The 144,179-nt window shown below is 38.4% G+C and overlaps 2 protein-coding genes across 2 annotated transcripts; one reads left to right on the top strand and one right to left on the bottom strand.

Moving 5' to 3' along the window:
- Positions 1-24,163: 24,163 nt before the first annotated feature.
- Positions 24,164-84,457, bottom strand: SH2D4B (SH2 domain containing 4B). Its single transcript, XM_054832183.1, has 8 exons — positions 84,274-84,457; positions 71,113-71,272; positions 69,854-70,001; positions 61,706-61,850; positions 53,122-53,332; positions 49,594-49,721; positions 28,123-28,343; positions 24,164-24,384 (listed from the first exon to the last, which is right to left on the bottom strand). The coding sequence occupies exons 1-8, from the start codon at positions 84,455-84,457 to the stop codon at positions 24,292-24,294; spliced, it is 1,290 nt and encodes a 429-aa protein (XP_054688158.1). The 3' UTR covers positions 24,164-24,291.
- A 17,592-nt stretch (positions 84,458-102,049) lies between these two features.
- On the top strand, positions 102,050-143,167 carry LOC129208715 (rap1 GTPase-GDP dissociation stimulator 1-like). Its single transcript, XM_054831916.1, is given in 15 exon segments — positions 102,050-102,063; positions 105,318-105,507; positions 105,510-105,561; positions 121,345-121,455; positions 122,305-122,427; positions 122,593-122,718; positions 124,893-125,021; positions 126,207-126,332; positions 126,970-127,113; positions 131,067-131,201; positions 134,358-134,483; positions 138,678-138,817; positions 139,678-139,804; positions 140,869-140,997; positions 142,226-143,167. Coding segments are annotated over 15 exon segments (1,806 nt in total). The 3' UTR covers positions 142,360-143,167.
- Positions 143,168-144,179: the final 1,012 nt, after the last annotated feature.

Genomic DNA, 144,179 nt, shown 5'->3' with positions numbered 1-144,179 from the left:
TTGTTTTGGTGTTTTTTTCAAAAATTCAAGGTTTTTGTTGGAAGCATCAAATAACCTTAGGAAGGCATGGCACTAATATCCACTTAGGAATAGTTAGATTCATAGCTATGAAAAATGAGTGAATAAGTAAAAAAGTTCTTAATAGTAACAGCAATTACAACAATAGTATGAAGTTTTTGAAGTCCTTTTAAAGTGCTAGACCATCAAATCAGCCTCTAAAATGCACTGATAGCAAATCACTGAAATTAATGGAAGGACTCTTGAGACTTTGGTCAATTCAGACATAGATATTGCAGAAAAAATGGCACCAGACCTTTTCAGCTGTCCTTCTCTGTGCTGTTATGATGAGGAAGAAATAAATCATGCTGTAAAATTGTAGTCATGAGGTTTCTACTAGGAGCTATAAAGAATGCATGTAACAAGGCTTTCTGTCCCACATTTCCAGCATGAAGAAGGTCCTCTAGTGACCATGTGAAAATTAATTATCATAGTGATCTACCATCCCTAAAGCCATGTTAATGTTTCAGAGAACAGTAGCTTTTGACTTAACCTAAAAATTGAACATATGTGGCTTGTAAATTTTGATGTTACTAGGAAAAAAAATAAAAATAAAAAAGGTGTTTTGTCTTCAGTACAACTATGCTCTTGCATCTATCCAGGCAAATCTTAGTAGAAGCACATTCAGTTTTACAAGAAACTTTAATTTCAAGGCCTAATGAACATGATGAAGTCTCAGGCAATAAAATATCACAGCTTGAATGTGTTGTTCTTCTCTTTCAACATATAAAAGGATGCTTGCTCCTCAGCTATCAGAAACATGAACCCCCCCCATGGGCTAGAAGAACTAGTTATGTAGCTGTAGCCATTTATTCTATTAAAGAATGTCTGAAATGTTGGAAAGATTTTTCTCAAAGTTAACAGGGTGATGAAAGACCACATATTGGGAGAGTGGAATCAGTTTTGGAATGCTGGAGTTGAAAAACATAGGCTTGGGAAAAAATATTAAGTCCTCAAAACATTCTCTGCTCAGTATTAAAAGCAGAAATGGAGCCTTTGATGTTGAAATCAGTATTTACAATTAAAGTAGGAGGCTATTATCATCTTGCTTTCCTTTGTTAACTCAGTCCTTTTGACTGAGCATTCTGAAAGAAATATAACAACCCATTATATCTGAACTACTAGTGAAAGGCATGATTATCCACTTTTAAGTTTGCTTTAATTGCTGCTTAATGTTCATTAATTATTTTCATGTTTAAAAGGCTTTTTCTCCCCTATAAAGCTAAAGCTTAATTCCCAGATAAACTGTAGTTTCCGAAAAGGAAGCCTGGCATGCCAATTTTGTTTATCTTACTGTCCATGCTTCTGTTATTAATCCATGGGAGAAATCCTCAGCTGGTGTACACTGGTACAATTCCACTGATTCTACAGAAGGTGGGCAACTTGCACTGAAGGTCTGACATTTCATTATGAGAATGTGCAAATCTCTGTTCTGTTGCGAGACTCCAACTGAGTTCTCAGTTTGGAATAGAGTATTGGCTATTTCTATATGCCTTGCTCCAAGCTGTATATTGATCACCTAATTAGTCATTCAAATTACTTTGAAATAAATCCTGCTTTTAGAGTCTGTTGTCTAACCTTGTAGCAGTCAGCCTCCCACATAGATTTGCACTTTCAGTGAGACAGTGCTCAGAAATATCTCAGAAAAAAAACATGTTGACAAGGGTTTGCTCCATTCCCTTGCAACTGATATGTTTCACCTGCAATAATCAAGCCATAGGGCTCTTACCAGAGCTTCTTCAGGGCATACTTTCTCACCGTTCTGACATAATAATAATAACTAGTGTTATTCATAATTTCAGCACAATAAAAAATATTCCTATATTCAACAGTGTCAGCACATGAAAACATCAGGAACAGCGCTTTGAGATGGTAATCCTGGCTGAATGGTGTCAATCTACTGTAGTGCTTCCTTGAGATCTTATGCAAGACCTCTATTTGTAATTGTCCTTGCGTGGAATCCAGAGATATGCTTTTATATTGACATCATATGCTTAGCAGTTTTTCCCTTACCACCCCTGAGGACTCAGGTATGCTCTGAATCATTTTCACCAAATAATTGCAGCAGGCTAAAATATACTGAACATTTTCTTATGCCTTTGCTCTCACTTTATTTGCTCGGACATAGCCAGTAACAATGGCTGGGCTCTAACAATGCAGACATTCTTGTTTCAATTGCTAGATAAATACTAGCAAATAACCACCCATGCAACAGTGTTGATGCTTTGTTAATTTAAAATAAAATTTACAGAGCAAATTTAGCTTTTGCAACTTTCTTAAATCACGCTTTATTATTTTGATAAGATTTTCCACTATCTCATTAAATTGGGGACTTTCTGTAACATGTATTTCACTAAAAATATCTTCGTTCACCCACTAGATTGTGGCCTATAAGCAGAGTACATCAAATGCATAATATCTAATAAATATACAGGCACTCCTATGCCATTTACCCCCTCCCCCTTTCAAATTATGGAACGGACAAATAGTTGGTTGATTATTGTTGGGGGGGGAGCTCCCCCAGAAACACAGCTGTCTACACTTGTGCCTCAGGATCAGAAATTGGTCCTGATTTTTAGGGAAAAGTATGACTGAGAATGCAAAAGCAGAAGGGAAAAATAATACCTATTTTTAAAAGAGTAAAGGAGTACCTGAGAATCACAGATCACAGAGCCTTATTTGATACCTGGGAAGATGCTGGAAGAGTTGCTAAGCATTCTGAGAATAGTCATAAGTAAATAAAATAACTCTCTCCATGATATAAGGTCTTATCAAAAACATCTTACTAGAGCAATTGGATTTCCTTCTAGCTAGCTTAATGAACAAGGTTAAGCAATAGATGTGCCACACCTCAGCTTTAGTGAGGTATTTGATATTGTAATAAACTGGAAATATTTGCAGAATAGCAAGCAAAACAATAATCTCAAAAACTAATACTACATGACTCATTAACAGACTGAGAGACTTTGAGTGAGGTCTTTCAGAGGTCTGTCATGAGATTTTTTTTTAACTATTCAAGCCATAATTTTTTGTAAATTATTTGAGTAATGAAATAAACACACAAAATTCACACATGGCATCATACTGGGAGAATTTACAAGCATTTTGGAGGAGATGATCAGAATTTGAAATGATTCCCTGGTAAGTCAGAAAAATGGTTTAAAGTCAATAAAATAAATTCAGTTAGGACCAGTGCAAAGCACTGCCCATAGGAAGGGGAAATAAAGATCATAAATACAAAGAAGGGAAACAATCAATTGGATTATGTCAGGAAAGAGTCTGGTTGTTAAGATTAAACCTGAATAAGCATCAGTCATATTAGGCACTTATTCTGAATGGTACTAACAGGAATATTGTAAATCTGAAATTGAGCAAATTGCTCTGCTTTTCATCATCCTGGCGAGAGCTGAGGAAGAACACTGGCTGCAGTTTGGCTAGTCCACTTAAGGTAGAAAAGAGCAAATTACTGAGTCCTGAAGAGAACATTAAGAGCAATAACAGGTTTTTAAAATGTGACCGAAAAAGAAAAGCTGCAGGAATTCAGTAGGGTTAATCTGGAGAAGAGAAATCTTACAGGCAACACGACCACAGTTCTCTAATGTGAAGGTTGGTAAAAATCCTATAGTGATAAATTGTTCTCCAGTCTCACTGGTAGAAGGAAAAAGAGAAATAAACTTTGGTTGCAGCAGAGATTTCAGAAGAAATTACTGGAAGAAATTTTCTAATTTAGAGTGTTTCTGTGTTTATCATTAGAGTGGCCAGGGAAGTTCTGTCACTGCTTAGATAATGAAGAACAAAACATCTGACATTAATCCTATCACACTGGAAGGAAATGAACTAGATAAAAAGGTCTCTTTATAATGTTACATTTCTAAGATTTGTATGCATTCTTTCACTAAAAGACACAAAACTAAATACTGAGAAATATTACACAATACCGGTATTTGCAGTTTTGCAGTCAACACGTCAAGCAGTTGTTCCTCCATCTTAAAATAACTGAAAGCCCAGATGGTCCATGAAGTGCTTAAATTGTATTGATCATCACGTGTTCTGCATACAGACTACTTTCTTTTGCACATTTAAACTGTGAATACTGTACACATTTGTGCAGCTTTACAGTGAAAATGATAGGTAATAGTAATCTTTGACTGGTTAATGTATATGCTGCTCCTGAACAGAAATTTTGATCATAAGAAGCTTATTTGCTTGCTTTTTTAAGCTTATTTTTAAGTCATTGGAAGAGTTCAAGTAACAGCTAAGCCAGTTTCTGCTATTCAAAACAAAGAGTTTAAACCCGCCTGATGTTCTGTAGGTGAATCCTGTAAAAAAGATACAAAGTATTCCCAGTGGACATGTTCTTTTTTAAACCCTGATTCACAATGTCCATCGCTATCACATGTCTGAAACCCATGGAATCTAGTGCTGATGCTTTTTTCCCCTATTTAATTACTTGTATTATGAAGAAAACCCCACTGGTTTTAATGTTGAATTCTCGTGAAAATGTCAATACAGTAAAATTTCTCTCTAATGATATTTGGGGGGGAGGGAGAGATGACAGACAGTGCAATTTTCTTAATTAGTTAATGTGATTAATAACGCTATGCTATTCAAGCCATTACATCTCTAATGCAGTGCTGTGGTGTATTTTGGCAATGGAGGGTACCTGACTTCTGATCACATGACAAATCACTTTTGTCACCCTCCATTGCCAATCATCCTCTAGTTACTCCCTTGACTAACTTGATGAGCCCAGTTTTTCTCAGTTAGGAATCTCTTGCTCAAGTTGTGGGAGAAAGAAAGTCAGGAGAATGTACCAAAAAAAACCCACAAAAAAGCCCCCACAGAAACAACAAATCTACTTCTGATGTCTTCATCTAGTGTTGGTAGCACAGCCAGAAGGCTACAAGATACCTTAGGAAGGTGAGTTGATTACACATATTCAGTTTCTCTGAATACAGAAGTAAAGAAAAGGAAGGGAGGAATAGAGAAAAAACTTTTATCCAAGATAGTAAAAAGCCTGCTAAGTATTAAAGCAGCAACCTGATATAGGAGACTAAAATTCAAGTTCTTGTTTTAAGCCAGGTCTCAATGATCTTCATGGAGTAGACTATTTTCGGTAGTCATCACAAATGTGAAACTCTATGCAATGTTCTTTCACATTTTTAATGAAACTTTTAAATACTGAAATTAATTTGAGATATCAAAAGAAAAAACATACGGTTAGTCCATCATAGTCTTCATGAAAAAAAGAAATAGGTTTCCTAATAACACTTACCTGGAGACCTTGAAAGCTTACACAGTTGAAAGGACAACTCTTTGCAGTGATAATGCAGAAGAGAAGCAGCAGTAGCAACAAATCATGAAAAAGGGACAAGAACTTCAGCCTGACTCCTAGATGAATTACTACCTAGGGACTTGCTAGTAGGGATTGATTTTCTTTCCACTTTCCCCCTGTGAGGCTTTTTACCTTGCACTGCAGTTTCCCATGCATTCCCATCAAAGAGGAGAGAGAATGAGGAGGGGTCCTAAATTTGCATTAACCAATGGAGATACCAATGGACTGGTGGGGCAAAATGGCACTTTCTGCTCCTGCACAAATGACCTCTTCTCTACATATCATTGGATCAGGAGCAGCATTTACTGTTTTGGCAACACATCCCCATATCTTCTCAAAAAGATAGTGGTGGACCAGACAGGAGCTAGTCTCTTGATTAGACTAGATTACAGCATTGCATCTGTGTACTGTATTTAACATACGTAAAAAGTATCCATCAAAAGGGAGACCATCATCAATTGAGCATTCTTGTTGAAAACCATATTCTGGACCCTTAATTTCCCTTAGAAGCTCTAATCAAGAACTGTTGAGAAGCATTTTATCAAGTAACAAAGAAAGAAAGATTGTTCAAAAATGACTAATGAATTTGGATGCCTCAATTTTTTGCCTGAGTTCCTTTGAAAGGATTTGTTCTGCAAAGCACTAGCAAATATAAAACCTTACAAAATGCCTCTAACTAACAAAACAAGACAATGCAAAACCACTCATCACATTTGAAAAATTGGGCTGTAGTAAGTTCCCAACCAAGACTGTGCTTGAAATATACACTGAGATACAAATATATGAACTGCAGAGTGCTGCCTGTCAAGATGATCAGCCTTGTCTGTTATATTTCTTGGAAGAGCATATAATCATCCTAGTTCATAAATGGCTACTGTTTCTACAAAACAAGTCAATTTTTATCTTGTTCTCTGGCTTTAATTTCAAAGGCATAACACCACATGCAAGCCAAAGTACCAAATACTATTAAAATATTTATTTTAAAAGAGCATGCTGTCTGCTTGTCTCCCAAGTTGAAGGGTGATGAGAAAGTGAATTCACTGACATTTCAGTACTCAGGCCTTTTGCAGTGACAGTGACACGCTACCTAAGGAGGATTTTATGCCTGCTCCAATTTTAGTGTGATCTGAAACATTTTAAGTTGGCTGTGTCTGCCAAATCCTAAGAAAGATTTAATTGTGAATGTCCAGACAAAACCAGAATGCAACCTACTTGACTCCATGCCTGTCAAAACTACTCTTATTATATATTTATGATGAGTTATGCACCCTCGTCAAATCTTGGCAGAATATTGCAGCAAGGGGTTCTCTATCTTATAAGAAGAAAGGTTGTATTCCAATATATATTTTTTACAAAACTAAGCCAGCTACAAGGGGATGCTGCAGTCACTCAAAGATCTCCTGTTATACCAAGAACAAATGGGAAAAAATTGATCTGGCAGCCTGGTTCAATAAAATATTATTTAAGAAGATGTGATGACTAGCCAAAGTACTGGGATTGTGTGAGCAGGACAATCCTAATTCAGCAGGCTTGTCCTAGTGACTAAACATCTTGAACATTTGAATAAATACTATCATACACAAAAATATTTTTTAGAAGGCGGCTAAAGCTTACAAGAAATATGGTAACAGACAGTTGAGAATAATTATCACTGTTGAATTATGCAAGTTGAACAAAATCAAGTAGCATGTTGATGCACTTTTAAAAAAAGGAAGAGAAAGTAAAATGGAACAACTCTGGCAAGATCTCTTTCCCCTTTCTTCCTTCTCCAACTTTGGCCCATCAGGAGCTTCCTGACTCTAGCATTACGAGTTATAGATGATCATCAAGTTAAGCACCAAAAATGATGAGCTAGGCTTAACAATTTGCACAGTGTCAGAGCTGAGTTAATATATATTCACTTGGTTCAGGGTTTATTAGTTTGACTCAGCACTATGCTCACTGACTTCAGATCTCTGAGCACAGGAGGAATACATTCATGTCTGCTTGCAACAGGAATATGCACAGCAAAAGAGTTCACTCATATCTGTGTGAATAAGACTATTTAGACTGTATTCTCATTTTCAGATTCTGTATATTAGGCTCAAAAGGAAAGAAGTTAAATATGCTGAACTTCTGAGGGAGCCAGTTTTTCAAAGCCCTTCTCTTTACAACAGTTTTAATGAGGTTTTAATTACCCATCTCTTCCTTGGGCAGTGCATACCTTTTCACAAACTCCATGTACTGCTTGTGTAATATTAGAAAAAACCCTCTGAGCAAAGGAAACATTTGGCACCCAACATTTTGTATTAAAGTATTTAGTTTTTGACTTGAAGTTGTTCCATCATTAACTTATTGCTGTGGTGGACCTTCACTGAAACGCAGCCCATCAAGTAACAAACACTCTTTCCAATTCTGTCTCCAGCCCACATCCAACTGCCTTGTTCTACAGGTTGTGGAAACACAGTTTCCATGGCAAGGCACCATAACAGTTTTCCCAGTATACCAACTCCCCCTGCGCAGCTGCTCAGGAGCTTCAAAACAGTACTTAAAAGATGCATTGGCTGTGTGCCAGTCTTCTGAATAAGGCTGAATTTTTCCCTGGTAGGACAAGAGGACTAAACAATGTCAAGGAAGAAAATCATCTAAATCCCCATGTAGGGAATGAATTGAAGCTGAGGATTATGCTCTTTAGAGTCATAATACCCAAGGCATAGACTATGGAAATGGCTTGACATGCATTTACTTGTTTTTACCTTAGAGGAGCTATTGTGATGATCACCAAACTTTAGAGCCCCATTTTTACATCTTACAGCTCTGCTTTCTACATCTTGAAGTGTGTCTAGATTATCCTCTAGAACTTGCACGCTCTCTCTCCCTTTTGGATGGAGTTATTCAAGTAGGTTCAGCCCTAGCTGTTTCCAACTCTGCTCAAGTGTTAAATGAGACATACCACTGCAATAGTATAATCTGTACTCCTAGCAGAAAGTGCTATGCAATCCACTAATCGTCAACATTGCTGACTGCTCAATTATGGACCACGGTTGTGGTTTAGAAGGAAAAAGAAGCTGGAGAAAGAATCATAAAATACTTTCAGGAACCACAAGTTTGATAAAGAAAAGCTATGTGGGTGGTCCAGGCTTTGCGAAGTCAACAAGAGGTCTACAAACTTTTGTCACGAGCAGGTAAGTAATATGTTATAAAAAAGAATGTATATGTTTGAAACTTAGCTACTATTCATGAATCTGATTTTAAAATGGTTTGGTATTTGAGAACAACTTTGACACACATTTGTGGCACTGTTTTACTCAGACTGGATCATTTCCGGAAGTCAAATCTAGCCAATTTTGATTCAAAAATTTGAGAGCTTTTTCCTTTAAAAAATATCTCTGTCTGAAGACCTAGTACTGCATGTTACTGAAAGAGCATTTACTTGCAAGCAACAATATCTAAGGTGTAGCAGATACATTTTACAAGATCATTTTCATTGTTATTATTTTGGCAAAAGTTTTACAGATCCACTTATCTCCTGGTAAACTTATTTTTTTTATGAGTTATATTTTACAAGCTCTCGTAGTATGTGACATATGACTGACTGGCTAGCAGCTTGGAACCAGATACCTAGACTTGCCCTTGTGAGTCTATTATTCAAGGACAGCTCATTTCAGGCTGATGACTTACAGAAGTTAATGTAAGATGAGCTATCTTACATTAATGGGATTCCCAGTAAACAGCTCCCTAATCGCCAGTCAGAACACTTCAGCAGGTAAGTCAAAAGCATAGAGTCAAATTCATCCTCCCCGTCTTAAAATCTGCAGAACCAAGATGAGCTGTACAGTAACGTGGTGCTGAAAGCCCAGAACTGCAGTTAAACAAGCTTGCGCTCTTCAATTCAACAGCAATGCCTATCACTAAGCTCACACTTTTTGCCTTGAACATCACCACACTTTCTCTGATGGTATAAAATTTTCACAGTATTTTTTTCCACTGACTTGTTTTCTTTCTCTGCTTCTCATACGGCTCTAGCTCCTCTGCCAATGAAGTCAATGGTAATTTTACAGTTGACCTATATCAAGGAAATACTGGCTTTAGGCCTATTGAGTTACAATTTCCCCACAAGAAACACTAGAGTTTTTTTCACTTCACACAAGATAGAGAGCTTTTAAGGAATATGTGTAAATGAATAAAGTAACTAAACAGAAGTCAGAGACCAGAACCCTCAACAGGATTAATTTAGTGACATTCAAGCTAGTATTCAGAGCAAAGAAGTTTCATAAACAATAATAGACTCTTGTTCAGAAAATGAATGGTATCTGAAAACATACTAAAGGATTTTATATCTATTACAGTGATGAAAGACGAGGAATTAAAAACATCTTCAAATGGTTTAATTTAAAACACTATTAAAATCAAAGTCCCTTGTCCAGCAGGAGTTTCTAAAACCTTTACTCAAGTTCATTAGGCATGCAAAAAACCCAAAGATCCCTCTTGCATTAAACTGGATTTTGCTTGGTGCTAGTGGGATTGCTACAAGATAAAAGGTTTGTGAGGATATGGATTTGAAAGTATTACAAATGGCTTTTTACTGAATATCAGCACCATTTTATTGATAATGAGGGATTTGCTGACTATTTACCACTGACATTTTGAGAAGTTGTTCTGTAATCCAAAATGATCTCCTATTGTACAGCATTCATTTTTAAGCTAGGATCCAGAGGGAAAAAAGTAGGCATTTGGTACAGCATGACATTCTGATGTATTCTGAAGAGTTATTAAAGGACTTATCATCCAAAGTAGCAGGATAGATTAAAAAATACGTAAGGACATTTTCATTAGAGATTGGCTGTTCTCAAAAGCAGATGATTTTATATGAAGCACAAGAGTTCAGACACTCATCTGAAATTGTTTCATGGAATTCAGGTCTTTGGGGTCCATAGAATTTATTACTAGAAAGGTCTTATTTTGAGACTTCCCAGTCTTTATATATCTTCTTGTATCATTTAATGAATTGGAAAATTAAGGAAAAAGCACTCACATGGATTTCCAGGAGTTTTGGATCAGGCAGGCACTAACAGAGCATTCTTTTAGCACTCAGTTCAAAACTAGTAACAATCAGGAATATAGGAGAGCCTAAGGGGTGACTGGAAGTGGAGGCACTGATCTTTTCTTAAACTTCAAAAGACTTCTGGTATTGTTATGTATAAAACCAGAATGAATTCAGCTTGCCTGGACTTTTTTCCTCTGTTTAACTAAATTGTTTATCTGAGATTTTCTTCACTACTTTTTCTACAATGACTATTCTGGCACAATTGCCAAAGGAATGCTTCAAGCACACTGTAATGGTGTACTCAAGTGACTACAACTTACCGGCAAACACTAGAATGTTTAAAAAAAAAAAAAAAAAAAAGCAGGACAGAGGAATCAAAAAGGGGAAGATATTGGCTTCTTTTACAGCCTTATGATTACTATTGATAAAGGACTTCCATAATGTGTGTCCAAATAAATTGAGAACTGTCAGATATTTCTGTGTCTCAACATAGGCTCCAAATTTATTATTTTTCATTTATATTGAATCATATTCTTTCCAATATGATGAACATACATTGTACATATAAAATTATGTAGAATATCCAAGACTTTTCAGTTTGGCCACTTCTATTCTGGTGCCAAAAGGTGAATTTTGGAGCCTAGTTCTGGACATGCAACTAAGAACTTTTTTTTTTTTTTTTAAAAAAAACATAGTAAAATATAATAATATGCATACTCCTTTAGGAAGTAAAAGAATACAAGAAAACCAATAAACAAGATGTTGATTTCACGCCACAAATTCACTGCCTGAAAGAAAAGATCTCCATCAAGGAAGTTAATAACACTGGTCTACTAGCCTTCCTGAGACAGGACATCACTCAGATGCTAATATAAATTCATTGGGTAGACATATACCTATTGCAATATTTATTCATTTTCCTGCTGTCAATAGTGACAAATTGTTTCCTTACACTCTTTGGTTAGAAATGGGCTGCTTTTTTTTTTTTTTTTTCTTATATACCTCCCAACACCCCAGACACTTTCTCAGTCATATCTGTAGCTGTTACAGAACTCACAGCAACAGTGTTTTATCAGACATACAACAACAGCAGTCAGTCACCATAAAATATCGAGCTTGAAGAAGAAACTCCAGCTGTCTAGGCTAAAATGAAGCCTTCAATAAATCCTCCAGTATCCCATCAAATAGTTTTTTTAAACAAGCAAACAAAAAAACCCAACGACAAAAACACTTCTATAGCTCTATTATGTACATTTTAAGAAATTTAATACTGCAAAAAATGAAACATGGGCAAGAATTTCCAGTTGGATTCTGTGAAAAACTTTTCAGCTTCTATCAGTAGAACTTCTGTCCATATTCACACATAATGAATTCCAGCATCTCTGCTATAATCTAAGGTTTTTTTTAAAAAAAAGAAAGTACATGGCAAAAACTTTACTGAAAGATGACCTTCAGGAATGACAATCTGATAGAAATTTATACAGTACAAGGACAGATCTGAAAATTTATTGGTTGGACCAATCAATTTGTCAACTATGGTCTTCCAGAGAATGTGGTGATAAGGAAGCAAAACCAAAAAATCCTCGATGCTGAAAGATTAAAGAAAGTTGAGAAAACTCCACACAAATCCAGGGGAAGCCATCCTAAAATTTTAGTACAAACATGACTTCCAAAGACCCCCTTAAAACCTCAAATTTTTCTATGATTCTACAATTCTTCCATTCTGAGCTAAAAGCAGCCTCCTTCCTTTCTTTCATGTCATGAAGTGGCTCTAACCCAGTGTTGTGCTGTGCAGAATGAGGGCAAGAGATTCTCCTTCAACTTTTACCTGCTGCTTCTAATCAACTAAAATTACAATATCGTATGTCTACGTTTTATTTTTCTCTGTTAGACTCCTTGGTTTGTTGAAAATTAAATTACCATGGAAAATACCCACAAAATATTAAATAAGCGTAAACATTTCATCTGAACTATTTAAGAAAATGTTAACTTTGTTTAGGTGTTTTATAGCTTGTTATTCTCTAGTGAAAGGATGCATACTGAGATTATTTTAGAAAACGAAATCGAACCAGAATAATCTCATTGTGAAAAACAGGAAGCACTGTATTCTTGCTAGCTATTTACAATATTACTTATTATGCAAAAGCTTTATTACATTACTGAGCATTATTTCAGTATGTATTAAACAGTCTCAGTTTTTGAAAGTTTATAGACTATATCAAAGCACATCAAATCAAGCAGAATATAGCTGTTTGCCACTCTACTTTCTCTACCACAACAATTCTATTTTAGATGTTTCTTATTTTGACATTTCTAAATCTTGAGACAGTTTTCCCTCTTCTGTATCTGAAATTGTGTTTAGTGCTGTATGGAGAAAGGTGTTAGTGATAAGATTTAAATTTACAGTTTCAGAGACTGATACACTTTATTTCATTGAATAGACACGGTTCCATTAAGAGAAACACAAGCTGCCCTGATAACGTGTGTTCCAGCTGTGACTGTGAAGGTGAGAAGGCAGATTTATCTTCTTTTCCATTCAAGGCTTGATCCAACACCCGTTGGAAACATTTGAAAACATTTACATTTTTGTAAATATCCTTGATACTGAACTAATATTTGATTTTCTTTTAGTGATTCATGGAGATATAAACATGTTGGACTATTTTTTCCTTCAGATTTTTTCTGGATCAGACTTGAACTTTGGACTCAGTTACCAAACTGGGCCAGTAAATGCTACCCTCCTTAGCAATCACTGGGGGTTTTCCTATTTCAAAAATCAGCCAGTATCTTTCCTGCATTCCAGCACCGTTACCTTGGCAATTCTGGGAAGCTAAGCCAAACAACAACAACAACAACAAAATACATCTTACTCACCAGTCTGCCTCCACCAGGTGAATATCACTGAAGAAGAGGGCTCCTTTTCATTGTCTTTGGAGGCAATATAGCAGCTTGCTTCTTTATGGTCTTCCCATTTCTATTGTCCAGCCACAAGTAACGCAGCTAAGTCCTCTTCAGCAGATGAAGAGCTCTTAAGCCAGGATACTTCGGTGTTCCCCCATGTATTTCCTACTGCCACTTTTACCTTGTCAATCTGTAAGTCATCGGCTATGTTCAGCATGAGAGAGATCAACTCATGGAAAAAGTTTTTATCATGCCTGCACTTTGGGCCCTGGTTCTGACAGGACTCAGTAAATAGGAGGCTTTTGGTGGATGAAAACCACTATTGAAAGTTTCCTCCAGTAAAGCTGCAAGATTAAGCCCTCAACCTCCGAGCCTTCACTTTGGAGTACTGATGAGCAAACCACACCATTCCAGCTCCATCCCATGTCCTCCTCCACAGCTGCCTGCTCCTGCAGCCGCCCCAGCAGTGCCATAGCCCTTCTCATCCCAAAACCCTCAGGGTGATAAGGGTGGGATAGGGGTCGGTTCCTCCATCCAGCTGCTGCACTGACAGACCAGCACCAGGGGAGCAGGAAGGGGCGGGGGGGGGGGGGGGGGAATCTATCAAAATCGGTGACAAAAGCAAAGCTAGGCGATGAATCCAGATCAGTTCAGGTGAATTTACACCAACTATATGAATTTTATCCAATGTAAAACAAGATGCATTGTTCATTTGATACTTTTCTCCACTTTTCTCTCACTTGCAAAAGGGTTTTTTCGTTAGTTTTTAGAACGGCTAAAACCTGCCAGATTCGAAGCACAAAGTCTAACAGTCTCCCTTCGGAAAGGCCGAAATGAAGTGGCGTTTTCCACAGCAGGCTCCGCCGTCCGGCTGCCACGCGTGGGCGCAGCGGCCGCCGCTTGCGGTGGGGCTCCCGGACTGAGGGAGGAGGCGGCAGCTGCGCGCGGGCGGGGCGGGGCCGCCCAGGTGCGGCCGTTAGCCGTGGCCGCGCGGGGGCGGGGGTGGCGGGACCGCCCAGGTGCGGCCGTTGGCCCGGGCGCGCGCGGCCGCTCAGCAAAGCGATAAGCTTTAACAGCTGCAACCTCGTTGTTCTAAAAACCGCGCGGGAGCGTGTAAGCCTGGAAAGGCCGGCTCTGCGGGAAGGCGAGACTACAGGGACCTCGCTAGAGCGGCTGCCTGCCTTACCCGCATCACGCCAAGGCCGCAGGGTGTTTGCTGTCGTGCTCTATGCGCTAAGCTCCCCCAGCCTGTGATGGCCTCTGTGATCTGCTAACAGACAACACGCAGCCTCAGCTCTACCTGTGCCTGAAATGGCATGCAATGTGCAGCACAGGTTTATATTTCCTCCTAGTCTATTTAAGCTTGAGCGGAAGGAATTTTCTTTTGTCATATGCTTTTTAGTCATCTATAGTAGCAAAAAAAAAAAAAAAAAAAAAAATTAGTGTCAACTACCACATAATTAGTCCATACGGTTTAGAGGACCAGAAAGAAGGGCATAAAATGGTTCAATCGCTTTGCTGTACAGATGGCTCCAAGACAACGTAAGAGTTGTTGGAGCTTCTCAGGATGCTTAAGTTTCTTAATTTGTGATAGAGGTGTACTGGCAGGAGTTACGCATTGAAAGCCCTGGTACTCTCTCTGTGCTGAGGTCACAGGCAAGACATCTGTACTTCACGGGCTGTCCTGAGGCGGGCGCAGTGGTTGGTATTATTCCCGCGGTGCTGTGGGATCATTCTGACAATGGCACCGGCTCCTACTGTGCCTTTCAGGAAGGGAACTCATCCATAACCCCGCTGTCCTTCCTTGTGCATGGTTAATCACTGCATCGCCTTGGAGACTTTAAAACCACTTCAGGTCCTCCCTAGCTCCCCAGCTAGTATTCCAGGAGTTAACGTGTTCCCCGCGACATCTCTCTGGCATTTGCATTTAGGAGGATCCAGCCATCAGCTTCAAACCCCACATTTTTCCGTTGTCTCTCTTAAACTAAGTTCATTAATGCATCTAATCTTTATTACAGCTGATCACAAGGATGCCACCATTGTGCAGAAACAAAGTCATCGAAGAAAATCTAAAAAACTATTATCCTTCCAGACTTTGAAAACTTCACCTGATATTGAAACAGGTAAAGCAACATTAAATCAGTCTCAAGTAGAGCACTCTGTTCCATTAAAATTTCATTGATTTGCTGCTGATACAAAATGAACCACCAAAGACATTGATAAAAAAGCTTTATAAAGGGATATGGCAAGTGATCATCAATTACTGAAGTGTAACTTGAAATGAATTTTAGCACCGTGGGCAGGTGCAGACACAGTATTACAAACAGAATATTAGCCAGCAGGCAGGTTTCTCCTTGCTTGTTGTGAATTTGGTTCGTTATTAATAGGTCTGGGGGAGGAGGGGAGGGGGGAAAGCCCTGATGCCTCTTAATTTATCTGCAGACTGTGGCCCAAAGTAAAAGCATCCAAGCTTTTTCAAATCACCTTGACTGTCTCCTTGGCAGACAGAATATTTTTAGTCCATTGGATTTTGAGCAACTTCTGAGAACAGATGGGTTAGCACTTCACCACTGTATGCGCAGTGCTGTAGAACAGAATGAATAAAAAATGACCCGGCAGTGAAATCCTTATTCCCCGCTTACTTCTCGTTGATTTCAACAAATTGTCTAAATGTCTGCTCACCAATAGGAAAAAGATGTCTGCAACAGTTTCACAAAGCTGCCTTGTGTTTGTTTGTTTGTTTTGTTGTTGTTGTTGCAAACTGACTATTCCAGGGTAGGGAAGGGGAAGTGGGTTTTTTTCTTATCATGGAAATATTTCAAAGTTTCAGAAGTTTTCACACCCTCTCCTCTCCTGACCCCACGTCTCCTCAAATAACCAGTGATCTTTGACGGAGGAGCTGATACCGCACTGACCTGGAACTCTGGCTGAAGCCAACATTTCTAGCCCAGCTTCAGGTGAACAACTTGGCATCCAAGCTATTCATTCTTGCTAGATGGCAATGGCTATTCTGTGGGTGTTTCGTATTTGCATGGAACTGGTTCACGTTTCCATTTGGTATTTGAATGTGCAGTCAGAAATTTTGTATTTTTTAATCAGAGACCTTCATCCAGGAGGAGATTGCTGTTGTGATTAGTCACAATGACAACTCGGAAAATTAGATCCTTTTTCCTGCAAAAGTTCATGAATACTTTTAGTCTTTTACGTAACCATAGGGCTGAAAGAATTAGCCTTTTTCAGAGAAACAGGAATAGCAGACAATTTCCGTTATGTTATTTATTATTCCATTTAATTATTTTTCAGTGCTCACAATTTTTAGTAGTGTATACATGGAAATTGTACCATAAGGACACAAGTATATAAACCAAATTATTGAGAATTGTGAACAATGTACATCAGTTCTTTTTTCTGAACACACCCACCTTGCTAGCTTCATTTTTTTTCTGGAGAAAACATTTTCTGGGGTCTTATTTAAACCTGAATAAATTTATTTCGGTTTTCAAGTCAGATACTTAATGGGCTTGACATTTTGAATAACTATTCCCTGGGTATTTCCATCCTCCCTTAAAAGGTAACTAGTATTGAGGGAGAGAATGGATACCTGATGAGATGTCAAAAACATTGAATATCTGTATTTAGAGCATAATGCAGCACATTTTCTTTTAGGGCTAAATAAAAAATATTTTTTTGTCTGTTAAATTTGTGCATACTTTTCATATTTTCTGCAATTAAAATGCCTTTAGATACTTTTCATCTTTTTTACTCTAAAAATTGAAACAAATTCATGAAGTTTTGCATTTTGAAAGCAAAATGTTTCTCCATTAAAGAGTGTCAATGGACGATCTTTGAGTAGGTCAATTTATTTCTGGGGGAAGTGAAAAGTGATTCTAATGGGCAGTTCCTCTAAGTAATTCTCATATTTATTAACTAATGCCACATGAACTCCAGTGGATGTTGTGGGGGCTCAGCATTGGAATTAGGTGAACATTTTCACCTCATAAAACAGTTTGCTCACATGCACAGCTGTTTTCTGGTTTGTTATTAAAAATGTAGATAAGTTGCAATGAGCACATAGCATACCGAAATTCAAAATGAATGAACCAGCCTCTATGAGTACAGCACATACAAGGTAACAAAATACTCTCTAGCAGTCACATCAGAACTGTATGCATTTGGTCATTGCTTTTAACAATTTTTATTTTTTCTGAGATTTCCTGAGAGAAAATGTTAATAGTAAAAATTATAATGAAACATATTCCTTAATGCGTGTTCCATAAAGTTGGATTTGAATGACTTACTAAAAACGTATTTCTCATTAGCATCAGGGTATCACAAACAAGACGAGCTCGAGAACTAAGAACAAATATAAGTGCAACAGGCTGTCTTACTAGTTGGAGAGCAGTGTTCTGTGTACAGCTCTGAAATTATTTGCTGTAATATTTAAGCCCATTGTTAAGCTTAAACTCCTAGACGAGAAGACATTTTCTTGTTTACAACATCAACAGCATTTCCTACAGGAGAGGACTATAACTGGGGATAGCTTTATTCTTTGTTGACTTTTTAAGTGCTATAAGAATTACACTGATAAGGTTATTATGCTTTAATATGGTAAGCAGCATTTACCTTCTACATTCTAATATCCTGATAGTGATACATAATACATTTTAAAATTCTCTGCCCCAAATATCATACAATAATGCATATTAACTCTTGTCTGAGACAAGTATTTCTGATTTTCCTTTCAGGCAATCCATGTTCTATGAATTTGTAGAATAGGAAGCGCATTAAGATTGGTCATGTCTTCACATGCATTGACTGTTAATGACAATTGTATAATTAAAAGAATTAACTTCTACCAAACAAGAATTTGCAATCACTCCTAGCTCTACACACCCATATACAAAATATATCTTTACCATATTCTTTATCTATGCTACTTCTGTGCCATTCCTGGGGCACTGTAACGTTACTCATTCAACTCCATTTGGGCCCTTTTCACGCCCAGTATGAATACCTTCCTGTTGCTGTTGTGTAAGGGAAGAGTAGTGACGACAGGTCTCAGCCTAGATCCTCTGAATGCCAAGCAGGAAAAGCACTGCATCTCAGGAAATACTTAACTCAAGACTTTGCCTGCTGTTATATGTAAAATTAGATGAAATAAGACAGCCCTACCTCTTCTCTTTTCTCTCCATTGCTCGTGAGTGTCTGACCTTGTCCCACATACAGTTCTCATTAAAACTGAGAACAGGGGAGAAATGGCAGCTAAACTTTAAAGGAGACATTAAAATGCTAAGTGGTTTATTTGCACATAGATCAGACAAGCACAATTAGGACCAAACTAAATGTCCAATCTCTTTTGAAGTTATTTCTCCTCCATAAGAAAAATCACTTATTGATGCTTAATAAAGATACCATAAAATGATGTTACCTTCATTTAAAGTTACTAGAAGAAATTCCAAGAGAGAAGAAATGAAACTCATTGAAGGCTCCAGCCTAGTAGAAAATTTGCATTAGCTACGGTTTATAATGTAAATATACAAGATACAGGACTAATCACTAGCAGTAAACCAATATTTGAAGAGAAGGTTTCACACAGTACTTACATGGCAAGAAATTAGCTATAAAAATCAATTACGCATCATTATCATCAGACAGTATGTATCCAGAAGAGTCATCTCAGGAAACACAAATCAAACATCTGGTGAAGTGCAAACACCTCATTGTGCAATTGATAGCCCAGCCAGGGTCACCTTACTTCACAGAGGTCACTAACCCTATCCTCTTAGGAGAGGAAAAAGGCATCTTAAAGCGAAGACATAATAAAACGGAAGAGAAAGTTAGTCCTTGAAAATCATTGAAAAATAAACTGCAACCTGTAAATTATGCAGACAAATTTATTCATACAAAGGAAGAGGAAAAAATTCTCCCACTGTAAATTACCACATTTCACCTGAGAGCAGGTTTGTGTTGTGGCATTATGTAAAGAGAAGAATTTAGGCTGCAGTGAAGTGTGGTGTAACTCCATTAATGCTCTATATTCTGGTCTGTGGGGACTCAGAGGAAAAATGAGCAGAAGTGGATCCCTAGTTCATACCAAATTGAATTGTTTTACTGTAGTCAGTGTATTAATCTTGGCTCATCTCGGCAAAGAAATAGGTTTTATTAATTTGGTTCAAAGTCATTGAAATCTAGTGAAAATTCTTGCTCTGAATCTGATCTTTGGAAACAGTTTCTACTCAGTAAATATGAAAATAATCTCTGTTATAACTAAAATTTGTAGATACCTCTTTCTTTTGCTCAGTACTTCTTCAGCACAAAAGAGATTTAGTACTTCATAGTTATCCTGGATTATTCTTTTATAAAACTAATATGTAAATACTCATACTACATAACTATTTCATTACAGTAATTATAAGAGGTAATAGACTGGCATCTCCATTCTTTGAGCAGCCTTGAAAATCTCATCCATGATTGCTGCCAATTACTTTGCTTGGTTTTTGTTCTCTTTTAGAGACAAGAGCAGTATTAAATTGGAGATGTATATGTACAATAACAGATGAAAACAAAATTAGAAAGAATGGATGCATCTGTGCATCCAGGAAGAAGCAAGAATAAATCCTCAGGAGCTGCTTTTGCAAGATACATGCAAACAAGCTTGGGACCTTGTGTGCCATATTTTATTGCTGTGAAAAAGTTACAAAGAAAAGTTCAATTCATTTAAAAGTTTTCCTTATTGCTGTAGCATTTTTCCTTATGAAATAGAATTACTATAGTAGGTGTCTCAGCATATTCCCAGTGGTCTCATTGACAAGAAATATTGACAGGAGATCTTATAACGAAAATCAATAACACGCACCTCTTATGATTCAACAATAGCTATCACTAGAAAAACAGATCAGCAAGCAAGACTTGAAGGTCACTGTGTAATAGAATAAAGGTAGCCATTGCAGACAATGAAACTGCAGCACTAAAAAGATTTTGTACACAGTGATGAACAGCTTCAGACAGCACTAAACGCAGAGGCAGACAGTGTGAAGCAGATGCAGCATTCAAGGCTGCAGTATGGACCAGCCCAGCTCTTACAGACTGAGAGTGTAAAATCTAGCTCCAAGATAGATTTAGCTCAAAGTTGAAATCTTGGAGACTTGCAGAGCAAAAGGGGGGTAGCAGTCCCCAGTCTTCCTCCCAGCATAGCAAAAATCCAAAATGCTTTCAAAACAATGGGATAACCACATTTCCCCCTTTTTTATTTTCTTCATTTTCCATATTTACTCCTTTACTGCTTTCCCTTCTAGTCTTCCTACTAAACTGGTTACCTTTTCATAGTCCATTTATTTTCTGGATGGCAACAAAAAGCATTTGTTAGCTTAGAAAACATCTCCATGCTTGTACTTCACCCATAATCCTCAAGTGTATTGGCAGCAGTTGCACATTTCTGTCAAGGAAAGCTTCTGTTTTCTTAATTTCTGCTTGCTATGATCTCCTTTTGTTTTCTTCAAAATTTATCTTCGGTTAAGTTGCACTGTATTTTATTGCTGCTTCTTCTGGTTATGTATTGTTGAGTTTTTCTTTCCTGATAACTCTATGAATTGGCTGGCTATTTTTCATTATTTCTGTGGGGCTATGGGGAAAAAAAAGCAATTCCTTTACTTGAGAATTCTGACATTTATTAGCATAATAAAACTCTCAGATGAAATTGCAGTTTTCCAAGTAATTTCATTTGCAGGGGAATGTACAAGGGATTTATTTTAAAGCCAAGTAAAACCTAGAATGAGAAGTGGATTGAGCACAGACAGAAAAACTTAGAAAATTAGAAGTAGGAAATGTGCTCCGAAGTGAAAATGATGATGTTGTTGTGATGTTTATTACATCACAAGAGGATACATAAGCCAAAAAGCTTATATTTCCAAACCTTCTTAGCGGCTAAACAAATGCATGCAGTTGCTGGGAAGTGTGTCACTAGAAATAAATAGCTGTATTATCATCAGTCTCTGAATGTGAATTCCTTATGGAACAAGTTCTTCAATATTCTGTCTATAAACATTCCCAAAATTGTGTACAACGGGTTGATTAATCTTCTAAAAGATTTGGTATGTCTTCTTTTCTAGCACGCCTAGCACCTTTTCCAAAGAGAAGGCGGCATTTTATGCCTTTTTTTTTTTTTTTACAGTTCTTAAAGGCAAAACACCAGTCTGCAAAGATGTTTAGGTGTCTAAATACCACCTTAATTACTCAGTACCACCTTTAGAACCTCAGTCCTATACAGCCAGCTGCTGCTCTCTGGCTTCAGAGGTAAGTCTAGGAATACATATATTTTTTTAACTTTAAAAGGTCCCTTTCCCTTCTACTTTAAGGTAGAGAATAACCTGAAGCCGTTCTTGATATGCCTACAGAGAGGGAGCAAGTGCAAAGCTAGTTTCTCAGAGAAAGCATCTGGTATATACTGGGGCTCTTTGGAGGAGGTAGATTGCACTTAGTGAATGTTCTATTGGAAAAAAGCAACGTACTCTGTGATTATTTTACAGAGTCCATATTTGAAGCACAGTGAATTACTCTGTGCTAAGCTCCACATTCTGGTAGCTGGATTCAATGTCTGTCTATACCTGTACCAGGTGTATATCTGTACCCAGCTCCCACACACCAGCCTTCTCATGTAATGGAGACATGTAGGTCTATAAAGTGTTACTATGTTCAGAATTGCAGAGCTGTATTCCATTTTGAGAATCCAGCCCCTGGAGACCTGCAGGTGACCACACACTTTAACAAAATTCCAAGACCACTTGGGTATCTTGACCTTTTATCTAGCTGCCAAGTCACTTTGTCTCTCAAGGTATCAGACACATAGCTAAAGAATGCCCTACCTCTGTAAGCCTACTTGCTGTGAAAAGCCCAGCTGTTGGCTTATCTGAGCACTGTGCACTAAGAACAGCTGCTCCAGCTAATAAGCATTGCTTATTTGCTGTGCCCTGATTTGTTTTGTTATGAGGTGCTAACAGGAACTATTTAAAACCTCCTGAGCCAGTGTTCCAAGTGATTAATACAGAAACTGTCCACCTAAGTCTCCGTGGAAAGTACATTAGAATTTTCTTTTCATGGGTCACAAACATCGATGGATTAAATCACACAAAAAGCAATGTTAAGAGAATTTTCCTGAACAGCAATGAAGTTTGTGTGCAAAAATCTGTACTTTAATATGGGCTAACTGTAGAATTAATTATGAAAAAAATTGTTGCTGTTATTACCACACGTACATATTATTGTAGCACCTTAAACGTATAGCGTGCTTTATAAGCTTGGACAAGTTTCTTTTCCTAGACGAGCTTACCATCTAGGACAGACAAAGCATTGAAGGTAACAGTAAGTCAAGAGAAATGACTGTTTGAGGAGAGATAGATTTCTGTGGGGCTCGGGAGGGAAGTCTACACTGGGATTTGGAAGAGAACCACATAGGAAATCAGAGATTGCCCAAAGCAGCAGCACATAGAAATACAGTCAGTGTGCCTTTTCTATGTGTTCAGAGATTCCCAGGAAAAAATTAACCATGGAGGTACACTTTACTTCTCCAAATACACATCACATATGAAAAAAGTACTGAGAAACTGCCTATTAAAGGCATGACTATGAGACTAACCAACAGGTACACAACTACTACTCTCATGGCCCACTTCACTTTTGAAACAAATCAGGTGCATACAAAACTGTCACAACCCAGTTATTTGAAATATTGCCCTGCAAAAGGAATGTTCGGAGCTGAAAAGAACACTTCTATACCCAGCAGCTTCTACCTGGCCATTCATGGGAATAGAGCAAGGAGCACAGCAAGGTAATAGTAACAGTTCTGCAACTCTTTCACTGCATTTCCTGAATTAGCTGCCTCAGTAGTATCCAGCTTACCAGTGAAACACTGCCGGACTACATCTGTACTGTTTGACAGCCCAGAGTGCAAGGACTGCTAAGATACAAACTTCCGGAGGGCAAATTAACTACTGTGATGATTTTTTTTTTTTTTTAATAGTCCAAACACAAAGCAACTGCTCCATAGATCTAGGCCACAGGTCTATTTTCATGGGGTTCAGTATGTGTAACAAATGGATAAGAACACATTGTGTGCATCTTTTTTTAAACATGAAATAGCATGATGATAATGTAATTAGTTGTACCTTTTCTACAGATAAATATACCACCTCCACCTTTGCTCCTAGCTCAGCTAAGGAAAATATCTTGTCCTGCAGCAAAGTAAAGCTAGGAATCTCCAGCATGTGTGTTGCACACCAGAAAGCAGAGAACATGACAAGGTCAGTAGGAGGAGTTGTTGCTGCAAATCAAACTGCTTTCATTGGAATAACTAGTTTAGAATAAAGTGACCACTTCCTGTACAGGAGTAAAAGTCTTTCCAAGGCTGTTGGACTGCATGAAATTGTAAATAAAATGTGAATGACCTTATTCTGTCTCTGCTGTGGTGAACTTTGTAGGCCTGAATTCAAAAGCATAATGGCAAGTTTCCAGCTACACCTAACCATTTAAGCAATCACAAACTGCAAAAGGACATTTTAAGACTGCTTCTCCTCTTATCAAATGTGCATCACTGAGTGATGAGACTGTCAACAAAAACTGACAAACCTTGCTTTGGACAAAAGAATCTGTTCACCAATATTGGTACGTCATACGATACTCTATGAATAGTTCCCGCCCATACTTCTTGCTGCGGTTTGCATTTTCAATCTCAGACATTAAGAAAATTAAGATAGGAACTTAACGTTCAGTGCAATTGGCCACAACCCCTTGAAAAATTTGAATATGAACAATGATAATTCAGATGCAAAATAGCAATATTTTGGGCCTTCTAACAAGGATACTTTTTGGCCACAAGACCAGTGGCTTTGGAAGTTTGTTAACTACTTTTCAGTGTTTACATTTGTAGCTAGCTATTACTAGAGCTATCCAGAATGCATTCCTGTTAGTCCTGGATCAGTTATTCAAATAAAGGGCTGTAGTCTGGTGGATTCTTCTGCTGTCCACAGGGCTCCAGTAGCAGCTCCCCACCTGAGGATGTGATGATTTCTTCCTAGAAAGATAAAACCAATTAAAATATCATTCAGAGATGTCTAAGCCTTTCCCTGTCTTCTAAGAAAAGCAACTGATAGAAATAAAGACCATCACTCCACTGTAATTGGCAACCAATTATGAATAAAAGCTTGATAAAATACAGACCAAAGGAATTCTATCAACTATTCATTTTCTTCATGCTTGTTTATCTCATATTTATGCCAGTAGTAACTTGTGCTAGTATCAAATAGTGAAATCAAACAGTTGGTGTACAGAAAAGACTGTGATTTGTACTACCTGTAAATTGTTATGCTACTTCAGAAAAACAGCAATAGATACCTATGATGGATGTTCTCAGGGGTTAATTTAACAGACATATGCCAGTTCTGCTATGCTACTTCCATAGTCATTGGGATGAAAGAAGCTTCACCAGGCAGAGTGAGCAAGAGCTCAATCTTGAGCGCTCACACACAACAGTAACAGCTTTCTGAACGATAAAGATAACCACCTCATTAAGGTAAAGACAGTCTTTACAAATAGCACCTATTCTCATTAATTAAATATCCACATGCTGAGTCTGTCATTCCAGTAATTGATTACCAAGATGAATACAGAAAAACTCACTGGAAAAGTAGAGAACTTGGTCTTTGCACTTATTCCTACAGTAATGATAGTTCATTTATATTTTTGTAGAAGTTTAAGATTTATAGATGTACCAAAATGGGCCAGAATCCGCAATTGTATCAGCTAAAATAGCAATCCTTCACCTGAAAGTTTAGACCCAAGTTATGGATCTATATATGGGCCTAACATTTTCAAAACTTATCTAGTTTCTATTGAAATTCAATGGAAATTTGGTGCCTGATTTCCTCAAAACACGTGCAGGCACCCAGTTGTGGTTCCTTCCCAATCACTTCATCAGACTGAGAAAAGTTCAGAAAGTTACTAATCAAATTAAATGCTTCTAGAAGGTTATGAGGAAGTAAATACAAAGATTTAGCAATGATCTTGGATATGTTATTGCTGCTTTCCACATAGTATTTAAATGCAAGTAGTAAAAAGAGAAAATGCACACTCACACCTTCTTCTGCAAGAAGTTTGTTCTTCCCTCTAATAGTTACCACCTCCTTGCATCTGTCAGCTGAGGTGCTTGAGTGACCTCGTCTTAATTTTTTTTAAACCAAAATGAAGCAGTTTTAGATGAATAAGCAACTAAAAAAGTAGTTATGCCAGCCCTGCTCATTTTGATTGAAAGTGGAACGGACCCTCAAAGAGAAGCCCATGCAACTTTTGGTGTGGGAAGTGCACTCTTGCCAAAAATAGTCCTGAGGAAGCAGCAACTTTTCCAAACAATATAGGAATGGCCACAAGAGAAAGCGTGCCCACAGTGCAGCCATTTACCTAAAGGTTGCATAGTTGGTTACCAGAAGGCTTTGGGACACTTGACAATGTACTTCACCAGAAAGGGCAGGCAGAAGAGCTTCAAAGACAAACCACATAAGAGACAGGATAAGATGCCTCCTGAAGCGATTGCCAAAGGGACCAGTGTTGCAGCTATTAAGTGAGACAGTTAAAAGAGAATTGTGTCGTGACAATAAAGGTGAACCAGTTTCTCTGACAGGCTTACTACAGGGGGACCTCTTAACTATTATCAGGGGACAGCTAAGAAAACTTTTTTTGTTTTTTAAATGTCAGGAACTAAAAGCCATTCTGCTTCTGACAAGCGCCCTACTGCTGACTGTAAATAGATGTTTCTAGTACGGTGATTGTCTAGGATGAGCTGTGATGAAAATATAGGAACATAGCTGGAGCAGAGATGGTTGGAATTGGTTGTCACCATCACCCCTCCCCAGGAGCACAGGGGATAGTACTGTAGCCAGAGCTCCTACATCCAATGCCTGATAATCTGTATTTGAGGTGTTGTATGTGTGCTTTTCTTTCCCTGACAAGGCCCTGGTTAGACTCCGTTGTACTGGGTCTGGCTGGGATGGAGTTAACCTTCTTCCCAGCAGTCTGTATGGTGGTGTGTTTTGAATTTGTGGCTAAACCAGTGTTGAAAACACAGTAATGTTTTGGCTATTGCTGATCAGTGCTTGCACAGCATGGAGGCTTTCTCTGTTTCCCACTCAGCCCCTGCTGGCCGTGAGCAGGCTGGGGATAAGCAAGAAGTTGGGAGGGGACACAGCCCAGTTGGTTGACCCAAACTGGCCAAAAGGATATTCTGTACCATATGATGTCATGCTTGGCAGTAAAAACTGGGATAGAGAAAGAAGGATGTGGAGGGATTTGGCCACTGAGAGAGAATTTCATCATATTGGAGGAGGAGGTATTTTTTGGTCAAATGTGACACCTAGTATCCTCCCATGTGGAAATATAATGTCAGACGGATCTGTGAGGGGACACTAAGGCAAACCTCATTTGTCTTAACTTTTTATTTTATCTTAAAATAAAGGCACTTCCGTGTGCACATGTGCCAGTAGCTAAGATGGGAGAAAAAAGGTGAGAGAGAGGAGACCAACCAAAATCTAACTTTCAGAAGAAAGTAATAATTTTCAATGAACCTGAATGAGTTTGGGATTTTCTGCCCTTGATTATTTTTTTTATTATTATTTTTTCTTGTTTGGGGACTTAAAAATCCTATTTAGGAAGTGAACATCTATGTTTTTATGAAGGATATCACATCAAATCTCTGTTCCTGCATGTAATATAAATTATGAGAAACTCAACTTTTTTGCTAAGCCAATAAAATCCAAAATAATTGACTTCTACTGTACTGCTAATAACAACTGAAATGTAAGGATTACAGCTGGAAGAAATAGTGTGCAGGTTTGAATGAAGAGATGTTCCCAACTAGCTGAAATGAAAGATTTGAGAGAAGGGAAATTGGAAGAAAAATAATCTCTGCTTAGTGTCTGTGAGACTGAGTACTGAAAAAATTAAAAGCTGTGAAGAAAAGGAGGAGCAAAAAATTAATAGAATTAGTTTGAGACAAGAGTGAGAACAGGATGAAAAAGGAAAGGGAACCAGAAAAGAAAGGATGAAGAGAAATTGTAAGGGTGGCTAAGAAAAAAAGCAGAATTAAAACCAATGAAGATGAGGGGAGATGCAAGGTGATGAAAACAACCTACACTATCAAAACAGTGCTACTGTTTAGTCACAGTCTGGCAACAAGAAACACAAGTTAGAGGCAAAGTCATTCAAATCCATCTAAAGTCAAAGATGAGTAGTAAATTACTCTTGTAAGACTGTTTTGGGTAATGAGGAATGACCCTTGGCACATCCTTAAAAGAGAACTCCTCTATGTTCCTTTCTTTACTGCAGGGCCTGACTCCTCTGCTTTGCACGTTACAGTCCTCATATCAAAGGTCGAAAAATGCTGAAATTTCATCAAAAAACCTTTCCATGGTATTTCCAATCCAATTTTGCACAGCAAAGAGGCTCAAGAAGTGTTAGCTCTGTCAGCCCTTATTAGTCCATTTTTAGCGCAGGAGAGCATGCATTGTGTAAGAATCTGCTTAGAAGGGGATGCGAATACATGGCTGAAGCATTTGAAAGAAGGGGAAAAGCCTTCTGATTCACTGCAATAAAAGACACAAACTCTGTATGTTATAGCTAGGCTTACTGTAGAATATATACATATATTCTTTTCTCCACTATGGTTACTTCTACTTTCCAGTGTGGTTTCAAATTACATGGTTCCTCTTTAAATTATTAATCCATTCCACTCAGCTATTGATCTCTACCTAGCAAGTGTTACCTTGTGAAAATCAATAAGATCTGTCAGTGTTGCATGTCGGTTTGGATCTACCCCCAAGAAGCTGTAGAAATCCCCCGAAGCATCAACCAGGAAGTGTTTGAACCCACTTTGCTGGCGATAAGACAATGCATAGCCCCAGATTTTCTCACTGACTCGCAGCAGGAACGTTCCTTCAGATTTATTCATCAACAACTCTTCTGCCTCTTGGCGGCTGATAATACCTGGCAAGAAAAAACCCTATGGTTAGGCAGGTAACAGGTCTGTAAAAGTAAATCAAATGCAACAAACACAGAGCAGAAGTGAAATTAAAACTTCTCAAGATTGAAAAGTTTATAGGAGGACTTAGACCTATGAAGACAATGTTTATGCTATTTGCTTCTGAAGGATAGCTATAAGAGTTTTGATGGAGTTTGATGGGATATGCTTTTTAATTAGCTGATTAAGAACTGCTTTTTCACATCCTTACTGCTTTTTCAAAGGAAGTACCTAAATGCAACTGGCCTATCAGGCCAGCAAATTCTGTACAAGTGATCATTTAGCAGACTAGCATGGTTTGGCATTGCAATTTGAATTTGCAATACGTTGCTGATATTCACAATTGTATTGCAGTACCTCTGACTGTGTTGCCTTACAATTGTTTTGTATGTCCTAAAGAAGGAACATAAAGCAAGTGCCAGGAGAAAAAGCATTTGTTTGCTTTTGTACCTCCATACACACACTCATCGATAGATACAGATAAATTGGAGCACAAAGAAATAAAATCCTGCAACTAATAGAGCTTCTAACAGAGATGGGTATGTTAGATTACTTATTCGCAGGCTTGCATTTCTAGGGAACATTGTCACAGAGGAAAACAAGAAACAAATATCATAGTCCTTTCCTTCTGGAATCTTTCAGGCTTGATATCAGAGTAATAGTCTCCTCTAGTTAGAACCTTTAGCCATGAACTTAACAGAGTACCAACACAAAGAAAATATTGAGTGTTGTATTTGTTGACCACAAGTGAGCTAGTCTTTACAATTCATAATGAACAATAACGAGCTATGCACCTTGCTCCAGGACAAGAGACAACAAAATTAGTTGGGACTTCTTGCAGTACATAACTGTCATCCTGTGGTCATTTTCTCTATGAGCCAACTTACCTCTCTGGACAAACTCAATCAGGGAACAAACTCTCTCCCCATATCCTGGTCACCAAGCAGTTGTTTTATAGGTGAATTCATTCCTTTGCTGTATGAGAAACTTATTTGCCGGGGCAAAAGAAGGATCACAAATTCAGATATTCAGAGTAAACAAGGGATAAAGTTTAGCAGGAGTAGAGCTTTCAAGAACTTTCCCATTTTATTCTTTTGTGTTCGAAAAATCTTCATCTCTCTCTTTTCTTTCTGATCCTAGGGCACAATAGAAGTTGCTGGTACTTCTGCTTGCAAACAGGCTATAACAGATAAACCCTATTCTGATTGCACCCCATGTAAAAGGTGTGATCAGAATTGCACCCAGCACTAAACCAGGTCTTACCATCCACCTAGAAAGCCTAGTTCCAATTTGTCTGCTAGACCTAGAGGACAGTAAGCTCATGTCTCATAATTATCTCTGAAATACCAGATGCTCACTTTAATCAGGAACAGATGTTGAATTAGGCCATCCTGAATGTGAACATGGCACAAATGTCAGTATGTAATATGTGTGCACATTCCAAAGTTACTGTCTGTGAAAACTTTCTCAAAATAATACCTGTAATATTTAATGGAACTGCTTGTCATCATAGAATCCTATATATGTCCTAGTGAGAGTTCATGGAGTCCACGTACTGAAAAGCCGCATTGTTTTCGTGTAATAACCACCATAGCCCAGGGATTACCAATTCGTGCAAAGAAGGGCCTACTTGAGAGACAAAAGTTTGGGAGGCTCTAATTAAGCCCACAAGGAAAATTATGCCTCTGGGAGACACAGGAAGGGACTGAGGAGATCTGGGTCTTAAAAGCAAGCTCCGTGCGATGTTAGGAAAGATAGAAAAGCACCTCCTTCTTTCAGTTTTTGTCTATTTTGAGGCAATAAATTTCTTTTCCCGTTTTACATGGTGCAATGATGAACACGACAAGGGCTCAATCTCAGTGGGGCTCAGAGGTCCCTACTGAAATATCCTCAGTAATAAGAAGAAACATACACATATATACTCTGCTGTATGACGTACGGTTCTCTTTGCCGGAGGATATTACATCATCTTTGCACCAGACATGCAAAATAGGCAATAAACATGCAAACACATGCATTTGTTTAGAAACAGCATGCAACTGCTCAGCCAGCAGTGTCAATTACTGCACTCTGCAAAACTAAAAACAGTTTTATTGGAAGAATTCCAAGATGAATTGTTACAAATTCTTGAACTCTGTTCAAATGAAAAGATAGTACTAACATGAATCCATATGATACAGCACATCAAGTGAAGCTGTAGCACTAGATCCCAATACCAGGTGTCACGTGCCAAGAATTACACAAAAAATTGATTCTGAAATCACCCTATTTGTTAAGGCAAATATCCAGTCTTCTCTCAAATTGCTCTAATTTAAATATACAATGAAAGATTTTATTTGTGATTATGCCGCCTACTTCCTTGACAAATCCCTGCTAGAAATGCATGTAGATGAGCCACACTAACAAGCTCAGAGCATTCAGTGATACAGTAAAGGATAAACAGTTCCATCACCAGCAAAAACATTAATTCCAATAATCAATATTTATACTGTAATTCTAGATTGCAACCATGCTGATAAGTTTTGGGATAGGAACTGGTGCTGTTACAACTACCCCTTCTCTAAGCAGTGTCAGAACTGTTATGCAGCCCTGCTAGGGAATGAGGTGGCCTAGACAATTTAGCACCTATAACAGTAGAGGCTATGTAAAAAAAGAGAGTTGTAAAAAAAGAAGGTTTGCATTATACAGTGAACATTATTCTTAGGATATTTCCAGGGTTTGAATGACCATCGCTATCAGGCATATAATATGAAATTCATTTAGCATCGATTAGTTTAATGCTAAACAATCTGTTCACCTGCTCTCAACTCCCACCAGTAGAGCTAAAACACTGCAGGCTTCCTCATGATGTTATCTCCTTTGCCAGACCTTATTTTTGTTCTGGGCGCTTTATATCATTGAGTAGGTGAGAAATGCTACATTGCTCACGGCCAAGTTTTTTGTTTTAATTCTCTTTTCTGCTAAAGATGGTGTAATAAATTATCAGCCAGCTGCTTTCTTCCCTTTTTCTCTCCTGATTCTGTTAACAGCTCATGAGAAACCGTCTCTCCCCGTCACCTGCCCCCTCTCTCTGCCTCCCAGTTATTTTATTTTTCTCTGGTTCAATTCTTCAGTGGGTGGTGATTGCAGCAATGAAAGTCTCCCTCCACCCTTTAAAAAACGTTCTACTGTTCTCAAGACAACTAGAAAAAGAGTGGCACTTCTCACTCCTGAGACGGCTGTAGAGAAATAAACAACATCTGTGAACCCCCTACATGAACATTTAAAATTGTCTGAACTGAAGTCAAGAAACTTTGTTTTCCCAAGGCTCTGGTAAAGAGATTTAGAATCACCGACACTCTTATTTGTGCTAGTTAGGATATTAATTGGAAATATTATCTGGAAAAGAAACCACTGATGCTTTGAAAGCTAATTTCCCTCTCTCTCTAATTCTTGCCAATCTCCTAAAAAAAAAAAGAAAGAAAAAAAGCAACATCTTCACTTGGTGTAAAGCAACACTGTGTCAAAAGAAGTAATCCTTTCACATAAGCACAACTTTGCAAATCAGTCATTTAAATCAACACCTCACAATTAATCAATCTTCCATCAGTACCACCATTTTAACTCTTCATGTGGCCATACACACAATAGCTTATTTGGACAGCAATTCACTACCCCACTGAAACTCACATCTTCTACCTGTCGTGCCAAATAATTTCTCTCAGAGTACACAAAATGCTGTTGTCTATAACAAACTTTAGAAGAGTGGTAGGGTTTTGACTGGGAGAGGATCAAAGGTGTAACTAGCTCCTTTTGAAAGTGTGGAAACCCTATCAGCTGGCCTGAGTTTTAGCCCCCTGCCCCCCAAATTCACTGCATGCATTTATCATGTCACGAGCATCTACCTGTCCACTTCAAACATTCTAGTTTTGCAATACTTATACATATTAACATTTTGGATTCTTAGCAAAAGAATTACATTTTGAAAGACAGTTATTTCAAATCACAGGACATTCATCATCAACTGACATGTTCCTAATTAACACCTTCATTTTTAAATACAGTGCCTGTAATGACAATTTGTAGATGATAAGCAAGTCTTAACATTTTTGTTGTAATTATGTTCTTTTTACTGCCACCAATCTTCCAAAAAGGACATCCTAACATTTAGAGTATATTAAGCTCACGTGGGAACTGAAGAGTCCATTATGAATTTAGTGGGCACAGCTAAGAAATCTTGATGCTGCCTTCCAAGTTTACAGCAGCCTCAACAGCAGAAAATGCTATTCTGAAATATTATGCAATGACACTTCAGCCTCCCACTCTTCTCTCAGCATTATCCTACGTACATCCTTGAGTGAAACTCAGGAGATGAAATACATAAATATTTGCTAAGAGAATGCCATAACAAGCATGAATCCAAACTAGAAAAGCTGATAAACTTTGCCAACAAGGCAAGACTATATACTAGAAGTCTAAAATTATTTTTTTGTTTATACAGATAAAGTTACATCATGTCCATTGTGGTAATCTACCAGTGGTCTAATGTACCACATGTAGTAACAATGTCAACATATAAAGATAATTTGGCCTTTAATGGTGAATATATTTTTAATATGCATATGTGCATTTATGTATGTCAAGAGGTCAACTAAGATTAGAGGGACAGCAGGTACAAACACAGCCCAGAAGCGTTCATTTACCCTTCTGCAATAGAAGCTATTTGATTAGCTGATGTTTTCTCTTTTCATAATTTTTCATTAGCTTGATCTCAAACACTCTAGTGCATGAGGTTTTACTCACAGAGCAAAAGCATCACAAATACTGACATGAATAAATATTAATGAGAGCCTTCATGCCAAAAGTGCTTTCATGACCATTATGAAAAGCCTTCTATTTCATGCAAAATTGATTTGTTGAACAATTATGAATATTCACAGGTAATCAATGAAGAGGAAAGAGACTCATCCTGTTTATACAACTTAAGACATCTAACCAGAGAAGTGTGTGATTTAGGTCACCAATCAGAATTAGGAGTAGGATCCAAAACAGAGAAGCCAATACCAGTATCTCTTTTGTTTTCAATAGGATTAGATCAAAGCCCATATGAATACAAATATTCCTGACAATCATTACATGAATAATTCACACGCTAAAGGTCATAGAGACACACTACACCTACAGCAAATGTAAACAATAAATAAATGAGTAAACACAAGGAATTATGAGGAATTAGCAGATACTCCTGAATAATGTAAAGAACTATATTTGTCCAATTATACAGGCAGATCTAAACAGTAATTTGAAAGATAGTGGGAAAATGGCACAAGGGTTAGAAGGATGAGTTTGCTAAGCAACAGCTAATCCCTTCCATTTTTTGGAACTGAAAAACTGAGCTAGTCAGGCATACTACTATAACTACCATTTGGAATAAAATGTTTCCCAAAGGGAAATGAACAAGCAAATTTTCCAAAAATTTCCAAACAAATTTCCTCTCTCAGACTTAACTTGGGAGTCAAGTTGGATTACATCTCACCTTGCAAAAAGCTGAAACAAGTTTCAGAACAAACTGCTATGAGACAGAAAATAAATTTGTATAGAACAAATTTTAGGGTCTTGAGTATTTTTAATCAAAACAGAAAAATTCCAGTTTGAGGAGAGGAAAATATGTCATAGGTTTTTCGGCCTACATCATTATAATAATAAAAATTACGTAGCTGGAAGTAAAGACCCAACCTACTCGGGATCAAAATATGCATAAAGGCAATCAGTTTTGAAAGAAATAATCAGAAAAGTAAGCAGAAATTCAGAAGGGATTAATCCAACTGCAGCCGGTATGGTTTAGGAAGAGCTGACAGCCTGTGTTAGCATGCCAGCATTAAAATAAATCCCTGCCAGGAAGAGCCAGAACAGCCCGTAACAACACTAGTCTATGAACCTGATGGAAGGGGTCATAGATTTCGGACCCTACAGCAAAGGAAGATATACATGAGGAACAAGCACAAGCTAAGGTCAAAATTGAAGCTGGTGAACTAAGTTTTAGAATAAATCTGACCTTTTTTTAGATGCCCTAGTAAGGTGTGACAGTAAAGGCTTGAAACAAATGTTCAAATGCAGGACACCAGCAACCAGCTCTGGTCTAAGACTGGGTGAAAAATCCAGCTCCTTCAACCAGTCAGAAAGATCAGAAGCATAAAAGCAGGGAAGATGAAGTGATTGCTTCCCTGCTGTGCAAGAACTAAAGCAGCTATAGTTTATGCTCTCAAGAAAAAGCAGTCACTCAAAGCAGTAGTTTCCTCAGGTTGACTTTTTCAATTCTCTCCCACAGTTGCAAGTCTATATGTGGACTCAAGCTGACTGAACATACTTATGGCTGTTCATTGGGAAGGACACAATTAATCTACAAAACTGTGATGTCTAGAATGCATACTTTATGTTATCCTTGAGACTACCAATGTCACGTATAATTTAAAGAATGTTGTTATCAGTTATGGTGGTTTATGGACTGATCTGCAACTGAAATAGCCAAAGGATAATGTACATATCTAGGTCATACCTTGTCATTTCTCTGGCATTTACAGCAGGAGTAGTATGCATAATTAAATATATGCACAAATATTTGCAGCAATAGGATCTTACAGTGTGCCACTCTGTTAAAGAGGTTTCATCCTCTCCTTTTCCTTCCTTTCAGTCACAATACTTTTTTGGATAGTGCAGCAAAACAAATAGTGCAAGAAAAGATCAATAGTATTGTGTGAGAAAAGCTATGGCAGAGAGATAACAATAGCTCTGCCTCTGCTCAGAATAGAAGCAATAAAGACTGAAAAGCAAAGCAAGGGAGTAAATCAAAAACGGCTCGTAATAGAAACAAAGCTGTTGAAGTTATTCACCATCTGCTGTTGATGCAGGATAAACTCACATGGGACTAGATCTTCAAAAGAGTTCTGTTCCATTTAGGCATCAAAATAAATGGCCAGGTTTAAAAAACAAAACAAAAAAACCCCAAACAAAACAAAATAGCACAATGACTGTTGGTTGGTGGGGTTTGTTTGGGTTTTTTTTTCAAAACCTGTCCACAACTGTCATGGCAAGAGCCCAAGAGCCAAAGGGTGCTAAGTTCCTATGAAATGCTTTTCCTGCTTACAATTGGTGAGAATGCAGATATTTCATGCTGTGCTGCATGTGGTAATCTAAGTCCTAGAAAATAGTACAGTACCCATAATTGCTACTGAGTAAGGGGCTATAGGCCTCTGTGCTGACAATAGAAAAAAGGCAAGACCTAAAATATGAGTAAAAAACCTAAAACCTTCCTGACTGCAGAGAACCACAATGCGAAGCAAAGCTGGGTTGCATTTAGAAATCAACAGGTAAAATGCACATTTGAACTACACTGGCCATGTCACAGACAGGTTACCTGACTACTCAGTGGTCAGTACGGGGGTGGCCTCCTCTGAGCTACATAGGCAAAGTGAAGTGACACCGGTTAGGGAGCCTCTGGAGAAATCTTTCTTTGTTCCACATTCACCACCTTTTCTTCTGCGCAAGCTCAGGAGCAATGCGTGCAGTGACATACCTAAGACAGAAATAAATCTGTGCTGTTGAAAGGCGAGCAGGAGCCCATTGCCCACTCCTCACCATTCCTCTCCTTTGTAACCACCCTGGCACATTTAAGATATAGGCAGAACTGGGAAACAACACATCAGTAAATCTCAGGTACCTTCCCAGTGAGCCTTGCTCAGCATGGAAAGTATGCTCTGGGCTACATATAGACACGTATAGAAAAACAAGGCCTAGAGGAATAATGTTTTTCTGACAGCAAGAGATCCCTTCAGGCAAGGATAAGGCATATTGATAATGCACTGTGCCTTGAACAAGCTCTCCTTGAAGACTTATGTGGTGCAATGGACTATCTTGAGACTCTATACACAGGAGAAACTCACCAAGGGAAAGTATCATAAGTAAAAATATATAGGCCTGTTTTGCTGGGTATTTTCCATTCTCTCTCTCTTCTTCTTTTTTTTTTTTTTTTAATATAATACAGATTCATCTCTCTGTTCTGTCAGGATGAAGCAGTTCTTAGAATAAAGAAAACTCAGACCTCAGAAGCTTTCTTAATTCCTTAAGGCTGAGATTTCTTAAAGCAATTAAAAACCTACTGAAATTTTAAAGGAAATGGGTGCCTTATGCCCCTGGGAATCTTTGAAAATCCTATCTAAACAAGTAATGCAGTTATAATGGGGATTTTCCTTCAGGTTTACAGAAAATCAGATGTGCTACATCCATTGTTGCCAGTGTGGCTTACAGTTAATTCCCTGTGCAGTCTGCAGAAAATATACCCCTTAATTGTCTCCTTTAAAGTTCATTCTATAACCAAACTATCAAATACTGTAAAAAACCTTTATACTCACTGTCAAAATATTATACACCATATTCACTAACAAGCAGTGCAGCACATAAAAGATAGGCGTTTGCGTTACTTGTCTGAATACACCACTGGTATAATAGAGCTATAAATTTTTCTATTAATGTCTCCTCAAAGCATAGTGTTGGTTACTTTCCTTCCTTCCTTTCAGATCAGCCTATAGAAGGCATTAGCCAGGAGGAAAACAAAGATTTCAAACTCTTTCTTCTCTTTGTACATTATTAATTGTCACCTATTAGAGGAGAAAAGGTAGCACAAAAGACCTTTACCCTTTTATCTCATACATATATTTCCTGATTATTTTTTCTTTAGAGATGGGCTCTTCTGACCTGAAATCCTTGCATTAAACCTCTGCTATTACCCTTTAATTTTTGTGAGTTCTCTTCTCACCTGAACAGCTTCTGAAAAGAAGGTAATTTAAAACAATGGAACAGTTAACTGTTCCATTTTTAGTGGTTTCTCAAAGTAGATTCTCTGTGTGTAGTTTACCATGTATGATCAGTAAATTGACAGAAATTTAGGGGCAAGAATATCTAATTTTGTATTGCTTTCATTGACTAAAGTTGGAAGCCTCTGCATTCTAGTAAAGTCAATGGAAGATCAACAACAGGGAGGTTCCAGCACCTAAATAGGATGCCTTACATAAACAGTATAAATATTCTTGATAATGATCATTTTTGCTTTGCTGATAGGATGACTGGAAAATAAGAAAGAGGTGGTGGGTTTTTTAAATCAGAAAAAAATTCTAAGCCTATATAAACATCCTAGACGCTGTTATAGATAGCTGACATTTCCTGCAAATAGCACGGAAAACAAGCATATTCATGAGGATGCCTGCAAACTCCAAATAAGAAATAAACATGCTTTGAGAAAATATCAGTACACTAATATAAATAGGGAACTTTGTTACAAATATTATTCCTGTAGGATGTGTTCACCTCCTTACAATACAGATAGGATCGAATGTTTATTTCTATGATAGCAACTGTACAGACGATCAATAAACTTCTGTGATAGGTGCATGATGCGACACATGCAAAGTAGATATTAAGACCTTACTGTATCTTCTGAAACATTAAAATTTCCTTAATCAATAAAGTACACAGAAATGAGGCTTTGGGCAACCTGGTCTAGTGGAAGGTGTCCCTGTCCGTAGCAGGGGGGTTGGAACTGGATGATCTTTGAGGTCCCTTCCAACCCAAACCATTCTATGATTCTATGAAATACCTCACTAGAGCAGCCTGACAGGGCTAGAAATAGCACAGTGGTGTAATACAAAAACACTGTAGAGCAAAGAAGCTGATTTAAGCCCTAATCCTGGTCCAGCAAAGAGAAACACAGCTGTTCCGGTACAATAGTCACTGAAATTCTGTTTTGTGTGAAAATTGAAAAGTGTGGCAGATTTTTAGAAGGTTAGTGGCCAGTATTCACCATACTTTCTCCAGGCAGACCAAATAATTGCATTCATTCAGTCTTGGTCTTGCAAGCAACAGAGGAAAAAGAAAGGGAAATTCTAGCTTGTGAGCATCATTTACAAGCATTACTTAACCACTTCACTTGTTTATATTACTCACCTTGTTAGTTCTCATTTAAATCCTCCAATTTCACTGAATTTGAAAATGAGAGAGAAAAATCTTCTGGTATGCAGATGAGATTTAAATCAAGGAAAAAGATGAGAAAGCTGATCTGTGAGAGGAGAGGATGACAGCACAGAAGCCCTCCTGGGAGGGTGTATGTTCTCATAACTCCAGCCATCCTAAGTCCTGTTCCTCCTAAATACTTCTGAGGGTAGCATGGACATGAAAAAACATGGAAGACCGAGCTTCTACCAACCAATTGCATAAACCAAAATAAAGCCCACAGTGAGATTTTTGTTTGCTTTATGTTTCTGTAAAAATGCAAAATAGAAGAATCAGTTAAAGGTAGTCTCTTTGTAGCCCCTTCCAGCTTTGTACAACCCATTCTGAGGCAACACTGCCAGATGACACTCCAGGGGAAGCTCATAGACCAAAGACAAAAACAGTGCATGGAATAGCACTACTACTACATAGCCTTGGCTGGGATAACATTCCTGCAGAGACACGGTTTTCAAGAGCCCATTACTGGCTGATGGATAGATGCTGAAGGAGAGTTGGGAGATAAGTTCTGAACACACAGGAAAAAAAAAAGTTTGTGAGGTTGGGGGGAATTTTTTTCTTGAGTCAAAGGCGCCTTTTAAAAAGAATTTAAAGAAATATCCATATAAAAGTAGAAATTATTTATAAATCAAAATCATTAATCACTGGACACTTTAAACATGAAGGCATTAGAATTAGAATTGAGTGCAAGTTCTCTGATTTGCCATGGAAGCTACATTTGGCACTCAAAACTCTACACACCTGCTCACTTAGTGCGTGTGTTACCATTTCCCACTTTCTGCAAGTGAAAGACGAGTATGAAAAACTGCAAGTGTCTGTCAGTCTCAGGGAACGCTTTTGAAAACCATGTCTCATCAGATTTTTATCAGCTTGCAGCTTCTCCCTTCACTCCCGTATATATGTACATTTGACCACCAAGATTCTGTCTGAAAGCCAGCACCAGAAGAAATACTTGTACTTGCAAATCAACAGGTGTTTAATCTCAACAAGACAGACAAGTCAAGCACAAAACTTCTACCTAGAATGATAAACTATGCAATCCTTTAAAACAGCACACATTTTACTAGCTCCAAAGTAAGTATTACTGAGTGTGGAATATGTTAAAACCCATGTAATTCCATAAGCACTATTTAAAAAGTTAAATGCTAAAAAATATACAATATATTTATTTTGGCACCAGGTTCTGCTTCTGTACTACACATTTTAATATATTAGTGTTTCTTAAGGAGTAAGATGCTTCTTTCTGTCCTCAAATAATTTTGACATAAGAAAAAACACAATATGCTAAAACCAATTATATATGGTTTCACTTACAGTCTTACAATTTTGATATGTAAATAATTTTTGATGTTTCTGAATTGTGAATATATGGATGCTTAGGCAAACTGTCATTTATGTTTGCAAATGCAGACTGGATCCTTTGTGTAAGCAGCCCCTCTTCTAAAAACACGGGCACATTTAAGGATATATAGAACAGAGCAATAATGCACGTGCATTAAAAAAGTCCACTGTGGTTACCCCCCCATTTGAATGCTCTATCATAAATACACCACTTCTAGAGGAAAACAGGGGATTTAATTCAGTGCCCATGAAATTCTTAATGTCTAGGCTGTGTCTATGAAATTATACTGAATAAATAATACAATAAATCTACACAAAGTCTAGCAGAACAGTTAGGGCTTGATTTGCTTTTGCCTTGTATGTTGTGCAGTCATTTATTCTGGGGCTGTTTTGTGACCCATTATACCCTTTTTTCCATCATGTAGTTGAATACAGAAAATGCAGAAAAATGAAAAAATCAGGCCCTTGTCCACGCAGACCGGACTGAGTCAACCAGCTGCCAAAAAGCTTTCTAATAATAGTAATAAATTACTGAGAATTGTAATATGCTATGATTTCATATCAAAAGGAATAAGACATCAACATTAAGTCCTAGTACAGTTTTCCTGTGCCACTATTGCCATAGCTGTAAATACCTATGAAACATAGCCACTGGATTTACTAAATGAAGAAAAGGAAGAAATTACTTAGATAATAGAAAGCTAGTGGCAAATTTCATCAAGCCAAGTGACAAGTAGCAAAATGAACAAGAAGATCGTTAAATCATTGAGTTAATTGCACTGGAAGCTGCATGATGCAGAGACTGACTATAAAAAGTCAAAGAAAAGCAACACAGCCCTATCTATATCACCACATTTCATGGGTACTCCTGCCTTTATCAGAGCATCACCAAGAACCATACAAAAAACCCAGGAGGTAAAAACAGTGTATTCAGTCATGAACTAAATTATAAAAAGTCTGCAAGTTTTAATGGTTAAAACTCAGAGCAAATTAGCAGTGCCACTTTCTCAAGCGCATCCCTAGGAAAAGGCAAAACAAAAAAGGTGGGGGGGGGAAGGAGTCATTCTCAAGCATTCTTTCCTTCTCCACATTGCCATAAAGCTTGTCAATCTGTCTTGTATAAAAGTAATATAATTTCTTCATTACAAAAACAAAGTACGTTTAAGAATATCTTCAATACATACTAAGTTTTTCACCATTTTGGTGAATTAAGATAAAGCTCAACACTTTAAATTTGGACTTAGAAACAGAACTTACTGCCTTTATTAGAGTGTTGACATATTTTATGTGGGTGCAGTAAAGCAACCAAAAATATAGATTACAGCTTCAGGCAAACAGGAAAAATACTCTACTTGTGTTTAGAATAAAACTTAAAAAAATAAATGAGATTTACTGAATGAAAGCACATTTTAAGAACATCTGAAGAACAATGATCATGCTAGTGGTATAAAAAGGAAGACAACTGAATTGGCTTTAAATTAGCAGATGTCACTGATACTTCTATAGGTTTAAATAGTTTTCTATATGACACATCTCTGCAGCAGAAATAATATTGAATAAATACTTAAATTACTTTCCATCAAGGCAATTAATTTGCAGTTCTACCTAAACCAAGCCAGCTTCACAATTACTACTGTGAAACAGAGAATAAAGATTTCGACATGAGTAAGGACTATTAGATATTCAAAAACTGCTGGTATGTAAACTGAAAACCAACTCTCTCCTTATACATCCATACTTAGTAAGTTTTATGCACATGTCAAATTTCTGTGAACAAATATCTTGATTAGTATAACAGAAAATGCACGACTGTGTGGGAAAGGTTTTGTAATTCTACTGGTTAATGACAGAGAGGTGATACCTAGGTTGATCATGTTTTTGAGCATTAGCAATGTTCAGAGTATACTTCGGGACTCTTCATGATATATTGCTAGTTTAAATGGCTTTATTTTATGCTAGTGTTGATTTGTCATTCAGTACACTGGGAATGCATTATGAATACAACTTCATTAATTTAGTGGTCTCACTGTAAGAGCATTTGCCCAATGAATGGACACTGAAATGTCTAGAAGTTAATCGAGTTACATGGTAGTAAACAAAATATCACATTACAGCCTCTGACAAGCTGCTAATTTGCTAAAGTTGCTAATGTTTTCCACTGACCTCTTTATATTAATACTGATTTGTATTGATGTACCTATGCTATTTTAATTTTAATTTGTTTTTTATCTGAATATATGGAAGTTAGATTTTGATTCTTCATTCCATCCAACAAGACTCATTAAAACTTCTAGTTCAACCTCCAGCTCCATAAGGAACAGCAGTTGACTTTTTGATTCTGGGGTCTACATCATTCCGCACCAGCCCTAGGAAGGCAGCCCTAGGGTCATTTGGGTGGGTAGGGACCAGAACGGCATCATCACGAGGGTGCAGTAAGCTCCAGCTTCTCTCTTCCCATGGCAGGTTTCCTTGTACGTTATGACATAGCTGAGGGTTGCTGTATGCTCCTGGCATGAAACTATTAATTTCAGTAAGAACCTAGACTATTGTTATAAATCTGGCCCAAGGTTTATAGTCACTTTGACACACTACCATGAATACGCTGAGTAGATATCTGCTGATAATGGCAATTATATAGCGCAATTCATTCTGCAATCGCCTCAACAATTTGTGAGTATAAGGTATAAAAAGTTTTCAGGAGGCTTTAATGATAACATTTTTTATTGTGAATTAGAAGAAAAGCAGTTGAATGCATTCTCAGTTTGTTTTTAAATAATAAAAATCTCCTTGGTTATTAATAAAAATACATCTCACACTCAAAAATAACCGATCAACCCTTCTCCTTTTTATAATGAAATTAATAGATCCAAAAAGTAGGAAAACTTTACGTGTATACAAATGCATGCATGTGCCCATGATGGTCTTCAAAAGCACATATATCTTACAGCTTACCTAGAACACTATCATCTCATAGGTGTTGAAGAAGCTGAAGGTTTATTTTCCATAAACCTAAATGACAACTGTAATAGTAAATCACAGTGTCAGCAGAGCTCACTCAACAGAAGGAGAAAAATAAAAGTTACAGTTAACATGGAGCCCTGGAATTCAAATTTTACAGCTGGTGTTAGATAATTAAGCAGACAAATATACTGTGTTCTTTGCTTTTCATGCTTTTTTCATAGATGAAGGAAAATGTTTTTGCCTCAAACATATTCCAGTTGTGTAACATTTAAGAATGCATACATTTTTTAGGTACATTAGCAGTCAAATCTGAAATCTATTCACAGCTGTTAGAATCTTCCAGATGACATCACTGAACTTAGAAGAAATTTTCTACATGTTTTTTAATCAAGTAATCATTAGAACTTTTATTACTAAAAGGGATACAAATATAAATTATGCTATATCTGGAGTATTTTGCCATAGTCGAATTAAAATAGCAGTTCCAGATAGATTTCTACAAAACAGTTTGATTATGGTATTTTCTGTAATACTTTCTGTATACTTCTTTATCAAACTCAAAGAAAAATAAATCTGGGAATAATATTGATAAGTATTTTTTCTTCTCACAGACTTGGCTAGATTTGGGAACTTCAAGCAAACTTTGGTAGTTACAGTGCTTTCTAGCCGCTTGCAACATTCGTGCATATTGATTTAGCGTACTGTTCCTCAGGGGGAAAAGTTACATTTAATCACTCAACAAAGCGAACCAGACGCTGAAGCACTGTTGAAAGTCAAATGAAAATAACATTGGGATAGTAAAAACTTCACGCCTAACGAGCGGCAGTATAACAACCACATGAAGCTCTTACAATGATCCAGTTCTGGACGTCCTCTGGGGTTTGACCCAGTTCTCAGTTAAACCACTGAAAACCAGCCACTAAATAGCCTCCTTTCCTACCAGCACTGGAATTAAGGTGAGCTAGCAGATAGGCTCAAACTCACAGCAGGATAATCTGAATTAGGTGTTTGAAGCCACTACTTAGTAAGCAGAAATGGCTTCAATGGAAGGACCAACTTCCTCTGAGGGTCTGAAAAAGTTACAAACAGAAGCAACAGAATTTTTAACTTAATTTCTAATACAAAGTCTGGAATTAAGAGTCTTTCCTTTATGCTAAGTTTCATCAATAAACTATTCCAGTTTACATAAGAGGATCTGGACACAGACAGCAAGTGTGCAGAATCATTTGTTGCTACCACCATCTTAGCTCTCAAAGCTTCCATCCCCACCCTGTAAACAGTAGCATGGTTAAGACAGAAAATAGGAGAGGGAGCTCTGTCCCAAGACTAATGAACTATTACTTTCTTGTATCTGGGACTGAAATATCTATAAATGTTTGCAGTTCACTTCAAGTACAAAAGATTATTTTTTATCAAGCATACTGGAATTAATTTACTGTAGCCACATGCACTCAGGAAAGATCCATGCTGTGCTTAATTGTGAGAAGCAGTGGTAACAGCAGTGGCAGAATGTCCCATGGAATTATGTATAATTTAGATCTGAGTCCTCCCTATCATGGATTAAGAACTATTGTGTATATTACAGATGCTAATCTTGTATAGAGAGGTAGGGTATGATCCAGAGTCAATGGTAATCAACATGTTAATCTGCATAGCTCTTTTGTGTTTTACCTCTTAAAAAGATTCATGAGTGTGTGATTTGACACTCCCATTCACTGAAAGGCCAGGAGAATCAGGAAGAACTGACCTTTCTGCAATCCTAGAGGGAAGAAAGGGAGCTGTCATTCCCTCGACTTTTGCAGGGAAAGGGCAAATTCCCCTTTCCCACACTTCACCTCATTCTGCCTCCTTGCCAGCATCACATGGTGAAGTTGTACCTAGAGGTTAGTTGCCTACAGAGCCGTGGAAATCTCTTCCCTTTGTCTCTATATCATCTCCTACTGTTTATCTTCTGTGGTGAAAGCAGTTTAAGTGTCACAATCTGCTCCTAACTGGGTGAACTGGAGTTAAGCTAAACCAGCAACATAATTTTGCGCAGTCACGTGCTTTCCCCCCCGCACGACTACACACCATACCTGCTGATACCCTGTTTGAGAGCGTTGTGTTTGCTTGGCAGGAAAATAGCATTATTTCAAAGGAGCTGTCGAACTAATAACTTGTAATCTTTTGCCTTGAGGCTAGATCAATAAGACTGCGGTTTCAATCCTTTGCGTAGCCAGACAGAAGGACCAGTAAGGTGGCCATCTGCTGGGAAACCAGTAAAATTTTCTGACCTTAGGTCTGCAAGTATTTGCTGTGCTTTAAACAGAAAATACTGCAGATAAAATAATACGTATAATTTAGTCTAGCATAAACTGAAGAAAATATACGGAGGCCTGTAAAACAGAGAGCATGTTCTTCTAAGTGTGTAGGCAAAGGAACAAGAGCTGGAGGCATGGCTGATAAACAGATATGGACTAACAATAAGAATTTCAGCAATTCATCCAAGACTAGCAAGATTCTACACAGGAGACCTGTGGTACGCTAGAGAAGGTGATCAGGAGACATCCAGATACAGCATTTAAAGATACGCAGTATGAGCTGAATGTCTTGTGCTGGTAGTGACTGACAGCTAAGTGCACCTTGTGCGTGGATAAACTAACCAACCAATTAACACATATACAGTTGACACTGAAAGGAGGAAGCATGATCCAGCATGTAAGGAACAGACTACAGTATATGTAAAAGGGTACCATAGCCCAGATTCAGGCTGCTGGACAGATGAACAAGGCCTTCTGCGTTCACTTTGGTCACCATAAACAGTCATCATAATTTCTTCCACTCTTAGCATTAACAACCTTTGTAGATGTCAGGGCTTTTTACTTGAATCTAACATTCCTTATTTTCTTTAAAATGGGTCAGTTTTCAGTCTTTATATATAATTTCTTCTAAATAACTCATGCTCTCATATCATTTGGTTTTTATAAATTATTCTTCATTTCCAAACACTAACAGCAGAGCATTCCACTCATGAACACCTCTCCTTTTTCTTTTATGTAATGTGATAAAAAAAGGCCGACTGAAGGAGCTGCAATAAGAGACAAATGTACTCTCACACAGTCCAGTTCAATAAGGAGACAGAACACAGAACTGTAATGTAAAATTTCAGGTAAACATATTAAGCTACCACGATGGCTTACTAAATTTAATCATAATTGCTTACTCTGTCATGCTCCAATAGTAGCACATGGTGGAGAAAATCTTAAAGTGTTTTAAATATAGGGGGCAAGAAGTCCTTAGAACGTAAAGCAATTTTACTTTCAATAGCAAAATAGTTTTTCATTAAGAGATTAGTAAGTTCACCTGAAAGTAAACTATGAAAAAAAAATGGTGCATATTCTTCACAAATGCAAAGAATTGTATGGTACAAACTTGAAAGGACTTTTTTTTTTTAAATCTTTGACTAGCAGTGCACTGTATGAGCACTGCACCTGACCTGTTTGTATCCATGAAACTGTTAACATTTCATCAAATTTGGTTCCTCTTCGTGGTCTCATGCTCTTTTTTATCTCTCATTTTTAGTGTCTACAATACCTGTTCAGAAAAATTGCTGCCTTCTATCTTTAGAACATGCCTAATCTTTAGAATATAGCTTCCAGTTAAAAAGCAGTCAGGAAGGACAATGTATTGTAAAAGAATAAGAAAGCTCATTTCACATTAGCAATTAGCCTATTTACATTAATTATTCAATTGCCTCATTCTACAATTTCCCTGCTGCTCTTTTGTGCTTCCTTTCTCCTTGCAGCATGTTACAGCTCACATTACCTCACTTTGATACTTTGCTCCCTTCCAAGTGGAGCCATGAGTCTAAAACATTTATTTTGTTTGCTAATAACCTGTCTGTGTAGACACTTTGGAACTGTAATGGCACTAGAAAAACAATTCCAAAGCCTTCAAAAGAACTGACAGACTGAAACAATTATTATGACCTAAGTGGAATGAGTTAGTATATGAAAGATCATCTTATTTCTCAGAAAACAGCAAAACACCTCTGTTTCTTAAGGAAGAAGCTGAGAACTGAATTAGAGCTGATGAAGTTTTGGGGTTTTGTCATATGTTATGGGTCTGACTTGACTTCGAGACACCCGTAATCAAGTACCAGAATCTACGTAGGATCTAAATACTTAACTCAAAATACTCTACTATCTTTGCAAAATACTATCAGAATGTCTAGTAGATCCTATCATATGTCTAGAGCACAATCTGAAGACAGTGAATCAGCTAATGCTTAACTTTAGCTAAAAAGCTGGACAACCTGACAGTCAAAGCAGGTAAGCAAAGGTCTATTGACCTCGGCAAAAACATGTAATTCTGTAACAAACTAATATCTACTTTTTCAGTACTACTGTGATAGACCTCTTGGTGCACTGCATTCAAAAAGCCCTTAATGTGAGGCAGAATATTATCCTCCCATTTTATGGTCCAAAACTAGGATATAAGAATATCCAGAAGTTGTTCAAGGATGTGAAGGACCTGATTATACCTGTTTTGAGAGATGCTTGAGGTTTTAAGAACCTGTCATCATAATACTAGACAACATGAAATCATTAGCCGCAGTTCTTTCCGTGGAAACATCCACCTATGGCAATGACGATGATATTATTGCCCCATTGGCTCGAGTTGTTAGCCATAATTCTGGGCCTGGCAGAATGGCTTTCATCTGTATTGCCAATTTCTTATACGAGGCAGGTGCATTCTGCTGTATTTTTGTTCATACACAAAAAAACATACATATGTCCTGGTTCCCTGAATACAAAACAAAACAACACCACACAGAATATCCTAAATAGGCCTATGCAATAGAAGTCACAATCTTTATTTTAATTGGTAAATAAAGAATAGAAAAAAGATTTTTTGGCTGGATCCAAAGTTTTTTGGTTGCCTTCCCCTCCCCACTTTCCCCCACCCCCCAGATTGGAGGCCAATTCAATGAGGAAGGGTTTTTTTCTGGAAAAAATAAGTTAATGTCAACGCTTTCTAATATTTTGCTCTGGATTCTTTTGGGTTTTTTGTTTTTCCTCAAAGTTTGTTACAAAATATAACATAAGCACTACATAACACTACAAAACATTGGCTACTGCATCTGTAGCAACCTGACGTTTAGCTTCCACCACTCCAGACGTGTTACAAGGCAGCTGAGTTGCTCACTAAGGCTTACCATGAATCTGACCAGAGCTGCAAAAGCTAAAATAGCTGACCCAGCAACTAGGTACCAAAGCAGCATTCATGTGGATGTTGGCAAAGAAAACCACTGAGCTTTGTGCTGGGAACTTATCTTAAATATCTTTGTCAGGCTCCTTGGGTGGGAGGAGGACAAGTGAGGCCACTTTCATAAATGTCATTGGATAGTCACATGATCTGAGAAACTAAAGAAAGATCATGAATTCCTCCATTCTTGCAGTGATGAACAGACTAACCCAAAAGCCACTGAAGTTCGTAGAAAGATTGCACGGGCATCAGCTCAAGCCCAGATGCCTTCTTAACTTAAGGCACGAATTATGTTCACAACTACTCGCGTCAATTTATGTGGATGTCAACTTCCCACAAGCAGGGAATACATTTGCCATTGGACCACACAGAAAGATCATGGTTGAAAAAATGCTTTTGAAAAATGTCCAGAGAGGAAATTTTAATCAGTTTGTCTCTCTGAAAGAAACCACACCAAATGTCTTTTGTAAGAAAACAAAAAACCCATCTGCGTCATTGTTTATAAGAAATGGAAGTATGTAGCGTTTAAAAGCTATTCATGACTGACTTCAGTGCCTTCGACTAATTAAGCCATTGAAAATAGCCGCTTGCTGATGTCTTTTAACACATAACGATTTGTGTATCATAAAGAGAAATCTGAAATACATGTTCAGAAATCTTCCTTGCCTGGTTCAGTTTAGAACGCCCACATATCTTCATCTTATGCTTAGAGAATCATGAAAATAGGATCAGGGTCAGCTTAGTGCTTTGAACAAAGAAATATCTGACTCACCAAAAGTAGCAATGAAAAAAATATTGAGATTTAACTTTAAAGTCTTTCCAGTCCCTCAATTATGTCAGCTATTAAGCTAGAATTCTTTTTGTTTTTTCATGTTTAAGTATAACAACCATAAAGATCATTGCTAGTATCTATGAAGATGCCTTACCTGTGAATTTGATATCCAAGATTCAGCTGCATAGCAAATGCTATACAGAGCAAAAGCCTCAGAGATGCTAGGAACTCCAGCAGATATGACAGCAAATTATTTATCTGAACTGATGGGAACTGGTTTTCCCATTTCATGAAAACTGCCTAAAAACATACACTCCCAAGTCTTCCTGAGAAAAATCAAGATCTTTCTATAATTGTTGCTTGCAAAAAAAAAAAAAAAAAAAAAAAAAGTGGGAAAGAAAAAAATGCTACCCCAATTTAGAAAGTACAACAGGGATTAAACAGACATGAGTTCAAGTCCTCCTTGCAAATCAGGTAAAGTAAAAACTTGAATGTCAGTCATCTACATACCATATCACCATGGTATTTACAGTTTCTTTTTGGAGTCCTCCTCACCCTATCTTGGTCTCATTCCTCCTGCTTGGCTTGCTATTTTACAGCAAGTATATTTTGGCCAAAATATTCCTGAAAAAACCTTTGGTGATATGAGTCACAAATTAGTCTATTTAATTGGAAAAAAAGAAAACAGGAAAATCATATGCTAATAATAGGAACGATGCAAAAATCTCGTTTTAACATGCACTAGGTTTCACAATGTCAGTAGATGTTCCTTGTTGTGACAAAAGCTGGCAAGATTTATTTCCTGAGCGCACGCTTACAAGCTCTATTATATAAGAAATGAAAGATCAGTGTATTACCGTGAAACCATTGAGCAATCCTGTTCGTGTTCCTCTCAAAACCAGCACGTCGAGGGATCTGCTCTTCTTTGAACCAGCGAATGATGACGTCTCGGGAAAAGGGTCTAGAAGGACGCTCCCAGATGTTACTGCATAGAAAGGCAAATAATTACAAAAGAATGTCATACAGAGAATTAGCAGTGTATGAAAGCAAGGAACAACATAAATATTCATCTCTTTTTTTTAATATATTTACAAAACATACAGCTGTAAAATGGTCAGTATAACTGCTGTTCAGTATAGCTCGCTGAACAATTTTAACCTTTTTAAAATTTTTTAAAATTATTTTGAGTTTTTATGGAAACCAGAATATTTTGATTTTACATTTGCAATGGAACATTAAATATTTTCTTAAGCACAGAACCTAAATTAAAAAACAATTTACCACAAAAGATGCAATGGTCATTTCAGTCAACTTTCCTTTTCCACCTCACTTTTATTCCAATGTACATATTGACAAGCAAAGTTTATTTTTTTTTTTTTGCTTAGATTTTACTCCTTTTCACTGGCAAGAAATTCTAAATCAGAATCGGCTATAATAGGTTGTATATCCAAACCACTAAGCAGGATAGAGGGAACGTTTTGTTTAAACTCTTATGTTCACTTTGCAGTCTGTACTTGCCAGCCTCCCTTACTGTTTCTACTACTTTCTATGCATTTTAGGTTATTTTAGCTAGTAGGAGGCAAATCAGGTAAAATATGTGGAAAATCCATCTAGCTACCCCAAATAAGGACTAAGGTATGTTACATCAAATGAAAGCATGACTGCATTCCAATTAAGCATACAATCTCATTTACCCTGATAACAGTAGTAAAAGGGAGGTTTTACAAAGGATTTCTGTATAGTTTGAAATCCCATGGGTTTCTGGGTGCTCAAACTGTTAGCACAAATCACCGAATCTTCATCACTGCTCTTCCTCAGATAAATAGGATGAAGGTTAGTGTGAGTATGTCTACTTGTACTATAATTTCACTTTCATTTGGTGAGACATACACTTCACAATGCCCAGCACAGTAGCTGGCTACATACTCCTAGCTTTCCTACTCCACCTGCCATGGAGCTGCCAGTTAATGTTGTGTATTTCTAGACAATGTAACAGAGAACTATTACTAAACTTTGAATGTCAGCTCAGAAGTCACCAAACAGCATTAAACTAATTTGCAAGATAATCAAGAACCCTCAAAACCAATCAAAGTTCTGCAATTCATGACAGCGAGGTGCTCTTTAGAAAGGAATAAAAGCAAAAAGACAGATGCTGTCTGCTTGATGATATGCAACTGAGTCCTCCTCTCAGCTTCTTACTAAAACCAGTGATTGATTCTGTTCAAGTGATGAAGCCTGCAGTGAATGTAATTGTTATTGCTAAATTACAAACATGTGTGAGTAGATCTGACCAATATTCATCATAAAATTTGAAGACCCAACCACGAATAAGGGGAGAAAGTGACAATTCAGTTATAGATACACATAAAAAACCCAAACAACATGTGTTTCTTATTTCTGTTTTTGAGTATTTCCTATAAAGGAACGAGAAACCCTTTGAATTCCAGAGCTATATGGTCCATTCGTATCTCTTAACTCATTTCTCTCTGATTCAGTTTAGTTTTGAAAAACTTGTCAAATCCATAATTTTTCCTACCCTGGGCCAAATCACAAAATTACCGTGTCAGTTTCTATACAGCTACTGTGGTCGAGCTTGACCAGCAGGGACAGGAAGAAAGAAATACAACCACAAAAGTAAAAATTAAAACAACACAGTAGGCAAAAGGATAAAAGTGAATAAGCGGGCCAAAGTTACACTGGGAAAAGAACACTCAGCAAAATAAAAAAGACAGTAGAAAAAAAATCAAATGGAAGCTTTCTAAACTAGATAGAAATTATAAGAAAGAGAGATCTCAGGTAAAAAAATAGAAGAATGCTATTTTTATGTGACTCTTAAAAGAAAAAGCAAGGCAAGGTAAAAACTACAGGAGCTATGCTTAATGCTGAAAAACTGAGACACATAACACTGAACCCACACTCCCTTGAGGCAAAATATGTGTCTCACACTAGTGGTAAACAACAACATTCTGTGCACCTCCTCCTTGACCTCCTGGACCACTCGCAAAGTAAAATTTTAGATACACATCTGCTCCTGCTTTACCATACCAGTGTTAGGTGTGAGAAGTTGAATTATATACATTTATGCATATTCACTATTAAAGCACATGTTTAAAGCAACTTTGATTTTTCTTGATATCTTCACAATCAAGTCATGGACACTGACAAAGAGGACCCTTAAAAGAAAAATAAATACTGCCTGTTTTTTGAAGTATAAGCATAGCTTAGAAACAGATAAATAGTATTGAACATGAGCTGGATAATGATCAGAATATTTTTCAGCTTTTCTTCAGGCTCTTCTTGAAAAGGATCACATCTAGCACCACCAAAGGCTATAGTAAATAACCTCACCTCAGAAGCTCAGAACTTCATGTCAAAGTTATGGACCATCTTTTTCAAAATCTGCCATTTTTACTAGTGTTTTTATTGCTTCAATTTGAAGAGGGCTTTAAGTAGCTTGGAAAAACAATGAGAGAATTCCTTTGACAAGTTGATTTGACAGCAACTGTAAAGATCCTGCTCACTCAGAGTAAAATTCTGATTCCTCCTCAAAGTGGGAATTTTGGCTGCTGTTACTGGAGAGTTTGTGTGTCTCAACACAGCTGATCAAAGAACTTGTCAAAGCAGAACGCATTTCCAAACAATGAGAGTGTGATTCTCTATGGTGCTACACTGACTGGTAAAGAAAAACAATGTAATAGGACTTTTTCCTTTCAGAGCTTGGATAGTGATTGTTGATAGTGGTGGTTTGGGTTTTTTTAGCATTTAATGCTACCATCCTGTCAGTGCTCACATTGCCTTTATCACCACATGATGCCAAATTAATGGTATAAGATATAACCAGGAAGAGTAGAGTGACTAGTCATCTTTCTAGCACCCATCTGCCAGTTTGGATTCTTTTCCTCTTCTGCAATTCATGGCACTCCCTAAATAGTCAGATGAAAAACTAATAAACACCAAAGACACTTGATTTTGCCTGAAGCAAGACTTAAAATCCCTGAAATTTAGGAGTATGACAGCTTTCTGTAAAATGCTTCAAAGAGCTGTTAAGCAGCAGGCAGTTTTAGGCTTGAGACTTAAGACTTGTCTAGGAATTTGTCCATTTGACTTAGCCATATCACAGCCTTGCATACTAATCTAATACTGACTTTTGAAGGACCCGTCCCTCTGTGAACTCTAAGAAATCTGTCTGAAAAATAAATGGCATTTAGTTTACATTAAGTATTCAGTGTTTTCATTTTTCTTTAAACATCCTTTTTCTGGTTGTAATGAAAGAGCAATACTCTGAGAATTTCCAGCAACTGAAGAGCAACTTGTTGAAATGGTGGGACTGGAGAGGGAGCAATTCAACAGAAAGCTATTTCCAAGTCACTCCTGTACAAACCAACCTGGATGCTGCAGAGACAGACAGCAAAGGACTTGCACTGTTGTTGTTCAGTTTTATCTCCTGATCATTATTCAGGCTCGTCCCCTGGAACAAATTACTCAGGCCAGCCACTCTTCCCTTCTGGATGGCACGCAGGGATTGCCGTCGGTATTCATCCCGGGCCCTGCGGGCTTTGTGGCTCCTTTCCTCATCTGCAGCTTTGGAGCGGCGCACTGGGTGGAATGAATAGGAAGGGTGGGGAGGAGAGACTTTAGAAATACAGCCTTTTACCCCTTTTCTTATAGAACTTATTATATTCCTTACATGACCTGATTTTAAGAACGTTCAAATTACCACACTCTATCAAAGAGATGGCTAACTGGATGACTTCCCTGACGCTTCAAATACAGGCCCACCACTAGAAGAAGCATGCCAGACTTGAGCTATCAATGATCTGATCACTACTGGCAATAACTGAGCCTCTACATACTGCGATTACATCTGACACTTGCTTTGGCTGTAATAAGAGAAATTCTGTTTTGGCACATCTTTTCCACTGGCAGTGCACCAAGTTTTATGTTTCAAGAAAGAATGTTAACTACTGCTTAAAATTAAGTCTGTGTTTAACAGAATTCTTTTCAACTATGCACATAACTAGAATTGCAGAAGCCACTCCCAAAATTTACAATTACAAGAACATGTAGGTTGTACTTTTTGTTGTTAATGTTGCTTTCTTCCTGAAAGGCAGATGCTATCTTTGTTATGGTACTTAAAGTCACAGAAGTCTCCATCTGGAAAATTGCAGTCTAAAACTGGTTCCGGTAACAATGGAGATATTAATAGCCATTGGAAAGGGCACACTGATGCTATGGATGGGGTTGTCTCACACCTGAGTCTAAATTGCATATAAAGAACTAGAATTTGTACTGAAAGATTTAATGAACACCTAATCAATGGCACTGACCAAGGAGTTACGTGTTTCCATAACCTGAAATGAGACTGCTGTTCTGGCCACTGCAGGTTAGGCATCTTCCACTAAAGCTTCTTAATTTTAAAACTAATGTACTAACAATCCTGTCTTCAAAACGGTATAACTTAAATGCACCAAGAATTGTACTGCAAATATTCGTCATCTAGCAGCTCTTTTCTGGTGCCTCAAGCCCCATTTTGATGATTTTTTTGGAGACACAAATAACTTCAGGCAGGCAAATTATTCCAGTGCAAAACAAACCTTTAACATCCAGTGAAGCAAATATTAAAGAAGCAAACTATTGCCTCCAGTAGCAATTATCAATCCTGCCATGACTATCTGGGCTTAGATCATACCCAATTCATAAAGTGCACACGCTATTTCTTGCTCTACTGCTATTGTACCTGTGACTAGGAATGCATGATATAATACCAGACAGCTGCATTTCATTAGGTTGTTTGCATGTCTCTGGTTTACGCTCCTGATTTAAAGCAAGCAGAAGTATAAATGGATTTGTCCAAATTATGAAAAGGTTTAATGGAATCAAGAAAGAAAAGCGCTCAAAGCAAAATTAAATGAAATAAAACCCTCTGGGTAAATGAGGGGAAGAGGAAAGATCTTTAAACTTAGAATTATATAATACTGTCATACCTAGAAAGGTATACAGGACTAAAAGCTCATCAAGATAGCATAAGGAGTTACATATGTTTCATATGTAGACAACTGGCAGGATTTCTGTTTCACTTAACTACATACCCTGTAGTTTTAGATAACCACAGTAACAAACAACTGTACAGCACAGAAGACACAAGTAACGGGCTTCACTATTTATCTTACAGGTCATTATTTTTAAGGGTAGATAACATCATCTAAATATGCTACTTTAATGGCTCAGTTCTATTAGTCACAAAATTTCTGTGATTTATCCTTTGTAAAGCCACTCAGTAATGGCTGCTTAAATGTTGACTTGGTGTTTGCAACAACATGAGACACAGCAAGGAAGACGAGTGCAATGCAGGTTGGTGAGACATCTAGAAGCCAGTCATTGTCACAATCACAGTATTCAGATCGATGGCAGAATGCTTGGAACTTTCTGAAATTCTTTTCTGCTGACGTACAGGCTGCTTGGTAATGAAAAAGGAGAGGTATCTTTATGCCCCACTTTCCTCAGCAATAGATACTCTTTTCAACAGATATTCCTACTGTATTTTTGCTAGTTAATAAATCTATACCATCAGAACCTACTGACCTGGACTACATTTTCCCAAACAGTATCAAATTTTAGTATTTCTCATCACAAAACAATGGGGGGAGGTAGCATAGCTTGCAGCTGTCAAATACCAACATCTACAAAACTTTATGAAAGTATGTATGATATGCAGCCTTCTCGATCCATACATATATATACACATATGTGTTTGCATATAAGTATATACCCATATATGTGTCTGTATATATGTCAGAATAGGGAAGGCTGCATGCCATAGATATCTAAATGCATGCATATAGACTTTATATATATACACACATATATAGGCATGTATTTCACCTTATGAAGAATTTTTATGGAAATTTCCCAAACGAGGTATCTGAAAAATCATATAATTGACCATAGGGATGCATAGGGTCTCTTAACCCATTTTTTTTTTCTCATTCTTGGAGTCCTGATTTTCTCCCTATCCCATTCCTTCTAGTTATTTCCAGAAACCTCTCTCTCTTTCCTCACAGAGGCCTCTATCTTTAGGAGTTGTCTAGTACCACTTCTACTGTGGATCTGTGTTATGTTATCCCAAGTTTCTTTTAAAACTCCCTGACTGGTCAAGGGGTTTTTGTCCAGTAAATAATCAAAGTCACTGCCATCAATAACTAGTTTAGGTGACCAGAAATAGTATTGTTGGGTAAAGATTCATCCAGCCATTGCAGTCAGGAATCTACAAAAAGTTTTCAGCTACGCTTCAGACAAGATTATGTGTGTCGCATGAACCGACCGCCCTTACCAATATCTCCCACAAATTTACATATCTTGAGAAAGTCACTCAAAGTCTGAAGGTAAATCTGGACACATTTCTGTAGCAGGATTTTCTTACAATAGAATTTAGTGAATATTTCTATTTCTCTCTTTGAACCATTTCACTAGAAATATGAACTTTATCTGGATCAAGCCTAGCACAGATATTCTAAGATCAAAGATGACAAATTCTGCATTACTTGTTGTATTTCAGGACACATTGTAGCCTTTCTCACAATAAGAAAGCAAAAGTCAAGACTTCTAGTACTCTTTTAAGTAGAAACAGATTACTTTTCTTGACTGGCTGTCCTTTTACAGTAAATGTACTTGTGGGATGATCCTTGTGCAAAGCATTAAATTCAATAGTCAGTATCTTCAGTAGGGACATTAGATATCTCAATGATGTCTTTCATCCTTAAAATCTCCAAGTCATCACCATAGGTCCATATATCTAGCATCAAGAATTACTACAAATAATAATTTAGATTTTCTTCATCTTCCTGTTATATTATGGAATAATGTCAAGACTGACAAGACTGGGAAATGAGGAATTTGATTGATTTGTCAAGCTCACAGGAAATCTACAGTTCAGCCAGGTTCCATGAGTCCATCTCCACGACCAGTTTTCTCTTCTGGTGCTGGTGATACCAACAACAGGTACATACATCCTCCTTCGGCACTCGTAAAATTAGGCACACTTCTGCCCTGCCTGATGGCACTGTAACTTGGCTTCGAAATGCCTGAGCTGTTTATGTAGGTTAGGTACCAATATGATTGTAGCTACAGTAAAGCCGGCCAAAAATGGGTTACCAAACCCTCCTGGAAAACTGGTAGAAATATTCAGACTGAGGTCTGTACTATCTTGATTATATGGTTATCATTAATAGAAATAGCTTAAAGCCAGCTTGGACATGTCTGCATGACCTGCAGTATGAACATACTCTAAGAACAAAGAAACCACAAAGCTTGTGTATGCAATAGCTCTTACGATCCTATAGGTCTTAATTTGAGTTTGCCTTGTTTACCTTGAACAGTAGACAAGAGTCTATTATTCCTCTATGCTAACCTAAGTTGTCTTTTGAGTGGAAATGCAAGATTGCCTTCTATATTTTCACTTAGGATTGGGAAATCCCTATTAGTGGTCCTAGCAAAGTTCTAATACCAAATTTTTGATACAGATGAGGATTGATTCATGCTGTGCTGCAGCTGAACATGAGCACATCATTTGTGGAAGACTAGGAACTCTCCATTTTGTATAATCTATTTCGTGCTTTTGAAAAGCTGAGAGTTACAGTCAGAGCTATGTGAAAGCAGAAAAAAAACCCATGTGCCATGAATATGCATCCTCATTTTTAAATTATTTTGTTTCAGCTCTACACCCTTGTTAATAATTCTTGGAAGCTTGTTTATGAGCAATTCGAAATGACTACTTAATAGATAGAATTCAATCTTCAATTTTTTTGAGTGCACACACAAATCACACGGTGTTTTTCTGTTTCCTAATTGGAAAATAACTTCCCACAAATACTCTGCAATATGGCTCCAGTTCAGCAATCTTCTTATCTGAAAGCATGTGAATAAACCCATGCCTACTCAAAAATGCACTCTGAGACCTACTGAAGTTCAGTGAGCACATACTTAAGGTTGAGCACTTGCTTAGTTAATGCATAGCTGAACTGGGGACTACTCACTTTAAAATTCAGCATTTTATCAAATGCTCCTACCAGTAAACTCACTTGAATTTCTGTGGAAAATAAGTACCAAATGAACATAAATTTCTTTAAAATTCAGACAAAAATTAATTCATAGACATAGTTTATAGAAGAACATAAAAAGATAACAATATAAAAGAAGCTATAATGACTCAGCCCAGTTTCTTTCTTCCAATAGAGACCAAAGGTGGGTGCTTAGGGAAAGGCATAAGAATAGATCAAGTCACTCAACTCTGTTTACATTTTTACTGGTATGATTTTTGTCTGGAGATGAGTACAGCTGGTCAGCTGGTATCTGAGCACTTCATTGCTTGATGCAGTTTGCAGGGGTTTGTAAGCATACTAACAATGCCTTTTGCAATATTCAATCAGATGAATATGCTACAGTTTTTCCTATTATGTTTTGCATATTTCTGCTCTCACGGAGAAAGGTGACAGAGACTGTGCTATAGGATATTGTTTACTGAATACTCTAGAAACCTACAAAATGGAACAACCCATAGAAAGGTCCAAAACTAATCAGAATACATACACTCCTCTATCCAAGGTAAGCCTTAAGTTCTCACTTCTCAGTTTCAAAGAATAAGAGCTTTGAACCATAGACTCTTTGAATCAGTCTTTTCCACCATTCATCTTCTCATTTGCCAACCACCATACTTGCCTCACATATTAACTCATAACTGCTCTTTAAAGTACCTCAACATATATCCATTAAATGAAATCAAAGCATATAATTGCTCTTACAACATCATTTTTTCCTTTTAGTACTGGTTTCTCAAGTTATTCTACATGTGTCATTTAGTATATTACAAAGCACAAAAATTATGTATTTCAATTAACACAGTCATTCTATGGGCTTTTATTGTTATTTGGCACAATCAGGCAAACAGCAGAAGCAAACTGAACCGAACAACAGAAACTAATATTAGCAACACTTTGCTTATTGCCTTGGCAATAAACAGCTGAGGGATAATGTGATGAGGAGAGATGAATCCTTATCACATTCTAAATTCCATCTACTAAATAAATTAGTAGTGTCATCAATATCATGGCTACATTTGCTCTTCACAATAGCTGGCTCTAGCACTGCTGCTCCTCTTCGGTACTGACCCCCCAGCACTGTTGAATATGAAGGGCTGACTTCAAGAAGCTGAGACACAAAGGAGCCTGGCCTTGTTCCTAACGGGCAATATGGTTTCCATTGCAGGTGTGTAGAGACAAAAAATGTTAACATTACATCTGCTCGTCATTCTCGTACCCATTCATGCATTTATTTATTGCCTAGCTGCTTAGAAAAGATGACAAGCGGAGAGCTTTGCCTAACTTGACTAAATTTCCTCCCAGTGTCCCATAGGAATATTTGAAGATAAAATGAAAAGATTACGATAAAAAAGAAAAAAATCTGAAACTGAAAAAGTGAAAACTCTGGTGAACCTGAGGTGCATTCCATAGCAATTTCAGATGTTCCACTTCCAGATATTTCTTATTGCTTGTCTGCTAGAGGTTCTGGCTTCTGCAGCAAAGTTAAGGAAACAGGAAGATGTTAACATTGCTCAGGAAGCTCAACACTAAGTCTGACGGCATAGTCTAAACCAGCCAGGAACTGGTTTCAGATAAGGCACTAAACACTGCATCTTCGTATCTTAAGTTGTCACACCCATTTGCTAATGGCACACAGTTCTAAGCCCTCAAACCAACCGGGATAAATTGAGACACTGAGATAAGCATAAGAGGATAAACAAGGATGTGATACACTCTAGTCATTAGTCTGCAGTTAGTTTAATGCTAAATCAATTACTGATAACAGCATAAACTGGCAGTGCAGAATTTATAGTAGGCTGCAAAACCCAACTGTGGTGCCACCAGCCAGAAGGTGCTGAGCTTTTGTTCTGCCACGGCAGTGCTGCTATTGGTGAGAAGGCCAGAGAGCCTGAAATCACGTGGGCTGCAGTCGGTCGCCCTTTTGCCCAGAAGCAGAAAGGTCCACAGGTATTGAGGTGCACAGACCGAAGGTGATTGATAGAATTCCTTCAGAGCACACAGAATACGCCAAAGGCTACACAAGAAAAAATACGGGTAGCAGATTATATCCATCAGCATATGGTGCGGTCGAAAGTGTTTGACAGACCAATAATGCCATTACAGAAATCATGGTCAAAACCTTTCATAACTTGTTCCTTTCCTCTCTGCCTTCTCCCATAATTCCTCTATTGCATTTCTGATATCTGTCCCTGTACAACGAGCGTTCCTTGAGAAAACTGAGACAATTTAAAACCTCAGTTACCTCTTCAATACGCTAGTAAGAAAATGATAGCTGGTTTTAGTAGTGTTTATAGCATTTTGCTTTATTATCAATTTCAGCATAAAGAGAGGCTGGATTTTTTTTTTTTTTAATATCGTTTCCAAATGTATTTTCTTTCCTTATCTCCTATCAAAGAAACGCTAAAGTACACAATACCATCCTCTCTATGTTGCTAGCTGATGCTAATTAACAATGCCTCATCTTCTACAAAACTAAAGGGCTATTTTTTCCCCAATTCATTCTGCTCATAAACATTCAAAATACAGAAAGCTACAGTTTTCCTTTCCAAATAAACATGCACACCTGGATTTAGAAAATTCCCCAGGAAATAATTACCTTCTCTTTATTGACAGTGTAATATACAGAGGTTTTATTGATCAAAAATGAGCGTAGCCTGCTATGAGCTTGGAAAATGGCACCAGTGTATCTTACATAGATTTAATTCATGTTGTACAAAATGATTCGCTATCACATCAATTCAGGTAATAGGACTTCAGTAATTAGTCTTCAGGAACTCCCAAAGCGATGACTAAAACCATCAAATAAACTCATTGCATATTTTGAAACATTTCTTTTACTTCTGTCAGGAAATAAGTAACACTACAACAATATTTTTTCCTAATTCATGAGGTATTTCATGCAGCACATGCTGATATCAGCTCCCTAGAACTCCATTTTTAATATTAGTTCATTAACCTTTGTGTTATATATAATTAATGCAACAATGCCACATGAGCTAAAACTTTTCAGTCATTACATTTCCTTTTTTTGCAGAGTAATCAAATCAGTATGGATGTGGGAAACAAAAAATATACTCTTCACCCAACAAAAATGCACAATTCTTATTGCAAACAAGTTTGCTACTTCTAAAGCCAACTATATGATAGACTCCAGATGGAGGAGACATACATTTTGTTCACAATAATCTATTAAGTCTTATTTACTCATAACGTGGACCTTGACTTACTTATAGTATGTATGTATACACATATATAGTAATATATTTATTCTGTTCCTTATAGGCTTTTAAAAACCACTAACGTATTTTTAAATTAATCACAATGATGATATTAATAAAGAATTTCAGGGTGGCTAAAAAGGAACAACACCTCCATAGAGTGAGATCATCATCATAAGGATTTTTTTCAGGGCAACAATCTAAGTATTATCTACTGTAATCTTTTGAAATGAAGTGAGTTTCAGTGCTGACCCCATCACCATATGGAAGTAATTAAAATACAGACGAAGACAGATTTTACCTCTTCAGAGACAGCCGAGGACAAGCTGTCAAAGTAACTGTGTCCAGAATTATTATTACTAAATCAAAAGTGTTAATGGATTACATTAGACAAAAATTAATAATCTCAGCTACTGTACACAGAAAATTTTCTGTAAGGCATTCACATGGATTCTTATTCAGAAAGAAATGTGAATTTGGTAAACTTACAGTAACTTCTGTTTGCAAGGTCAAGCTGGTAATTGCCTGCAAAATAATATAGCATTTTGCATTGCTCTAGGTTGAAGAACTTTTTGGCAACACCATTTCCCATTCTGCAAGTATACTTTTATTTTCTTTTAGAAATATATTAATTCCATGATGGTAATTTTACTCACACTGTTCTTCCCACTCCTGGTCATCATCGCTGTGTTGACTATGCTGCTGAGCTTGCTTGAGGCTCAGATACAACTCTTTCGCTCGGATTTCTTCCTGCTGCCTTATCTGTTCTTCACCCTTTTGTCTTTCCTCTTCTTCTCTTTTCTAGGTGAAATGAAGTAAAACAGAGGTGACTAAAGAGGAACAACGTGCCAAAAGTCAGGACGCTGCTTCAGTTGCTTCCTCCCAGAGTAGCTACGTTACCTGTGACAAATCCCTGTCTCTTCTAACTTTGGGTTTCTCACCTATCACAACAGGCATAACAGAAGTTTCCTACCTCTTCAGAATTTCTAGGAAGGTATGTTTTGAGATGCACAGATATCGCAGGAACAAGGAACATGCAAGTATCTATAGACCTGAAATCTATATGGAAGATGATTTATCACATGGCACCAAAGCCTCTGCTATCCTACAATTCATAAGCAGTGCTCATTTTAAGTCCACATGTACTCCCATTGGAGATATCACTGTCACTCAAGCAGTATACACATCATCTACAGAATCTGTAGAATTCAGTAACTGATTTGCTGGCATTCTTAGTTTAGCAACTGTCACCGTGTGTCATCGTAACCAACACAGAGAATAATGTTTTCCAAATATCAAGAACATCACATTCTGGAAGAAAAGCCAGATCCTGCAGCACACACCAGTCACTTTGCAAAATGTAGCTAAAAGTAGCATACAAAAAAGTTCGCTTACAAGACGACCTTAAACGAGATGGAAATCGGATAAAGATTGCCTCTACAGCTGGCCTTCCACATACCATCAATAACACAGGAGCTTGATTAGTGCAGAAATAGGAATTCATACCTGTTTTCTAATAAATTTTCCCAATTTCCTGAGGTAGTGGGGAAAGGGAACCAATGCAAATCTCCACCCTTTGAAAGAATTCAACCACTTTTCCCTAAGTAAAATAAATCAACATTTCTCCATTTAGCACAGCTGAGCTCCACCAGTTCACACCAGCAGAGGATCTGTCGTCTTGCTAATACAATAAATCAAAGACCTGAAATACTGGGTATTAATAGTGATGTACCTGTGTAGTGAAGAATAGTTCCATAACACACATGATGAACAATAAATTAGGCTGCTCTTATTATTTCTGAGAAAGAAAAGACTAGTATTGTTCTTCAGTCAATTTTTTATATTTTAATGCTAGTATCTTTGATTATTTCTAACCTCATCCTCCCACTGTTATCTCCTGACTCCTAAAAAAGATTAGTTGAGTGGACAGTTCATTATTTTTGAAAAGTGAATGTTTTTAGGAAGTGCTGATTTCAAAGCCCAGAAGCTTCTTCAGAATAAAAATTTAAAAATATATCTTTTTTAAATATTCCATAGAATTAGGGATTCCATGTTTCAGTTGCTAGTGAATGGCTTTATTCCCTTCATGGAAAAAGTATGCAATCAACTATTCTTTATTCTTATGAGGAGAATATTTATTCACTTAGCTTCACTATCTAAAAAAATCCAATACATCTAGGCTATATTTTCAGGAAGATGGACAGAAACAGGGGTAATCCTCGGTTATCAAAATGTTTTCTATTTAACATCTCAAACCACAAGGTAAACCTAAGGGGGGGGGAGGGCAGGTCAGGAATCAATCTCACAGCAGTTTCCCCAAATCACATAAGAGTTTTGTCACAAGTTTGTGGTGGGTTTTCTTAATGTATTGTTGAAGCATTTGTTGTAAAAAGATGAAAGTGTCTTCAAAAACCCCTAACAAAAAAAAAAAAACCACCACAGAATTCAGGTAGAGTTTGAGTTCCTCACAGAAAGCAGTAATGCCTACTAAGAAAATTCTACCTTTTCTTTTTATTGCTTAATCCTGAATTCACAAAACTTTTTCATGTCATTTTCATTTTTAAAGGAAGCAAAATTTTAAATTCTATTTATTCAAATTAGCTCATGGATGTATGCGCAAATATATTGTACAACTCCTTAAAGGTGTGCATAAGGAGAAACAACTCTTGTTAGTATGACACAGGAAACAAAAGTTATCCTTTTGCAAGTATGAGTAAAAAGTGTATGTTTATATTTAAAATGAACAGCAAGTGAACTTTTCACATTTACTCCAAGTGGAAGAATACAGTAACCAGTTTATCTGCTTCTCCCCGTGAACCCAATCCCACCTATCAGAGCTGAGAGTGAAGAGCTATAATAATCCAGAAACATCACCTCCTGCCTGACAGTTCAGAGAGATTGTACCATATGCCATGACCCTTCCAGCTCTTCCAGAGTAGTTAGGAAGGGTGACAGTTCAGTTTGTAGTTGCAAATTACCAAGAAATACCAACCTGTTGCAACAAATCACACTGGCAATTCAACAGGAAGCAGTAATCCTCTCCAGCTTTAACTCCACTGGAGAATTTGAACATGCTAAATGATCTTATCTAGCCTCTGGCATTTGAGCATTTACCATAAACTTGTTACTCATTACTGCAAATGTGTGCCTCAAGATGTTTGATAGCTCTACTACAGCCAGCTCTAAATAATATTTAAGATTAGCCATGGTTAGCTTCTGATGTTTCAGTTCAATGCAGATGAGAGGAGATTAGGTCAGCATTTAGCTTTTGCTGCAGAAAGATTTAAAAAATGCACTGAGGGAAAGCCAAAATACAACAGTTAATTTTTTTCCAGTGGAAAATTGAGCTTCTGGCTGCCATGGCTCTTGGGGTCTCTCTGGGGAGATTTCTCATCTTGCGGGATGCAGGGCAGCTGAAGGACTGCCACCCTGCTCAGGGCAAAACCTACAGGACACAAGTGTTACAACAGTCCTCTCCGAAGCAAAGGATGCCTGGGATTCCCTAATGCTTCAGGCTGGCAGGAAGCATCTTTGGCAGCCCTGAGAGCAGCAGCTAGTCGGCTGCATTACAGCTGCTGTGAATCTCCTGAGACCCCTCAGCAGTCACCCCTGAGCCAGGGCAGACGTTCAGGCTGCCTGCCACAGAGCTGGGAGCACAGCTCGTCTTCAGATCTGAGCCCTTCGGACTGGAAGCCCCAGGGTCCCTGGCTCCAGGACAGCCTGTTCTCAGCAAGGCTGACACAGCAGGTTGAATTCAGAGATCAGCGTTCTCCACAAACCCACCTGACATTTTCCAACAGAGCTGTGAGTATCAGCAGAAATATGTCCAACTCTTCCTAACCTTTTTCTGAGAAAATTCTCCCACTTGCCTCAGAAAAGAAAATGTCTGCAGAGACGTTATTTTCTTCTCTACTACCAGTGTCTCAAAAGGAACATAGGGTTTGCATCACTTCTCTGGTCTGTGCATGTATTTGCACACAGACAAGTGTGTGAAACGCAGTCATGCTTTATGTAGAAGTTACGTATCAGTCATGGATACGTTATTCACACGTGGCTCATATAGGGAGATAACATATTCTGGTTCACAAAGACCCTCTTTTAGATGAGAGAGAAAACAAAGCTAAGGGCTATTCCTGACTGGGAGAGATCTGAGATTTATTGCACATGCTGGAGCAGACTCTGCTCGGGTAACCTTTCATAGATCCAGTGACAATCTACTAAGAGTTTGTCTCTGGATCTTAGGGACTCTTCACAGTTTGAATTCCTATTATGTCAAGTGTCCTCATTAGTGGCTCAGATTTTCCTATTTACCCACAGAAAATATCAGAGCTTTGCTAGTTTTTACTAACAATCCAGAATAAAGACAGTAGCTTCAGCAGCACAACCATTGTCACTGGGGAAAATATTTTTCTTTACAATTAATATCACAGTTCCTCACAAATAGAATATAAAAATCCTGAAGACGTGATCTCCAGCAGAAACTAACAGCTGCCTGATTTCCAACATTGTTAGAGACACAACTGCATAGAAAAAAAGAATTTCTGAACTGTAGTTGCACAAAAGAAACCAAAATGAAGTATTACTGAGTTATTGTAACTGCGACTGACGGACTCAACTGAGACATTTTCAGAATGAGCTGGGTGCTAAACCCCAGCAAGAAGCTGTTGTCATATTTCTGGATTCTAAGTACGCTGTCCTTGGGAAAGAGTTCAGTGTTTTCTTGGCACATGAAAGCACAGAGCTGAACTTACAGCTTATTTGCACTTAAAGATAACAGGCCCACTCAAGTGCTTGATGTTAACTTGGAGACAAGAGGTTTTTCCAGATCAGGACAGAATGCTCATGGCTGTATCATAAGAAGCCTACAGTACTGTCAGTGGTGATGCTGACATTTTACTGTATTCCTTCACTCTACCCCTGGCAGCAACTGTCTGAAGAATCAGGTCCACAGCACTTTTGGGCACAGTAAAGCACAGACGTGTTGAAAGCCCGTCTAAGTCAGTAAGACTGAAGTGTGTTCTTTCTATTAAGTATAATTTGTCCTTATTACAGATTTCCTGAACTGAAGCACTGATTATTTTATTCTTCTCTGAAGGTTGATTCTAAACCTGTCATCTTTGATGAGAATGAAACAGCCAGGACACAGAAACTCTGGGATCCACATGTTAAAAAAGCTCACTTCACTCACCACAATCCCAACTGAAATTAAAGGTCATGAACTTACATCTGAAAAAAAACTTGTGGAAGGAGATTATAATGCACTGTTACTCTCTTGTTGCCTATCAAGGGAATAAGAATTATTTCTCTTTAAGTGCCACTGTCATTAAAACCCCTACTAAATATTTTTTGATGCATGAAGAAAAACAATGCCCATAAAAGGTTATATGCAGCTTTTTGTTAACACACATTTCATCTTCCAAGGAATTTTTAAAATGCAATCTAGCTTTACTGTCAACTGTGCTTATATTATTAAATTTGGCAGGTATCTGATGTTGTCACACAGACAGTACTTTACTATTTATATTCTCTTGTGTTATGTAGACCACATGAAGAACGAGCTGAGAGAGTATCTGTAATTTCTAAATGTAGCTGAGGGATACCACCCTCCCCTGGCTGGCTGATGCTCATACCTTTAATTTGCCCTAGCTCTGCACATTGTTCAAGGCTCTTAATGACAGCAACTGATAACAGTAGGAAATTATGCCTATGATCTCATAGCCTTTGTGAATTAGCAAAAAGATTAATGATAGTAATTGGCTCTCTTATTTGTCCTTTGCAATAGGTGCATAAAAGACTAGCTCTCCTTAACTGCAAAAATAGAGCAGTCAACATTTATATTCTAGCATCATAAATTAAAGGCATTTCTGCTTAAGAAACACCAAGGAAAGCAATACTTTTCTAATAGTGTTGTAAAAGGAAACAGGGCTCATCATTCACTTTGATATGTGAGATATCATTTACCTAGTGCAGACAGCCCTAAAGTCCCATGATAGGTCAAGAGGAATAAAAGTGTTTTAAAAAGGAGTGTTTGCGATACAATTTGGTTAGAAATTAAACACATCAGCAGAAAGGACAGAGTTTCAATCTCCCAAGTCAAAATGCTTCAAGAGGATGAAGCATTAGCAGAGACTGAACTTTTCATACCCCAGTTTGGAGACAGATTTAAACACAGTCTGGTCATTATCGCAGAAGGATGGTTACCAATGCATTAAATATTTTAAAACCGTTAAAGTGGGCTTGCTAACTGATCTCCATCTCATTCCACACCCTGAATCATTCATGAAAGGTACATTTCTTCATGATTTCAGTGATTGCAGTCATACATGAATAGATTCGTTAATTAGGGTTTGTTTTTTTTTTCCCAGCGCCTTAGTTCTATTCACTTTTTGTAGTTGGAGGTAGATGTCAGAAATGTAACTTTCCTCTTTTCCTGTCTAGGTACCTTTCTGCTCAGTCAGTTGGTAAATATTTCATGTACTACTTCCACTGCACAATAGTTGTTATAAAGAGAGTAAAACTGGAAGGAGAAGGAAAGCCAAGTGAGCTTAAATAAGCCAGTGGACAGAGCAGTTAACTCCCCCATATAAGCCTGTGAGATTCACTCGTCTCTGAAATGCCTTTACTCTTTTTAAGTAGTTCTACAGCACTATGTACGAGATCTGCTCTTTCAAGACAGATAAGCTGCTCTTCTGAGTAGCAAAGGTGTGATGTTATAGTACCAGGGATCAATCCTGCATTTGGATCTGTGCTGGTGGAACCCTTTGTTAGTCCAAGTCCCTCCTAACAGATCTCAAATTGTAGGCCTAATTGAAGACCTGGAGCTGGAAGTGTAATTGGACTATGTTGTTGTATTAATGCAGCAAATGCTGGGAGCACAATCAATAAAGGGGCATTTAAAAAATAATCACTGAATAATATCTTGTTTCCAAACTCATTTTCGAAGCCAAACAGTTCATTTCAGCTGGGTCTTGTCTTAAACGTTGTGGTCCCTTCATTTAAATTTTTGCAAACATTCTCTTCAAATGCTTGCTATAAAGGAAACCAGAGGGGAAGACAAGGTTTCTGTTTCTTTGATAAAATAAAGATGTTGGCAACTTTATGAATAGGGCTAAAGAAATCCTGGCCAAAGGCTAGTATTTGAAATTCAAAGTAGAAACTGAACCAAATTCTCATCCCACTCACAGCAGTGCAATTCTTGCTCCTGCCAGGCACACAGCTGGAGAATACCTCCTCACTTCCCGAGAAACAGTCGGCATGCGGATCACTGTGACATCACCTTTCCATCAATATGAAAATGAGCAGAATTTGGTGCCATTCCTTTTAAATCATATCAGCCACTGAAAGACTAGTTTTCCTTAGTAGAAAGATATGACTGCTGGCCACTAAAAGTCTCACAAGTTGCTCACTACGCTTTTTGAAAAAGTCCCTTTGAAGCAGAACGACAACAGTGAGCTTGTGGACATTTACCCCATCAAGTGCACTGTAAATCAGCCACAGAGATATAAGTGAACAGGTCTGTATCGGTCTTTGTTCAAGAGGGCTTTGCTTTCCAGAAAGCAGAGGAAAGAGCATTTAATTAGCTGCTCTGCTCATTATTCATACATTAATAAAGGCACTTGAAAGGTATAGTTTCATTACTCATCGACATCAAATTTCAAAGGCCCTGTTCTCTCCTATGAATTCAAATTAATTGTGCAAAGGTAAATCAGCAACTTTGTGCAGAGGAGGCTACAAGAACCGCCCTTGCTTTGTGCTACACAACCACCCTCAAATCCCAGGCCCGCAGTTTATAGAACGACAACTTGCTGACTCTTGTTTGCAATCCAACCACATACATTTAACACTGAATTTTTCAGCATTCCTCCCATCAAAGAGGGACAAGGGGGGAAGTCTGTCCACACTTTCCACACCTCTAATCACCATCCCAGGAAGGGAAAAAATGACATAGCAAGCTATCACCGGGGGGGAGGCGTGTAGACAGAAGTTACTGGATGCAGATCTCGCAGGAGTCATATTTTGCTACAGCCTTTCTCCATGGAAACCCAGCCTCACCAACCTTGTGCAGTCCCAGATTGCACATCCCAGACTCAGAAGACTGTGATAATTTCTCAGCACGCTAAAGCAATTATATTTTTTTCTCATTATTTAAACAAGTTTTTATCTTTATAAAGTAACATGAAAAAGGTAGACAGAGGCCTCCTTTTCCTGTTTAGTTTTCAAGTTATTATTTTCTACAAAAGAATGTGAAAAAAATATTGTTTCAAACAAACATTAAAATACTATAACTGAGTTCACAGAAAATTAGTGAAGTCAATAAAAATCAGGCAAGTGAACTTCTCCCAGCAAAGCCAACTGGACTTTTCCTATATGTTGAGTAGGACAAGGATCCACTCCTCATTGTCTTAAAGAAAGCAGTGACAGAATTTTCAAGTTAAATATGCGAACAACTCATTCAAAATACACAGAATATGTTCAAGGAAACTAACTGAAAATGAGACATTTCACAATTGTAGATTTTTTTCCCCCAGTATGATTCATTCAGCACAGCTGACTGAACAATTCTATTAATGTGTGAGCTGAATAACCAGTTTGATTGTCCTGACACTTTTGAATGAGATATGTAATTTTTTCGCATCACTCACCCAGCTGTTCTAGTGAACACCACGTAGCTATTTGTATATTCCAGGATGAAAAATTACAACTCTGGGTTTAAAAGCTTATTAATAAACATGCACTGAAGGTGATAAGAACTTTGAATCCATATAAAAACACTATTAAAGAAATCTAAATTATTCTATACAAACCTTCAGTTCTTCCTGAATTTTTTCCTCCTCCAATTTGGCAGCTTTCCGATCTTCTATTTCTATTTTCCATTTTTCTGCCACTATTCTGGCTTTTTCTTGAGCCATAGCATCCCGGAATTTCTTTGTAATTTCAGCCTCCTTTTGTTTCCTTCAGAAAAGAATTTGAAAATAAAAATAAGACGACACTGAATTTTTTTTTTTTTTTTAGGTGAGGATCAATATTTGCTCACTGGTTGCAACAAATAATTAGCGTAAGACTTCATGGAAATATTCAAGGAAAGCATTAAAATGTATTTAAGATGAGACCTACTACAAGTCAGATTTGAGGAACTACCCAGAAAGTAGATGTTTTCAATTTTTGATAAATGACTAATTATAATAGCACCTTCTAAATTAAAGAAGTATTTCTTGGATGTCTTTGAGTCATACCCTATATTTTTCCTTCCCCAGCTGAAAAAAATTTTTTTTTTCTGACAGTCTAGCAAAGCATGATTAGGAATTTATTGTCTCTCAAATATCAATGCAAATGCCTGCCAAATTCTTACACTGGATTGTTTGTTAGTACTGACAATGCAAAAGCAACGCAGAGGTTGAAGCTTTTAATCCCTGCTTAAATATGCAATCACTATAAGCAAGGAGAATCTCATACAAAAAAGAATAATATAGAATAATCTGATATTTAAACTGTCACTTTTCAGTACTGCACTACAAAAGGAAGTGCAGGAGGTAGGTGGCCTACTTCCCAACAATATGAAAACACTTTTGAATCTCTCCCAAGGCTGGAAGAGGCCCTGCTGGAAACACCAGCATGGCACTTTGTGTAAGCAGTTTCTGAACTGCTGGGCTAAGAGTTAATACAAGCAATATGCAAATCAAATCAATTTTAAAAAGGGTTTTATGTACCAAATCCCCATTGTGAGCACAGATACGTGACACGACAAACTTTTCTAATTTAATAACCTCAAAACCAGATTGTTTCATATTTAGTTATTACAAACTGGTCAATGGTTTACCAGAATTTCCCAAAAGAAAAATGTTTGCTTCACTTTTTTTTTTAATGGAAAGGGGTTTTTGTTTTTCAGTATTCGATAAAAATAAAATTACATTTTTCATGTGCTGAAAAATAGCCAGAACACGTGAAAGCAAACGTTCACAAAACATACTTACCAGTTTTACCCACCATTACCTGCCACCTTTCTACAAGGCCATGTCTCCCATTATGCCAAGTGGACCCTGAATTCAGATTCTTAAATCCTCACCATAGTTCTTCTGCCTCCTTCTGTGCTTGTTGCCTCGCTCGCTCTGCTATTAGCTCCTCTGATATCTGTTCGTAGGGCTTGTCGCCTGGGGCTTCTCCCATAACCCAGACCCAGACCTCACCATCCTTCCCACGTAGCCACTGCACACGTTTGCCATTACCTGAAACAGCCACCAAGAACAAACAAAAAAATATAAATACTGGCTCAAATTCTTCAATAAACATAGATGAAAAGATGGGAAATCTGCAATTTAGAAACATTAAGCTTGCAATTTATAATTCAGAATAAAACATTAGTAAGACATTGTATGAAATCTTCAGATCCAACCAATCTACCACACTGAGGAGAAAAAAAGGGTGTGTACGCTCCAGCTCTCACACTCTCTTAAAGATTTGTGGGACTCACTGTCTCACAAAAATAAGGAATTATTAATTCTGACATGCATTTCCCAGAATTTAGGTATTATGATCCCTTTTCAACTTCTATATCTATTTTCTTTCTTCACTTGGCAAGGGATGAACGAAGAGAATGGAAAAAGAGATGGAGTGACAATAACAACCAGTGACATTACGCGACTAGCAATGCTTCAGCACAGACAGAATATCAAGTGTTGAGCATACAGAGACTTCATGGGAACCCCTGCAAAAAATCCAGGAATTTCCTGCTCCTACTGCATGAAGGAGGAGCTGCAGAAAGCCTGCGCGCTCAGAGCACACCACTCAACACTGCAGAGGCTTTTCTGTTCACATCGCCAATTCAAAGGGATTAAGTTTCTGGTTCAGTTTTCATGAAAGACACCGTGAGAGAGACATGAAAATCTACAGTTACTGTGTTGTCAGAACGATTTTAAAAACACCAAAAAGGCCTCTATGCGCTTCACAAAATAAACTACATTTGGTGAACCTTCGTGTCCAAGAGTCAACTGTAGGATTCCTGCTGACTACAAAGGGCACCAGATTAGATCCTATCTGAATAGAGTTTCATAGCCACATACGCTACCTGACTTAGTGTGGTTTGGTCTTTTCCTTCTGCTTGTATATGTATAACTCAGATATTTTATGCATTTTAGAGGTTCATAATAAAGAATTGCTAGAAACCCCTCTTATGCATCCATTTTTAAGCTTTATTTTTTGCGAATTTGTGAAACTGTTCTTCACAAAAGGACATTCAACCACAAAGACCATTGCCGAGAGGGACAATGGATTTACTTTAAGGAATACAGACTAAAAGGCCATAAAGGCTCGGCAGCTCATCTCACTTCCCGCGTGTTACGCTCCACTAGATTTTACCCTCTTATCCAGATATTGAGGTTACCAAGTTCTATGTGGCCACATCACTTCTAAAAGGCATTCTGTCTCATTTGAAAGTGTGAAGAGATGGACAGTCCACTGTTTTCCTCAGTAGTTTTTCTCTGATGCTCCCATAAGAGTTAAGAAACATGGTCCTATTTGAATGGCAAGTCCTTGCTTCTGGTCTTCTTACATCTTTCTCTACGAGCATCAGCTTAGCTACTCTCACCTTCAACTGCGTGTTGTTCTGCAATAGGACCGTATCCATTCAACCAGATTAAGTTTCCCAATGCACAATCAATAAAGTGTTTTCGACATCCCAGACTGAAGAGAGAAAACTGCAGGAGGGAATGAACTGGGGCTGCTGACAGCAGGCAGTGCCAGCGCCAACCCACACTCGCAAGTGTTGACAATACGAACTGAAGGCAACGAACGTATCAGATCTCAAGGAAAGCTAATATTCTATATTGAATTTGAAAAAGTGATTTATATGAATTCCCAGTGTTGGCTTAATGGTACAGACTTCAAGGGGGGGTGGACATGTAAGCTAATAATGTTTTCCCTCAATAACTCTCAAAAGCATTTGCTCTTTCACAGTCTATCAGATTATGTCTCAGGTTATAAATGTGAATCTATTTTATTGTGGTTCCTATTCTGTACATTTCTGTGTTCCTGTCAGCACAACATTTGTCGTATTTTTGGGATACAGCATTTGAACACTGTCTCCCAAGAACTGGCTGGCCATATTAATATTTGCCCACAAAGTTTTCACCTACTGCATTTCATGGTAAAGTATCTTGAGGAGTATGGAATGATGTCCCAGGAGTATTGATCCCACATAACCAATAGCATCTTTTGTTTTAAAAGTGGCCCATGTCCTCTTTCCTGGGAGGAATCTGGTTATCCTAGTCGTTCCCCTTTATCTAGTATTTCAAAGAAAACATTGCAAACAACATGCCTCATGTTAATTTATTTGTATCATAACTGGTAGATAACAAACACTTCTAGTGTTCTGAGACAATTTCACTACTACTGCTCATTTATGAGCTTACCAGATGGAAAGAGAACCAAAAAAACCCTTTTCAGGTAAGCAGACAAATTTTATCTTTGCTACTTTCTAGGTTTTCTGTGCCAGAGAGTTATTAATATGTTTCTCAGAGGCACAACTTATCCATTACTACCCAGCCCAATAAAACAAATAGTTGATTTGTAGCCATGTCTTGAGAAATTGTTCTTTCTTCCTTTTAAAACAATGCATCTCTCTATACATCTACTGTCAGTAGCTTTAGAAAACTCTTTTGAAAAGATCAGTAGAACACATTGTTGGTTCAGCACTAACTACTGTAATACTACAGTAAAGTACACTAGTGTATACACATCCAGGGTTCAAGTTGAAAGATAATAGTATCAAACAATCTGGCAATTTTAAGCTACAGCATTTAACAGACCTCCACGTGTACAATTTTAAACCAATTCAGCTGGAGCACATATGCCTTTATTCACATTTTTCTTTAAAAAAAGAGAAGGCCTTTTTAATATCCAACCACCCTTTCTATTTTACCTCGACAAACGACTCCCATGTTAATCTTCCATTAAACCTACACTCCCATAAAGTTGGAGATGGGCTTTACTGTACAATCTGATCATAACACTTGGTAGTTTCTAAGCACAGAATAACATTCAAAAACGAGTGTGCAGGAAAAGAAATAAGCAGCTCAGGGAGAAAATCTGGCACTGTGAAAATGGAATTCCTGCCATACAGAAAGTCTTTGCAGCCTGCAGAATCAAGTTCACAGTGGTCAGCATCAGCACTGCTAGGCTAATGGTACCAGGCTTGCACTTTTAAGCTGTAGAACTAGTTGCAAGATCTGAGCTGGAAGTACATAAGATTATTTTCCTTAATATTTTTAGGAAACTAGTGTTGTCTGCTTTTCAAGCAGAGAATTACTACCATTGAGGACTGATTGTAATAAAATAATTTCTGCTTTAAGAGGTCTCTCAAGTATTACACTTTTCTGCAAAATAAGATATTTTGTTAACATACTTCATTTCCAAATGAAAAAGAAATAGAAAAAAAATAGAAAAAAATCAACTAAATCTAAAAGGAAGAGACAGGTCCTGACTAAACAAATTTGAAATCTAGGTGAGAAAGAGGCAAAGGAACTTGCAGTTTCCTGGTCAGAAGCAACTTTCTGTGCCATGTCACAAAGCCTAACGCAGACTCAGGAAATAAAAATTAAATCTCTTGAGTCCCAGTCTTATGCATTGACCACAAAAGTACTTTTCTTTTCCTGGAGAGACTGTGGCAGGCTGCAAATAATTGCCATTAGGAAGTAGTGGACATCAAAATTAGTCCGGATTGGAGAGTAGAAATCAAAGTGTTTCAGAAACAACACTGCTTTATCAGGAAAATGTACTGAATAATTTAGCAAGTCTTACCCTAGTCTTCAGTCCAACAATTTATTGGCTGTGGTATTCTACCATTTTTTTTGTCTACAACAACTCTGTAGCACCACAAGAAGGCAACATCAATTCTTGCAGTTCATTTCACCTGTAGCTCCTCCATGAATTAGTATCTCCCATGGAGATACTAAACCTACATCTATACTACTTTGAGACCACTAAATTGCTTTCTGGATATTGCTCCTTACTCCAGACAAATGCAAAATCAAGTATCCCAAATTTGCAGCACAAAGGGATCACAGTGAAAACTTTCTCAGAGACCTACAGCCTGAAGCAACAGCAACACAAATTTGCACTTATAAACACATACAATCAAAAATAATACCAAATCATGTTTTCTATTTGGTTGTATTTATGCAGTCAATTCTATAACAGCAATGAAAGTATAAAACAATGCCCTAGAGAGCAATAGTAAACTCAAGGCTCTCACCTATAAGAATTATTAGTCCCTACCAGCAGCGCTACGAATCTCACACACACACACAGAGTGCTGGAGCGTGGCCATGAGTTGTGCTGTACAGCACCACAGGCTGCTCTTGGCCTTCGTGCTACCTTTAGGAAGTCCCTGGTGTAGGCAGGGTGTCACTACTGCCACGGCTGAACACCGCCAGAAAATATGAACACTGCCAGCCACCTTGGGAGCGAGAGGAAAACAGCACCTGAAGGTGCATGGAGCGGGGGGGAGTCCAGGCTGCACGCAATGCTTGGGCTAAATCAGGCTTCAATTCCAATCAGCTCACACTTCCACATTGTGACCACGGCTTAAAACAAATGGGGTTGCACAAAGGAGAACTGGGCCTTACACTGCCTCTGCTAACCAGGACAGAGGAGCAAAACCACAGATTGGGTTTGCGTTGCTTTTTGTGGTTTTGGGTTATATCTGGCTTCATTGTCACACATGCTTCTAATTAAAAGTGCTTTAAAAATAACAGTAATCGGAGCAAAGGGAATACTGCTGGAGTCACCTTCCTTCCTCCAAGCTTGTTTGTCATTGCTTTAACACATTTGTGATCCATCTCCAGCGTTTACAAGGGACCTGCTCCAAGGACCAGAGGCCTGATGAGGTGTCAAGTGTCCCAGCTGTGCCGTCCTTGGCCACAGCCTGCCTGGTCCCGCAGAACGACAGGGAGCAGAGAACAACAAGTAACCCTGCCTGCCGCGCTCTCACAGGGCATACTACAGGCTGTGTCAAGTGTAAATTCAGAAAATTAGAAGATCACTGATTTATAATCTCAGAAACGTGGAACGGCATTCAAAGTCTGCTGAAACTTTGTCAAAGGAGTCTGTTTCTCCTTTGACGGTCTTGTCAAACAGTCTTGTTTCTCTGAGGCTGGGCTTCCCACCATAGTTCTCCTGCTTGGAAGCTACAGATCTCTGCAATAGCAAGTGACTTTCCTCACTCCCTGGAAAGCTTTGTAGTCATACATATATACTTTGACATTCACTTCAGAAAATATTCCTTTCCTCTCTCAGCACTAGAAAAAGGCCCCTGAAATTTATTCTGCATTTGAAATAGGCTGCACGAGCATTCACTGCTGACAGAGCTGATCAGCCTGATTTATGTTCGTCATTCACAGATAAACTGTAGCTTGTGGAGTTTGGAGTGTCGGTAGGGTTGTGGGTTTGCAGGGTTTTTTTCTTTTGGAGTTTAGATATCCAGTATACTTTAGTCTAAACACAATGTGTTTTACATGAAATTTTACTCTTGGCTTTGCAAGCAAACTATTTTTATGGCTTGCTTTAAAGTAGAAGCTTGAATTTTGATAGTCTGCAGGGTAGATGAGGTTCCATTCAAAGTTTCACTAGCTGCAGGACATGTGTTAGAAGCACATTGATTAGGATGAAAGCGAGAATATGAGCTTTAGGCTGTTCTCAGTTCCTTGAGCTTACCCACTACAAGTATTTTATTTAATTATATTTCTTTTTTATACAAACACACAAATACACATACATAATTTGCTTCTTTCTAAGGAGAAATCCTAGGAAATTACTGTGAATGTTTCTGAGACACTGTTCAAAGAACAGAATACACTTTTCCGAACATTAACTGCTATAAATCCATTAAAATACATACAGAATAATTAGGTGGTAATGAAGAAAGTAATGAAAATAACATGATCCCACAATAAACTGAAGATCTGCTATAATTAATTCTGTGGTCTGCCCCTGCTAACAGTCATAGGACCATGAACCCCTCTCTTCCAAGAATACATTCAAAAAACCCAGTCACTTCAATTCTTAAAACAGGAAAATTTGGAAAAATTCTGAACTTCTCAAGCATCCCCCCAACATTTCAGTTTACACACCCTCCAGTTTCAACACTGTGTTGTGTGTCTTTCTATTTAAAGGAGGATTTGCAGAGGGAGAAAAATTCAGCTGATTTACATTAATATATCAATAAGGGTTGCAGGATCTCAGCATTGCTGAAAAATCAGCCTTCATGGCTCTCCAGCTGCTTCCTGATCATATAACAAACTCAATCTTCTGTTTATGGAATTACAGCCTGTTACCATGGAAATAATTATGCTGCAATATACCCCTGCAGGATCAAATAAAGGAAGAGTGACTGCAAGAGAGCAAACATTAAGGGAGGAAACAGTTACTCAAATAAGACTATGGTAATTAACAACTGTAGCAAAGCTAACTGTATATAACGCTCAAAGGTAAATGGATTTGCATTACCCCATGGTATGTATGTATGCACTACGTATATATAGGTTTCCATATTATAAACCAAAAAAAGAAAAAACCAAACACTGAAATAAAGTAGTATTTATGTGGTCTCTGGTATGTCCCAGATATTTTCTTGGCTCCCTGGCCATGGCATGCTGTTACACATAATTTTGTAATTTGCCCACTTTCAACCGGGAGACAACATTCAGAACTTATTCTTAAAGACATTGTTCTAACTCTGTGTACAATCCAGAGGTAGTCTCTTGTCTGTCCATTTTTAATGACCCTTTCACTGTAAACAGTATAAAAATTCAGGTACACATCAGATCAAAGTCGAAGATTGTAAAATCATTCACATCAGTATAATTCATTTGATAATTTTTTTCTTCATAAAAAAGTCAAGAACATAGCACTGTAATTTCTGATTCTTGATCCCAACTGTGTCTTGTAAAGAGTAAAAGCTATTTACAGGGCTTGGTTTCTCACACAGAGCTATCACAAAGCATCCATGTTTTCCCACTGCTGGAGAATAAACAAAACCAAGTCTGCATGGCTACTTCAGGGTCTGCAGAAACTCAAAGCAGAAGAATAAGGGTTCTCTGTCACAGAATGAACAGAGAACTATGGATCGCTTTCTGCACCAGACTCCCCTACTTAACACAGCGTGGCAGGTTTGCACCCACTCCTTTTATCAGGCACACAAGACCACAAAAGCAGGGAGAACGATACCACTGCAGTGAGATTTTCTAGGACCACAGCACGCGAGTGGACTTGAAGATTAATGAACCACCATCTGGCTAAATCCACTGCTGACTTGAATACATTGAGTCTTCCCATGCCTTCCAAATCCTGCTATCAAAACCTGGTGCCTCTGTCCTTGAATGCTTCAGTCATTTAAGCTAAAAACCGGCAAAATCAGCAAGGAAATATTGAATTAGCTTGGGCAAATCCCATTCTCCCCTTGGCCGCAGTGGTGCTTTCTTTCCATATCAAGTATTCACGAGCTTGCAGACAGTCACAACCTCCTATCATTAGCAGAGCACCAGTACGTCCAAGAAAGCCCATCTAACACCACTGCGTCCACACAGGCTGAGGAACACAACGCCGCAGAGAAACACAGGAACACTCTCCATGCCAGTGGCTCAATTAACACAGCAGCCTCTCTCAGAAAGCGGCTGATGCCAGATGCTTCACACAACAGGAGCGCTGAGGATAACACGTGTGCAAGAGAAACCTCCAGTGTAATAAGGCCCAGGTAGCCAGCAATATTCTGCTCTTTTCTGCAAAACAGAGAAGTCAGCTGCAGGGCAGGATATGAGACTAAAAAGCACAGACTTATGGCTAATGCTGGGAGGGAAGACAAGTCCCTCTGGATTTGTTCCATCTGGTACATATTTAGGTCATATGGCAGTTGGGGGTCTCTTACTAGCCCCAGGTTCGGAGGAGTGAACAGACAGTTTAGAGGCTGCTGTTTAACTGTACCTCAGTACACAGCCACACTGAGCACGAGCTCTGAGCAGCTGAGTTCTGGCCCCAAGGTATACAGCACTAACAAAACTGCATCATATCACAAGCTGCTATACACGTTGTGAACATTACATTAAAACTTTTCCAATGATTTCAACTTAGTTGGCTCAGCCCCCTAATAAAAATTATTCTAAAGTTCTCACTAATGTTCTCATGTTACTTTTTCAGTGGTATCTGAATTGGAAACGAAAGACAGGGCTCTACAGAATCCAAGACCACATACAGTGAGAAATTTCAGAAGCACTCGAGTCCGATGTCTCTGGTTTAGACCCATATCCAATGATACAAAAAGAGACAATGAACATTGCCAGAAGCACGTCTCTGTAGGACACAAAATCTTAGCTAAGCATTACCAGGGTGTGTAGAGGCCTTAGTATAAATGAGGAATACTTTTCTGAGTTCAGAAACATAAAAAACATCATTGCATGTACACGCACTCACCCTTCGTACACACACTGAAACACACGCCCACTTGTGGCCTTCACATGTGACACTGATGTATCCTCCAGCCATCCACTTGTGATATTTGAAATACTTGATTCTAAATAGCTTCATCTATTCTCTAATGATTTTCTAACACAAATGCCATTTCAAGAAATTATTTTCTAGCCATGCTGTGATAAGCCCAATTTTCTCCCAGCTACTCTCGTTAAGGCCAGGTAAATAAGAGTGTTTACAAATAGCTCCTGTCTGAACATCATGAGCTGCAGATCGCAATGAATAAGTGTCAGAATAAGCAGCAGCAGACCAGCATTGTCTTCCCTCCCACATGGCAGTCCTTCAGGTACCTAATGCTCAATAGTTTTTGAGATCTCATTTTGGATACGCTGACAGCTCTGGATACTGCATCAGAGTCAAAATCCAAATTGGCAGGGTCCTTCACTTACTCCCAACCCAGCTATACCGGTTAAAGGGCTCCTGTCTAATCAAATAAATATGTTTCTTTGCTAATTGCAAAGCTGCCTGTCAGTCAATTCACAGCAAATCCCAAAGGGATCTTGAAATTTTGAGGAGACTTCCCTTAGTGATTTTAGCACAATAAGAAAAGGCAACCTGTTTTATTACAATGAAAATATGTTCCTGAAAGATCTGCCCAGGAGTAATTTGTAAATGAACTGGAGATGGACCTCCAAGAATTCAACTCATTTGTGAAGCTATTTCAGTACAAGCCAGCAGTCATTATTTAATTAAAGCTACAGAATACTTTTTTTTTTTTTACCTTAAGTTCACTAAGTGCTGCAGTTTTGGGAGAACCCACACGATGTTCAAATTCTACTAATATTTTTAGGCAAGGTACAAACAGCAAAAACATAGGAACAGTTTATTTAATAGCTTCTAAAGGAAGTATTTCATTCTGAAGTGATGTTTATACACTTTTAGAGATTGATCTGTGTTTTTAAAAAAGGGAAGGAAATTAAAACTGTTGAATAATCTGAAAATATCTTATTCTCACCTGAAGAAAAATAATTTAGCATTGAGTCATCCTGATACAAATTTCAATTTTAATCTTTCCTCAAGACACATGAAACCAAACAATCCAAATGGAAAAGCAGGCTCAGTTTAGCATTTACTGGAGGTGACTAATATTTTCTTCAGAAATGAAGAATAAGACTAGTTACGCAAACTGTTACACTATTTGGTTTGCTGAACACTCTCAATAACTTAGATCTTATTTCCTGGTTTGGTCTTGGTTTTGTTTTCTAAGAAACAAATTTCATAATAGAGAATAGGACATTTATAGACAGTTTGCATTCAGTGGCAGTTCTACAAAAGTGTCTGTAGATTTTGGGCCTTTGCTAGTTAGTTTCCAATTAAAAAATGATCACACTGACAACCATTCCCTAAACACGCTGCTGATGATTTTAACTCTAGCACAAGGCCAATCTGATCTGCATATGCCACTTTTTTCCTCCCCAGCTCTGCCCTTGTGGTTTCTGTAAGGCAACATGTCTGAACCTTGCACAAGAACCCTTCATCCTCAAGTCACTGTAGAAAATCAAAATTGGATTCACAATCACTGCTCTGTTTTGAAAAATCCACCTCTTTTGCCATGCTGCTGGGTTCACACATACCATTGCAGGTAAGCTCTTGAATTGATGGAGAATTGTACCAACTGAGGTACAGGGCTCCAGATCAAGCCCGAGCATGTTTTGGAGCATCTTAATTAGAGAAGTGCCCATTATCATTAAGTCCTTTTGTTCTATCTCACCCTATCCCATCCCAAAGAGGTGGGGAAAAGTTTTCATATGTAGCTATTCAAACCATGAGGAAAACAGAAGGATTTGAGAGGTAGTCCTATAAAGATAATTCCAATTAAAATAGTAAAAGAATATTTTATACAAATGTTATGTCATATTCACAAACAACATACACATTTTTCCATCAACTAGAAAATTTCAGAAACTCAGCACAATATTAGAGATATTGAAGTCTCACCTCTGTATTCTACTATATGTCGGGCTATGAAGGTCTCTAAAGCCAGAGTAACTCTTGGCTTCAACAAAATAGCACAAACATAAAACCTGTGTCATGCAGTAGAAAGTCAAAAACAAAACCTTGCAGATGAAACTGCTCAAATCCCTCAGTTTCAAAGGAATAAAGAACATGTGATTGCAGCAGCTTAAATTTCCTGGTAGCCACTAATTTTAAACAGGAATAAAAATACTCTATATTCTATGCCATGTAGCAGGGGGAGAATGTTTGGAAACTTGCTTATACATCAATGAAAACTGAAAACTAAGCAGCGTCAAGGTAAACCAAAAGTTGCTGCCAAATGTCTTTTAGGAAAAAAAAATATCACATTTTAAGATAAAAAAAGGTTATTACAGTCATCTGCTCTGACCCTTTGAGTCATATAGGCAAAAACACTGCACAGTAATTCCTATCTGAGACTCATAATTTCTGGTTGACTTTTTTCCCACTTTTTTTTTTTAACAAGAAAGTAGCTCCACTGTGAGACCATTTACCATTAGATTATGGAACCGTACGGTAGAAATCAGTTACAAGTATCTGTATAGTTAATGACTGGCATGCCTGAAAGGTGGAAGTTGTCTTTTGTAACTCTGCCCACATCAGTTCACGGAAGTCAACATATAACTTCAGCAGAACCAAATGCCTAACTTGCAAATCTAATTCCAATAGTTCTCACTACAAAAAAATCAGTAAGATCAGTTCTTTAGGACAGTTCTGAAGGAAGCAGAAAGTTTCTAACAGTGCGCAAAAGTCAAACCTAAGCAATACCTTAAATTGGCAATTTAAGAAGGGAAAATGGAAATAGGCTATTGTGAAATTTAACTCCGTGTGTATCTGTGAATACTTTTGTCAGAGCAAATATAATCTATAGGCTACTCTGCTGCTCTCTTTTCTCTTATTCTTTATAAATCAGAAAATTAATTACCCAGAAAATGGTCTCCTGTAGTAGGAGGCTGAACAGGTTTAATGTATAATTTATATATGGAAATCTAGGTGTCAACACTGTGACAAATCATGACAAATATTTTTGCAGTTCGATTTTTCTGCATCTGTCTTCCTCAAAGAATGACCATAATACAGAATATCTCAATCACATAATGTTTTTTTGGTATGTGGAGCTTAACTGCATTTTTAATTTTTTCTCAGTTTCAAATCAAAGTGAACAAGGCTTTTATCCTGTATGAGAGAAGCTATTTTGATGCCACCCCTCTTAGGAGAGCACCATTCACAGTAAAAAATGCTAACATGAAGAAAATAGAAATTAAGCAGAATGAGGTTTCCCAACATCCACTTTGCCATCTGTGAGCGGACATTTTAAACTCTTATTACAGCTGATTAGGGCGTTCCAAACATTCCCCTTTCATTTTAAGGCTACCATTGTAACTTACTCTAGAGTCATTTAATAAAGGGCTTTGCTTCAAGTGAGTCTTAGAAACTAATTTTGCTTTGAAACACGTTTCTTTATTAATAGTCTTTGAATTGTTAACTATCTAATGGGCACTTTGTAGGTTTTAGAGGCTCTAAACATTTTAAGAAGTCTGCAAATTGAATCTGTGTTGAGGTGCTCCAAGCAAAGCTTTCTTTCATGAATGTGTTAAGATGAGCAACACCTTAAACACTGACTGCAGAGTCACATAAAGCACTTTCTATTAGAGCACTTTGTCATAATCAGCTACCAAAAGTTATTAGAAATTTTGAATATTCAAGTTGTAATAGGTTTAAAGATAGGATGAGATCTTTGGTATTTCACAGGGAGCGTTTGACACATCTCTGTGACATTTCCTTGTTGAATGAGGAATCACTGCCACTACATTTCCAAGACAAAAATGTTTTCTGTCTTGCATCAGCCTAAAAACTTCATCCTGTGAATGGGGAAAGAATTGGAAGCCACTTGCTCAGAGAAGAGAGCAAGGAAATAAGTATTTCTGTTTATTCCAAACCACTTAGACCCAAGACCAGACACTTGGAAATTACATTTGGAGAAGTTCTTTTTTGATGTTTTCTTCCATGATTTTGCTTATTTGCTTTTTCAGTCAACACACACACATTTAACATCCATAACAGCCTGTGAAAGGAGCTCCATAGTTTTCATATTGCATGAAAACACATTTGTTTTATTTTTTTGGTTGGGGGGGCGGGGAGGTTCCACACTCACCCCACTGTTATCATGTTCCCTAGACATAATCTTTTGGAGACTATTTACTAGTACAGTTGGAAATTTAGTCTCATATGGTATGGCTGTTCTGATGTCACATCTTATTCATAAACAGCCCTTCAAAACAAGCTCAAATTCATGAATTTATTTCCTACTCCAGGCACTTGGAAACATTTAATGCCAAGCCAAGAAACCTCAACAGCACAGGCAAGACTGCCTTTTGCCTGACTGAGGGGCAGAGGTGTGGATGGTAAGTGAAGAAAAAAGCCTTAGCAATGGAGGGGAAACTTGGTCATGGTACATCTGTTACTGCTGAGAGAACATGAGCAGTGACTCCTGACTGAAAGAAGCACTTCAAAATTATTCCACTTACTCCCACACTAAACTATGCCCCCGGAGAAAGAACCAGCCTTGAGAGACAAGGAGCAGGAACATGGTGCTTTTGCTGCCCCAGACTCTTTTTGCCTATGGGGAGAACTGGCACCCTTCCTTGTAATCTCTTCCAGATGCACGCTGCCCCGCAGTCAGTTGCCTGCCCACCATCCCCAGCTTGTAAGTATAGAAGGAGGTCACAAATCTTACTCTGTTTGCACCTCGCTGTCTTTCTCAGCATGGCCTCTTCCATTCGTGCTTTTTCTTCCCTCTCCTTCCAGCGCCTCAGCTGCTCTTCTCTCATTTTGTAGAACAAGATTTGCTTTTGCTCTTCATTCAGCTCTGCCAGGAGCTCAGGGTCAATATACATATCACGCAAAATTTGCTGCAGCATGACGACTCCAGAAAAAAAAAAAAAAACAAACCAAAAAACCCCCAAAAAACCCAGAGATAAATCTGCTTCCAGTTATACTCACTAGAGTGACAAAACCCCACCGATAGCACTCCAGAAAGCAACCTGCAGCAAAGGAGCTCTCCCACACCTGCCTGCCCAGGAGAGGTTTGATTCTTGCTCGGGCCCTCTTCATGCAGGCATATTCTGCTCTGCGTCTCTTACAGAGACAGCGTTCTCTGCTTATCTCATTCTCTAAAGGTAGGGACAGGTGTCAAGTGAAAGGAAGGGGGAGGAACAGACAAGGATATGGGGGGGGGAAGAAAAGGCCAGGAGACAAAAAGTCACTTCAGTGCTCCTGACTGCAAGCCAGTAAAAATGAGGGATTCTTGATTGAACCCAACTGCTTTGCTCCCTTGAGCAGAAGGAAATTCAATGTAGAGAAAGTCTCAGACTTTCAGCTCAAGTGGTTCCCTTCAGCAGCAATATACTCCCAAGGGTGTAAGTGTTGCCCAGGGGTTTAAAGCGATGTCATGGTTAAAGGTAACACCTACACCAGCAATATCTATGTCACTTTGGGAACTGATCTCTTCTGATAAGAGAGGAGAAACGAGTTTGCATATTCTTTCCCAGTCCAGCCTGTTAACTAGTCTCAACAGGATGTATCGTATTAGAGGTCCTATTCACCTGGTGTTGACAAATATTGTCATGCAGCACACTGATTAAAATGCCTTTAAAATTAAAAGCAGATGTAACAAAAGCCACAAGAATCTTGTTATCACTTTATAAATAGTAAATTAATCTTAATTAAACAAGAATAAGTTCTCAGCAGTTCATGCAGACTATGCAAACCCTGCTGTTCATTCATTTTCCACCTTGTGACTGGAGAAAGTTACAATGGTGCTCTTCAAGCAAACTGTGGCTTTTCACTACTTAGCAGACTTTTACCAAAATCAGTAGAATAATATTTTTTTTCAGCACCAGGGCCAAAAGCCACTTAATTCTGTGGGGAAAAAACCCCACACAACACACCAAAACCCAAACCCTTCGCATTCCCCAGCCAGCTTTCACCGGGCAGGGGCCCAGCTCCTCTGGGGAGCGGTGGCACTTTGTGGGAAGGAGGCCATCTCCTGAGGAGAAGCAAGATGTGGCTGCTCCGAGTCATAACAAAACACAGATCCCATTTGCAGGCTGAGCCACACCCCACGGCATGACGTTTACACAAGAATGAAGAGCAAAAGCAGATCTGCATTTCCTCACAAGAAACCTGCTTTACAGACCGGATCTGTCAAACTCCTGTATGACTTCCATGATCCTCATATTCAAAAACCTATACTCTTAATATATCTATTCATATAACATCCTTTTGATATAAGCAAAATACTACCATCTTAATTTAGGCAGAAAATACATCTGATCTAAACTAAAACTCAAGAGATGACATTGTATCACCTGGAAGCATGAATCCAAAGATTATACTTGAACGACGCCTTCAGCTGAAACGGAATTTCAGAATCCATCATGTTTGGGCTTTATAGAGTTCAGTTCACATGCATGCTCCTCTGCAATTCAGCATCTCTGTTATGTACAGATTTTGTCTCCTAAAATAAAATGCTTTGTTAAATTTATTTTTATTTTTTAAGGAATACAGATCGGCAAGAAAATAACAAGAGTAAGAAAGATTTTCTTACTGCTTCTTTCTTCTATTTTACTTGGTCAGGTATAGAAGGGAAAGAGCCTAGGGGGTTTGGCGGTTGTTTCTCTGCTTTTATTCAATTATATTAGAGCTGTGGCTCCACATTTTGGCACTAATTGGAAAAGACTCGCCTTTGCAAAGGCTTCAGGGCAAGCAGTTTTCTGTTCTATCCATTTGTCATCTTATTTTATTTTACTTGACTTCACAGAACAGAAATCAAATCCTGATCAGAAGCTATCACAGTGCAAAGAACAAACTCTTCATCAAGGATTATGTGCATTTAAGCATGATAAGAACCACCATTTCTGAACTGCATTTAGCTGCAGAAGTAGCTCAGGATAGAGATACAAGACAGCATACAAATTTTCAGGCAACTACTGGTAATGTTCACTGAGCAATCACACAACAAAAATACCAAGAGCATGGTGATGAAATGAATACTTCACGAACAACCCATTGCCTGAAGATTATTATCTGTGTGGGAATTTTTTTTTTTTTTTTAAGGTCACATGGGGATGTGCTATCATCTGATCACAGCAATGAATCTGATCAACTTCCTCTGTCATAGCTTTTCTTCTTTGGATTATAGCAACTCAAAAATAAAAAAACTGCGGAAATGCAAAGGGGAAATAAGGAAGATAACAAAATACTTTGGCATAAGCCAACATCCAAGTAGAAAGGTACATGATAAAGTCTGCCATTAGTTTGTTGTCCAAGATAAAAATACTCTTGTCTCAGAATGTTTGTCTTTGAACTCTCACATGGGTGGCAGTTTTTCATCAACTTTCTCCCTTTGCTTTCACTGGTAGCTAAGGTTGTTTTAAGACTTACATTTCCTTATGGGGTGGAAAATCCAAGAGGACCAATGGGAAGAATCAAGTGTTTTCCCTTCCTTTCCCTTACTAATTAACATCTCATTTGATAACAATTTGAGAATGGAGTGAACAGGAGAAAGATGGTTACCTAGCTGCAGATCCCAAAGGTATAGACGACCTCAGTCATGCATGTAAATACTAGGCATGCTTGAGAAACCATTTGATGTTCCACTTATCAGAAAAGACTAATGGTGGATGGTGTTCCCAGAAATACAAGCTTTGAATGTTTTGGGCCAATGAGGTATTTGGCCTAAACTATGCCTAGCCTGTTGGCTTCATCAGGAGCTAAAGCTCCTTCATCAGGAGGTGACAACACTCAACCCATCTATGCTGAGCACCTTGCCGGATATGAAAGAATTTCACAGCAGCCCTACCTTCCATATACCCTCATCAGACTGGAAATGCTAAGGAACAATAAATAATTCAGACAACAAAGCATAGTCACTAACCACCATTCAAGTACCTCAAATCTCTTCTGCATCTGACACAAATCCTATCAGAATTGTATTTCTCCTCTCTGAATACTCTTGAAGAACTATTAAAAACAATTAAATGACCTCTCTGATACAGGCAGAATGACCCCAAACAAGCACTGCAAGGAATAAAAGCCTGACTACACAAAATACAGTCATCTGCCCACTTGTAATAACCATCATGGGGAAGATGGACTGCAGAAATTTCTCCCCCTCATTCTTTTTTCAGCCCAGTTTATTTCCAAGCCTCTCCATTTGCTTTCCTGCCCACTGTCATGAAGTTTCTTGAGAAGCCAGTTTCCTCAGCTGATGGTCCAAACGCAAGAGCCTTCCTGACTAGCTGTGACCCTTTATCCAGAATGAAAGAATATTTGTGCAAAAATGTTCTCTTTCTACACTGCTTGTCTTCCTGTGGTAGGCATCATTTTAGATGTTAATTCCCTCCTTGCATCTGGCCTTTAGTGATCTTTAAAAGCAGACTGTTTTCACAGCCCAGGATGTGAATGCACAACCACACAACCAGGATGACCAGCGAGACACAGGCATCTGCACACATTTTGCTTCCTGCTCATCCTCTTCACTAAAAGAAAGCTAGATGCCCGAATTCCTCTATAAATGATGATATCTAGAATGACCAGGTAAAAATGAACAGATTCTGATATGAAAGAGATGTCTGACAATCAAAAATCCAAACAAAACACTCACTCATCATAGTTAATGTCAAAAAATAAGGGGTCATAGATTTTCTTGCATAACTGAGAACAGAATTTCAAATTCTAAACCTATTCTGTCAAAGGGAAAGGAATCATCTACTAGAAAACAATTTTTGTCTTTGTTGAGGATATGGTCCTGTTAAAGAGATAAAATGGCTGCTTGGCTATCTCAGCGAACCTGTTGTCTGTATATGAAATGTCCCCCATGATATCCTATGCAAATCCAAGACTGGATTTTTAGCCTAGTAGATACTGATTCTTATTGTAGTTCACTTTTCCATAAATACTCCAAGTGAATAGTCCGAATTATCACAAAGAAATTAACATGAACTCTCCTGATTTCTCAAAAAAAATAGAAAATCTATGAGGTCCAAAACTCAAAAGGCAACCTTGAAGAAACACGAAGTCTACTTTAAAAACTCTTGCTACTTCTAGGATTAGCTCATACCTCGTAATGGGTGAGGTCTGTAGTTCCAGCCAACCCAGAATCAGAAAGCTGAGGAACAGGAGATAACTCAGACAAAACACAAAATAAAACTTTCTATTGCAAAATAAAATTTCTCTCTCTTTCCTTCCTTTCACAGACCTGATTAAGATATGGATGAATTAATAACTCAGAAGAGCGGGGAAATTTGAAGTAAGGGTGCCTGCTTCCTGATTGTGGCCATTCATCATCTTCCCAGCCTTTCTGGGAAGTATTTTGAATAGTTTAGAAGGACAATGACCTCTCCATTGCTTTTCCATCTTGGTTACCCCTAGCTCAACAGTCCAAACCAAGCTAAAATCACTACAGGAATATATTGCATCTCAACAGCCTATACACAAAATAAAAGATTACTATTAATGCAGTTCTTTGGTAGCAGTCATTACCTTACAATAACTGCCACACAACTTAATGCTCTAATTAGTAGCAGTCTCTGCAAGGAGCTCAGAGCTGTTTAAAATTTAAGTTTGGAGTTTCCTTTAATCTTCAACAGTATCTTCTGGGACTAGACACACTCTGACCCATCTCTGGTATAGCATCTTTCTGGCTAAACAGTCCTCAGCACTGCAACTAGAATTCACCTGCTGGGGAAGGAGGGAGAGGAAAAGGTACAGAAAACCATTTTAATTTCATTTTTAAGAAAATGGGAAGTGCTTAATTGGCCAAGGCTTGCAAATCTCATCTATTTTCCTCTGACCATGTGCATCCTCCATTCCCTGAACCAAATAGCTCACTGGCAATGCTGCTGAACGCTGAGCCAGCAGAACAGCATTTTCATTTGGATTTTACAAGACAGCCATATAACCTGCTTTAGCCATGTCATTCACATAAAAATCTTCTGCTATAACCTACTGTCCTGGTTTCAGCTGAGAGGGTTGATTTTCTTCATAGTAGCTAGTGTGGGGCTATGTTTTGGATTTGTGCTGGAGACAGCATTGATAATACAGAGATGTTTTTGTTCTATGGACTTATTGTTGAGCAGTGCTTACACAGAGCCAAGGCCTTTTCTGCTTCTCGTGCTGCCCTGCCAGCGGGATGGCTGGGGGTGCACATGGAGTTGGGAGGAGACACAGACAGGACAGGTGACCCAGACTGACCAAAGGGATACTCCATACCATATGACGTCATGCTCAGTTTATAAGGAGCTTGGGGAAGAGGATGGGGGGGGTGGCAGCATTTGGAGTGATGGCATTTGTCTTCCCAAGTAACCGTTACGCATAACAGAGCCCTGCTGTCCTGGAGATGGCTGAACACCTGCCTGCCCACGGGAAGGGGTGAATGAATTCCTTGCTTTGCTTTGCTTGTGCGCGCGGCTTTTGCTTTCCCTATTAAACTGTCTTTATCTCAACCCACGAGTTTTCTCACTTTAACTTTTCCAATTCTCTCCCCCATCCTGACGGGGGGGAGTGAGTGAGTGGCTGCATGGTGCTCAGCTGCCGGCTGGGGTAAAACCACAACACCTACATATTACAGGGAAAAAGGGAGTAAGGCACCTCTCTCCTTAAAGAGATACAATTAAGAAAAAACTAATAAACAGAAAATATGGCAATCATATGTTTGCCAAACTGTAAATGCTGTAGCCTTACTCAATTTTTTGTGGTTTGTGTCTTTTTTTATATTTTTCATTTTTTTTGAGAGGAAGCAGTGTACAGTATCTGAATTTTTCAGGTCCTGCAGTGTCAGCATCAAAAGGAGAACAGTGGAATCTGGAATTGAATGGTGCAGGAGGGAGCTGGCAACCTGAAAGGGGAAAGGTAAAATTAACATTTGTTTGACACATTCTAAACCCTACAAATCTGTCACTAGAAAAGCAAATACATTAGGGCACTCACCACAACAAACCAGTCTCGTGTCTGATTTGCACATTACTGTCAATTAAAAACTAGAAAAAACAAAACCCAATAGAGTACCATCCCCTCCCCACCTCCTCTATCCCAGATGGATGTAACAAAACCTGCCTGGTTTTCCTCCATTTCCATAGTCAAGTCTGTGGCTCCCTCTAAGGGCTAAAACGAGCTCCTCACCAGCACAGTCTGCAGCTGGGTCAGAATGATCATTTCCTTGAAGCTGCTATTCCATTGCAAAGCATCACATAGAGCAAGAATGCAAGTATGTTTTCCCAGACCTTCCTCTTCCATGAGGGGCTAGTATCAGTCAATCAGACTATGAAGTGTTTTGGAGCATGGACTGACTTTGTGTGTTTCATCTTCTCTGTACTGGTTCAAGACTGATAGTACTACAAGGCACTGCCCTAATAAAAATTAAGAAAAAACTTGAGGTCTGTATTGCACAATAGGTATGAAATAGATTAAAACCTCATCTTAATGAAATGCAGCAGAAGAGCTACAAACCAATTAATGAGAAAAGATGTCTTATCACACTCTCAGTCACATAGCTGTAAGTGAAGTGATGCTAACTTGGGATTTCAATGGTGCAAAGATGATTTACAGTAGCAGAAGTCTCATCAGTTAGCTGGTTGGTTGTGGGGGTTTTTTTTTTCAGAATTCCAATCTGTTACTCCTCTTCCCCCCACAGAAATCAGACAGTCCCAAATATAGATAGCACTGACAACAGGGAAAGAAAAGGGATGGGAACTAACCCAGAGAAAGCAGTATTTGAAGTTCAGGGCTGCAGACAATAGAGCGGTCTGTCATTACTCTCCCAAGGTTAATTCTGTACTCTGCAACACTACTTGCCCTTCAGAAGCAGTCACATCAGTGATCATTTTTGCCTGGCGGTGTGGCAATCCTACCCAGCAAGATTACTTTAGGCCTATCCCTTTGTGTTCTGTGCTACAGCTGTTGTACACACAATTACACTGGAGCCTGCGATGCCTTCATGGTTCAGCACCATTTATCAGAGATTTGGGAAGCTGGGTAGAAAGTGCAGCACTCCAATTTTTCTTCAAGTTGATAGTAAATATTTGAAATTCTGACCTATGTTACAAAGGTCTGAGGTTAATACAAGTTTGTCAACTTTAAATTTAGACTTGCTTTAATTTTAATACCTCTGTAGTAATAGCCATGGATGCAACCCAAACCAGAACATTACTTGCCTGATGTTTATTGCTATTAATACACTCACAATAGCAAGATACAGCAAAGAGCTGGCAAGTCCTATCATAATTTTTCGAAAGGAGAATGAAACATTCACCGTTAAAATAATTCGGAGTGAAAGCTAGTAAAGTAAATCAAACAGAAAAGAAGTCAAGCTTCCTTGAGAGAGTTCAATCTGACAAAACACAGTACATGTAGCTTGCAAGCTACAGCTAGTGTCCCATAAGCCAAGTACTGTAAAGAGATACTTTGTAGAGGAGGGACAGAAAAAGAAGGCAAGACATTCACACGCACAGCGGTTAACTGAAACAGAGCTCTTGGTACTCCACCATCCTCACGCTCGGATTGCGCTAATTCGATCGGTGTGTATCTTATTTACAAAACAGTAATCAAGCACTTCAGGTTGGACCCTCAGCTACAAATGGGGTGTACTTGGTTGGCAGGCAGCAGGCACTACTTGGGAAGCAATTACAGCTCATTAAGTGTCTGTAGGGATCTAACTTTAACACAGATTAAAAGGCCCACTGGCAACAGTCTCTGAGGAATTTTGGAGTTCAAAAAGATACGCAGAATGGACTGCCCCCTGCTCTCCTATTTACACTTCCTTGCTCACGTCAGATCCTGATGTTATACCTCACTGTATTAAACGCAGCATGTGCTTACACTGCACGCTGCAGTTCAGCTTTGTTCTGTTTAAGTACAAAATACATCAGTCCATCTGTTTCTCAGCAGAAGTCTCCATAGCTGAGGGAGGCCATCCATGACTCTTCAAAGCAGAACTGGTTGCCTTTCAACTCCTGAGTGATAGTCTTTTCTTAAGACTCTACACACCTTCCCCTTTTATTGATTTACCTCTATCTGATCTTTGTAATGCACCATTAACCTAGGACGAAACTCCAAGTACAGACAGCTACCTAAAGAATACTGCTATAGTCTGCTCTTCTTCCCCTGCCCCTCAGCACACGCCTTTCCAAAACCCAGCTGTCTGCATGACGACAGGATACATATCTTCAAGCAGGAATTCAATATTCTCCTTTACATGAATTATTCGCTTTGTGTATCTGCAAAGCCCATGAGACCTTTGGATTCCATGACCTAATTGCTACATGAAATTATTCCAGCATTTGGTACGTTTTCAATGAAATTCATTACAATAAGCTACCCAAGAGATATCATGCTCTAAATGATGTGAGTTTCTTCTCTCAGATATATATTAACTTATGAAGATGCTCAGTAACTTCACCTTTTTTCCATCTAAGTGCATCAAAATGTATCATGTGAGAGCTAATTTTCTTTAATATACTCCCTGGTACAATTTAGCTGCATTATACATAATGCAGCAGTCATATCATATCAACTTCACATCATATTAGACACTGCATTATGGCAGCTAAATTGATTACTTGTGTAATTGAAGGCCACTGATAGGAAAATTTTTAATCATTTAAATGACTCATCAGCTTTATATACAAAACATCTTGCTTTAGTGGCATCATGCAAGTGATTTTCTTTCAGGGCATAGCATTTTGCCCATTTAAGCCACTTTTATTTTTGTAATCTTTGTTGGCAATAAAATCCAACAGATCTACAAAATGCAAAGCATATCCTGCATGCAGACTATATAGAATTTCTTTTGACTATGGGACTCTTGTTTGCAAGACTGATAAACAATCCAGCTAGATAAAGCTAGTTGCCATTCTGGATTGCATCAAACTTTTGGTGATTTCTAGTTTGGCTTTTGTTTCCGGTGGGGTTTTTGGTGGGTTTTTCTTCTTTGTTTTCTGTTGGTTGTTGTTTGTTTGGGGTTTTTTTAGTATTTCACTCACCAGTGAAAAGCCAGACTTTTCTTTGTTTTAAAGAGTCAGAAAAATCCACTAACACTTTTGGCATCATATTGTTCTTTAAAGCCCTTCAATTTTCAGCTTTGCTTGCTGCCCACCTCCTAAGGTAGTGAAACCTCCGCTGCAGAAGACTGCTAAATTTCTGCTGTAGATCATATTCAGCACTTTCCATGTCTTCACACTGAGGTACTGTTCAAAAGGTTTAAAAAGCAGTACCTAAGGTATTCTGAAAATCCTTCCCTTTTACTTCATAGCCTCTACTCCTGTGACATACTGTGGGACAAAGAACAGTTCGGTTGAGACTTAGTTGATTTTTTTTTTTTTACTCTAATCATCTTCACAGTCTCAAACCACAAAACCTGGATTAAGCCCGCTGACTCATTTTGACAATGCAAGCTTTAGCAGCTTTGGCATTCATGTCTGTGCTCTGCTCACTTGACAGAAAATACACTCTTCAAAGCTATTTGCAAAATCATGACAGATCCAAGTTTCACAATAGGGATATGACCCTATCAAGCCCTTATGGTGGAATTATGAAGTAATAAGAGCTCTGTTTCTCCTCATTCTCTCTTCTTTTGCCATACCCTCAGTCATGACAGTCACCTCCTCATTCTTTCCAACAGTGCCACACCATGCAGTTCTTCACGCTTTTATATTCTCCTTCCTTCTGCACATCCACATTTTAGATTCCTACTGCTGCTTCCTGCGCTTAGCCTCTACCCACTGTCAGTGGCTACCTCCTGAGAAAGAGAACCAGCTCAATTCACCCCTGCTCCTCTGACTGCAACAGAGGACTGCACTGTCCTTGTGGTATCCCACCCTTCCCCCTCTCCCAACAGGAAGATGAGCCCCCTCTACATTTCTCATGACCCAAATATGCAGAGGTAATACACTTGATATTAAATACATTATACAGTATGGCCACAAAATGACTAAAATTCTCAGGTGATTGAGAAATTTCTTCCTACAGAAACTCATCCTTTGGAAAAACTGCCACTGTACTATACAAGCTAGTTCCTGCAAAGAGACCCCTGCCATATATTGGCCAATTTTTCTAGCCATTCCTGAGTAACAATGGATTCAAGCAGGTTCTGGCTATTACTCCAGGTCTTTCTTCCCCTTTGCTAAGTCATCTTAAGCCACCCACATGCCCTCAATTGCCAAACAAGATTATTTTCATGTGCTCTTCTTAGAGTTCTTTAAGTACCTCTTTATCTTACCATTGGGCAGTGTGCCATCCAGGCAGGAGACAGTGTACTGCTACTGTTTCACATTTTTCTCCTCTCTCACATTCCTTAGCCTTTTTTCAGTCCTCTCCTCAACTCCAATGCCCAGGCCAGGTTAGCACACAATCTTACAACTGTTGTCTGCGCAGCCTGTGGCCCAGCTCTCCATAAGGCTGGTCCTTCCATAGACACTGGGATTTTGCACTGCCCTTGAGCATGTTGCTACCTCCCAGCTAAGCCTGTTAGGTAGAAAAGATCATTTATTCATCACACAAGCAAGCAAGTTTATGGAAGTAAAGGTGAAGCATACAGGAATTTAGTCATTCCTAAGTTGTCATAGTTAGCATAATGAACTGCCACCTAGCTCAGAGTCTGAACTATGGAGGAAGACCTGGTCCCTCCGATTTGACTGGTGAAATTGATTTATTCACTGAAGGAGGGAATTTTTACATTAATGCTGTTGGGAGTTTCAACTGAGTCATCCAGTAGGTTACATCTTACAGATACAAGCAGCTCCTTTCATTAAATTATACTGATAATCATTAGCCTCACAGTGAAACTAGTCATACACTAACATGAAGCCACAGGCCCAGGTTAGCGGGAAGTTTTTATTTTTCTCTACTGGCACCACAAACAGTTCTTTGGAAACTAAATTCACCATCAATTCTGAGTTCTAGAGTGCTCCTGCAATCCCCATGAAGCAACTCCATTTTCTCCTATGGAATTCAGAAAGGTCATAGATCTGTTATATCCAGCCTGAAGAACAAATGTTACATGGATAACTGGGTGAAGTTTTCATGGCCTGTGATGATCAAGATGATTTAATAATCCCTTCTGGCTTATTTACGATGAATCTATCAACTCACCCAAGAGTGAGACAGACTGCTCCCAAGTGGAGTTGTCACCAAGTGGCACAAAGGAGTTAGCATTTAAACATGGTAACTGCCAGAAGGCACTGGAGTAATGCAGTGCTTCTGCTGATAATTTTATTTAGTCTTTACTTTGATTATATAATGTAATAATCCATATAACCATAACTATTCTAGAAATGAAAACAGAGCAGCTTTCTATCAGTCTCTAAAATGTATCGGATTTGCTTGCAGATTTGTCACCAGAGTCTCCTTCTTTTGTTGGCCCAGCTGTTAATGAAAATATAGACTGAAGCAAGCACTTTATGCTGTATAGTCAACTATAGTAAAAATCAATGGGATTAGCTAGAGTGTGCAATATTAAAAAGGTTTGTAGGTCACTGAAGAAACAGGATCAGACACTGCATCTTCCATGAAAAATAGCCTAGTAAGTACAAGATAAGTACAAGGGAATATTATGCAATATGGAGGGGAATAGGGAAATACAGGCCAAACTCTTATCCCCAATACAGCTCTTTGGAAGCCACAAAGAGTTCGGCTCAGCTAAACTGAAGACTAAGTCCTTGAGATTGTCATTTATTGCATTTTCTCCCTTTATTTCAGTCTCTTTTCATATGATTCTACAGAAATATTCAGAGACCACATTTCTTTAGCTGTTATTGTTCTATTACAGAAATGCTGCATTAAAAGTTCACATTTTCTGGAAATTAAATCTATCACAGAGCAAGATGGCAATATTTGCATTCTCTAGGAGTGATACTACAGGCATTCATTATATATAGAACACAGACTAAATAGCCTATTTAGAAAAAAAACAAGCTGCAGGAAGATGCAGATTATCAATATAGGAAGTAATTTTAAAGTCAGAGCTGCATTACAAAAAATAAAGGAAGACCTAACAGCGTTACGAACTAAAAATAAAATAAACAGACTACACCTTGGTTTAATAAAGTGAGATCCCAGAGTTTAACTACAAAAATAATATGGTAATCTGGATCTGCAATCAGAAACTCTTCTACTAGAGAGATCCCTTTGTAGCTTAAGGGCTACAGGTGCTGGACAGGTGGAAATTCTGAAATTGCAACCAAGAACCAGGCTTCCATGATGTTTGCCTCCCAGAAATTCATAAAGTTTTAGATTTACTGTGTCCTATTTTCCATTATGAACAAATTCTTTTAATTCAACAGCAGGATGAATACAAAGGCAGTTCTCTATCACTGATATATCATGGTATTTTGCAGCTGTTATTTCAACAAAATAGCTCATACCATTAATGATACTTGATCTTCTTGTGAGCAAAGACATTTGAAGGTCTTTGCTAAACGCCTAATATGCAAAATCATGTAGAAGGATACATTTCTGTGTTTACACACTTCTTTATCATATAAGTATTGTAAAACAATTATATATGCAACTCCACTCTAAAAGATAAAACCCTAATCTCATACCTTTTCATGTCTAATGATACATTGTCAAAGTAGAATGAGATTAAGAAAATGCACAACAGTCTCAGAAGAATACAAGCAGCTCTGAGCATCACAAATACTTGCACATATCCTTCCTTTGCCTCTTCTCTTTTTAAGTTTATGTGTACTAGCAACAAATCTTTTTTTTATGGATTTATAACACATTTTACAGGCTTTTCTACACTCTACAAAGTCAGAAGTTCAGGTACTTCCAATAACTTCACATTTTCTTTAAAAAATATGAATACCAATGCAAATTTTTAATTTCCAAGCAATTTTATAATACCAAAAGCATAATGCACCAGCCCTTTTCTCTGAACAAAGCAACTACTGGATTGCTTTATTGATCTTCAGATATTTAAGAATAGGCAATTCTTCTCTCAAATTATTTCAAAGAGTATTTCATGAAAAGACTCAGGAAGATATCACAAGGAACAAGCACAGTTGGGTTCTCTGTCTTCTAGAGTTCCTCCAAAGGTCAGCTGGAATGACCCCCTAAAATCCCTAAGCAAAGACTCAGGTCCTAAAACTCAGCTGTATAAAAAGACCAATCTGCTTTGTTCCTTTGACATCACAATATTCACTGCCTCACGAAGCAGAGGGCTGGGAATAGAGCACCTCAAGTCAGAATTTGTTGAGTGGGCTTTGAATGTGTCTCTTGAGTCTCAGCTCTTGCAACTGAAGGAGAACCAGTCTGAAAAACCAGCTATCAGTGAAAATTATAGGAAGCAAATCCTCAAATACTCAGAGGACCTCAGAAAAAAAAATTGACACCAAAAATTAATCTCAGCAGTGAAGTTGTTCCTCTGATCTCCATTATAAAATGAAAGAGAACAGCAGTATTTATATAACAATAGGTAATTAAAAAGTAGCATGGAAGATACTGAATATTTCACTAATATTACTGACTAGTGTTAGAATTCTGGGGTCAAATATACAAATTCTCTGAGCCTGACAGAGATAAAGTACAAACAATGGAATCCAATGTCTGCTTTTAAACCTTTTCCTTGAACAATAAATCTACTAATTGCAGAAAGCAGGATCTAGCTTTTCTTCTGTGCTGTACATGCTGTCACACATGGATGGAAATAGAGATTATCGGAATGGTTTTGACTAAAAAGTGTTCCGTGAAAGCCTGAATATTTCAGAGAAACTTACCAATAAATGTTTCATTCAGAAAGGGTGGGGGGGCCTATGTCTAAGCACAAAAGTGAGACATTCTATTGCACTGGCCATATTATTGAAGTCTTTGATGTACCTGGATGAATTCTCATTTAAAAGCTACTCACAGCAGATAGCAGGCAGAACAGAGGTGTACATTTCCCCACTCCCAAACCAGCTTTACCAGCCTAGCTGGATACATATGCATGGTCTTCTAATTGAAATACCAAGGTTTCAGTTCTAGAGATGACACCCCAGTACAGCTCTGGTTGTAGAAACATTAAAAATTAAGCCAAAAACCTACCCAATGTAGAAGAAAATGAGATGTCAAAACCTAAAAAAAAAACTTTTCTGAAACCAAGTTGTATTGTGTAGCTAGCCGCTATTGTAACGCATGTTATGAAGCAAATTATCTTTTTACTGAACCAGATGGGAAGAATGAAAAATCTATAACTAATTTAAAAGCTGCCTGGTACACACAGCACCTAGAATATTTTGCAAATGCAGAGTGACAGAACAGTTCGCCTAAACAAGGGATTTGCTCAGTTACTCTGCAGATCACCACTGATATTCCTTTAACCATTCCCTTAGTCTGTGAAAAGGAATTAAAGTTCATTAATTTTCTCTCAGAAAGTTTCTTGACCAATGTCCTGAGGGAAAAAGGATTTAAGTGCGTTACATGGAAGGACATGATATCTCCCAGTCTCAAAGCAGCTAGGGAACAAATAGAAAAGATAATATCCCTTCTGCCTTGTTTGTTTGTTTCTCTTTTTTATATGAATGAAGTCTCACAGTGAGCCAGCGACAACCTCAGATTTCACCTATGCTACACATTACAGCCAGAGATTCAAGGAATGGAAAACTGACTTGTATTCCTGATAATAAAGGACTCCTAGGTAAGACACAGTTGTACTAGTTAGTAATTATATTTGTCCTTTGGTCACACAGATCCACAGTTCTCGCTCCACTGAGCAGAGCTCAGGAGCATGCACATTAAGATTGTGTAGGTTTTACTACCTTAATACAAGTCACAGGTTTCTAATTCACTACAAGTCAGTTTATTCGCTGCCTAATTAGTAAGGCCTCACTATTCCAGGGAGAGAGAAATATATTAACCCTGTTTTAACCTCTTTAACTAAAAACTGCAAAGAAATAAGTCTTATCACATAGCAGGTCAGAAGCAGCTCCATATGTGCAAGTCTATGCAATGGCCTTTCAAGCAGCCCGAGAACCTCCACTGGCAGCCCCTGTACAAAACCACCAGACTTCCAAATAAACATATACCATAGCAAGAAACACTATCACAAAGGCTTGTGCTCGTCCGTTGTGGCACAAGTACAAAACTGCCAAATTAAAAGTGAAACTCAAGAGTGAGAATGACCTTTGGACTAAAACCACAGCAATCATTTTGTCCCAACACCACTCCTTAAAATGTTGTGGGAGTAAAGGATTTCAAATCCAAATCCAGTACGCATGGAATACACCTATTCTTTAGCACACGATAGGTTGGCCATCATCCTGAGAGTAACGGTGCTTATGACAGAGCTAATCTGAATTTCTTCCATGACACTGCTACAGCGCCAAACAAGGCTAGGAAGAGTGGTTTGACAACTCAAACATTAGTATGTTATATCTATTCCTGTTAGTCATTTCTTTGCCTTCCAGAAGCATCTCTTAAAAATGAGGACTGAAGTGACTGGTATTTTTCATCTGCCTTTTCTTAAAAAGGAGAGTTTCCTTCTGGTCCCCCAAAATCACAGACTTCAATTCCTTCAGGTCTCTGTCCATCATAGAAAAACTCCAGATAAGCCTCTCTGAAATGTGAATTAAGGGAAAGGAAGGATAATAGTGGTGTTTTTTTCTTGGTTGAAGATATTCAGGCTAAGTCACAGGCATCTGCTGCTTTTCCATTTGCATTTGATGTTTTTATTTTCTACTAAAAAGCATAAAAATCTGTGGGTGTATGTATATTTTTACTGCACTAGCACCACACAAAACAGGAAGCAAGAAGTGGTACATAAAAATTGCAGCAAGAAAGGACAAAACTATTGGAAAATGAACAGGCATGAAGGATCTAGGTACTTCATGAATGCATAGAAAAGGACAATCCTCCTGTTCCTGAAATACTATATATTGCATTCAAGTAGTAAAGATGGGACAGGAAACAGACTGACTTGAGTAGTAAATCCAGCTTTTCATACTTAACACATTATTTGCTACAAGATACCATCCTTTTCTACATCTTATGTTTCATAATTTTGGGCAGCACACTTTTCCTTACAGAGTTTGTTGGGGGCAAGGGGGAAACACATAACAGACAGATGAAGGGATGGGGGAGACGTGTGTAGAAATGTGCATGTGGGGACACACGTCACTGTCAAAAAAATGAACTTTGAAAGGATTAGAAAAGTTTTAACATCAGCCCTTATTCTTCTCAGTAGATACTTATAAGCTGACTTTCAAAAGTAATTTGATCTTCAGCAGAGATGTTGCCTAAAGGTATTCTCTGAAGGTTCTCAGTCAGTTTACAGTAGGTATAGACACCACCGTTTCCAAGTAAATATGATTACTAACCTGCTTAAAACTGCATGGCAGTAAATGGATCCTGGACCCTGGGTGATGCTTTACACAAAAAGTACAGGTGTACAACACAAGAAGATGAAACCATATTACTACCAATTTATCACCTCCACATTTTCATATGGTGGGAAGACCCTATTCCAGAGAAAGATAAAACTTAGAACATGGACATGTGACATAAAACCCAAACACCAAAAAAACTACCAAACACACAACTTGAAAATAACCAGAGAAAACCTTTAATGACCTAAAGTTTAAAGAGTATCTCTAAAGTGAGTGGGACACTTAGTTACACATACAGAAGGAAAGGCAATCACTTTTTTTTTTTTTTGCAGCCAAGGAAGAAAAAAGGTCCAAAGAGATACCATGGCCAGTTGAACTTGTTTACGCTGAACCACAGCTCCAACGTAACGCAATCCATTTTTAAGCAATTCATTTGAAATCTTTGGTAGGAGTGTCCATTACGAGCACATGAGCTGGTGCTTTTATTTTAAATTAGGAATACCAACCTAAATAAGTCTGAAAATGAAATAAAAGCATTTAGATGGTGCACTGCCTCAGTTTCATAAAACCATGACTTTTAATGGGTAGACAAGCTTCTGGTGGCCAAATTCTTCTCAAAGTGTTGAAGGTGTATTGGTAAAAACTGCTTGAAAAGAAGTAGCAGTGACAGCAGCAATTCATCGACTCATTTCATTAAGTCCTTTTTTGCAATCAGAAAATACTGTACTTAATCTGAGAACATGACTATTAGGTACATCCCAATACAACCCTGACCAAGTTGCCATAACTCCAAACATGGCCCCTAAATATGCACAAATTTAGTTTCCAGCATGTGCATTATGACCAGAGTGCTCCAGATATATAATGGCAAATTTAGGGATATCTGTAGCTCACTCAAGGCTGGAATTACAAGAGAACTGTAAAGCATCAAGAAATCCAAGACAAACAGCGTGCATGCTCAGGTCACATCCGGCATGCACAGTAAAACCAGAGCACAGTAGATGTGTATGCTTCTTTCCAGGAAATCTTGGACAGAACCCCAGTATCTGCGGTTACTTTTTGGTTTGTTTTTTTTTTACAGATAAGAATAAATAGTAATTTTCATAATAAATCAAAAGTGTATCTCTAAGCCCAGTAATGGTATTTGCGAGTATGGATTCCTCAAAGTACTTCAGCGTAATGTGAATTGCAGAGAAGAATAAATCTTTAATGTCCTCTAGACAGTTAGAGCAGCACTGCAGCGTGCTGAGAAAACTGCAGACACACCTCTCATGGCACTGTGATGTTGTGCACTACTCGCCACGCGACGATACGCCCCCATGAAAAGAATGGGACTGGCTGTGGATCTTAATGGGATGTTGTAAATCAGCTTATTTCCAATTCTTTCCCAAAAAATGTCTGCTGAAGCACAATCACAGGCCCTAGCTCTACCCTCTGACATTCTCACCCTCTGCTCCAACTCCTCCGCTTTCCCTTCTGCTGTTACATTTATTTTCAACATAGTTACAGAAATTTCATGCTGAGCAAGTAAGCTGATGAGAGTTCCTTTTCTAAAAATCTTCTGATTTTCCCAAAATAACTGCATCTACTAGACCTGTGAACCAGACTAAAATATCCTTTCACTAGCATTCAAAGGCAGAGAAGAAAAATGATACCATATATGGAAGCACTCTATATTCCCCAGTGTGAAGAGTCCTTTCCAATAAGTCTTTCCCATATTTTACTGCTCAGATCAACACAGGTATCCACTGTCCACTTTTTTTCTGAAGAAGAGGCCAGTTTACTTGAAGTCACGATCAAATAAATCACATTTCCACCTTGTAAAAAAATTAAAGCAGTAAATTAACCTTTAGATGAGAGATACATCACAACACAAAGTATTAGATTAACAATTTAATGCAATCCATCAACTAAGAAACACTCCTCCATTTATTCTAAATAATTTCTTTTGCTGAAAGTTTTCTCATTGGCATCTGCAGAAAAAAACCCGGTTTTTCCATGTCTTTCCTGGGACGCACCTAGAAGAGGAGGCATAAGCATACCTCAGGCCCCCTAGGCAGAGTCCCTGATGACCAAGTTTTGTTTCAGAAGCTGTACAGGCACCGGGTCAGCCTCAGACCCAAACACATTGTCCTTCTCAGTAGTGCTGACTCGCTAATGCTTCACCAGAGCAGAGCTTGGGCCTCCTTCACCTGAGGAACACCGCCAGGTCCTCTCACCACCTCTGCCACTGACCCTCCACAAGGTTACCAAAGACATTTTCTGATTTTTCAGTTTGGTCATAAACTTTCCCAGCACCAAAATTGCTCACTGTGCATTTGTACAGCACCTAGCACCGTCAGCACCTGCTGTTACTAAGAACCTTCTGCAGTGCCTCCTACAACAGGTTTGCAGGATTATATTCAAATAGAAAGAGCATCTTAGCATGACAGTGCTGTTCTATAAATTGGATTGCCGTACTGTCTTATTTTGCCATAATCTTTGTAACTGATTAGTTTGCATATAAAATCACAGTTCATTTGGCACAGGTTTTCCATACCTGGCTGCTTGTCAGTGCTTGGTGCAATATAATGAACCTCTGTTTTCCCATTAGTATTCACTGCAGCAAAATGATGAATGACACTGAAGATGAGTTTATCTAATGTGATTTCTTACTTGTCTTCACCCATTTACCGTATACCTCATTTTGTTTCCTTTGTTATCTTCGGTCTCTTAACAAAGGAAAGCTGTTAATTTTTTTCATTATTACCATTCTCTACATATCCATGAGCCTGATCCAGCGTTCCTTTGAAAAAATTCCCATTGACTTCAAAAGACACTGGAACTGGCCCCTGTGGAGGCCGACTGCTTCTGGCATACCTTACACTGCAGTAACACCACCTACTCTACCCCTCTGTACTTGGTATTTTGTCTCTTTTGGGGCTTCACACTTTACCACATCTGCCCACAGAATGCTAACATTTACCCTTTTCGTGGCATTTCAGAAACATCACAACCTCTGCCCGTGCTGACAGCATGTGGCAATCCTGCTTAAAATTCAGTCCTCAATCAACAGCAGTACCTTTGATACCCAAAAGTGGCCAAGAACCAATTCATCTTGTCAATCCCTAAACTGGTAGGAAGGTCTCACCATTTTGTGACATATAGCTTAATCCATGACTGAAGCTGGCCCCTTTTAAGCAAGCATACATGCTATATTTCTCCAGCATCTGCAGAACACATTTTTTCTGAATGTGACAATGCAAACAACCAATACACACATAAGCAATTTTCCCCATTACAAAATCTAACACAGCAATCTTTACCTTAGGATTTTTATTTTCCAATTCATTTGCAACTTTGCAAACCATGCCATTACAATTGAAAAATATTCCAGAAAGCATTCAGCTCACCCTCCCTTTCCATAAACCCAGCCAAAGGGACCAGCTTTTTAATTATCTAGCAAGAGAGTCAGTAAAATGTCCCGACCGCCTTAACAGGATCCTCAGGCTCCAAACTCATTATCAGATCGCGTTTTATCTTTAATAGTGAGCGATTTAAACTCCCTCCAGTGTTATAATCACCGTGGTGATTATAGCTCCATGGTGCAGCGAAGTTTTAGAATGCTACAGACTTGGAGCCCACTGCTACCACCACAAACACCGCAATACGCAGCCACCGCCAGGCAGCACCACACTGGGAAGCTCAATCTGCTTTCCGGAACAATCTTTAAATAGTATTAACTGGCAGACAGTGTTTCCTCTAACTCATACTGCAGCAATGCTAGGGGGTTGTAATGCATCCCAAAGAGAACACAGCACTTACCTCGTAAGCCATCCTATAACTGGCTCTTATTTGTTAGAGGTTCAACCCTCCAACAGAGCAAAGCAGGCTGAAAAAGGCAACAGAAAAAATGTATATTTTTCAAACTATTGCTTGAAAACCAGCTTTTTTCTGTTTTTTTTTTAATAAAAATTACCAAAAAAATGGAGAACATTTCAAAAACCCCAAACATTCTACTTGACCAAAACCAGTAAGCCAGAGATGAGAGCTTCAGGATCTAATGTTATCTTTATGGAAAAGAATACCCCCATATGTTTCAGCCACACAACTTAAAAGGTGAGAGCGAAGCTGAATAAGATGAGTTTGGATCAGACTTTCTCAAGCGCTTAGCACCCATCAGCAAAGATTCAGGAGTTGATATAATTTGGCTAGACTTTAGAAGTAGCTTCCAGGAGCCAAACACTTTTTAAACCTGGCTGATGTACCTAGATGCCAATGAGGGATCTGGCCTCTTGGAAATCTGTCCCTTATTAGATTCAATAATCACTCTCCTGAATGACAGTAGAGGGAAATTCAATATAAATTATTCTGAAGATCTGAAAGGTTCTCTCCCAGCATGATAATTACTGTGTTTCCATTTCTGTTAATGACATCTAAGAACTGGAAACACAAGCAGTGGTGGAGGATTAAGTAATTATGGAGTATTAGATGCATTTGAAGAGCAGGGTCACAGAAAAAGACAGAAGGAGAAGAGAGTGAGCGTGCTGTGGGCTGCTCATCAGCCTGAAAGCTATAAAATATCCCCCCTTATTCACAGCTTGCTAGCTGTAAAGGACAAAGCCTCACAGTACAGATCAGCTGTTCTTTATTGTCCCCATTCTGGAGAGCTACAGCTTTTATGGGTAAGTAAAGATCTTGTTAACTATAGATATGATCTCTAATATGCGATTAATTTTCTCTCTCATATAGGAATTGCAAACGTATGTGATAGAAATAGAAAACTAATTTAAGATCATTTAAATATAGAAGTGTAGTTCTATGATAAATGCAGTACTATAGGTGACCTGAAATTCTTGTGTGTCCTATTTCAAACAATACTTAACACTTAAAGTCACATGAAAATTAAGGTTTGGATAAAAACACACTAGCAAATTATGAGAATAGCAATTAAAAAACCCTTAAACCACTGGAAAATTATGAGTTCTTACGAACTTAAGTATTCTGAAGGGAACTAAAATTCATTGTTCTCTGTTGACAGTACAATGTACATCAAAGCAGAGCTGCTCACATACGCCTCTGCATACTTACTCCACATTGTCAAGTGCTACTGAAAAGACTTGAACTGCATTCAAGTGGTTCAGCCTTTGAATACATTTCTCTACAACTCAACTCTTAGCCTAGGTAAAGTTGGAGAGTAAGACCTGAGCTACAGTTGTGCCATGTGAAAGGAATGACATTCCTAGTGGATTTAAAATACACCTTTGAGATTTTAATTTCCATTATTCTCCAGATCATTCAAAGGTATCAGGTAACTGGATCAAAGGGTTCAGCCTTCCACCTTCATTCACGTGATGGTAACTCACTCCACAATTAGACCTCATGACATCAGTGGAACTAATCTTAGTATTACTCAACATGTTTAAAGGTGACATAATCTGTCTCTAAGTGGAGTATGACAACTGAACAGCCATTTAGAATAATTACCTTCCTAGTCAATTAAATAATTATTCAAGTGAAGTTAAACATCTCAGTAGTTTGTGGACACTGATCAAAAAGCAGGTCAAAATTTAATTTAAAAGCACCTTAAACAGTCAGAGAGATGGACACAAAAATGTAGGTAGACTAAACCAGTATTACACAGGTATCTTGGTATTGCTTCTGACTAAACCAGTTCTATTGATACAGAATTATTTCTTTAAGATTGACTTTCTATTGTGATTCAGATGGAGATAACTTGGTGGGTTGTTTCTTCTCCTATTCCTACATTGTTTATGTGTACCTGTCCTACTTTCTGAATGTTCAGTTCAGAAGGCTTATTCTGTTGAGATATTTGTTTATTGCAGCTCAGTTTTTATTTCCACTTTTGTTAGTGCCCTTTACAGCATGCATTTGGTCACACAGCACTATTTCTGCTCCCCAAGTATGAAACTTTGGACAGAAGAATAATATATGACAAACAAACCCATACACTTCTAAGTACAGATTTGTCAAACTTTCCTTTTCAAATGAAACATTAATTTACGTAAAACCATGTAACAATTCAGGTAATTTTTAGATACAAGTTGTGTTACTTTCCTTACAACTCAAAGCCACCCTGGGCAATACTACAAATTCCTTGTGTGTGTGGTTCTCAGCATTCCCCAGCATTTTTGCCATTTGCTTCAACAGCATTATACCCTTAATGCATCAATACCATAGGGAAATCCCACAGCTGCTGCTTTTAATTCAAGCTGGTTTTTTTTCTTATAGATTTTTAAAGCATTGTGACAAATGCACTTAAATAAATTGCAGTCAAAGCTTGTTGCTTTCCAGTACCTAATGGAAATTCGGCCACTCTTGTTCTGTAGCATTAGAATCTAGACCGCACCGAAGCCAATGAAGCTATTGTGGCCTCTATGGGCTGAAGGAGGGCAGACAGGATCCCACAGGGTTGCACTGAGCAAACTCCTCAAAGTCTCTCAGCGTCATTTCAGCTAGATGTTCTTTGTGAAACAAAGCTCTTGCATTTGAGGAAAGACAGTAGCACTTCACTACCTGTGTTTCCGTCTTTCCTTCTTTGTTTCTAAATACCTGTTGGCATCACAAAGTCACCAACAATCTGAGAAAACCCACCTCTTTTTGGTCTGTGACAATTCAAGTAGCTTTTAATATCCATTTATCTACAACTATCATTCCTGTGCTTTGGGTTCCCCCTCACCTTCATTAAAAAAGCTAAATTAAGTAAACAAAATATAGTGCCCACTTGGAAAGAGCTGAATTATCTTTTCGCTATTCTAATATCAAAACCCAATTTTTTGGGAGCTTTTTTCTAATGAAGAGCCAATTTAAAATAAAATCTATACAGAACAAGTACTTCATTCAGGACTCAGTCCAGTAAAAAGTATAGTGACAGTATATTCCTATTTATAAACTGATATGGGGTCTTTGCTAGGGGCCTTTGTAGATTGGAGTGTAAAAGTACTGTCCTGTTTAGTCTAAAAATATTTGGGGATAAAAGCTGATCAGCTTTACTGAAAGACCGCTAGAAAATCCTTCAGAGACCAGTTCCAGAAAAAAAAAGTAAATACTTACCCATTTATCAGAAATTAGCCCATATTACAAATTAAAGAATATTTTACTTACAAGACAGTAAGAAATACCAGACATAAGTATTTGGAATCAGCACTACTCAACTCATCTGTTGAAACAGCTAGCACACCAAAACTCTTTCATCAGAAGTATTTTATCATTCTTTATCCGTGCAAGAACAGTAGAACCACAGTCACGAAGTACTTACACAAAAATGCACAAGCACAACACAGCAAAGGAATCTCATGACTTGTTCACAGACACCTCCTTCCTCTCATTTATTAAATGTTTTCTTTTTCCTTTCTCTACACCCCCTCCTACACATTTTGATATTAAAAAACTGACTTAGATAATTTTTAATGATTGTAAACACTTCTTCCAGGCAAATAAAAGCTAGAGAACCTGCAAAGACTTTTGAACCTTGGTAGTTCTAGGTACTCTCAAAAAAGCTTGTATAGCATTATGTAAACAAAAGTTTGTGCATGAAAACCTCATTGCAATATTCAGCCCAGGAAGATACTGAAGACAGAAGTTATTCACGTTATCTTGCATAGGCTAGAGCTATTGTAGACACAAAGTCTCTAAAATGCTTTACAACCGAATGCGCGCTGCTTCATTGAATTTATTTCATTAATACAACCAGGGTTTTCTCAAGATGTCAATCTGTATAAGTCTGCTCCCTTTCAAACAGTACTGTTTGATATAATCATCCCCTTACATTGGCAGAGAAAAGCTACTGGGAGGTCCCAGAAGCAACTCCTCTGCAGAACTCTGGCTGCATTCCAGTCCTCACCCCGTGCCCTCCCTTCAATGCCCACGCAACAGCAACTGATCCTTCTTGCTCCAATAGGAACAAGCACAAAAGTAACACTTGATAGGTATCAATAAAGTGATGTACCAATAAGCAGATTCTGCTGAGCAACTCAGGTTTTTGAGCAGAGCTCTAAAATATAGGTCATATTACAGCAACATGTTACTTGTAGTAAGCACTGATAGATCTTGCAAGGCCAGAATTTTTAAAATGTGTGTCAGACCTCAGAATGATCCTTTTTTCAGTATGAGGTATCTTATACTGCATAAAAATAGCCAAACACAGACCCTGGCTACCTAGGAAAAAAATATTCCTAGCATGTCCATTATGCAATCAATTTCAAGCCTGTCTTCCAAGGATCTTCACATCCCTACAAAGTCCCTATTTGACCCTATAAAACAGGTCAAATACATGTCAGGATTGGCACGATAATACTGAGCACTACAAAAGCTTCAGACTGTGCCCACAGACAAAAATGCCCGAATTTATACAAGTTCCCACTATGGTCTACTTTATTCTAGAAAGCGCCGAGATTAATAAGGAACCTCACTAACTGCACCACAGATCATGGGACACCCTTATCTTCCGCAACAGTGCAGAGACAAGATCCTCCTCACTCAAAGGCTGTTTCTTGGGTGGAGTCATACAAGCAATTAGCAAGAACAAGACAGGTGGAGGATGAGTTACAGGCAAAAGCTCTGTCCTTTGGAGAATTACAGAAACACTGTTTTTTGGCATTATACCAGAGACACAAAGAAGAAAGGAATGCCCTTTCAAGTCTGACAACATAACTTTGTACTATAGCCTCCTAAATCTACATGATACACCTCCTGCAAACAGCATTTGTCACAGACAAATGCTCAGGCCTATGAATTTCCTTGCAAAGACAACAATCATTAATTAAACCATAGAAGTTCAGGAGTTTAGTCTGGACTGTGGGACCTTTGTGCTGTGCCTATTTAGGTGGAGTCCAGGCACAAAAGACCAATAATTGCATTTGCCTCATTACTTGTCATCTATCCATGTAGTTTCCACGCTACCGGGCTCCCTGGCAGGGCCTCCTTGCTCTGTCCGCAATGCTGCATGGTTGGGTTTTCCAGTGCAGCCTGTCCTATTCACTAGGCTGTACCTGGGGATGCCCACTTCACCGCAGACACACATTCTGGCTTCGGTTGTGCATCGCCATGCTCCAGCAATACCTATACACCAACCAAAACATTTACAGCCAACCAGATGGCTTTGCGACAAGTCCCTGTGGAGAACTGGATTACGTGCACGCCATGGCCAGGGATGAGACTTCCTGCTGCACTGCAGAGGCAGCAGTCAGCTGGAGGTCAGGGATGGCACATCTTCCTAGCCATCCAGCCTACCATTCTGCAGTCTGCCTCCAACACCTGTCAACATCTTTTCTAATGACAACACATGCTGGGGTCTGGACACCACTGGCTTTATTGTCACTCTTTATAGCCTCCAACACCCACCTACGCTCCCAACAGACTGTTTAGCAGGAATAGTTGAGGACCCAGCTGATGCTTTGATATGAGCACAAAGGCTTACTTTTTCACAGCTGTTCTTTTACTTGGCTGAAAAAGCCCTTGTAGGAGTTGTCAGCCAAAGGCAATTGGTGTTTTCTCTGCTATTGAGTCTAACTGTTTTTTTCTTCACTGACAGCTCTTCAAGCTAAGTTTAGGGAGCCAGGGAAATTAGACTGAATGCTGTTTGGCTGAGACTATGGCCTACTTCCCATAAACACGTAACGACCAACAGGAAGGGTTCCTTTAATTCACTTTGTGCTGTAAAACTACAGAATGTGAGCCAATAGCAAGCCCATCATATGGAAGATAACCTATGATGTATATTAACTGTGTAATCAAAGGTACCTTTAGAGACAAACATCACTCAGATGCAGAAAACTAGATTTCCAGTGAGCAAGCAAGACAGAGGGATTTCATTAATTCCCATAAATGAAGACAGTCAATTCATACCCAGCCATCACAATTTGTCCAATTACTTACCTGCTCACACTGTTGTAGTCAGCATGTAGCTTTGCCAGCTCTGACAATTTACCTCTAAGTTTCACAATACTGGGTGAAATCAACACATTCTGGAACTAAATAACTATGGAAAAAGCTGAACTTTGATTTAAACCACCAACTTTCCTGACCTCTTGTTTACAAAGAAAAACCTGAAAATATGACCCCATCACAAATTGTTGTTCATGGAGAAAGAAAGTAATTTTTAGGTGCATTACTCATTGCTTTTGAGCACAGTACATTTGTTGCTATTCCCACAAGTCTGACTTCTAAACCTGAAAGCAGGTGTTCCCCTTACCTTGCATGAGCAATTAAGAGCATCTGGGAGCTCTGGCACAGCATCAGCCTATGAAGCTGGATTATGTCAAACAGACCTATTTCTTAAGCACTAAGTGTCACAGTTAAATTATCAGGCACGTAAAAATGCACATACTTGTACACAAGTTTACAACATTGATTCCTTTACATTACAGTGAATTTTACTCCTATTCTTCATCCCCAAAAAAAAGGAATAACTTTAGCGGAATACGGCTATGCAGCTTTTCATGCTATGGGTCATCTCTTCAGCACATATGTTCTCCCTGACTGCACTCGGCTGGCTTTCTTCCAACTTATGTCACTGACCTGTTTTAGGTTATCCTGGGATAATCATAGTTTTCCTCTTATCTGTTTTCAGTCAGGGTTCTGCAGTCATTTTTCCTGTTGACTCCACAGGGCACAGCATCAGCCACATGCTTTCTATCCCTAGCTTTCCCCCACACGCATACTCTTTCCTCTCTTCCCTCCTTGGTGGGTCTCAATTATCCAAGAATAAATTTGTCAAAAAAAAAAGTTGTTTTCCCCCTCCCAGTCAATCTCTATTTCACAATCAATTGCCATTTTTCTCACCATCGACAAGGTAGCAATTTGTATTACCACAAGGAGCATCACCTTTTACTGAGGCATCTTCCTCTGAGTCTGAATTTCTCTACTAGTTTTCTGCAAATATCGTCTTCTGGTCATGTGAAGCATAGCTGAGTCTCTTACTGTTAACAATGAAAAAAGCCTTTGTTCATGCACTTACAGCTTTGTACTTCATCACACTGCAAAACTCTAAGCTTCAGCCACGTAATTCCCACCCATATAATGCAACATTTCTACATCTCCTTTAACTGTTTACATTTTCAAGTTCTTCACTCACTTATGTTTTGCTGAATTTAAAACTACGCACAAGCTCTCAAAGGATAAATGTTATCAAGTAAACCCCCTTCCTGCATCAGCACACTCTTCTTTTTAAATCTCTCAGCCGTATAATGAAGTTGTCTTTCACCACTCAGGGCAGTCATACTATTAGTAAAACTCTTGCTCAGAAGTGAACCACTCTGTCTACCCATCTGTTCTCTGATACCCACTCTGAATACGCCTGGAAACAAGCCTGGCATCAAAGGCCAAAGGAGAACTAAGCTTTCTGGACAAACTGCAGGCGAATAGTAGGGAACCCTGCAGGCTGAGTGGCAGTCATCAACAGCTGAGAGATTAAGAAATAGTCCAAGGCCAGCTGATGCACATATTTAGACATACCATCATCATCGTAAACTCTCTCTAATACTTTCTGCTCCTCATCCCTTTGCAATGCTCTTCTGTCTAATGGTTGGTGTTTAGGCATTAAAAATTCAACACTCTGTATCCAGCCATAGCAATCAGATGCTGACCCATTTGTGTTCTGTATCTATTTTCTTTTTCTACTTTACTCATAGCTGGTTCCTATCATTCTTTACCTCATTTTTTTGACCCAGGTACTGAGAAAAAATAATGCCATGCATGACACCACATCAAAGAAAGAGCATTTATGGCTGTCCTGGCTGATCTATGACAATTAAGAGAATTTTAGACATGAATTATAGAAAATTTTCTTAAATCCTTGTGATTAATAGAGAACATTAATGTAAGCATTAGCCAGCCAGGCTTAAAATCCTGGTTTTATCATCCTTTCAGCCCACAGCTCAGGCTAAACAGTAAAAATATCCTTAAAAACCTGCTGCATTCTCATGTTCTTTGAACAGTAAAATGTTCAAAGGTGCATCTCACAGGATCACAGGCACTGAACAATGCTCTAAGAAGTTCAGGATGGGTCAATGCAACCCAGAAAGGCTGCAAAAGCAATGGGCAAAGGCTAGTTTTAGTGGACACCACAGCAGGCTTTGCTCTATTTTCCAGTTCTTGGCAACTGGTATTTTTAAGCATGCTTAGAAACTGTACGTGTTTGGCCATTAACACTGAGAATATTTACCAATAGTCTAGACAAGTAAAAATGAGTATAAGGGAAAATATGGCCCTTTTCAGATTCTGAGAGTGGGCAGAAGGAGAGACTTCAATTCCCAGATAATTACATGGCTCCAGTCTTCTAAGACAACCTAGCCATTTATTGCTACCTGAAGAGGACTGCTGAGGGATGCAGGGGCAAGATACAAAGGCTGTGTATGCCCATATGATAGTCATCTACTGGACTGCCCACACTGAATTAGTTTTGAGTAGTGTTGGCTGCCGTTCCAAACAAAATCTTAGCTTTCAACCCCATGCTGCCATACACACTGGATCAAGCCTTAAGCTCAGTTCACCTTAATTAAACCAAGGACATTCCAGTGAACATCCACCAAGAGAACTGCAAATTAAAACACTGTCTCAAGCTCTCCAAAAAGTTTCAAAAAATTTCTTTCCCCTTTTCTAATTTTAATAAAGCAAATATGTCCACAAAGCAGAATTAATTTTTTGTCCACAGACATTTTCTGTCAAGTAACTTCTATGCAGAAAAAGTTAAAAAACCTCAAAGGAATCCTCAAAATTTACTGTTACTACAAATTCTTTATGGCTACAAAATAGACATGAGTAATCTAAAACACTTTCTAGAGAAACAAAAATAAAAAAGTCGGGTGAGGAATTGTTCATAATTGTCTCCCTGTCATCCTTAGGATATTGGTTTTAAATTCTCTCCCCATCTCCTTTTTAATCTAATGATTTTTTTCTCCTACATCTCATCACCCTTGAGTGCAGTGACAAAGACACAAAACATATCTTTTAACATGGCCATAAGTGGCTTTTCATGGAGACATAGATAATAGCTTATCTGATTTATAGGACAATTTTCTTGCCATGGGTTTGAAAGTCCAAAGAGATGGAGGATCTGTTCCTCCAATACTTTACTTCATGCACCAAGATAAGATAGTTCTATTGGAAAGAATATAAGTCAGCCCAGTCCCAAGACAGTTGCATGCCTTTCTAGAGATAGAAGATAATAATTCACCACTAGAGAAATTCAAAAAACCTTTCATCAAATTGAATTGCACCTTTCTCCTCCCTTCCCTAGTAGGGCCACCAAAGTCAAAAGCAGCAGCTTTTGCTTCCCTTGGTTACAGCAAAACTACTATAATCATACAGCCGCACCATTCACAGTCAGCAGGAATGTGAGCATTTGACCTTACAGGCTTTATTTGCTCTTAACACACATATACTTACCAGCCCTTCTGGATTTCACCATCTCAAATTTACAACTTGTTTGTGTTCCATTATGAAGGAAATATAACATCACATTCCTAGATGAGGAGACCTGGAGCTTTACTTCTACTAGTATTACCAGTTCTTCTACAGAGAATGCAGGCACATTTATTACCATAGGTTTATATGGGAGATGCCATGGACCAGGCATCATTGTTGTTATTTTAGGGAAGAACATTAAAAAATACTGTGAGAAAATGGAGGCTTACAGCTACATGATTTTGCAGGTAGCCACACATAAGAATGCAGGTCAACTTTTTTTTTATATATTATTGAATTGCTAGACAGACTGTCCTGGTTTTAGCTGGGATAGAATTAATTTTCTTCCTAACAACAGGTATATTGCTGTGTTTTGGATTCAAGATGAGAATAATGTTGATAACACACTGATGTTTTGGTTGTTGCTAGGCAGTACCTACACTAAGTCAAGGACTTTTCAGCTTCTCATACTGCCCCATCAGCAAGGAGGCTGGGGGTGCACAAGAAGCTGGGAGGGGACACGGCAAGGACAGCTGACCCCAACTGCCTGAAGGGATATTCCATACCATATGACATCATACTCAGTATATAACTAGGGGAAAGCTGGCCAGGGGTTTAGACAGCAGCTGGGGAACTAGCTGGGCATCGGTGGTCTGCGGGTGGTGAGCAATTGCATTGTTCATCACTTGTTTTGTATATTCTTTTATCATTATTATTCTTTTCCTTTCCTGTCCTATTAAACTGTCTTTATCTCAACCCACAAGTTTTACTTTTTTTTCCTCCCCCAATTGTCTCCACTGCAACCTGCTGTGCATACAGGGAGAGTGAGCAAACAGCTGTGTGGTTAACTGCTTGCTGGGTTAAACCACAGACCAAACAACTATTTTCCAGTATTATGACTCGAAATGTTAGTTTCTCCACAACTCTTCTGATACCTTCTAGCTACTCTTGACCTGCAGAACATGGACTCTTATCCCTCAACTGCTACAGAGATGTGTTTAATAGACTTGCGCCCTGGTGATACAGTACATTTTCAGAAAAATCAGAGCCCAGAGAAGGCCAGATGATGATTTCAGCAAGAGAAAACAAGAATGGGTTATTTTCTCTCTCAATCCAAAATTACTTTGTAGAACTTATCACCAGTCTATGTTTTGAAAGCTAAATTACAAACAAGTTCAAACTAAATACTTCCATGAATTTAAGTACAATTAAACAAGATGAAACTTCTAAAGAAAATCCCTAAGCAGTTGACTACAAAAAGTTGAGAAAGTATACCAGGGAAAGGATATGTACTGTCATCTTTTACCGTTCTTTAATCATCTATTACCAGAGACATAACACAGGGCTAAATGGACTTCTGTTGTAAACCATTACCCTATCTTTTTGTTCTGGAAAGACACATTAACTTATTTTCCAGCTTTGAATAATAACAACAACCACCACCACCAAAGTCAGTCCACAGAAGAATCTTCCAAAGTATACTAAAGGTAAGTGGCAGAATAATAAGTTTAATACATGAAATTACCAAAGGCAGAAGCGGCAGTAAAATAGACACACAAGGCAAGGCATTCGACTGCAGCAAGTTGTTTCCAGCCCTCAAACAAATTGCATCACACTGACCTCACACTGTTCAGGATCCAAACAGTAATAAATGCTACCAAATGTAGTATTTGGTATTGCAAGACAGGGTCTATATTTCCTCTAGAGAAAAATAGAAAATAGTTCCTCCACACGTGAAAAGCTATAAAAAGAAGAAAAAATGAGCTAAGGCATTGCCTTTTTAGAAGGGGCATAATCAGTCACTGAAAAATGCAGAGATGTGCAGGATTCCTTCCTTCTCACTCCCTGAGGACTTTATAGGTCAACACTTATGCTCAGAGTTGACACAGCAACAGTCCAAGGAATCCAAAGAGCTCACACCTCATGGCTCCTTCCCCACTGCAGAGGGCAAATGAAATCTCCATGGCACAGCATGTTTTCTACATTATTGTTTCTGCTCTCATTAGGATGATCAAAAACCAACTCCCACACCAAAAGTCTGGTTCCTATACCTCTACTCAGTAGTTTATGCACAGATTTATGCGTGAATATATATAGCCCTTCAGCTCAGGAAAAAAGCCTTTTGTACTTCAATCTCCAGAGATTTCTAAATTCAGACCCTGCAGGTAATCAGCAGGAAAGTAGAAGCAGAGCTTTCCAGACCAGAGCCCGAGTCCATTTCCCCCACTTCTAGAGTGAATTACTAAAGCTGATCAACAATATTCTAATAAAAATGCTGATTCAAGGGAACAAGAAATATTCCTTGAGAACATGTTTATTCTGCTGAAACCCTCCTCAGAAGCCAGGCGGGCAGGCACTCCCCGCTGCCCGACCAGCTGGCTAGCCTGCCTGGCTTCTTTCCAGCTTGCCTACCAGGCAGCAGGCCAGCGCACCAGGCAGCCCCCAGATGGGTAAGAAGCACATTTGCAAAAAAAAAAAAAAAAAAACCTGAAACAAATTGTTCTGTTTTGCCTGAAGTTCCACCATGTCAGCATTCTGTTCCACCGTGGGATGAAACAAAATGTCAACAACCAGACTTTTCCACAACATAGAAATACCCTTTTTCTGGCCAATTTTAGTCACAATCTGTATGTGTGCTGTTATTACTGCCTCTCCACAAAAATAATTGTCTTACAGTGTCTGCTTCAATTTCACTTCAAAAGCATGGACTTAAAGACAATGAGTGTTGAAGAATCAGTCCCATGTTGATCAAATTAATCAAGCTTCTATAAGTAACATACAACATGATAGCATTGTGAGTATCTGAGATAAGGGTTCAGTATTAAGATTGGATTTTAGATTGGATATTAGCAAAAATTTCTTCACCAAAAGGGTTGTCAAGCATTGGAGCAGGCTGCCCAGGGAAGTGGTGGAGTCACCATCCCTGGAGGTATTTGAAACACACATAGATGTGGCACTTAGGGACATGGCTTAGTGGTTGGACTTGGCAGTGCTAGGTTAACAGTTGGCCTTGATGATCTTAAAGGTCTTTTTCAACCTAAATGATTCTATATGTAAGACTATTACAGTTAAATACTGCCTTCTGCAAGACTTTTACAAAAATAGCTCTTTAGTCAGCCACTTAATTCTGCTGCTTTAGTACTAATTTCACAGCACTACAGACTGTAACCAGAGAGATATTTTTCAAGGACTTTGTCTGTCATCATGCATATGCTGTTATTCTACTGATCTATTCCCTGGAGAAATAACAAAGCACCTGGATTTCTAATTACCACTATACCAACTCAATGAGTGACCAGTAATGTAGACTGTTCCCTGCTATTTGTAAAACAACCTCCTCCAACTTAAGAGATCTGGTTGCCTTTTCATCTTTCTGTATATCCTAACTGTATTAGAAACGTGGTTGCAAATATCACTATTGCTCTAATTTGAGGATAAAGTACTAGAAGTTAAATGCATTCCCTCATGCCAACGCATTCTAGGTCTTGATAAGGATGAAGCCATAGAGTTCAGCAGATAATTCATTCTTACAGGCTCCTAATTGATTTCACATTGCTCTATCAGCAGTTGTAGCCTTCTGCCCACTCCCACTAGATCTAGTTTAAGATGAAAGCCGATTCAACTGTCAGGTGGCTCAAGTTATTTTTTTATTTTTTTTTTTGGGTAGGAAAATTGCATTCTAGACATACTTCAGTCATACAAAATCATTTATTCAGCACATAGGGGTAGGAGAACTGGACAGAAATGGAAACCAGTGATTAATATTATTTTTTTTAAAGCATGTCAAAGGAAATAATCCTCATTGTACATCTATCTATTCCAGGAGTTTTCTGCCTGTTTTCATTAACAAAAAGCAACAAATTTAAAGTCATCTATTTTTTTAAAAAAGCAGTGATCTACCAATTTTATGCCTGTGTTGCCCTTAGCACATGATTTTGAATAGGCCATGAAAAGACAAGCACATAGTTACTTTCAACTACAAAGCCTTTCCAAGAAACATGGATACCTACAGTCTCAGTTTCTTACTTAGAATAAAAAATACTGAAGTCACCCCATATAGATTTTTAACCTGATGAATCCAGCTGTTTTTTCAAAATATGACATCTTGTTTAAAGGACAAAACCAAAATTGTCTGTCTTAACTGCTTTTAATTTTTTAAGTCAAAGAATTTTTCTTCTCAAAGGATGGCCTTTAATTATGTTCTACTTCCCCTCCCTTTAATTCATCCTCTCTTCAAAACAGCTCAAGACACTGCTGGTTCCTTGGAAGCAAATTCCTGTATGCACTAAATTCATGCATTCTAATTTAAAAAAAAAATCTCACATTAACTAATGGACACATTACAGGAAAAAATAGTGAATCCATCAAACAACAAAAAAATGATGAATTATCAATCCTCAGCTGAAGAATTTCTAGGCTAAGACTCATGACTCATCTTTTTTCAATGAAATAGTATTGAAGTAGAAATGCTATTTTACTACAGATTTGATAACACCTTACATTATATTCTAAGTACTTCAAGCTATCAGTTTTCCAGCATTATTTCTTAAATTTATTTCAATCACTTCAGGTCTTTTTATTTTTCCAGAAGTAGATGGAAGAACCTTCAGATTGAAAGGGCAGAAGATTGATTTAGAACAAATCAATAAAATAAATGGTAACCAATTGTCAGGACTAGATGTTATTCCCTAGAGTTTATAAGGAATTAAAAAATGAATCGTTGGATCATTAACTGTGACATGCAGAATGCCATTTAAATCAACTGCAAGATTATTAGGGTGGAAAGCAGTAAGAGTCACATGAGTTTACAAAACAGTTGTAAGGAATGCAGGAAATTAAAGCAGAGAAATCAAAGCACAGAAATCTGATCTGTGCATAGGTAAATTGTAGGATCATAGTAAAGCACAGAATTACTAAACAGATACAATAAAAAAAGAGAGAGTCTATGAGACTTCTATGGAGCCAAGTAATGCTCATCTCTAAACATATTTTTAAAGAGCTGGCAAGAAGGTGAATAAAGGAGACACTGTTAACAAATGCATTTCAATTTCTACAAACCTTTCAATAAGCTTTATCATCTAAGCTATCTGGGAATATGAGAAGGATATCTGATGAAGTCTGAAGGGCAGAATAAAGGCTGCTTTCACAACACAGTGCTGTAATTATTAGAGGTTACCTTTGCTAGAACTTGTGCCATTCAATATATTCATAAATTATCTAGAAATAGTAGAATGATAAAGAGGTTTTGGATTATTTTGAGCACTCAAAATTAAAACTGACTGCAGAGAGTTGCAGAAAAATCTCATCCTGTACAACTTAGGATAAAGAGGCACATCAAGTTCAGTGTCTGTAAACGCAGAACAATATATATAGGGAAAAGACGGACTAATTATGAATAATGGTGGGGCCTAAATTAACTCCCTCTGCCCAGAAGAGATACAGTCATTTTTAAGAGCTGCACAAAACACATCCTCAAATCAACAAAGGATTAAAAGAGTAGAAAACAAAATATTACAATCTTTGTCTTAATCCCAGTCCACCTATATCTTGAAAACACTTGTGAATTCTAGCTCCTCACTTAAAGAATAAAAGTGAACTGGAAAAATATTCTGCAAGTTATCAAAGTTTCTGTAGAGGAAATATTAAATTAATTGGCAAAAGAATTATAAAAGAGAGAGATTATAAAAATCCATCTAATCATGGCAAGTATGGGAAAGGCAAGTAGTGAAGGATCATTCCTTTCTCTTATTACAGAACCTCAAATGCCATTAGCTTTGAGCTTTTTGGTAGATTGTTTTAAAACAAAGGGAAGTATCTTCCTCTTACAACAGTGAAACTGTGGAACTTAATGTCACAGCATGCTATGGAGAGAAAAAAGTATGAATTATCTTAAATAATTAAATAAATTCATGGAATAAAAGTCCATCAAAATGTATTAAATACATTTATGCAGTGCTGGTTTTGGCCAGGATAGAGTTAATTTTCTTCATAGTAGCTATTATGAGGCTGTGTTTTGGATTTGTGCTGAAAACAGTGCTGATAACACAGGGATGTTTTTGTTACTGCTGAGCAGTGCTTACACAGAGCCAAGGCCTTTTCTGCTTCTCACCCCACCCCACCAGCAAGTGGGCAGGGGGTGCACAAGCAGCTGGGAGGCAACACAGCTGGGAGACAGCTGTCCCAGACTGGCCAAAGGGATATTTCATACCATATGACATCATGCTCAGCACAAAGCTGGGGGAAAAAGGAAGTGGGGGGTGGCCTTGGGAGTGATGGCATTTGTCTTCCCAAGTCACCATTATGTGTGATGGAGCCCTGCTTTCCTGGAGATGGCTGAACACCTGCCTGCCCATGGGCAGTGGTGAATGAATTCCTCACCTTACTTTGCTTGCATGGCTGTTGCTTTCTCTATTAAACTGTCTTGATCTCAGCCCATGAGTTTTCTCACTTTTACCCTTTCAATTCTCTCCCCCATCCTGCTGGAGAGGGCAGTGAGCAAGCAGCTGTGTGGTGCTTAGTTGCCAGCTGGGGTTAAACCACAGCAGATGTAAATACTAGGTGTGTTTCTAAAGGCCACAGTTGCTAGAAACTAAGGGAGAAACATATTACCATATCTGTTTCATTCTTGCATTCTTTCAGTGCCTGCTACTGGCCACTATCAGACTAGATATACAGCTAGTTGAATTGCAAGTACTATCTTTATGCTAAGGTATTTAGAAATGACAGGCTTGATTTGGGTTCCCTATTTCTCTCTCCTCCCTTTCTCAAACTCTGCCACAGTTATATGTTATTTTTTTTTTCCAGATAGAGTTTATCTCTGCATATTTATGACTGCATAAGAGCTATGTGCAGTCTGGGAAGCGGACCAAGCCTTTGACCTCATGCTCTTGTATTAAATGAGTTATTTAATGAGCATATTTGGATCTGGACCCTTCAAGGAGATGATCTTATGGCCAGCCATAGGCACTGAAAAGAAATACCAGAAAGAACTCAAATATTCTCTATACTGGCTTCACCACAGTTTTCCATCCCATTCTGTTTAGAAACCCTGAGTCAGCATCTGGAGTACCTCGGGCTCTGTGGAGATGACAAAGCAGCTGAAGATCAAATCCTTGAAAGTCTGAATGGGATTCTCCTGGCTCTTACTGAAGATAGCTAAGTATCACTCCAGATCACTATTTAACCATTTGCACAATCCGAAAGCATTGACTGGAAGTTGCTGTCTATTGTATCTAATCTGTATTACAAGAAGTGATTGCTGCTGGAACTATACCTGTCCTCAGCCTGTTTTGTTGTTTTCCTTTCTCTTTGTATACTCACAAATCTACCTGTGACCAGATAAAGCTACTGGTACCTAAAAGACCTGAAGCTGTTTTGTAGTAAATAGAATGGAATTTCTCTGCAAACTTCTAGGATTAATTTGGGGTGACCCTTTCAGCTCAGGAATTTAAAAAATAGTTCCTAGTCTCTTTATAAGAAAGTGTTTAAGGTCTCTGCACATTCTCCTGAAATGACATAAACCTGCATTTATTTGCATCTCCTGGCATATGGTGACTTACTACCCTAAGGACAATTAGCCATACTTTTGATGAAAAAAGGCTAAGGGATTTGACTGTTTTAATTGCTAGTCTAATAAAAGATGTTGTCTCTACCCACAAAATTAATTGCTAGGCCATATCCCACACTAATAGAATCTTAATCTCTGACTTTCCATGCCTTTTGCGAGCATCCTTTTATAGTCAGAGAAGAGAAAACTGCTTTCCTCTGCTTTGCCACCTGTGCTTCAATTCAGCATGAAGCAGAATAATCAGCTGGAATTACATTTGCTGCAATTCAAGCAGATTACTTCCTATATATTTAGACTGAGACAGTCTTTAAGTACCTTGTTAAATCAGACCCTTGGATTCCACAGGCATCCACTCGGAACTCTAGGAAACAAAGCAACATGTAAATAAAGAGTCGCAAACCTACTGCATGTATTGTTAACACTCTTGTCATTACAGAGCAGAGATCCTTCAGCCTACTCAGAGAGAGTGGGATCTTCCTAACTTTGGCAAAAATCCTGAAGGGTAATCCAAGATGTGCAGTGAAAGCAGCCCAGGTGCTTTCAGAGATAGCCAAGAATGGTATGTTGTACTAAAGTGTTACTACAAGACATATTATAGCACATTAGCTGTACGTTTCCACACTCGAGTTTCATTTCATGGCTACTGGCTATTGGTCTTGCAGTTGCAATTGTTTCATTTCAACCTGGCAAAAAACCCACAAGTCCCTCTCCTTTACCCACACAGAGGAAATGAAGAAACCATGTATTGAAGCAGATTTGGTTCTAACTTTGATACCTTTGCTGGAGAGCACAGACCAAGAAATGTTGCTTCATGCTGGGAGGGCTATTGGCCGTATCTGTTATGATAATCGTAAGTATCGACTTGAGAGAATCCTATTTTCCCTAGCTATAAGGCATTATAAGGCATTGTAACTCAATTTTTTTTTTATGAGACCCGAGCACACAATGCACTTCAGCCTCCAGTTAGACATACAAGTCACAGAGCTCTCAGACAGCAGGCTGAATACATCCTGAACACCTCCTAAACTCTGGTTTCCCCCTACATTTTTGACTTCAAGGTGACACATCTTTGTCAGAACTGCTCTGTAACTACCAGAGCCTTGTATGTATCTTAATTTCGTAGAACTGCCTTGGGCCCAAATACTGAATGGCTTTTTATTCTTCCAAAGTAATAACATCTATAAAGCAAAGCACTTATCTAAAAAGTGTGTCAGAAAAAACATACTCTAAAGATAAAAAATACTGAGATATCTATTTATGCAAGGAATGGTCCTCAGAGAAGACCATTCCTTGCATATAGGAGACCTTTGTGCTACAGACTTTTCCACAAAGCCAGTACGCTAGCCTGCCTGCTGGTCTCACCAATTAAACCCTTGTCATTTACTTGCCCCAACAGTAAGATTTTTCTTTCACCTTTAATTCCCAGACTGACCAAAAATATTTATTTCATATGGGATATAACATAGAACTTTTCACCCAGTATCTTCTATCCATCTCCCTCTGCCTTCAACCTACCTTTTATGATCTTCCCAGTGTGGATCTGCATAGCTTTATCTAGAAAGCTATGGGTTTGCCTCTCTGTGCTGCTCCTATGACATCCATGCATGATAGGTACCTGGTATAGATTCTACTAGCCCCCTGCAAATTAGATATATTTGCCAAGGAATGCCACATAATAGTTTAAAAAAACCCACTTCCCCATATGATGGCATGCAAGGCTCATGCTTCTACTGTACATCAGCATTACTACAGCATACGGCCATATTGCAAACCTGCTTGCTTCTGTCAGAACACACGCCCAGCATGGATTTGATGAGATGACTATGACCATAACACACATGCTTTAATAATTTCTATTACTAACACAGCAATAAATACATCATAGAAAAATTAACTTCAGTGATTCCGATTGAATTAGAATCATATGTGCTACAATAGCACCCAGACACTTTCTAGTGTCTGTCATACATGCTGTTATCTAAGTTGCAGTCTAACTCTCAGCAAGACACTGCTGCAAAAGCAGTGTCATTGGACTGTTAAGCAACTGTCACTTGTATTTCATAGTTCTTGGCATTCTCAAAGTCATTTTAGATATTAAGCTTTCATTCATTACAAGACAAACTACAAAAAGAAAAGTTATCAGTGTTTTCCTCAGCAATTCTGCATGTGTAGTTAGTATACTGGGACCAGGACCAGATTAATTTTTACTTGCCCTACTTTGTTGACTTCCCTTAAGTCACACAAATTTACACCTGCTTGAAAACCTTACTCAGCCTATAAAAATCCCGAAGATAGCTTGAAATGAAGCACTCCAAGACTCCATACATGCTGAGCAACTAACATGCAAAGGACTGCAAGAGGATGATTCCCCTAGATGAACTTTAAAGCCACCTGTCTCTCAGTAGTATCTTATACCAGCCCAGATATTGGTAACATGTCTTGTTTTACAAAGATTTTTTTTTCCAGAAACAAAAAAGAATCATTATTCTAACATGCAAAAAGCATATATATGGCCATTTGCTATGAGTCAGAACACTGTTGATCCCTGAAAGCAGAGCCATCACTAGATTATGCTTTATCTTGGTTTCCAGTCCCTTCCATCTCCCTGCCCTTCAGAACAAAAGCAGCTGTAGAATAATAAGGCTGAGATTCCCATTCCCCAAGAGAAATAAGCCAACTGTCTGTTCCTCACTCAATTTTCAGATACATACCAAGAGATACAGCCCATCAGAATTCTCTTCAGAAGCTGCATTAGTAGTAGAGATGCTCATGCAATTGTCCTTATATATTTTTACAGTAGCTTAATTTCTCAAGTACAAACAGGAGGTTTAGCAAAACTGTCCTGAACCTGCATTTCCCAAACACGCACATTAGCCTGAACCCACAGCACGAAAGCTGTACAAATTCTAACAGTGTGAGAAAGAACCAGATTATCTTACTTCAAGGCATCTCAGTTGGCCCCTTTTTACTGATTTAATTGGTCCCTATTTAATCACCTTGAACTTCTATGCTTACTATTACCAGGGGATCTTCAGGAAGAGCTGGTGAAAGTAGGAGTAATCACATCACTAGTCCGAATATTAACTGATTATGCAGAGAGCGAACCACTTGTCCATGTCGATCTATTGGCCTTATGCAATCTCGCAGACCTTGGTAAGTAAATGTTTTTGTATCTTGAAGCAAAATATCTTCACACTGTCGATGCCTTCCCACGTACATGTAGGATGCCCACAGGTTTGTGGGCAGTTTTTTGTTTTGTGGTTTTTATGGGCGTTTGTTGGGTTATTGGCGGGTGGTGGGGGGAGCAAGGGGTGTGTATCAGTATTGCTTGTTTTGGGGTTTGTTTTTTTAAACACTCCTGATACCTAAATCAGGGACTGGCCACAGTACCTGTATTGGAGAAGTAACTACTCTTTCCTGGAGTACCAGCAATTGCTGGTACTATAGTAAACCAATGAGTTTTAATAGCTTTTGACCCAGAAAAAAAAGTATAGAAGGCATAACTTCATGTGGTAAATTGACAGTTTCAACTACTTCAGAGATGGTACATTAAGCACTCATTTATTAAAAAATTTCTACTTAACAACTGTTTACATACATTAATGAAACAGCTTCCCTTTTCATTTACACAATTTTCAAACCAAAGGCATCTCCACCGATTTTAAAATACATCTGTCCTACTTTACACAAGTTGTAAGTAGTGATGAAAGAAAAAGACCAAGTAGAAATAATATTATACTTTGTATATGGTCTGACTACAATTTGATCTACTGCTTCCTGCATTTAGGGAGAGGCAGGGAAGTGGTATGGTATCACACTGTCACACCATCCTCTAGTGAGGTCTGTCCTTTATAGATCACGTTGTTTAATACCATATTCCACTCAAATGTGTTCTGTCAGACAGCAGCAAGCTTTAAAAAAATTCATCTTTAACATCTTGTAAGTGTTTAGGATCCCAGCAAGACTAGAACCATTTAATCAAGGCAGAAGATATACTAATACAGCAAACTGGCATGTGCCAATTTGATATATTAAATAATCATACTACAGATGGATTTACAAGAGTCAACAGAATTAAGCCAGGATTAATTTCAGAGGTATTACAAGGTCATAGCTACAGTAGTTACACAAAAATAGTGTTAAAGAACAAAGCAAAGGGGAGAAGGGATGGAGTTTTGCTGTCTCGGTGCTGCCCAAAGGGACAGAAACATCTATAAAAACAGAAAAAGCATTCAAAACCAAAGTAGTGTCTAATCACTTCAGATTATAGGGAGATATGCTTTTAGCATTTAATCAGATAAAGAAACCTTCAAAATCTTGACTTTATCATATACACAGATACAGCCAAGGAAGCTCTAAGCAAGACAAAGATTGCTGAACAGCTTGTGAAACAACTGAGAAGAGCAGAGAACCATGAGAGGTTAGAAATTGTCTTTGAGGTCCTGCAAGCACTTGCACAAAATGGTAAGGCTCCTTTTGGCTGGGGGGAATAAGGGGAGACAGGGTACTTAGCTTAAGCTCTGGGTTCTGAGTTTGCCATGGTATCATACTACTGGAACCAGCAATCCCTTCAGTGGAAATAAGCAGAATAACATTTGAGATCCTGGCCTGAGCAAGACTTTGAAGCTTAATAGGTGAGGCAACAAAGAAAGGAGGGAGAGAGTAGCATTTCACTATTTCAGTGGATCCATAAGGTAGCAGATTCAAACTAATTCTCCATGGTGTGTAACAGGAAAGAGACTAGACATTGTTTTATATAAAAAAATGACAACCAAATATCATAGAACATGTTACTCTAAGCAGTGGTGTAACAAGCACCAAGAAGAATCCACTAAAAATACCTAAAATCTGTTACCAGGTATCTAAAGAAATGAAAACTCACAACTGGCAATACAAGAAAAGTCAAAGATTAATTGCAGAAGCTTTGTTCTTTCTGCTTTGGTGTCATCCTGGCACCAGAATGTCTATTACAAACAAAACCAAAAAAGTGACTGCACCTGAAAAAAGGCTGGCTAAAGTTCAAAGATTTAGCTTCCTAGTTTGAAACACTTCAACAAAGACCCAAGAAACTTTGAGTGTGCTTTTACTGTGATCTCTACAGATGCTCTGAAAGTGCAGTTGGTGGAGGCAGGCGTGCAAGAGGTGCTGTCTGAGATCCTGCTGAGGCTCCAGGGTAGTTCACAAGCTGAAGATACATGCATTGTGAAGGCTGCATCAGATCTCATTGTCTCTCTGCTTCTTGGAGGTAAAAAAGGGAATACTGACAATCCAGATACATAAAGAAACAACATCAAAAAGTCCCCTTAGCAGAGAAGTTGCCATCTGCTCTGTTGCTTTCATTTCCTTAACAGGGACACATCTGCAACCTGTTTCATAATCATTAGGGGAATTCTTCTCAGACACCACGCTTTTTCACTTTTTATAGGAGCCTAGTGCTTACATTGCCATGCTTCCCTTCAAGCATAGACATATGTTGCCTCAAGTAATCTAACACCACTGTGATTGCTCCTACACAGAACACAAAGGCAAGCACAAGAACTTCAGGCCATTGTAGCTGTACATGTGGTTGTCAGTTCACACCTTGCTTCTACAACTTGACTTTCAAAGCTGTCTTAAGAGCCAGTTTTAAATTTAAAGCTAATCACCAGATTAAGTCCACATGGTATTGAACTACTCATGTTTCCTCATTCACTATTCCAAATCTGTGTACATACTTTGAACATTTGGATTAAAAAAATGAAATGTAAGAACTTTCTTGTAATTTAAGTTCTGCATCTATCTATTAGGAACAGACTACACGCATTGCTGACCTAAATTTTTCACTAAGACTTTAAGCTGATTGCAGAAACACCACAAAAAGGCTAAAGACCTAACAGCAACTTAGTTTAGGTGGCCCTGCCATCTTGTATTTTGTGCAATACAGACAAAACATCAGGAACTGGACACTTACATTGCATCCCATTAGCCCCAAACCCAAAGCAACCAACAACTTAAAGATCTTATTAACTGTAACAATCTTTAAGTCACTATCAATTTGAATCTCCCCAAAGAGAGACACAACAGTTCACTTAGGGCTAATTATAAACAGACATGAGATGTTCTATTTATCACGCCACAGATAAGTACATACAGAAATTTTTTGTTAAGGGATGTTGTGTAATCTCCCAGAATGTTGGTACTTGCATCACAGCTACAGCAACAGCTATTGCTAATTTTACAAGAAATGGTTAGGTTAGTTACTCTCTACCCTTCAAAGATGGAAAGCTACTGTTTGTGAGTGGAGAGAAAAGCAACACTATAGATTTCATTGCTCCCTGGCTCTGAAATAGTACCGTTCTTGCTTTTCTGCAGACTGGAGACTTGCATACCTTTAGGTTACAGATGCTAGCGATACTAAGTAGTTTGAGGGGCACAACCGTGAAAAATAGGATGGTCAGGTGTGCAAGCTTTCACACTTTTTTTCCTAAATCACATATTAGAAGGGAGACTCTGGAAATGTTTCATGCCAAATACACTTGTTACGAAAAAAAATAACAGTTATTGATATTTTAGGTTTTAAGTCACTTTTAGGAAGGGAGGGCTACTCAGCTACATCAGAGAAAAATAAATCCAAGATTATCTATTTTATCTTTCACACTTTCCTATTATAGATAGCAATGAGCCTTAATACTATGTAGAGAGAAACACAGAGAGACTCTTATAAACAGATTCCTGGAAGGCATGCTGTGCTGAATCAGTCAGCAGAAGATACCTCACCATGTTTTCTGTTTTCTCACTCATAGCTACTATACTAGCTTCAAACTCAATTAACAAAAAGGAGCTTTTTCAACATTGCTCTACTTTCTGCATTAATATGTGCTTAATTATCATAAGATTCCCTCACCTGTCTGAACATTTAGCTAGTCTCTTTTTTTTTTTTTTTTTAAAGCAAGCTATCATGTGCACATCTTTTCCCCTCACCCCCCATCCTTTCTAGACTCTTTCTTCCTTGTCTTATACCTTGCTCTGAATCAGCCATTGTGCATCATGGTTCTACAAAGGCCACAAATTCTCTCCGTGCATTTAAACTGGCTATCTTCAATTTATTCAGCTGAATGGCTTGCTTTGTCACTCACTTCTCCCTCCATCTCACCCACAACCCCACTAGATGTTTCATGTGGAAAAAGTGAATAATCCCTTTCAGGCCCCAGTATGTGCCACTGATGTATGCACAGCCTTTAATCTGAGAGGAAAAAAAATCCTATGGAAATCTGATCTCAGCATCAAATGACTTCTGAGGCAGTGAAAAGATGACAGACAGCTTTTGCAGCTATGAAAGTGGCTGTTCCTATCAGACTAACTACAGGCCATTAAATTAAAGGTTCTGCTGCTATCTAAGCAAAAATCCATAGAAGAGAACACCAATTTGGAGCTCTGACAATCAAAGCAAGGCAACCACTAATGGATTCTGCCTATTCGCACTTTACTACAAGAGAAAATGCTCTGCCATTCTTTGGTTTGAAAGGTGGGGGGAAGAAAGAAATTAAGTTCAATTAAGGTTAGTCTATATGAAGGTCAAAGTATTTTGCCTGTAGAATTTTGTCAGACAAAAAGAGATAATCTGTTCCTAGAGAACCTATTCCTGAAGAGGGCTGGGCAATTTTCCTCATGTACTCTGATCTCCAAAGATTAGGACTAGGCAAGAGAACATTTGAAGAATCACAAGCAAAAAACATGAGCTTTAGAGAATGTATGCATAAATTGATATCAAAAGATTTTTGCATGGGTAGAATTCAAACTATTTCACAGACTGACAGTTCTCTTATGAGAATATTCACTTATAAGCCTTTGACAAATTCTTACTTAAAATATGTAGTAATACAGGGGAAAAATATGCTACTAACTGAAATGCAAAGAGAGTAAAGGAATAGTAGGCATTGGTTCAGAAGACAACATGGAGGAGTTTCTACTACTTTGGGGTGGAAATAACATTCAAATCAGCAAAGGTGTTAAAATTACTAGAGCCATTTTTAAGTGGTATACACATAAGATTTAGAAGTCTCTATATCTTAGGCATGCAGTCAGTACCATGAGAAGCACCTAAAGTTACTTTAGGCCAGATTCTGTATTTGTATGAAGTCTGTATAGTTCCACAGATAATTGTTTACCCCAGGTAAAGATGTGGTCTTCCTATATAGCCTTCACACAGTTTTGTCACATTTTTAACAAACAGCATTCACATGGTAACAGCACAGCAATAAGGAAATGTTGACTGGTGTCAGGAATATGCTTCTCTTGAGATATAATAAACTGCATAAAATACAGAAAAATATTTGCCAAACAGCATCTTCAAAATACTTCCTTCAGAGAGGATGCAGACCATAATATGTTGGGTTTCCTTTTGCTCTTTAAAGCACTTTCATTTCCTATCAAGGTGAGCTAAGTAACTTCTGATAACAAAAGGGCTGTCACCTCTGCAGAGCAAGTTCTCAAACACAGGTAGACACAGGCATGCACTAGCAAAATATTGCAGAGCATGTGCCAGGCAAAGTGGTAGCTCTTTGGAATGTACAAATCTACTCTTTCCCTAGTATTAAACAGATCACTCTCTAGGTCAACTCATTTTCCTAGCTTCATATGAGTGCAACTTCTCATTTCAGTAAGTGGGTTTCTCAAAACAGGTAAGAAAAACCTCGGCCTGCTTCTCTTTTGATGATTAGTTAGTGACAAGTTATTTGACTGAATACAAGCAGTAAGAGCAGCACAAAACTAGTGATCGGACTCACCATTGCTGGATAAGATCCCTGGTCTCACAATACTCTCTTAAACCAGTCGAACAGAAAAACTGGAGTATTAAAGCTATCCTGTGGAAAATGCCACCAGTATTCCACCACATATATGGTGGAAAATAAAGCAATATTGAGAAGAAATTGCTGACGAACCTATGGTTTTGAATTTGACAGTGAGTGTCCCTAGAAAGCTCTCTGAAGCTAAGCTTTACTAGAGGGTGTCTCAGCATCAGTTCACAGGTGGCTGATACCCACTTATCTCTAGAGAGCTGAAGGTTGTAAAAAACAATGTGAAAGCTGCAGTCTCAATCTTATCAAGACATGAAAACAGCCAAAGCAAAGATTCCTTGAATTCTCTATTTGCATAATTAATTTCTATCATTGTGTTTCTTATCTCTCTCACCTGCTTGTTTTTTGCCTCTTTCTTCAGACGGCAACTGTGTACGAATGGTACAGCTGGGAGTCATACATCAGCTTCTGGATCTTTTGGAGAAACATGTAGAGAGTGGGGACATCTCTGTTCAACATGCTGCACTCAGTGCACTTCGAAACCTTGCTATACCAGGTACAGAGTTTGAGGACAATTGACTTACTGTGATTCTTTGTAAAGATGGGTCATTTAATGGAGATTGGTGCAGCTCTATCCAAGTCAAATTCCAGTCCCTTGTATTTTGAGGGGCAATTGACCATTTTTTCCCCTGCAGAGACAGACACATTTGAATAATACATCAGGAGTTCTCATCTACATAAAGGGTCTAAATATAATGAAGTGTGATCTCATTGCCAGCTGCTGAAATGGTTTCATAGTAAGACCATACAGCAGTTCAAGGCAAAGATGCAGAACAGTTCATAGCTTAAAATACAGAGTATGAGGTGGACCTATCACAACACAGCTAGCAGGCATTTCATAAATCTGTTCCTCTTCTACAAAGACAATATTCAATGCAAATTCAGCCTTTGTAACACACTTAGCTACAATACTTAAAAGGGGCATATAAGAAAGATAGGGAGAGACTTTTTAGTAGGGCCTTTTGTGATAGGACAAGGAGTAAGGGGTTTAAACTAAAAGAGGGTAGATTTAGACTAGATAAGGAATAAGGTTTTTTACAATGAGAGCGACGAAACACTGGAACAGGTTGTCCAGAGAGGTGGTAGATGCCCCATCCCTAGAAACATTCAATGTCAGGTTGGATGGGGCTCTGAGCAACCTGATCTGGTTGAAAATGTCCCTGCTCATTGCAGAAGGGTTGGACTAAATGATCTTTAAAGGTCCCTTCCAACCCAAACTATTCTGTGATTCTACTCTTGTGATCTTTTGATTGTGCTGCTTCTCATCTCAAATCTACTACTTCCATGTGAAAGTGCAATTCAGGCCAAAAATGTTTTGCTAAAGACTTAACAGTACAGCACCCTGCAATGCATCCGTTACACTGCTATACAGTACTCCAGAGGAGAGCATGACAACACCACTGTTTTCTGAAAATGAAAGAACTTTAAGTTATCTGCCAATTTTATCATGTAAGCTAGCCAGCATGCTTGGTTTAACAGTTTTATACATAATCATTGCTTTGAAAAAGTGAGAGCCCCATAATATACTAGTTGCGACTTTGCTTCCACTGCCTCTTTTTAAAGCCTGATATACTCTCATTTCCTCTTGCAGACAGCTCTCCTCCAAACTTCACCTATTTCTTTCAACTTATTTTTGATACGATCTCAAATAATTTATTTAGTTTGGCTTATAGTATTATCATACTCTCTGGATCATAATAGCCAGCCATGTCTGTCTACTCAGTATTTTCATAAACATATTTCACACCATAAGCCCCTCACTGCTTCTACGTATATTTTGTTTCACTGTGAAGAGATATTCTACCACCATTCACATCAGCAAACGGGGGCCTATGCAAATTGCTTTTTGGTGCTGATAGAGTATGCAGTATTTCAACCATGCATGCCAGCTACCTTACATCAGTTACAACCTCACACAGAGCTATTAGAAGATAATCACAGAATCAGAGAGTCATTTAAAATCAGAATGCCATCCAGCTGAAATTAGGAGAGTAATTTAGTAGGTAAAATGTAACTATCTTTATTAGAATGAAAAGGTGGATTTATTTTCTATAAGCCTAGGGGTGTCCCATGCTTAGTTCTCATTCACTTCACTCCTGCAATACGTACAATAGGATTTAATTATTACAAGCAGCGAAGATACCAATTAATCTAACTTGAAAGACAGCAATTTTCATGTAGTTTCCCTTGACAATAAGCAGAGGAGACCACATTCTAACTCGCAACGGAATCTGTTCCTCAACGAACAGGAAGGCCCACTTTTTGCAATGGCAAGCCCAGGCATTCCTTGGGAGCTCCTTAAAGCAATGCACACAGCCAATCTTGCAAAGATTATAGGATCTAAAACTCCAGAAAAATGTGGTTGCAACCTACAACTTCACCCCCTCTATCACTGCCTGCTACACATAGTACCAGATCTTAATGTTCTTTGCTGCTGTACTTTAAAAGGCTCAACTCCGAATTATGAAAACATCAATGTTTCAATACAGAGTCTATTTTGGTTGTCTCTCCAAGTCTATTACAAACCATTTTAGATCTTTCCAAGTTTGTGGGCAATGCATAGCACTTGAAATACTATTCCTACACTCTGCTGTCCCTCATCAATTCATAAAAATACCAGAATATGGAAACTGTAAGATATTCCCTCACAATAATACATTACTTCCAGAAATGCACAAACTCTATTACTTGCAACAATATAGTCTGCTACCTGGAAAAGAAAAAACCCTAAGTGCAAATCCATACAAATCATAAAATAAAAATTAATTAAATATGGGCCAACACTTGCAAATGGGTACAGGGGAAGTCTTCAATTCAAGTAGTGATCTTAAAAGAAAACAGGTGTTTATAGAAAAAATTGAAAAATTCATTACACTCTAGTGAATGGAGTCGGTTTGTGTCACTGAAAAACAAAGACATTAAGAGCAAGTTACTTAACAGCGTCTGCCTCTCACTTTGCTCGGTAGAAAGCAGAAGGGATAGAACAGTTACCTCCCCTAATTTCATTGTCCTGTCATTCCCCTGCCCCTCAAAAAAAAGGCACACAGAGAATGGGGAAAAAAATGCTCTGGAGGAAGCAGCTTTTGGTAGCATAGTCAAGCAGCATTAGGACTCTTTCCAGACAAGCTTCTGATTATTACCAGGGATTACTGCACTAACTGGAGCAAAAACCCACGAATTAGGAGAGGAAAGCACAGAAACAAAGGCATGAACAACAGGGGATCAATGAGCTCAAATACAAAAAGCAAATTCTTTCTCAAGAAACAGCTGTGTAAATCACTTCTGCCATCCAGTTAGGATGAGCAAGCATAGGAAAGGCTCGCTCATGTGAGTGGGCGGATAATCTATTACAACTAGAAAAAGATAAACAACAATGCTGTGTTTATCCTCTTATGTAGTTCATTCCAGGCAGGGCTGAGATCAGAAGTGACAAAAACATAACAGCAATACCTAGGAAGTTTTCAGTTCACAAGCAAAGCCTAAACAGGCAGGTAGTCCTGACTTCATTTCTGAGTGCTGTAACAAGTTGGATCTTCTGCTAAGAGCATAACGGAGCATAAAATTCAGAACAACAGTTATGTCATATCTGTATTTTCAGATGCTTGTGTAGTTACTGAGCTTCACGTCAACATCTTTTTTCCCCATTTCCTAGTTGTTAACAAGATTCAAATGCTGGAGGAAGGTGTGGCAGAACGGATTCAGGCACTTCTAAGGTCAGAGATGCCTCCCATGCAGTTTAAACTTCTTGGAACACTACGGATGTTAGCAGATGGCCAAGGTAGGGAATTGCTAATGTTTACTGATGTCAACTATACACTCCCCTCCTCCCTTCCCCCTACATGACTACAGATGTGCAAGGAGACTACAGGCTGTGTCCTGCTAACCTAATTCCACTCCATCTGGAGAGGTTCCAACAGAGATGATTGCCAGAGGCTGCGAGCCTTCCACACTGACCCAGTCTCAAAGGTAAATGAGAAACAAACCAAATGGAAGAATCTGCAGTGGTCAGTGAGAAATGGCAAAGGCCTAAAAGGAAGATGTTTTCCACCAGACGTATACCAGCAAAGCATGAGTATGATGGAAAAGAGTCAGGCTAAGGATCGACAGTGCCAAATCACAGGAAAGCAAATCAGTAGAACTGGAGAATAGAAAAGAATTAAAGGAAGCTGGGGTGGAGAGAGGCAGGAGAAATGAGTTTCCACCAGTCACACAGTCCCTCTATACATGTTGCCAGTGTCTCAAATGTTCAATTTACTTGCATGTGGAAATATGAGATCATCTACTTGCACTTCATGCAGTTTTACACAGGGGTGGGTATGCAAAGGTAACAATACTCACATATAGTTGCATTTTGAGAAACATGCACAATATTGGAATTACATTAAGATCTACTCTGATATCTTAATGCATCCTTAAGCTTGTCTAGCTTCTTACCAGAGTATAACACAACATCAGGTGTTGTGGTGTTTGTCTTTTTTAATAAGCATTCTAATTCTTTCATATCACAGGAGCAGCTGCTCTAGAACACTAATCGGTACAGACCAGCTTGGCATGCAGGACTAACAAGAAATAGGTCAAAAACAGACCCAGAAAAAATTATGACCATTTTGCAACAGGAACTGACAGCTGGTACATAACAAGAACAATCACAAATTCATTAGTTATATGGAAGGGGAAAAAGCCTCACTCTCCCACATTCCATGATGCACTCTTTTACACCACTGCAGACACCACTTTAATATGGCAGCTACTTGCATTCTTTTGCAAATTAATATGCATGACATCTAGCACTCATTATTTTGCACTGATTCCAGTCCAGTAAAAAGCTGCTTTCACTTATATATCACCATGGTAGGAAACAGACATTGCAAGTTATATAGAAACTTAGCCTCTTCTTCCGCTCAGGCTTTGAGGGAAGTCATTAAAAGGTCATTTCTTTGAAGTTATATCTGAATTGTGACAGGGGAAACCATTTAGTTTTTAAAATTAAGACATCATAATAATACAGGTCTAAATTATCAAACACTAAATTATCTTGTTTAGTCAATGCTATTTACCAGCACTGGTATGAAGTTGGAATTTGGCACAAAATGGTACAACTTCTGAAGCTGAAACAGTACAGATATCAAAGTGTAGAGTAGAAAAAATACCTGGAAGATTATTCAATGTTTACCCATTCCTGCCTGCAAACACACAATTCTCCCACCTTTACTTACTGATCTGTTTACCAGGAGCTAACCTTGCCCTTAATTAACTCAGCCTGAAACTTATGAATACACATCTACTAAGAAGTCCACACTAAATTAGTTAATTGCATTTTCTAGTATCACTTCATTAGCCTGACAATCACTGGGCACGCTGCAGCCTACAGACTAGAAGAGGTAGGTTTCTTTCTAACTACAAAAAACTGCACTCAGATCTGTCAGCTCCATTACACTAAAGAGATGTTAACATTAACTCCTGGTTCTTCCACTGTTTTGCTTCAGAGCAGCAGCAGAATTTGTGCACTTCAACAGCCGAAGGACTTTCAGCTCAACTGAAAGTTCATACGCACAATTTATTCAAGTTTGGCATTTAGTAAGTTAAAAGGTCCTCCCGTTCCTGTTAAGAATAACTAATTGGGCTTTATCTCAAGAGCTCTATTGCTGGCAGACATAAGGAAGTCCCTGTCAAACTGGGTCAAGATGCCTCCTTTGAGCAAACCTCTTAGACTGGTTGCACTCACCACCTTTTCACCTTTTGCAGCTTTCTGTACTAAACTGGATTACCATGATCTCCTCAGACTAACATGTAACATCTGACCTAGAAACAAAAGCTTTTCTGTTACAGGAGGCAGCACACAAATGGTTGTACAAGTAACATCTCTAAACAAACATGTTCAACTAGCCTAAAAACTCCCACATTCCTTGTGGGATTTTGATTTGTGAATTGTTCTTTAGTGTACTAGACCAAAAAAAGGAAGTGTCCATCCGTCCTCCCTCATCTCCCTCCCCAAAATCGAAAGAGTATAGGCTGACTTACAGTTTCTGCAAAACTTCCAGAGTAATCATGTGATTTATTGACACTGACCTTCTGATCCACACTTTGACTTTTTCTTCAGAATATCTCAAAACAAATGCACCACACAGAAAGGGACAGGTTAAGAAGTGAGCAGGATGATTCCCCTATCAGCTGAACTTATCCCTTCCAGATGTTAGTTTTGGTTCTTCCTCAAGTCTTTGCTTCAGCAAAGCTCCAAAAGACAAACTTCCCAGTATCTTAAAATCATACAGACTTTCCCCCACATTTTTCCTTTTCTGAATTTCCTTCCAAAGGAGCAGGGATCTCCCTGGTTACCTTCTTTCAGGCCTAGAACTATTTTAAGACTGGAAAACCAGAAAAAGATGAGAAAAAGCTCACAGACCCTATACAGCCCTTCATAGGGAATTTAGACTTCCCATGAAGGCATTTACCACATCTTTCCTTCTTCAGAGCACACAATGCACATTCCAATCATCTGGTCTGGTCCTCCAGCATCAAGAGATGAGGTGCAGGCATGGGACAGGACTCAAGATGACCAAAATGAAGTCAACAATAAAAATGCTGAATTACAAACAACTACATTTCAATTAAATCTTATAACCACAGTATATTTTTGCAAATAGAAAAATTCTACACCAAAAGTGAGCATCTGTCCTATGACTACTCTTGCCTCAGTTGCTACATCTTGTGCCCAGTCAGAAGTACTGTGCACTTACATTCTCAGTTCACATCAGCTGGAACACATGGAAAAAGTGGTCTGGCAGTTTACAAAACAGCCCTTTGGTACTCAAAGCCAAATGGAGGGGTACTCAATTCCTACAAAAAGGCAGCTTAAGTTGTGCACATTAGTACTTTCTGTTTCCTGGTACTCTTCAATTAAAAGAAAACTCTAGCTGAACTAAAATGTAGAATTTCAAAGTCTTACATATTGAACAGATTTAACTAACTGAAATTACTGAAGCAGCATTTACCAGGATGTTCTCAGGGCTGAACCTCTGCTCAACATATTTGGTTAAAATAATGTATTTCAGTCCTCAGCACCCTTATATCTGCATTTTTCCTTTGCTTAGTTACTTTTGATCCACAGCACTTTAAAGATGCATTATTAAGCTGCAGTAAGACTCATGTGGAACCACGTGTTAGACTGACGCAATATTGAGAAAGCATGAGTAAAGTTCCTTTCACCGCTGAACTTCTAAGAGCTTTGGGAGTAGTCTCCCTTAGTGCCAACAAGTCTTAAACCACAGCATATCATTAGCGTTCCACTTCTTAGGAAAAGTTGTTGAGTGATGTTTTTCCAAATGTCAACCACACAGACTAATACTTCTAGCAAGTCTTGAGATAGGGTTCCTGAAACACAGGGGAAGGCAAATTAAAAGGCTCCTCCAAACTCTGGGGGAAGTTTTGATGGTGCCTAATACAATGTTCTTAAGACTTGAGACATGCAATTCAAGTCACACTGCAATTCTGTACTAAGATTTGGCTTCCCACATGCTACCAACAGTAATTATCACCATTACTGAGAGCACTGAAACAGCAAGAACAGACTCTGAAGAGCCCATGATTACATTTGTGCAGGGCTCAAAGAGCAAGTGCAAGAAACCAAACAGGAAAGGGATAATCCTCATGAAGATTTCAGTATAGCAACCAAGTATTTGCTTTCAAAGATATGAAGCTGCTCATCTTAAGCCCTGCTTCAGAAGCCTCTTAAAACAGATAGGTCTATCAGAAGAGCTTACTTTGTTCTTTACCTCCAAAAGTTGCCCTAACACAACTGGCATTCTTCAGGTAAAGATTTCCAAGATCCCTTAAAAGCCCAGTGTTTTAGTTACAGCTCTTAAAGGATATTGAGCTCAGGCCTGTGGTCCTGGCTACTTTTACATTCACATTTGTGACAGAAAAACTGAGAAGCCCAGTTTTGAATGCCTCCTGATGATGCTTTTCTCTTCAGCTGATGCAGCTGAAATCTTGGGCCAAGACCCCATGCTGCTGAACAGACTTGTGCAGTGGTGCAACGCCAACGACCACACCGGCGTTTGTGGAGAAGCAAATCGGCTGCTAGCATCGATCTTGCGTCACAACAGATCCCAAGTACGAGAGCTATTGGTCTGATACGTTTCTACTTTATCCTTCTCAAACATTTTTAAAGCTTGTCAAAATAGTTAAGGGTTAAATGTTAAACAGCACATACAGCTTTACCATTAAAAACTTGCAAGTTCCCAGTAGGAAGCCCTCTAGTCTAGCAGGAAAGCAGTGCTTCCACAGATACTGCACAGAAACAAGCAATATGGTTACTGTCACTTGTCAACTTTTACTTTGCTTGAGTAAGGCTTGAAAAATGCTAAGTAGGTAAAGCTCTTCTATTTCCATAAATATTAGTTGCAAATTTCAAATTAAAATGGTAAAGGTAACCCAGACCTGTCCCAAACATCAGTCCTCCAAGAGCTCCAGAGAGCTCACTTACCCACCTCGTAACAGATGAATCTGGCATGATCTGTACCTGCTGGCATATTAGAAGAGGCTTATTTTTCTTGCAAATCATGCTATTATACACAGGTATCCCAACCATGCTTTACTTTGAGGTAGTGATAAGAAAGTAGATACTATCTGCACAGGCTTCAATAGAACTAATCTTTGCTTGTTTTAAGGCTTGAAATGGAAAATTGGAATAATGCCAAACTAAGACTCTTGAGACAAAATGTACGTTATAGATATGCATATACATAATTATAAGTATTGATGTTCCAAGTAAATTAGACCAGCCTTAAGCAACATGTGTGATCAGCACCAAAAGAAATGTTATCTCTAGTCTTCAAATGTAGTCAGTTTGCATTGCAGCAGGTAAATCATTCCCCATCTATTCAGAGGCTGAGTGCAATCTCATTTCTTTTCATTCTACTTTATTCATAAGTTAGATTTCCATCTGTGATGTTTTACCTTTGCTTTAACAGGAAGTGGTCAAAGCCATCCAGGAGGCACAAGGAGTGAAGCATCTGGTTTCCATGACAACAAGCAAACATGCTGCCATGCAGAATGAGGCTCTGAATGCCTTGGCAATAGCATCCACAATCGATTTAGGTATTTCTTTCCTGGAAGTATAGCTGTGCAAGATACTCAATTATTAAGAAACATTGTCATGCTGTTAATTCTACATAACACGTAAGAAAAAGCATGTTTCTTGTATAGATTTAGCTCTTCAGCATGAAATAAAGGAGGTCAACCATCCAGAAGATTGCAAAAGCAATAAGCTTCAGGAATTGCCTGAAGATTTTTTGTTTTGGGTAGAGTCAAATGATCAGGTTGTGTGGACAGGTACAACCTGTTGACTAGCATGGTGTCATGTTAGAAACCTACACAAAAAACAGAAGGAAAGTAAAGGTGATGAAGACTAGAGAAAAAGATGAAAAAGACTAAATGAAGACAAAATTAAGGACAAATTATGGACTTGAATGGTCAAGAAAGACTATAAATGGAGGAAATAATATTCAGAAGACATTTGAATGCAGGAGAAAACATAAGCATAGACAAAAGGGCTTGTAGAAGCTGCAAATGAAGTGTGAGAAAACTATAAAGGTTCTAACTACTTTTACTGAGTTAATTTTCAGAGATATAGTATAACTGAATATAATTTCTTTCAGATTTTTCCTGTATGATTGATCACATTTTAAAATGTGTCTCAATTTTATTGTAAAATAAAGTCACCACAGAAATCTATATACATCAAAAGATAAATTGAAAAGAAATAGTTTACTCAAAATCTAGAATTTTACTAGGTAATAGTTTACTTGAAATCTACAATTTAGCCCATTTTACTGCTTGGTCCACCATTAAGGCTCTCAAACCCAATTGGGCAACTAACATGAATCAACATTTCTAGCACTGATCATTGCAAATTTTATTCTCTTATGAGGTTATTTCATATAAACGATAGTATACAGGTTCTACCTTCCAGAATGAGGCCAGTGAAGAAACACTGTACAGAAGATACAGAAATTCTTCAGTACAGAACACAGATGCCCAAGACATCCATGTATAGCCAATTTGAAATTAAGCCAGTCAGGCATTTTGTTTTTAAAAAGCAAGCATGTTCACTCTCTACCTTTTCAGTTAACAGCTCTGGTATTTGTTTACTTATTTTTCAGAAACCCTTGAGGAATCTTTCAAGGAATCGCAGCTAGTTCAAAGCTTACACAGACTTCTACAAGATGATAATACAAGTCCTGAGGTGAAATATAATTCAATGGGTCTTTTGTGCAGTCTTCTTAATTCAGGTAACTTAATTTTAAGTTGTCTGTGATGAAAACACAAGTATTTTCTGTTACTGAAATGTGCTGCTTGCAATGTTGCAGTCAGTGAGTAGAAAAGGATATTAAAGAGGTTCATTCTTCACTGACCACCAAAAATTCCAGTCAAGTAGCTTCTTTATGAAAAGTTGATTAAACCATCAGTTGAATAAAAAAAGAAAGCCTTTATTCCAGTGAGATAGTGGCATAATCAAGTACTGAAATAGCAAAATTAGACCCTCGGAATAAAGGCATCTTTGTCCAAATTCAACATGCACAAGTGTCTGGCAGTCCCGGGTCCTGTATGTACCACAGCATTTTTGTGTTCAAAGAAATAGTCTGTAGTGCCTTCTGCAGGCAGGCACACATTTGTTCTGCCTATGCCGTAAGCAAACTAGAAGCTCACACAAAACAACAATTTTAGCTATGCTGCCTTTCAATAGCAACTTTTAGTAAAACATATGAAAGGTATGATTTCAGTTTCTCTCACTCCATGGTTAGGGCAGACTTAAAATGCTTCGAACAAGATCAGACTCATCCTGGATGTGTGGCACTAACTGAAAACAACCACCTTGAAACCAGGAGTCCAAAGATCTCATGCCAGTTTCTCACATCTTAATACATACATCATGTAAATTGAAAATAATGATTGTGTTCAGGCAAGGATATGCCACCAGGGGAGCTGCCTTCCAAATCCTGGAGCCTCTCTATATTGGCAGACAAACTGGATTTTGCAGTATACTCTTTCTCCCCTGTAGCCACATAGATAATGCAATAGGGATAAGTATTTGCATCCTTCAGTGCTACCACAGAGTATTGACACAGCAGATACGACCTACAAGACTTTTTTCCAGAGGTGTACATACTTAGCACTTTACAGACTAGCTAACACAAAGAATTGAGTCATACTAATATGAAAGGCTAACAAAAAGCATACAGGCAAAAAAATGCCAGAACTTCTACAATTTTACTTTTTACATTTTCAAAATGCTTTTCTTCTGTTCAATCAGTTCTTGGAAGCCAAACAGGAGGAAAAATCTTAACCTGTTCAATACTTTCAATGGCTGAAAGGGTATCTATTGAGAGAAATTTATTTTAATTAAAGCAGCTCATTTTAAACAGCAAGTACTCCAAACTTTTTTCTTACAAGAATTGTTGGGAGCCACTATGCTGCCATGGCATGTCACTAAAAGTCAGCACTTCATCTCCCATTCAGGTGATCTGAGACAAGAAATAGAAGAGGACAAGATTAAAGAAACCCTTGAACAACTCTGCAGTCACAGCAATGCAAATGTGGTCAAGGAAGCTGTCACAACATTACAGATCTTGAGAGGAGAGACACCCCAGTAGCCTCCCTTCTTCCCCATAGCAACCCTGCACTGCTGCCGAGGCAAATGCAATAAAATGCCAGCTTTGCCAACCCTACCTTGCATTTGTCATGCTGCCGCATAACCAACACTACTAAAGCCCAGGTACAGCTCCTGCTTTTCAAGCTGTACATACAAAAAATACTCTTGCTCATCTATTTGGCCTACAGATACATTGCTGCTGCTCTTCGCTGAGCTACTAACACACAGCAGTAGGAGTAAGGCCTGTCAAGCAAGTGATCTTAGAAAGCATCTCCTGGGAAACATCAGACAATCACCACTTCTGTAATACATTATTAAGCTGCTTGGTTTTGTCAAATCAGGATATCACTTGTAGTTTTTTCTGATATCTATAGGATTTTAACCCATTACAAAAAAATCTCAAGCATCTGTAACAATGGGCTTTTAGATTAGATGAGAGCTGCAGCTTAAACAATGCAAAGGGCTAATTGGCACTAATTCAACCTCTGCACATTGTGAATCAACCTGTGAGCCCAGCACTTAACTGAACACGTTAAAAATGCCATGAAACTGTACCTTTAAAACAACTCCCCCTTCAATTTCCAATTTTCAAGTTCATCTTATTTTTACCTGCTAGCATCACAAGCTATATTCCTAAATATCTAAGGTCAGGGTCTTGTCCTAATTTCAGATTTGCAGCTATTGTAACCTGGAATGAGACTCAGTAGAAGCAAAGGTTACAAGAAACTGCAGTCAATGTCCATACAGTGCTTGGACAAGTTCAAGCTAGTTAAAAATTACAAGTGGGCATGTGCGAAGATTTGGAGGCAGCTGGCCTTTCATTAAATTATCTCCAGTAAAAGAACCTGGGTTTAACTTTAGATAGTGAAAAATTGTAGTAAAATAAATGCCTCTGAACATTTCTACAGAAACTTCTCATATTTAAAAATGGTCACTTGATAAAATAGGTAAGAACAGGACCTATAGCACAACTTGCTCTTATGGGGAACTTTCTGAAGCAGTTCCAAGTACGTTGCAGAGTCACATTGCCAAGACCTAGGAGATCAAATTCAAAACCCTGTAGTGGTAGATACTGAAGAGCTAGGGAGCAATGACTCTTATTAGCCAGCAGTAAAAGCTATTGAGAAAACACATGAAAGTACTGACCTTTAAAAAGTTGTTATAAGCAGGGAATATTTAAAATTTAACAAAGCCTCCTGTTCTCAAACAATTTGAGTATAACTGGCTTATATCTGCGAACAAACATAACAGCTTTGTTCCTGCAAAAGCTTGCCCACTTGCAAAACATTTTAACACTATTTAGCCCACTACCAAGTATCACTTTCAGGAGTACTCCTGAGAAAGAGCATTTCATAAAACCACCCCAGACAAGTCACTTGGTGAGTAACACACAAGCAGGTTTTTACCACATAGTAGGAAAAAAGAAAAACAAGAGCTGAGTCATGTGCAATTTCCTCTCTAGCTTAAAGCACACAGTGATATGAGCATCCTACACATTTCCAATGGCAAAATGAGAAATAGTTTCAGACCTCAACTTCTTAAGATATGGGGTTGTGCCTAAACCAGGCATTAGTATGAGATATATCAGGATCTTTAAGTTCTATATATACACACACACCCCAAATAACCACAGTCAAAGTTAAGTCATTTTCAGAAATGATCCAGCCTTAGCATTCTAGAGTATCTAATTCCAGATACTGCATTAATATAGCCATTATCTATTGCTTAACGTTTATCTGACCTTACTGATTCAAATCATGTTTTAATGCATTGAAGAAACATTAAAATGCTCCAAGAAGCAGACACAAACAATTTCTGCAA

The sequence above is a fragment of the Grus americana genome, chromosome 7 (assembly GCF_028858705.1).
Source record: "Grus americana isolate bGruAme1 chromosome 7, bGruAme1.mat, whole genome shotgun sequence".
Classification (NCBI taxonomy): domain Eukaryota; kingdom Metazoa; phylum Chordata; class Aves; order Gruiformes; family Gruidae; genus Grus; species Grus americana.
Note: the sequence above shows the minus strand (reverse complement) of the source record. Positions and strands in the feature narration are given on the sequence as shown.

What these genes read in the sequence shown, in the direction of transcription:
- SH2D4B (XM_054832183.1), bottom strand. Translation starts at nt 84,457, where the DNA reads ATGCTGCAGCAAATTTTGCGTGATATGTATATTGACCCTGAGCTCCTG. An exon ending in CCAGGAGTGGGAAGAACAGT is followed by an intron (nt 53,333 to 61,705) that starts GTGAGTAAAATT and finishes CATTCCACCCAG; the next exon opens with TGCGCCGCTCCAAAGCTGCA. An exon ending in ATCTTATTGATTTTCACAAG is followed by an intron (nt 24,385 to 28,122) that starts GTAACACTTGCT and finishes TTATCTTTCTAG; the next exon opens with GAAGAAATCATCACATCCTC.